General features: G+C 36.3%; 1 protein-coding gene and 1 pseudogene across 1 annotated transcript; one reads left to right on the forward strand and one right to left on the reverse strand.

Moving 5' to 3' along the window:
- Positions 1-6,556: 6,556 nt before the first annotated feature.
- Cln5l1 (CLN5, intracellular trafficking protein like 1) lies at positions 6,557-81,186 on the reverse strand. Its single transcript, XM_063282793.1, has 4 exons — positions 81,021-81,186; positions 80,558-80,726; positions 8,140-9,150; positions 6,557-6,908 (listed from the first exon to the last, which is right to left on the reverse strand). The coding sequence occupies exons 1-4, from the start codon at positions 81,184-81,186 to the stop codon at positions 6,557-6,559; spliced, it is 1,698 nt and encodes a 565-aa protein (XP_063138863.1).
- Positions 81,187-117,929: 36,743 nt separating this feature from the next.
- On the forward strand, positions 117,930-122,724 carry Ubap2-ps1 (ubiquitin-associated protein 2, pseudogene 1; annotated as a pseudogene).
- The last annotated feature ends 21,455 nt before the right edge of the window (positions 122,725-144,179 follow it).

Here is a 144,179-nt window from a genome sequence, read left to right on the forward strand (position 1 = left end):
CACAAGGAAGCAAGCTACACCCTAGAAAAGGCAAGAAACTAACCGTTTTGCAACAAAACAAAGAGAAGACAAACACACAAACATAATCTCACCTCCAAATACGAAGATAACATGAAGCAACAATCACTATTCCTTAATATCTCTCAACATCAATGGACTCAATTACACACTAAAAAGACACAGATTAACAATACGCAATTGGATATACAATGAGGACCCAGGCTTTTGCTGCCTACAGTAAAAACACTTCAGAGACAAAGACAGACACTACCTCAGAATGAAAGGCTGGAAAACAACTTTCTGAGCAAATTGTCTTAAGAAGTAAGCTGGAGTAGCCATTCTAATATCGAATAAAATCGATTTTCAACCAAAAGTCTTCAAAAAAGTTAAGGAAGGACAATTCATATTCATCAAAGGAAAAATCCACCAAGATGAACTCTCAATCCTAAATATCTATGCTCCAAATACAAGGGCACATACATACATAAAAGAAACTTTACTAAAGCTCAAAGCACCACTTGCACTTCACACAATAATAGTAGGAGATTACAACACCCCACTCTCACCAATGAACAGATCATGGAAACTGAAATTAAACAGAGAAATAGGCAAACTAAGAGAAGGCATGAAAAAATGGATTTAACAGATATTTATGGAACATTCTATTCTAAAACAAAAGGATATACTTTCTTCCACCATCTCATGGTACTTCCTCAAAAAATTGACCATATAATCAGGCACAACACAGGCCTCAACAGATACAGAAAGAAAAAATCCCACCACTGGCTAAAGCTAGTCTTCAATAACAATAAGGGAAGAATGCCCACATATACGTGGAGATTGAAAAATGCTCTACTCAATGATAACCTGGTCAAGGAAGAAATAAGGAAAGAAATTAAAGACTTCTTAGAATTTAAAGAAAATGAAGGAACAACATATCCAAACTTAAGGGACACAATGAAAGCTGTGCTAAGAGGAAAACTCATAGCTCTGAGTGCCTGCAGAAAGAAACAGGAAAGAGCATATATCAGCATCTTGACAGCACACCTAAAAGCTCTAAAACAAAAAGAAGCAGATACACCCAGGAGGAGTAGAAGGCAAGAAATAATCAAACTCAGAGTTGAAATCAATGAAGTAGAAACAAAAAGGACTATACAAAGAATCAACCAAGCCAAAAGCTGGTTCTTTAAGAAAATGAAAATGATAGATAAACCCTTATCCAGACTAACCAGAGGACACAGAGAGTGTGTCCAAATTAACAAAATCAGGAATGAAAAGGGAGACAAAACAAGAGAGTCAGAGGAAATTCAAAAAATCATCAGATCCTACTACAAAAGCTTATATTCAACAAAACTGGAAAAACTGGAAGAAATGGACAATTTCCAAGACAGATACCAGATACTGAAGGTAAATCAGGAACAGATAAACCACTTAAATAAACCCATAACTCCTAAAGAAATAGAAGCAGTCATTAAAAGTCTCCTAGCCAAAAAGAGCCCAAGTCCAGGTGGGTTGAGTGGAGAATTCTATCAGACCTTCATAAAAGACCTCATACCTATTCTATCCAAACTATTCCACGAAACTTAAACAGATGGAGTGCTACCGAATTCCTTCTCTGAAGTCACAAATACTCTTATAACTAAACCAAACAGAAACACAACGAAGAAGAGAATTTCAGACTAATTTCCCTTATGAACATCGATGTAAAAATACTCAATAAAATTCTTACAAACCCAATCCAAGAACACATTAAAACAATCCTCCAACATGATCAAGTAGGCTTCATCTCAAGTATGCAGGTATGGTTTAATATATGGAAAACAATCAACGTAATCCATTATATAAACAAACTGAAAGATAAAAACCACATGATCATTTAATTAGATGCTGAGAAAGCATTTGACAAAATTCAACACTACTTCATTATAAAAGTCCTGGAAAGAATATGAATTCAAGGCCCATACCTAAACATAGTAAAAGCCATATACAGCAAACCAGTAGCTAACATTAAACTAAATAGAGAGAAACTTGAATCAATTCCACGAAAATCAGGGACTAGACAAGGCTGCCCACTCTCTCCCTACATATTTAATATAGTTCTTGAAGTTCTAGCCAGAGCAATCAGATAACAAAAGGAGATCAAAGGAATACAGATTGGAAAGGAAGAAGTCAAAATATCACTATTTGCAAATCATATGATATTATATTTAAGTGATCCCAAAAGTTCCACCAGAGAACTACTAAACCTGATAAACACCTTCAGCAAAATGGCTGGTTATAAAATTAACTTTAATAAATCAGTAGTCTTCCTCTACACAAAAGAGAAACAAGTTGAGAAAGAAATTAAGGAAACGACACCCTTCATAATAGTCCCCAACAATATAAATACCTCGGTGTGACTTTAACCAAGCAAGTGAAAGATCCATATGGTAAGAACTCCAGGCCTCTGAAGAAAGAAATTGAAGAAGATCTCAGAAGATGGAAAGATCTCCCATCTTCATGGATTGGCAGGATTAATATAGTAAAAATGGCCATTTTACCAAAAGTGATCGACAGATTCAATGCAATCCCCATCAAAATTCCAATCCAATTCTTATAAAGTTAGACAGAGCAAATTCATCTGGAATAACATAAATCCCAGGATAGCTAAAACTATCCTCAACAGTAAAAGGACTTCAGGGGGAATCACTATCCCTGAACTCAAGCAGTATTACAGAACAATAGTGACAAAAACTGTATGGTATTGGTACAGAGACAGGCAGATAGACCAATGGAATAGAATTGAAGACCCAGAAATGAACCCACACACCTATGGTCACATGATTTTTGACAAAGGAGCCAAAGCTATCCAATGGAAAAAAGATAGCATTTTCACTAAATGGTGCTGGTTCAACTGGAGGTCAGCGTGTAGAAGAATGCAGATCGATCCATTCTTATCACCCCGTACAAAGCTTAAGTCCAAGTAGATCAAGGACCTCCACATCAAATCAGATACACTCGAGCTAATAGAAGAAAAAGTGGGGAAAGAGTCTTGAACACATGTGCACTGGGGAAAATTTCCTGAACAAAACGCCAATGGCTTATGCTCTAAGATCAAGAATTGACAAATGGGACTTCATAAAACTGCAAAGCTTTTGTAAAGCAAATGACACTATCATTAGGACAAAATGGCAACCAACTGATTGGGAAAAGATCTTTACCAATCCTACAACTGATAGAGAGCTAATATCCAAAATACGCAAAGTACTCAAGAAGTTAGACTCTGGAGAGCCAAATCACCCTATTAATAAATGGGGTACAGAGCTAAACAAAACATTCTCAGCTGAGGAGTAACAAATGTCAAAAAAAAGCACCTAAAGAAATGTTCAACATTATTAGCCCACTTGCTTCTACCTTCTTGGCAGAAATTTGCTAGGACAAAAGAAGTAAGCTCAGGGAAGGAATCTGATTTTCAACCAGGAATCAGGAAATAGGCCCAGATTAACAACATTCACATTTGGGTTAATACAAAGCTCAGAACAGGCTCAGTGGAGCCATATGTGTCATTTCTTTTGTCTTGGTCAAAGGACTAGCCCCTAGAAAGGCGTTTACAGGATTTTGTTTACTGTCTTGCTCGTTCCTTGACCCAGAACTGATCTTACTATTTTGCCTGTACTTAAAAGTGTTATAAAAGGAGACTGGAAAATGTTGAACCCATTTCAGCCTCAGAACTGGCTGGAGTCATGGTAAAAAACAAACAAACAAACAAACAAACAAACAAACAACCCACTAAGGATTAAGGATTCAAGCCATATAATAAAAGATTAAAACAGAAAAAGACCAATGAAAGGCATTGCAAACCATAACAGCATAGAAAAACTAGAAATATTGACTAAGTATTAAGAAAATTAAAATTGTCTACTGTTGACTCATATTGTCAGGTAGTTGTTTCATGATTGGACAAAATTACTTAATTTTAATATTTCTTTTCTTTTTGCATTTTCCATATAAAATAATACTTTTTTGACTTTTTACATAAAAGAATGGTATGATTGTTTGCAGTAATCTAAGAAATTTATTATCAATATAAGCTGACATTAACATAAACTAAAAAAAGGAACCTCAGACTGTATTCCAGACTATCAGATATACGGCAGAAAAGTGCCTCATCAACAGAAATCCCTCAAGGAAATCTCTGGTTCAATTCTGACAATATATTTTTGTTCCTCATAAAGGTCTTAACGCCATATTTCACAGAAGTCTGATCAGAACACTCAAATATAGCTTCTCTCTGTCCCCATCATTCACAAAAACCCCAGTTTGTTCTCCTAGCATCCACTGCTAGCTGAATTTACATTGTGTATACATCTGTTTCTCTTCTCTACATTTTTGGAAGAGTTGGTCTGCAATTTTCATCTATACATCTGCGGGCACAGATTAGTGATAGTTGGTAGGTATTCATTCAATAAAAGAAAGGGTTCTCTTGAGCTCAAGATGGACTTATAGTTGGTACATGGAAAGTGGCAAACATACTAACTGCAATAGGCATAATACATGCAAGCTATTGATTAATAGAGATCAGCATTGCACTCTACGAGGGATGAATAGCTGCTTACACTGATGAACTTCAAGCTTACAGGGGTGAAAGCCATCATCAGAGCGGGCAATAAAAACATCCAAGTATCGAATATATATCATGATTCATTTATTCTGCTTTGATTTCTCAAAGGTTTAAACATTTTAAACTTATAAATATAACAGAATTATTAAACAAAAATATTGAATTACTGAAATCAGAAAAAATGTGCCATTTCCAAATATGTGTTCTTGTCCAGACATATATATGTAAACCAAACAAATATTTTTGAAACCAAATTTTGGTTCATTGTCAACTTTTTAAGCAGCAAACTAATTCAAACTATAATTATAAAAAAAATATTTGAATTAATGAAGTAGTTGGTATTCCTAGGTATAAGTCACTTCAAAACAGTGCTAAAAATTTTAATTCTTTGTATAGAGAAAACAAGATACTGCATATGTTGATATTAATATACATTAACATCAATGCTCTTCCATTTAGCAGTAAAAGTTCAAAGCATATCAAGACATGTTCAGCCCATTAAAATTGAAACCAATTGTAAAATTGCTAATGTGGAAGTAATTCACTATAATATTTAAAGACATATTTTATGAGTTTATTTTAAAATATTAAATTCAACCACTGTATAGATCTTTTAAAAATGTATATGTCCTTAAAATTACTGATACTAAACATCACATATAAATAAAGTTTCAGCATGTCATAATTTATCATCTATAATATCCCACCTCTTTTTAATACTAGTTTAACACTATCAAATCAATCTATTATGGTGTCATTTAATATTTCAATGGCATTGCTATACATAAATTATGAATTAAAAATAGGTTAGCAGAAAGCGTCTTTAGACACACATCAGTGATTAGAACATCAGAAATCAACGTTTAAAGAATCCTTCAGAACACTACAACTTATTCTGACATATTCATCAAAAAAGTTTTTCCTTACCAAATAAGATATATGAGGATTGAGATCGGAACTTTTCAAATTTTATAAGATATATATTTTATCTACTTCTTGAACAAAAGCAATAATACCTGTAGTGAAACTCTACAAATATGTTCTTCAGCATAAGAGATTCTTCTGGGATCTTGAAACATGAGCCATAAGCCTAAACAGTGAATAGAAGAATTTGGGAAGATTTATCTTTAGTGGGCAAGATTGAGCAAAATGTAATAAATAGCAAGGGAGGATCATATCTAGCTCCATTTTTATTGTTTTATATAACAGATTTTCTTTGATATTAAAATCTACCGAGTAGTTCTTGTAGGACTTTCTATTTCATGTTTATTATAGTTTCTATGCTATTTTTTTATATTTAAAGACTTTGATTATTGTGCTAGTGTTAAATAGGGAAACAAACCGAACCAACCGGAGTTCAACTAATCAAAATACAGGCCTCGAGAGCCTGTATAATGCCTCTAACGGCAGCGTAGTGAGCTGACAAGGGTCCCTGACGAAATTCCGCCCTTTGCAGAAGGGTGTACTCTCTGTGATGATGGCGGGAGAAAAACCAGAGGACACACACGGGAAGTCAGAACACTTCACCTAGCTGTGTCTGGAGGCAGACACGTCCACGGCTTGTACTGAAGAACTGAAGCCATGTGTAGTCTGTCGGGGTGCTTTCGGTCCCAAGAGAGGCCATCTATGCACTCAGTATGCCCCCCCATGCCTACATAGGTGCCCCCAATCTTCATGTACCTGGGAGCTGAGTCATTTTAGAGGCAAGGACATACATCTAGAGATGTTAGGTGGCCCCTGTCACAACAGCTCTACTGTCTTTGCCATGTCTAGAGGAATGCTATTAGGGGGCATTAGACAGGCTCCAGTAATGGCGTCCAAACGAGGCTTTAAGGTTATGTGACTAGAAAGCAGTTCACCTGGACCCCCAGGGCTGTAATAACTATGAAAACAACTATTCTTTAGAGACAAAAAAACCCAAACAAACAAAAAAGTAACCCAAACTAAGAAATATCACTACTGTAACAGAAAAGGTGGCCCGAGAAAACATGTTAACCTTGGGATCAAAGAATCTCCATGGCTGAGATCGAGTAATTGCAATCCATTCACTTTGGCCAATACAATTAAGGTTTCTGCTTCTTTCCGGGAGTCTTGACATATACTGTACTTCCGACAAGGCGCCCCAGGAGGTGAAGGTGACCAAAGACACCAGTGTAGGCACAGCCCCGGGAGAATATGGATGCTGGTGGATGGAGAGTAGCAGCAGCAGAGGGAGGCTGTCACAAGTCGGTAAATATCGTATGTCGGGTAGGTAAAGGGGTTTCCTCGTACGTTATTTTGACAAAGGGGGGTTTCTTTTTTTTTTTCCCTTCGAAAAGAGTTTTATTAGCATATATTAACACAACAGAGTCATTATATTTTCACATATATAAAATACTCTGATAATATTCACCCCATATAACACTCTTTAATACAGGGTATGGGTATCTTACCAGTGGCTACACCACTGTAGATAATGAATTTGTATCAAGTTTTAAAGTTCTCTTTTTTTAAATGAGGACCACAAGAAATATCTGTTTTCCCTATTTACTTATGTGAATTCAGTTAATATAGAAACGACTTACAACATTGTTTTAAGCATAACTCATGACAATCATACACTTATGTACATAACATACTTTAGTCTCTCAACCCTCCTATAACCCGTTGCCCCCTTGCTCATTTCCCCTCATCATCTTCAGCCTTTTTCATAGTCCCACTTCTACTCGTATGTCTACCATGTTTTCCTGAATTTTGCATTTGAAACAAAACATGTGATCCTTAGCTTCCAAAAAACTTTTATTAAATTTTGTTACAAATTATAATAGAATTACATCATCCTTCTCTTACCTCCAGTCAATATTTCTCTTTTGATCCCTCTAAAAAAACCAATATGCCTAGATATGTAGATATAATATACAGCAACTAGGAAGCTCATCCCTAGGACAGATTATTTTTCCAGTTCTCAACATCCCTTAATATGCTGTGCTTTTTAAGTTTGGCTCATTTCACTTACTATAATAATCTTTATTTCAATCAATGTTCCTGGAAATGTGGTCACTTTACTCTTTTTCATGGCTGAATAATATTGAATTGTGTAAAAATACCTCATGTATTTTTTTTATTCAAACACTGACAGATACCCAGCGTAGTCTCATAATTTGCTAATTGTGAACAGTGCCACAGTAAACATGAATTAGTCAACGCTTGTGTTGTGGTGATTTAAATTTCACACAGGAGTGTTAAACAGGGATGATATAATAGCTGTTGCGTTTTATTTTGTTTTGTTTCGGAGGGATTGTCAAATAATTACTATGGTGGCTGGACAAATAGCCCTTTCTGTCAGCATGGCACGTGCCTTTTGTTTTGTTTTTTTTTTTTTTTTTTTTTTTTATTAACTTGAGTATTTCTTATATACATTTCGAGTGTTATTCCCTTTCCCGGTTTCCGGGCAAACATCCCCCTCCCCCCTCCCCTTCCTTATGGGTGTTCCCCTCCCAACCCTCCCCCCATTGCCGCCCTCCCCCCATAGACTAGTTCACTGTGGGTTCAGTCTTAGCAGGACAAAGGGGGGTTTCATAGGTAGAAACCAATACTCAAAGTTATAAAACAGGTAGAACTCTCTGTGCATAATCACTGTGTCAAAAATTTTCAAGAAATTCAACAGAAAATCTTTGGTTGACGAATACCGTTTGACGGGGCCGTAAAATTTTTTTATGGCCAAAGCAAGGGTCTTGTTTCCTTTGGGCCCAAAAATAGACGTTTCATTTCCCAAGTAAATCGGTTCTCCGCTGTAAAGAAATATTTTCATATAGTTTGTTTCTATCTTCTTGAATTCTGTTCCAAATTCAGCCAATTTCTCATATGTCCTTAAGACAAAATTCGAACAGTCGTAGGATTCAAACCATGTCTGCGCCCCTTTTCCTGGGCTGGCCCGGACTGTCCATGTCTCGTAATAAATCCCAGTCTCATTGTCCTGCTTCACCCACTCGGCCACTTTGTTAAACGTGTTTCCGGATATGGTTGCAACCAGAGACAACGTCCCGTTTTCCTTCCAGTGTTTATCGTAAATTCCTTCAAAGAAGCAGGCTGCCCCCTGGTTACACCAGAACGGAGCGTTCACTTCCGGCCGAAGGTGGGGAAATGTACAGTTGCCGAGCTGGAAAAGCTCATACCATTCAATTGTGTAGTTCTTGCCGGTCAGCGTACTCCTGAATCCAATGGCATCGTGCATGATTTTGAAGTGTCCCAGGAGGTCTCCATATTTAAATTCCCAAACAGGGGCTTGTAGCCTTAAGACTTCGATGACGTCATTGTCCTTCATAACTGGGATGGGTGAGCCAGTAGGGCAGAAAGTATACTTGGCTTGACAGAAGGGATCTGTCTTCGGACGGAAGGAGAAGCGCTTGTAGGGTACGGGCCAGCGTTGCCCAGACGTCGGGGACGCGCCCAGAGTGGCCGCCAGCCCCAGTAGCGCCAGCGCGAGCGCCTGGCGCCAGTGCGCTCCACCTGGCCCCACGGACTCCCTGAAGTCCCGGTGGCTCCCGGGCCAGGGCGTCGGCCTCTCTATGCTATTTTCACAGACAAGAAAGTGTTTAAGTAATAGACAAAACAAATCTATCCATTAAACTATCTCTAATGAGCTGGATAAGCTCTTAAGGGACATAATGGTGAATAAAAATGTTTTTTTCTACTTTTCATATCATTATTGAGAAGGACAAAATGCACTTTTTCTCATATCCTACATCTATAGTCTTGGTGTTTTTCTCTTATGCCTGCAAGTTTCTTGAAACTGAAGGGCCAAAAAAGTTTCCACAGTCAGTAATGGTTCATGTCTCAGGCACTGTTAAGAATAAATTTAAAAAAAAAAAAAACAGACAAAAGAGGATGAACTACAGAGAGAAATTTATCAAAAATTCATATTAGAGATCACACACACACACACACACACACACACACACACACACACACACACACACACCAAAAGAGAGAAAGCAAAGCAGAGAGAGACAGAGAAAGAGAGAGAGAGAGAGACAGAGAGATGTTCTATAGTAGATAGTGTTCCAGTAACGTGACTCGTCTTTCTAGGTTGTGTATTTTGATGAATTTGTGGTAGAAACGTTGCTGAGACAGGGTGAGGCAGACATGATGTACACTCCAATTGGGCCACCCGGGTTTCAATGTCAGGAGATAACACAAATCATTTAGATAGAAACCCTCATAAAGAAAGGAATGACAAAGAAAATGAAACCGGAACACTGTTCCGGAAATCCTAGTCTCCAGGGACTCCAGCAGGTTCATTCTCAGAGCTCTGCCCTAAGACTTTCTATCACCTGTTTTGTTAATGTAAAATCCTGTTAATTTTTTAAATTTTTTAATTGGATATTTTATTCATTTAGATTTCAAACGCTATCCCTTTTCCCTGTTTCCCATTTGGAAACTCCCTATCCTATCCTCCCTCCCCATGCTTCTATGAGGGTGCTCCCAGACCCATCCACTGACTTCTGCCTCCCTGCCCTGGCATTTTTCTACATTGGGGCATTGAGCTTTCACAGGGTCAAAGACATCTCTTCCCATTGATGTCCTACAAGGCCATGTTCTGCTACATATGCAGCTGGAGACATGGGTCCCTCCATGTGTCCTCTTTGGTTGGTACTAGGTGGGGTCTGGTTGGTTGATGTTGCTCTTCCTATGGGACTGCAAACCTCTTCAGCTCCTTCATTCCTTTCTCTAATTCCTCCATTGTGGATCCAGTGCTCAGTCCAATGGTTGGCTGCAATCATCCACCTCTGTATTTGTCAGACTCTGGCAGCACCTCTCGGGCTCAATAGTGTGTGGGTTTGGTGCTTGTATATGGGGTGGATCCACAGGTGGGGCACTCTTTGGATGGCCTTTCCTTCAGTCTCTGCTTAACACTTTGTCCACATATTTTCTTCTGTGAGCATTTTTTTAAATTCAAACAATATCATGTAGAACAAAATTGAGTCCTGACATGAATAAGAAAAATCAACAGTCAGAACTATGCAAAAAGATGGTCTTCCCAAAGGGCCAGAATGCAGGTAATATCCAAAGGCACTGTAATGGGAACATGAAAATGTGAAGGGACATTCACTTTTGTAGGGTTTTGTTCGGGTATAAGGATGCAGATAGATGGTGAAAGCCTCAAGATGTGGAAGAGTGCAAAGAGATCCTATCTTGTGGATACCACAACCATTAAAATGATGAGCACACAACTGATGCAGGTATCTGGATAAGACCCCAAAAGACAGGAGACATGTCAGTAAGGTAAATACTCCTTCACAGGTGGAAGAGGAATCAAATCAAAATAGAGGAAAACTATAAAGATAACAGAATAAATATGATCATAATGCATTATGGAACTGTAAAACCAGACTTAAAAAGAAACTATACACATTGATATTTAAATCCAGAGCTTACATTATAGGGGGGCAGTCAGAATTCAAAATGGAAGAACTTTCTTGCCTTTATTCTTAAAGGATGGCTGAATTTTCTACTTCGAACATGTTAATGCTCCAAAAAACCATATCTAAATTTAAACCGTCTCTTTCACTTGGCATGATCAAGTAGAACTTGTAAATTTTGGTCACATATGTAGTAATTAAGACAAAGGTAACTTCAGTCTGCTTAAAGATAAATGATTTCATTGATGAGCTAGAGAGCACACCTGCAGTTGAAATTGAGGCAATATGTATTTTTGACAATTCTAAGAGAATTTTAATAAAAGTTGTTCCAATTCATTAGCATCTGCATTTTAATTTTAAGCTGAAATTGATTAAATACTTTGAAAATACATTTATTTTCACATACACGTTTAAAGTAGAATGCCACACACTAAAAATAAAATGAAGTTTCCTTGAATTTTACTACCCAAAGTTTCTTTTCTATGATGTCATGAGCTAATCATAGATGAGGAATCTAATAAAGTTTCTATTGTCATATGACAATACTTAAAATTTTTCCACTCTATTAGTTTCTCAAGAAGAAACGTAAATATGCATAAATTTCTCTAGGAAAAATATATAAAATGTATATGAAATGTACTCTGTCTGGTCTGCTTGGTTGATGTTGCTCTTTCTATAGGACTGCAAACCTCTTCAGCTCCTTCATTCCTTGCTCTAACTCCTCCATTGGGGACCCAGTGCTCAGTCCAATGGTTGGCTGCAATCATCCACCTCTGTATTTGTCAGACACTGGCAGAGCCTCTCGGGCTCAATAGTGTCTGGGTTTGGATTTTTTTCTTTAGTTATTTACTAGTGAAATGATATAACTTTAATGGGTGCATAATACAATGATTATACAATGAACAAACCTAGCAAAGTTAACTATATTTTAAATATAGAACATTTCAGAAGGTAAATAATGGAGCAAATGACTTTAATCCCACCACTCAGGGGACAGGGGCATATGGATTTCTGTGAGTATAAGCTAGCTACTTGGAAACTTTTTTTTTCAGTGATGAGATATTTATTCTAATACATGAGGTATTTTTTTATTAACTTGAATATTTCTTATATACATTTCGAGTGTTATTCCCTTTCCCGGTTTCCGGGCAAACATCCCCCTCCCCCCCTCCCTTTCTTTATGGGTGTTCCCCTCCCCATCCTCCCCCACCTTGCCACCCTCCCCCCAACAATCTAGTTCACTGGGGGTTCAGTCTTAGCAGGACCCAGGGCTTCCCCTTCCACTGGTGCTCTTACTAGGATATTCATTGCTACCTATGAGGTCAGAGTCCAGGGTCAGTCCATGTATAGTCTTTAGGTAGTGGCTTAGTCCCTGGAAGCTCTGGTTGCTTGGCATTGTTGTACATATGGGGTCTCGAGCCCCTTCAAGCTCTTCCAGTTCTTTTTCTGATTCCTTCAGCGGGGGTCCTATTCTCAATTCAGTGGTTTGCTGCTGGCATATGCCTCTGTGTTTGCTGTATTCTGGCTGTGTCTCTCGAGGGAGATCTACATCCAGCTCCTGTCAGCCTGCACTTCTTTGCTTCATCCATCTTGTCTAATTGGATGGCTGTATATGCATGGGCCACATGTGGGGCAGGCTCTGAATGGGTGTTCCTTCTGTGTTTGTTTTAATCTTTGCCTCTCTATTCCCTACCAAGGGTATTATTGTTCCCCTTTTAAAGAAGGAGTGAAGCATTCACCTTTTGATGGAAACTTTTAAGATAACCTTAACTCCATACTCAGTCTCATTAAAAAAAGAAAAAAAAATACATATCAGAAAAAAATCCCTAAACATTACCTAATCTCTAAAGATAGCAGGCTTTCATGTTTCTGTCCTCTAAGATGAACATTTTTCTTTGTACTTAAGAGAAGTGAATGCAGTGCATACTTCACTGAGTATAAGAGCATTTACTCAGTTGTGTGACGTGAAATGACCATTGACATTATTAGACCTCCCCCCCCAAAATCAATAAGGTAGTAACTTACCTGTCCTAGATAATATCTTGTTGTCAAACCCTTCACCAACAGTCAATGTTCTATCTTCTGTTTAGTGACTTTGGAAGAATCTTTTCATTAGGACTTTAATTCATTTTTCACTGTGTACAAGTGAAAACATGTAGCTGGATAGAGGTTTAACTATGATTTATAGCCTCTCATACTGTTATTGAGTTACCGTTCTCAGATCTTGAGAAAGAATCTGTATATAAATTAGAAGTTAAAACAGTCTCAGTAGTGTGTGTATATCATATCTTCTACAGTAATGAGACATGCGTTTTTATTATGTCTCTTCGCTGTTGTAAATGTCTTCCAAGAGGGTCTGACTGTAGAGTTGATGCTGGTCTACGACATGCTAAATACCCCAGGCTAATACAGAACTATAGATTCACTTTTGTCAAATATCATCTTATTAGGGTTTCAGGGGCCAATAAACTGTGCCCTATCATCACTTTGTTAATGATCTACTTTGATGAAGAATGTCTAATTAAGTACAGCTAATATCATAACCAAGAGGAGTTAGTTAAGTCCTGTTTATTAAATGTATGCTTTGAATTCACAATAATATTTTCCTATTTTAGTTTCTGAATATTTTCAAATTTTAGATACATATGAAATATTAAATCAGTTTGACATATGGTATAACTGTTTTTTGTACTATTTTTTATTATTTTATTTATTTACATTTCAAATGTTATCCCCCTTCCCAGTTTCCCAATCCACAAATTCCCTATCCTTTCCAAGTTCCCCCTGCTTCTATGAGGGTGCTCCCCCACACACACCCACTGTGGCCTCAGTGCCATAGCATTTAGCTATGCTGGGTCACTGAGCCTCTAAAGGACCAACGAACACCCATGCCTTTCTTTCAAATGTTATATTTTAAATATTTAAGCATCTTGGAATGTATAAATGGTTATTGAAAAAATCTTCCACATCTTCATAATATATATATATATATATATATATATATATATATATATATATATATATATATATATAATGCCCATGTTACAGAGGGCAGGTTGAGGGAGCGTCAACCCTGAATACCTGAGCATGAGGAAGTTAGGAGTTGCCTGCTTCCTACCTCCCAACCGAGAGCCATAAATTCAGCTCTCTCACCACCATCAATCCTAGCAGGTGTTTCTTATTCTAACAAGTTATCAAACTTCACTACTTGTTTACTCAAATAAAGTTTCCCCCCTGCCAGAACCTACAACTCTCAGTATGTAAATGTAGCATCTTCCAATCCAACACCCTTGAGCTGGCCAATGGTACATGTCCACAAAAACCTTACTCCAAAGACATTGGCCACATCCCCACGCACATAAATTCTCCTTTTCCTAAGTAAATGGAATCTGTTCTGTGTGCTGTCCAAGCACTCATTGCCCACAGAGATCCTGCACTGCATTTATCTGTACCCAGCTCTGCCTCCCTCCCTCCAGTCCAGCTTAGTGCACGCTGGGCCTGAATACCCTTAGAAAGAAGTTGGCACAAGAAAACCATAAAACACACACACAAACACACACGCACACACGCACACACACACGAATGCATGCACGCACACATCACATCACTATGGCTCTCTCACAGTGGGAATATTATATCTGGTACTTAAGTATAGTCCAAGAGGTAGGTTCTTACTCTAGTTCCATCTGGTGCTGCACATCAGCAGGATTCTTAGAGAGCTGCTGTTTTTCAGTCTACATTGGAATTATGAAGAAGTCAATTTAATACCAGCCATGAAAACAAGGTAGAAAAGCATGCCAGTCAGGGTAAAGGCAAGCAGGCAAAAAGCAGGTTTTATTCTTCACTATTTTCAGTGTGCTCTCACCAGAAATTAAAGCCCAAATATTTAGGATATTTTTCTTTCCCTCTTTCTTTCTCTCTTTCTTTCTTTCTTTCTTTCTTTCTTTCTTTCTTTCTTCCTTCCTTCCTTCCTTCCTTCCTTCCTTTCTTCCTTCCTTTCTTCCTTTCTTCCTTTCATTAGTTAGCACTTTAAATCCTGATCACTGACCCACTCTTTCCACCCCCCACTCCCCACAACGAGTCCTCCCATACCCCTTTGCACTTCTCTGTGATGGTGGAAGACCCCCTGAAAATCTCCTGACCTATAAAGCTGCATGTTGGAGGCTTTCCTTAGAGATCTCTGGTCCAGCTAGGTGTGCAGGTTCAGGTGAAGGGGAGAGAACTTAGGCAGGGAGGGCGCACTGCTTTTGCCGCCCCGCTTTTGGTGCTGTTCCACCTCTGTTTCTGGCTTGCCTGAGCCAACATGGGACTGACTCATCTGTGAGGGGTGCAGAGGAATTTCTGGTGGTGATTTTGGGAGAGCAGATCTCTTATGATAAAAGCTCTCAGAGGATGTAATAATTCCTGCACACCTTTAATCCTTCTGAATAGGATTCCTAACTACAGGTTTTGGATGGGTCAGTGTCTGACAGCAGGTACTTCCCATTGGTTTGGCCTGAGAGCTTGAAAATATCTCATGTACATATTTGGGGTCATTGTCCTACTTCGATGTGGCTTATCTGTCTAGAGAGTACTTGACCTGTGGTCTTATCCTCACCACTGGAGGAGGGGCTTGCCCTATGTGACTCATCTGTCTCAAACATCTCTACAGGTGGCTGTGGGGACTGTAATTACATGAGAGGGGCCTGACTTCCTGGGAGACTGGGAATGCACCTGGCATCTCTTAAGGTCCCCCAGGGATTCAACTTATCTTGACCAGGAATCAGGGTACCTTTCACATTCTGCTGCCCCACATCCATCCTGACATATCAAGTCTCTGCAGGGCTGTGTCCATGCTCTCTCACTGAGACCAGACTAAGTAGCCCAGTTAAGAGAACAGAATACACAGATGGGCAACAGCTTTAGGAACAGACCCTGCTCCAGTTTTGAAGTGACCAGCATGAAGATAAAACTCCACATTTGCTCCACATGTGCCGGGTGGCAGGATACGTCCAGCCTGTATATGCTCTTTGTTTGGTGTTTCTGTCTCTGGGAGAGCCCAAGGGTCTCTGCATTTGACTCTGTTGGCCTTCCTGTGGAATTCCTATCCCCTCTAGGACACTCAGTCCTTCCCTCAACTTGTCCATAAGAGTCCATGAGCTCTATCCAATGTTTGGCTTTGGGTCTCTGCATTTGTTTCCGTCAGCTGCTGGGTGGAGTTTCTCAGAGGAAGTCCTGTTTACAAGCATAACAGAGTATCATTAATAGTGTCAGAGAACAGTGTTTGCTGATAGGATAGATCTGAAATTGGACTGGATTTTGGTTGGCCATTCCCTCTGTCTCTGCTCCATCCCCTGTGTCTGTATTTCTTGCAGACAGAACACATTTTGGGTCAAAAGATTTGTGGGTGGGATAAGTGTCCTTATCCTTCCACATGGTGTCCAGGCTGACTATAGGAGATAGTAGCCACATCAGTTTCCATATCCATACTGCTATGATTCTCCATTAAAGTCAACCCAATAGACTCTTGGAGCCTCTCAAATCCTCACATAAAATTAGATACACTAAGTCTAATAGAAGAGAAATTCGTAAATAGTGTTGAACTTACTGGTACAGGAGACAACTTGCTGAACAGAACTACAATGGCTCAGGCGTTAAGATCAACAATTGATAAGTGAGACCTCATGAAAATGAAAAGTTTGTATAAAGCAAAGTACACTGTCAATAAGACAAAATGACAGCCTACAAATTGGGGAAGGATCTTCACCAAACTTACATCTGACAGAGGACTAATATCCAAAATATAGAATGAGATTGGGCAATTATACAATAACAGAACAAATAACCCAGTTAGAACTCAGAGACAGAGAATTCTCAACAGAGGAATCTTTAATGGCCTAGAAGCCCATAAAGAAACATTTAAAAATCCTTAGTAATCAGTGAAGTGTAAGTCAAAACAACCCTGAGATTCCATTTTATACCCATCAGGAAGGTTGAGATGAAAAAATTCAGGGATAGCACATATTGGTGAGGACTTAAAGCAAGGCCAACACTTGTCCATCATTTGTGGAATTGCAAACCTGTACATCCAATCTGGAAATAAGTCTGGTGGTTTCTCAGAAAATTGGAAAGAGATCTACCTGAAGAGCCATCTATAACCACTCCTGGGCATGTATCCAAAAGATGATCCACCGTACCACAAGAACTCGAGCTCTACTGTTTACATAGCAGCTTTATGTGTAAGAGCCAGAAACTGAGAACAACCTGATCTCTCTCAAAGAATAGATACACAATGGAATGGATACTAGTCAGGTATTTAGAAACAAGCACATCATGAATTTTGCAGTCAAATGGATGGAAGTAGAAAATATCCTGAGTGAGGTAACCCAGACCACAAAGGACATGCATGATATGTACTCACTTCTGAGTGACTATTAGCCATAAAGTACAGAATATCCATCCTGTCCTCCACAGACTTAAAGAAGCTAAGAAAAAGGCCCAAGCTAGGAAGCTTGAATCTCATTTTGAAGGAGAAATAAAATAGTTACAGGATGAAGATGGAGGGAGGGAACTGGGTAAGAGATGGGATGGGGAGGGGAATGGGGTTGAATTTCAGGATGAGGTATGTAGAGGGACAACAGATAGGGTTAGAGGGTCAGGAGAATTAATGGAAATCAGTAACTGGCAGAGGTGGGGGAGTGAGGGGCATCTCTAGGATTTTACTGTTTTAATTGTTTGGAAAATCCCTCATAGGAAGGCCAGTTGTTTGGATTTTAGCTAATTTTAGATATATTCCAGATGACACTTAAGATTACATATCACATCTATCTGATATAATTAATGCTTGGGATATTTTAGGGTATATTTTCATAGGTCTCAACAATATCTAATTCCAGAAACATTTTTTTTAATCATAAAAAGAAATAGTCCCCTTCTTTTGCTTCTCCCCCATCTTCTAGCAATCTCTAGTCGGATAATTTCCTCTATAGATTAGTAAACAGTGAGCACTTTCTTCAAATTGTGTACATTCAAATTATTAATGTTGGGACAACTTTCATTTGTTTTAATACTTTTAAGCATCATCTATGTTGGTTTTCCTTTTTCATGGCTAAAATTATTCCATTATAAATAAAGCACATTTTACTGTTTAAGGTTTAGTGTTTAACTACTTAGCAGCTCACATGAATTTGGCTTGTTTCTACCTTTAAGTTATTATAAATAATTCAACTATAAATATTTGGGTACAAACTTGTATTTGGCTGTACAACAAAAAAATTCAGGTTGGATTTTAAAATGGAATTGTTACAAATATTTTCAATTCTACACTCACCTTGTTCAGGATCCACTCATCTGTCCCTCAAGGTCATGGCACTGCTTTTGTCTCCTGAGCAATGTGAATGGGTTGAAATTTCTCCACATTGCTGCCAGTGGTTTATATAATTTTACTCAAATGAATGTGTTCATGATTGAATTTCTCATTAGATGAATAATTGGTATGCTCTTTCCTGGAGAAGACTATTTTTCTGTTCTCAGCATTTCTTAGTTGCCTGTAATACTCTGTAGGGTTGAGTCCTCCTAGATGTTCTCTTTCTACAGAAATATGATCTTGGAGAAGAATCTATAACCACAACTATACTAATCCAGCATAATCCCTACTTACATTCTAAATTCTTGTCCTTTTACTCACAAGTAAGTGTAGTCCTCATCCCACATCAAAGAAGCTTTTATTTTAACAGGCATGCAATTGTTACAGTAAAATCCCTCCAACTAATATGCAGAGTTATGGTTGTAGTCCCAATGCATATATGTAAAATACAGTTCCTATGGCTAAGTGTCAGAGGTCATTGCCAAAGAGGAAGCAGAAAGATTACAAAAGCAGGAGAGTAATTGTAAGATTGAGTATCAAATGCTGGAAGCTGCACTTAGAAAGTCTCACCAACATTACTGACTAAAATTGAGCTAAACAGTGACAATAGTCATGAACATTTTATGAGAATAAGGTTTCTAAGAAAATTGAATTTCTAATATATATCATATATATATACATGTGTGTGTTTTAATTATATAGGAGTATAAGTAGCTATATGACTATAACTTGAATAAAACTCATAAAAGTGTGACTGTGATAGCTGTTGAAAAGTCTTAATTCTTGGCCTCTTATCAACATTGGTTGAAAACAAATTCTGGGGAATATTACTCTGGTGGTCCAAAATCATCCCTGGATGAATACGTATCAGAAATCCTTTGATTTAGGCAAACACTGTGGCATGGAAGACTATACAGTTTCCATAGAGAATGTTGATGCTATTCTGAGTGTGCCTGTTTTGAAGCACATGGAGTTTAATGTATCTGGCCACCATAGAAATGCTTATTTCAATCAGTTGCCAAGGAATAATACTTGTAATCCTCTTCTGCTTAGTACCTATCTATTAAAGACAGTTGAAGGAAGGCACCTGTAGCAGTTCTCCCTGGTGTTGTTTATTACTTCTTTCAGATCGCAGGAATTCTATGCAGGGATTCAAACACAGATTGAGCGAATGCATCAGGACATGCTTTTCCTTCTTCCTCACAAAAAAGTAAGTGTTGAATTATATTTTGTATGAATATGTGATTATTAAAAGGAACAGTGCTATTAATTACGACCAACATGTAATGTTGAAGATTTCTATTGATTAGAACTCTTTCTGTTTTGTTTATAATGGGGATTTTTTATGTCTCTACACAGAGAATGAACCTAATTTTGTGCTATGGAATATGTCTGCTTTTGTATAAACCAGGTTTCATATTTCTTTCTTCCTATTGTGAGCTCACTGAAAGGAAATCAAATCTTTACAAAAAATGACTGATTCATACCAAAGTGAAGCACTTGTGTAAAATATATTTGATTTTTCTCTCCATATTAAAATAATTCCTGATATACTTTTAGAGAGAGGAAGTTTAATTAGATATTTGTTGCCAGATTTCACTGAAGGAGATGTTGTTATTGCTGTGAAGGACTTTCTTCTTTATACCCACTATTTGATTTAAGCATGCCCAACTGCTTTTCACTGGTTTACACAACTTAGAATAAAATATTGTCTTTATAATTTGCAATTTTTCATTGCAAATCTATGTGATTATCTTTCACCACAAGTGCACTAGATTTTCTTATGACTGGGAAAGTTTTTAAAGTTTATTCTGGCCATATATAAAGAAATTTTAGACAATGTATCATAAAAACACACATATATAACTGTTAACATATATAATAAATAGCTTTATTACATTGACAGTTAAGTGAATTCATATGAAACTTGCCAGATTTTTTTTTTTGGTTCTTCTTTTCGGAGCTGGGGACCGAACCCAGGGCCTTGCGCTTCCTAGGTAAGCGCTCTACCACTGAGCTAAATCCCCAGCCCCTTGCCAGATTTTATGTGATATTTTCAGATGATACAAAATATGATTAAAATTAAATGAGGTATTATAGAAGAATTCATAAGGAATTTACTAAAATTTTGATTAATGATGATATTTTAAATGATTTTCTTACTTTTGACCTTGAAAATGTTATTTATATATACTTAAAACTGCTGTTACATTTTAAATTTCCTTCAATAAAACTCAAAAATACTCATAGTCCTATTCCTTTTTTATCTTTATTAACTTGAGTATTTCTTATTTACATTTCGATTGTTATTCCCCTTCCTGGTTTCTGGGCCAACATCCCCCTAACCCCTCCCCCTCCCCTTCTATATGGGCTTCACCTCCCCATCATCCCCCCATTACCACCCTCCCCAAAACAATCACATTCACTGGGGGTTCAATCTTGGCAGGACCAAGGGCTTTCCCTTCCATTGGTGCTCTTACTAGGCTATTCATTGCTACCTATGAGGTTGGAGCCCAGCGTCAGTCCATGTATAGTTTTTGGGTAGTGGCTTAGTCCCTGGAAGCTCTGGTTGCTTGGCATTGTTGTTCATATGAGGTCTCAAGCCCCTTCAAGCTCTTCCAGTCCTTTCTCTGATTCCTTCAACAGGGGTCCCATTCTCAGTTCAGTGGTTTGCTGCTGGCATTCGCCTCTGTATTTGCTCTATTCTGGGTGTGTCTCTCAGGAGAGATCTACATCCGGTTCCTGTCAGCCTGCACTTCTTTGCTTCATCCCTCTTATCTAGTTTGGTGACTGTATATGTATGGGCCACATGTGGAGCAAGCTCTGAATGGGTGTTCCTTCTGCCTCTGTTCTAAACTTTGCCTCCCTATTCCCTGCCAAGAGGCAAATGGATGGAACTGGAAAATATCATCCTGAGTGAGGTAACCCAATCACAGAAAAAACACGCATGGTATGCACTCATTGATAAGTGGCTATTAGCCCAAATGCTTGAATTACCCGAGATGCACAGAACACATGAAACTCAAGAAGGATGACCAAAATGCGAATGCTTCACTCCTTCTTTAAATGGGGAACACGCTAAAATACAGACAGTGTTGATTCATCTTTACAATACTTCTCAATGTTATCTTCCTAGTCCCCCCAAAATCTATATTTTATCAATTTGACAAGAGAATAACTAGGACATGTGGAATCATGCATAATTCTTATGCATAGTATATTGTTATAAATTATCAATACCATGCATTTTTCCTAGATGTCAAGAAATATTTGCTTATCACAGTAAAGGTATGGATAACACACAAGAAAAATATGTAAGCAGGGTTAGCTAAGTTAATCAGTGAGTTTGTAGAGGTTGCTTACATGTTCATGGTTAGAATTACTCAAAATCTCCCCCTATTTGTGCAGACAGATGGACAAAATCTATATGGAGGCAGTTAGGAGAGTAGACGACTCTCCTTTCTCTCTAAAAATTACTGTTGTTCATAGAAACTTAGAGATGTGGTTTTCGATTTGTTTTAATCTAGGACATTACAAAAACTCCCTAGGTCTGACTGCATATATATATTGTTTTTAGAGGATACTGTATAGTGTCTACCCTGTTTTTCAGAGAACTGTTAATTATGCTGATTTTTTCATTTTAAATAAATAATTACTAAAACAAAACAAAACAAAAACCTATGTTGTACATGGTTCAGGGGCCTCATATGAGCTTGCATATGCTCCCTGATTGGTGACTCAGGGTCTGAGAGATCTCGGGGGTCCAGTTAATTGAGACTGCTGGTCCTACTATTGGCTTGCCCTCCTTCTCAGCTTCTTCCAGCATTTCCCTAATTCAACTACAGGGGTCACATGTTTCTGTCCACCTGCTTCTGTCCATTGGTTGGGTGCACATATCTGCATCTGACTCTCTCAGGTGCTTTGTTGGGGCTCTTGGAGAGCAGTCATGATAGGTCCCTTTTTGTGAGTATGCCACATCCTCAGTAATAGTGACAGGCCTTGGAGCCTCCCCTTGAGCTAGATCCCAATTTGTCCTCAGGTTCTTCTCCATTTTCGTCCCAGCATTCTTTCAGACAGAAACAATTCTGGGTCAGAGTTTTTGACTACGGGATATCAACCCCATTTTTCCACTTTATGCCCTGTCTTTCTACTGGAAGTGGACTCCAAATTTTCCTCTCACCCCCTGTTGGGCATTTCATCAAAGATCCCTCCCTTTGAGTCTGGACTCTCACCTCTCAGTGAGAGAAGATACCCCTAACCCTCAAGAGATTTGAGGCCTCAGGACTGGGGAGATCTGGTGGAGTGTGGGGGATGGAGACTTCTTTTTTGGAGATTGGGGAGGAGGTATGGGATGAGGAACAGTCAGAGGGCAGACTTGGAGGAGGATAATGACTGGACTGTATTATTAAATAATAATAATATATTTTGAATGCAATTTTAGATATCTTTCACTAAATTATCATCATTTATTTTTAATTCACTAATATTAAAATGCTTTATTTCAGATAGATTATTGTATATTAAGAAATTTGCAAGGATATAAATTTTTATTCTGATATAATCAAATAATCTTTAATCCCTATTCAGTATAAGTAAAAATATAAATTATAATATATTAATATTATATTACTAAAATATAAAATATCAAAATATAAATATATATATTAATGCATAGGACAATCTCTTCTCTTATAGGTTAAAAAAAGCAATACTTTATGGCATTATAAATTTTAAAAATACTACGCAAATCAATGTGGAAATACATGACTGATCAAGAAATATAATTACCACTTTACTCAGTAAAAAGTACTGTCTTTACTTTCCAGTGTATCTTGTAGTGAAATGAATTCAATGTACAAAATAGTACATCTAAACACAAGTTTATGAAAAACATATTTGTATTTCTCCAGAAGTAAAATCCATCTATATGTAAATGGACAAGGAAAATATGGATTATATATGAAATGGAGAATTTTGAAACACAAAGAATAATGGGTTCCCATCATTTTAAGAAAATCGATGGAACTGAAGTCATAACATTAAATAAAATATATTTGGACTCACGAAGGTAAGTAATATTTTTTCTATAAAAGAAAGGACAAAAGAACCATTGAAAGTAAACGTATGACTGTTATGGATGAAAAATAAATCTTAAACAGTAGGAGAAAAGGAAGACCAAGACTTGCTACTGGAAAGAGTATATTTAATTAAAGAAGAAATATACAAGTATGAGAACCATTTACCTACACAATTAATTTGAGATAATGTAACTCCACAGTAGAAATAATTATTATCTTCTGAGTTAAAAGACATGTATTGCAATGTATACAAGAAACAGTTCTGAAATTTTCTAGTATTTAATACCTAAAATGATATTGAAAGTACTTAATAGAGTGATCAAGTAGTAGCACCCTGGTATTGCTCTGAATATAATTTAAAATAGTCTATGATTTTATTGATCAAAATGGCTCTTTCAAGGGATAATGTCCATATGTCCAGTGAAAGTAAGAATTTTAAACTTTGCCACCTATTTCTATATTTAATACATATAAAGTGCTTCAAGGTTTTTAGATGACTCCAAAAGTAGGTGATGTTCAAACTTCATTGAGGAAAACGTAAAGGTAATCTTATATTAATCTCATATTTTGCTAATACTGATGAAGTTATACATTATACGTGAGTTGTTGGTGAATGAAAAGATGTAAATACATACTTTTATCAAGACAAGATATACAGACAGAATTTTAATAATTTGTTGTCTTGAAGGAATAGAATCAAATAATTTTTGGGAAATTAATGATCTAAACATCATAGTGACACATAGAATTCCACATAGTAACCAACACAACACAATATTCTTTCTTTTGAAGGATCAAAACCCTTTTTATAGAAAGGTTACTATGTTAATTGTATGAATTATATGTACACTTATTTATTAAGGAAAGATTAAGTGAAATTTGCAAAACTTCTACAAAGAAAACTTTAGTGTTTCTGTGGCATTTGTGCAATTATATAAAGAAATGAATATAATATAAAAATCAGTAGAAAACAAAAACATCCACTTGGCAAATATTACAAGTCCACATTCCATTCATAAAGCCCACAGACAAAATTTAACTTAAACTTCAGTTTTAGCTCTTATGTTCTCCTATCCTTACCTTTAGTTCTGCCCTGCACCTTTGTGAATGTCATGTTCATGTGAAAACCCTAACCTTTTTACATGTGGTTTATCTGACCTTATGAAGAAAGAATTTCCTGCCAGCACCTTATGTCTAATAACTAAACAGTGTTGTCATATCTTCCTTTCATAAGATGAACTTAGAACATTCCTTAGAAATGGATTTGAGGTATTGTAGAAGGCCAGTCTCCAACCTTTGAATAAGTAGACATGGATTACAAGAGAAATATGGGCCAAGAACCTTAAATTTCTTTCATTCTGTAGATTCTTCCCATTGGAAAGAGGTACTGGTAGAAGTATGGCTCTGATAACTTTGGGAGTATATGCCCTTCTTCTACCTTAGTCTAAATCAAACACTTTAAATAATACATAATAATTAAATGTGAACTAATATGTATAAGTATCACCAATAAAAATTCAGAATATATTTGAAGCAAGAAGTAATATTTGCATATACATGCAAATTTAAATATAAAAATTTAGGCATATCATGAATGATCTAAGCAAGCTGGCAAGATATCTCAGCAGGGAGTGTCAATTATCATCAAGCTGTACTGCCTGAATTTTATCCCAAGAACCTACATAAGGGACAAACAGCCATCTCCTTCAATTTGCCTTCCAAATACACACACACAATCAAATAAGTAAATAATACAAAAATAAATTAAAAATGTAAACATGTTCAATGTGTAATAGATTTTAAAATATTAGAGAGATGAGATTTGGGGATGTATGCATTTTTCTTGACTATCCATCTATGAAATGCAAAGAAATGACTAAAATGATATCCTTGTCCTCTATGCAAGAGTTATAATCATTTTATTTTAAAATTTATATATCTGAGTATAATAATCACTATGAAATCATTAATTGGGTAAACTAAAAATATTGTAATCAAAATGCCAGCATGTATTGTTATAGTTTACCTTCCTGAGATTCTTTCCCTCCGAGCTAGACTGTGAGATGCAGGTAATGGCAACTGTGATGAATTTCAGTCTTCTTTAAAATACTCTGAAAGCTATTATCCTTGGTAGTTTTTGTTGTTTGTTTTCCCTTACCCCTAATGTACAACTTAGCTAACATAGACACACTTGGTTCTCTGTGTTTATAATGCAGATCAATGTTAATATTGTAGAACCAGCATGAATGATGATTTGGAGAAACTAAAGAAAATACTTCATCTAGCTTGAAATTAAAAAAAAAAACAACAGCATCGTTTTATTACATTAATTATATCTAATATATCTCCTAATATTTAAAATGTATTTAATGTAGTTATTGCTTGGTTAGACCACAACCCTTTCCTGAAAACAATATTTAGGTCTCTGTCATAATGAACAGAAAGCAATCCTGATATACTTACACTCAGATGAGACATCCATTGGCATGCTACTGATTCTTGTCTGATGATTCACAACTTACTCCCTCTTCTGAAAAACTTGTAAGAAAAACAGTAATGTTTCATAGTCATACAGCATTCAGCACACAACCTCAACAATGCACTTAGCACTTTATAAATAATAACTTAAATTATAGTAATTTATAATGACAAGGTAGTAATGAATGATAAAAATGTCATCTTATGAAATAATAAATGTTCCCTCAGAATAAAATTAGAACAATAGATAAAGCAAACTTAGGGCATTGTATTTCTATAACTTTAAACCTATGAGATATTTTGCATATAAAAGGAATTTATATCTGAAAACTCAGATTTTTTAAGAATAATGTATTCTATTGCTGCTTCAGTGAAGACTAAGTATTATGTTGCTCACAAATGCAATGTGCTAAATAGTGGTTTGATATAAAGTATCCAGTGCTATCATTTGCCATTTGTATACTTGAACTTGTAAAAGTAACCTTTCTTCACCGGTTTGTAATCGTTTTCTCAGAGGTTTACTGCTGTATAAATTCACCCTCTCTTTTTCTTTCTGAACTCTAGTTGGCTAGTTCAACTCAGCAGATCGCTTAAACTCCCTGTGCAAGCTCACTGATTCAATCTGGCTTTTCTCAGTTTCTCACTGTATTGTTCTACATAGCCCCAAACTAAGTCTGGCAATTTGTTCTAATCTTTGGGATTCTTCTCAGTCCCTGGGCTGTTCTGTCTTCACCCCTGTCTAGCTTGTTCTTTCTGCAACCCATCTATAAAACTATTCCAGTAAAAATTGTCTCCACATGTTGAACTGTCCCTAACTGAACTTACACAATCACAACCCTCCTGTACTTCCTCTCAACTCACTGACTCAACCAAATTGACTAAAACCCAGATATCTACATGTGTCTGTTTCCTGAGTGCTGGCATTAAAGGTGTGTACCACCATGCCTGGACTTAAACTTTTCTTTACTAGAAATTGCTCTCTACCAGGTGGCAGGCCTTAAACTCAGAGATCTGCTTTCCTCTGTCTCCGAGGATTAAAACTGTGTATGAATGCCAGCAGGATCATATGGACCTAGAAGGTGTTTGAATGTGACACTTTGCCAGAGCAGCAATGTTGCTGATTTAAAATTCCTCTACACTTCTAAATAAGACTCTACCCACACATAATTGCAATAAGAATAATTAGAAGAGAATAATCCTATATTTGTGGTGGTTCTTAAATACAAAAATATATCCATAAGAAATATAACAGAAATGTATGACGAAAAATATCAGAGGGAAAAAAGGTAGAGGATGTGTGATGTGTGTACAACAGAGAAACATTTTGAACCTAGGAAAAAAGTATGCAATAGCTTTCCATGGAAATTTTCTAGAAATAACTGTCAATGTTGCTAGAACCTTGATTTCTAATGCTTAAATATTATAGACTCTGAAAATTTTAAATTCATATTGCTTAAATATTAGTGTTGCAATATGATAAAAGAGGGTTAGGAAAACATTGTCTTTATTCCATTTATATTTGGCATTGTGAAAAAACATTGTTTTGAATTTTTTGTTTGTGCTTCTTTGTTTTGGTGGGTTGTTTGTGCTGATCATAGTTTATACCTTTCCTGACTGGAACTTAAAGAAATCCTTTTGCCTTTGTTGCCTGAATTCTGGGATTGGAGATGTGTGCCACCATGTCCAGCAGTTGGAGGAATATATCTTTTAATTCAAAATTAGAATTAGCTTCTGGTCCACAACTGCACCAAGGGGGCAAATCGGGTGTTCCAACGACTCCTCCCATCCACACCCTCACACAAAAGACAACTTGACTTCCAGGAGGTCATTTATAACCAGACTCACAGGTATGACCTACCCTCAACCCAACACCTGCCTAACCCCAAGGAACCAGCAGAGGTGGGAACTATCTGCCCTGCTGGAAACAAGTCATCCTTCTTGTCCGAGGGCAGATCAAGTGCTGCAAGATCCCACCACTTCCCAATTACATATCCAGAAACACCTTGACTCTTACAAGGTCCATCATAAGCAGGCTTGCAGATCAGGAGCTCCAGACCCCCTCCCATATGCAAAGACAGCCTGACTCAAGGAGGTATATCATAACCAGGCTCATGGGAGGCACAGGCTCCTGTCAGAGACAGCAAGGCTAGTTAAAGTACAAAAACAAGATGGTGAGAGGCAGGCACAAGAACATACAAAACAGAAAGCACTTGGGACCATCAGAACCCAGTTCTTTCATAACACTAAGTCCTTGATTCCCTAATCCATCTGAAAAGCAAGATTCTGTCCTAAAATTGCATGAAGATGATAGATGACCTCAAGGAGGACATGAATAACTCCTTTATAGAAATACAGGAGAACACAGGTAAATAGGTAGAGGTCCTTAGAGAGGAAACACATAAATCCCATAAAAAAGTAAAGGAAAACACAATCAAACCCGTGAAGGAATTGAACAGAAGCACCCAGGATCTAAAAATGGAAATAAATCATAAAGGGAGGCAATCCTGGGGATGGAAAACCTAGGAAAGAGGTCAGGAGTTATAGATGCAAGCATCACCAACAGAATAAAAAAGATAGAAGAGAGAATCTCAGGCATAGAAGATACCATAGAAAACATTGATACAACACTCAAAGAAAATACAGAGCACAAAAGGCTCCTAACCCAAAACATCCAGGAAATTCAACACAATGAAAAGTCCAAACCTAAAAATTATAGAAGTAGAAGAGAGAAAATTCCCCAAGGGAAGAAATATCTTTAGTGAAATTATAGAAGAAAACCCCCCGAAACTAAAAAAAGAGATGACCATAAATGTATAAGAAGTCTACAGGTCACCAAATAGATTGTACCAAAAAATTTCATCCCATCACATAAAATCAAAACTCTAAATACACAATCAAGAAAGAATATTAAAAGTGATAAGAGAAAAAGGTAATATTTATAAGGCAGACCTATCAGAATTCCACTAGCCTTATCAACAGAAACTCTAAAACTAGAAGATCTTGGGCAGATGCCATGCAAACCCTAAGAGAACATCAAAGCCAGCCTAAGCTACTATATATAGCAAAACTCTCAGCCACCATGGAGAAACTGAGATAATATCTCTATGCCCTTCTGTTAGTTTGGCTAGGAGTTTATTTATCTTGTTGATTTTCTCAAACAACCAGGTATTGGTTTTGGTGATTCTTTGTATTGCTCTCTTTGTTTCTATTTAGTTAATTTCTGCCCTGAGTTTGACTATTTTCTGTCTACTATTCTTTTTGGATGTGTTTACTTCTTTTTTTGTAGGGATTTCAGGTGCTGTTAAGTTGTTAGTGTAGGTTCTCTCCAATTTCTTTTTTAAAGTTTTGTTTGTTTTTTTTTGTTTGTTTGTTTTTTGTTTTTATCTTTTTTTCCTGGAGCTGAGGACCAAACCCAGGGCCTTGGGCTTGCTAGACAAGCACTCTACCACTGAGCTAAATCCCCAACCCCTCTCCAATTTCTTTAAAAGGACACTTAGTGCTATGAATTTTCCTCTTAGCACTGCTTTCAATGTGTCCCAACAGTTCTGAGGTTTATTTAATGAAAAGTCTTTAATGTTTCAAAATTCTACACAACACATATTTAAAATAAAAGGCATTATCTGATATATTATAGTTTATGTCACTAGAAAAGTCTCACTTTACCATGTAGCCTGTTATATCCCATATCTGCACTCATGACTTCAGTCACTGTATTTCTATGTAGAAAATATGAACAACATAGCCTAAGTCATCACACCTATGTTCATCGTTTTCTTTGTATTTTCTCCATCTAATTATCTGAAAATACTTAAAATTAACAATTTTACTTGAATTACTATGTGCTATGAACAAAGAAATTTTGATATCTCATCATTTTTATTCAGTCATTTTTACCAAAATATCTTGTACTGAATAGTTACAGTCAATTTGAATAAACTATAGTCATATGGTAAGAAAGAAATCCTTCAAATTGGTATTTTAATGATGTCAAGTGGCCATTTTATTGATTAATGTTTGATATTGTTGGTCCCAGCCTACTGTAGCCAATTCCATCCCTGGGCAAATTCTCCTGAGCGGTAAAAGAAAGGTTAGCTGAATATTAAGTTTGCACGATGGAATACTACTCGGCCATTATATAATTTAATTTCATAGGTAAATTGATGAAACTAGAAGAAATTAAGGTATTTCAGACCCAGAAAGTCAAATGTGGATGTATTCATTTTAAGATCAATATTAACCAAACTACAGTCAATAGAAGCACAGAAGTTAGGTATAGAGAAAGGACTAGGAGATAGGGAGGGATCTCCCTAGGAAAAAGAAATATAGTCGACAGCTAAGGATAGGTCAAATGTGGAGGGGAAAGAAGAATAGTATGAGGAATGAAATACAGAGAGTAAGAAAACCTAATGTAGTAGAATCCAAAAAAAATATTTATATATGAAAGAGAGCTAAATAAAATCCCCAATTACTGTGGAAGATAGGGCCCCAACAGGACATCTCTTGTCACCAAATGAAGCTTACATTGCCAGAATTCTGTTATTTTAATTGATTTGTTGTCAAAGGAATTCAGTGTGAATCCGAAAACAAGCCAGGCTGTTGTCAATAATGTAGATTGTTCCCAAAACACTGATGGTAAGTCTCGACTACAGAAATAATATCTATACAGGCCATTTAACATAGGGAATTTGAAGAGGAATGAATATAGAAAATGAGGTACATCTACACAATGGAATATTACTCAGCTATCAAAAACAATGACTTTATGAAATTCATAGGCAAATGGAGGGAACTGGAAAATATCATCCTGAGTGAGGAAATCCAATCACAGAAAAACACACATAGTATGCACTCACTGATAAGTGGCTATTAGCCCAAATGCTTGAATTGCCCTAGATGCACAGACACATGAAACTCAAGAGGGATGATCAAAATGCAAATGCTTCACTCCTTCTTTAAAAGGGGAACAAGAATACCCTTGGCAGGGAATAGGAAGGCAAAGATTAAAACAGAGGCAGAAGGAACACCCATTCAGAGCCTGCCCCACATGTGGCCCATAAATATACAGCCACCCAATTAGACAAGATGGATGAAGCGAAGAAGTGCAGGCCAACAGGAACCGGATGTAGATCTCTCCTGAGAGACACACCCAGAATACAGCAAATACATAGGCGAATGCCAGCAGCAAACCACTGAACTGAGAGCGGGACCCCTGTTGAAGGAATCAGAGAAAGGACTGGAAGAGCTTGAAGGGGCTCGAGACCCCATATGAACAACAATGCCAAGCAACCAGAGCTTCCAGGGACTAAGCCACTACCCAAAGACTATACATGGACTGACGCTGGGCTCCAACCTCATAGGTAGCAATGAATGGCCTACTAAGAGCACCAGTGGAAGGGGAAGCCCTGGGTCCTGCTAAGACTGAACCCCCAGTGAACGTGATTGCTGTGGGGAGGACAGTAATGGGGGGAGGATGGAGAGGGGAACACACATTTAGAAGGTGAGGGGAGGGATTAGGAGGATGTTGGCCTGGAAACCGGGAAAGGGAATAACAATCGAAATGTAAGTAAGAAATACTCAAGTTAATAATAAAAAAAATAGAGAAGTTGAGGGCATGCCTACATAGTCTTGGGTATAGTCTAGAGTACTGATGGCACAGAACATATAGAACTAATCAAACATATCTGATTTTATATAAGGCCCACTCCATGAGAAGGAGCCCATAAGTAACCTTGCTTCATTGACCAAGAACCAGAGACTAGGTATAACAAGAACCTATGGTAAAAACAAAATGCCATTTTATATATATATATATATATATATATATATATATATATATATATATATATATATATATATACATACAAACAACCAAGAAACAAAATCATCTTAGTAAAATTACTTGTGATGACTTTCTGCAGCAAATGGGAAGAAATACAGAGACCAACATTCAGACACTAGAACACGAATCCCTAAATGGGATGTTTCCATCTTTCATTAAGGCTCAGGGAGCTATGATAAAGAAGGGACAGAAAGAGTGTTAGAGGCAGAACAATGGAGGACACAAAGAAAACAAGACCCTTTAAAGCACCTTGATAAATGGGTATATGAACTAACAGAGATTCAGACAACAGGTACAGAGCCTGGATTGGTCTGCACCAGGCAGGGGTCTTAAGGCTTAAAGGAGAAGTGCACACACATCTTCTCTAACCCAGAAGCTCTGCCAACAGATACCACTCTCAAATGATAATTTAGGTTTCTCCAACGGAATCTCACTAGGGAAACAAAACACTTTTAAGAGGCGTTACCTCCTGTAGACAGGCAGGACAAGACATCAACCCAACCACAAAACCAAAATATGTCCTTTCTAAAAGAAATGCAGGGATAGAACAAAGATTGAAAGAAAGTCCCTTTAATAAACAGTCCAACTTGAAAGCTATCCCATAAGCAAGCAACAATTCCTGACATTTGTAATGATAGACACTCTGTTATACTTGCAGACAGGAGCATAGCATAACTGTCCTCTGAAAAGTTCTACACAGCCACAGACTGAAAAAGAAAGAGATGCTCAATGACAAACAGTAGACAGACGTTGGGCATGTTATGGAGGAGTTAAGGATTGAAGGCAGAGAGGACGATGAGAACCCCACTGGAAAACCAACACAATCAACAAACTTAGACCCCTGAGAACTCTCAGAATCTGAGCCACCAATCAAAGGAAATACAGGTCTGAAATGAACCCTCCTACACCAACCTGTGTCACATATTTAGGAGACAAGGAGTCCAGTCTTCATGGCTGTCCTGTCTGTCCTCTGTGAGAAATGTGCCTAATCTGGCAAAGACCTGATGTGCCATGGTAAAGGGGATACCCAGGGGTAGTTCATATCGTCACAGTAAAGAAGGGGAGGGAGAAGGGCAGAAGGAGTTGGTGTGGAAGGGACCTGGAGTTGGAGTAGCATTTGAGATATAAATAAATAAATAAATAAATAAATAAATAAATAAATAAATAGGTAAATTAATTAATAATAATTTAAAAATAAACAGAGTTGAATACATGCCCAGCACTGGATGGCCAACAAAAAAATGAACTCATCCACATTGTTGGAGGTCCTGTGTCTCATTATGTTGAATGAAGGCTTTTGCATTTTTTTAGTTTTGTCATCTATATTACATATAGATATAAACTCATACATAAATGACATATATATATATATATCATGTAAGTATACATATTTATTCATACATACACATACTGATATATATATATATACTCCTATGTATATCTATGATAATGGCATATATATACACACATGACATATATGACATATATCAGAACAAATACACACACATACACATATATATATATATGTATATACATATATGCACTCTTTTTCTCTTTTTACCCTATAGGTCCTTGACATATATTTTATTGTTCCTAGTTTAAAATTTAATGAAATTCTTGGTTATATAAATGAATGGTCTATGCATCTATATCTGCTTCACGTGCGTTTTCTTGGATTCTTTTTCTCATGCTTTATTTGTCCTATTCTTGTATTGGGTTCTGTTTTAACCTATTTTATCATATTTTTTTTCTTTTTTTCGGGGCTAGGGACCAAACCCAGGACCTTGCGCTTCCTAGGCAAGCGCTCTACCACTGAGCCAAATCCCCAACCCCATTTTATCATATTTTATTTTCTAATATTATTCCATAGAATTATGTTTATTTTCTAAGGAGAGAAACAAAGGGAATAGTTCCATATGGGAGTAAAGGTAGGGAGAAATTTGGGTGAGAGTGAGAAGGAACCGTACTCAGGGTACAATATATGAAGGGGGAAAAAAAAACCTATTGTCAATAAAAGGGAAAAATAAGTAGAAATCAAAGCAAGCTGAGCAAGTCATTGGAAAGACAGCCAGTGTACAGCAGATCTCGATAGTCTCTGCTTCCGTTCTTGCCTCTAGCTTCCTTCCTTGATCTCCTTCCCCTTGTTGATGGACTGTGATCTGTACGATAAATAAAATCCTGTTCTTCCCCAAGTTGCTTTTATCACAATAACAGGAACCATAAATAGACTATACAAAAATAATTTTGTTTCTATATAATCTTTAATGCTATCATTGATATAATATGGGTTGGCCAAGGAGGTGAGATGTTTTGGATTATTTATATGTAGTTATAATGGCAAATCATTGCCTTTTTTTCTTGTTTGTTTTGCTAGATGAGGAGCTCAAAATACTTTGTCTTCAGCACCATTTTTGATTTAAATATGTCTTAAATCTTACATACTTCAAATGATCCTGCCATCGGAATCATTGACTGTAAAGTTTTTCTAAATAAGATATCTGTATTTGTAAGCACTTTTCCTAGACAAAATTATGCAAACAATTCTCAATTCTCGGTGCCTGTGTTTTAAAAATATGAATAAGTTTGCCGTCAATATGGTTACTATACATAATGATTTCTGAATACGTCTGGAATAATGTGTACAGAATGTTGCTCTCTTGAAATTTTTGGATTCACAAACTTCCATATCAGTACTCTGGAAAATGATAAATATAATTTAGTTATATTCATAGTACAAGAATATCTAATATCCTGTAGATTGTTCATATTAATCATACATTAGACAAAGGAGTCTAAGAACTCTAAGAGCTATCACAGCAACAACTCAGCTGACACCTGATGTTTGGGCTGTTATGCTGCTGTTAGATGTTAGTCATAGCCGAAGCTATTTTGGGATTTTTAAATACATGAAGTTCAGCTCAAATATCCCAACATATTCTGTCCTCTATGATGAAAGTACTCCTCCAATAATATGGAGAAAGACTTATTTTATATGACCTGTATTAAGAAACCAAGCCACTCCAAATAATGACAACATTGCATGAATAGAATAAAATGTCTTTGGCTTAATTTGCCATTTTTGAAAGCTAGAAGAAATCCAACTCAGATCCAGTAAAGATAACTTGCCAGGATGTCAGTTCAAATAGAAAGTTTCAAGGCATTGTAGTCCCCTATTCACACTCTTAAAAGGCTTTTTGGATAACAGTGAGCTGCAGGGAGTGAGCTTCCTCACAGTTGGCAAGCACTGGTCTGAAAGAACTCATGCTGTCTACATAGCAGCCCACTAGATTGCTGCTGCCAGTTTGGTCCAAGTTCTCCAGTCATTTAGCATTGATTTCCCTCTGAGCTCTGTCACACAGAAGCCAATCAGTAGTGATTTTAAAATTGTCTTAACTCTAAACAGACACTGATCCTGAATAAGTTCAATGTCCACTAAGTCTTCTCACTTTGAAAAAGGTGGAAATGGGTCAAAAGAAACAGCAAAGCTTTCTCAGTCCGTGAGAGTAAATGGCTCATAAAATTCTGAAATATTTGTGATTAGTTGAAAATTAGTTATGATTCTCATAATTTGTAGGCAGTGAACCACTTAGGAACCTTTTAAAAACATCAAGTTAGAGTATAAAAGTCTTTCTTGTATATTCTTAGTATTGTTCATAGATTAGGCCTAGGATTGATACTGTCCTGTGAATGAAATCTCGTAACAAGAAGGAAAGAGGAAAGCACTGTTGAAAGTGGCATCATTCTGAAAAAAATATTGTTAAAGTGTAAAAGTTCCCTAAGAAGGCAGACTTTCAACTTTAAAAGGAAATTAAGAAATAATCACTTTTGTAAAAAGCTCCTTAGAGTGAGGTAAAATTTCCAGCATCGATGATATTTTAACTTTGGAACCATATCTGTTTCAGATATGTACTGGACTACATTTTTATAATTTATGAATCGCTGCCAATGTGAGCTCATACATTATTTTTTTTCTGTAATGTCTATTCAAACTCTTAAGAAAATTTCTGAAATTTTTATGCAATCTGCTTTGGTCTTATTTAAACAGCATTTGATGGTGATCTACTGTTGCTAAGGGTGGGTTTCTATCTGACGTAGTGCAGGGCCTATGTCATCTTAGATTTTCTCTATGTGTAACTCTGTTTCTGCTTTTTCTTCCTTCCTCATCAACCTGGTCTGGTTGCCCCCAACGATGTTCAATTCTAGCACCATTTAATAATTCAGTGGTAGAAAACAAGCTCTTATGGTCTTTTAGAATTCTATTAAAATTTGTACTAAATTTCATTTGTTTGAAGAAAATAGACATCTGGAATTGACATTTACTTTTTGAAGAAAACACTAAAAAAGTGAAGTGACCTAGAATGCTTCTACACACCTGTAATCCTGTCACTTGAGACTGAGATTTAGAGGATTTGTAATCCAGTAACAAGGCTGCTTTAGCAAGGAATCACATCCAAATCCTTCTAAGTCTGTGTGATCCAGCTGGAATAAAGACACACCTTTAATCACAAGAGACAGAGTGAAGCAGATCACTAAGTTCAGTGCCAAACAGGTATAGAATAGCTTTCAGGTAAAGAAAAGTTTAGGTCCAGGTATGGTGGTACACACCTTTAATCCCAGCACTCTGGAGACAGAAGCATCCAGACCCTAGTGTTCTAATCAATCAGTTCAGCAAAAAGAGAGAGGGAAATAAAGGCAGTACAGTTAAATGCAGCTCAGTTCAGTGCAGTCCAGGTGATTTCTGGTCAGTCAGTTGGGAGTCACTGCAGTGAGTGCCAGCTGACTGAAGTTGACTTCATTCACTGAGTTCATGCAGTTCAATGGAGGTCAATAGAGGTAGTTGACGCCAGAAAAAAAGGAGCCAGAAGATGAGGACAAATTGCCAGAGTTAGTTTGAAAAGAACAATTCAGTAACAGGCTGAGAGAGAAGCCAGATTGAATAAGTCAGCTTGAGAAGGAGTTTGAACCAGAACAGCTGAATTGAACAAGGCAGTCAGAGTTGAGAAAGAACTAGAAAGGGGGAGCTTATTCATCACAGGAAGCCTCTTAAATAATAATTTCAGCAGGTGGATAAAAGTTACTTTTACAATTTAGTTGTACATTAAATTTTCTACAAAAACAAAACAATAATTTCCTAGTAACTATTTAAATGTATGACCTTTTGTACTACATATTGTATGCTGGCAGCATTTGTTTATTCAGCAATTAAAGATTTTCCAAACAGTTGTAATCCACATTACAGGTGATATCAATGGCCGATATAAATAAAAGCAACTTTACACTGAGGTAAAGGGATCACAAGTTTGAAGTCATCTTGAGTTTCATATATACTTTGAAGACAACCTGAACTATAAAGCACAGCCATTCTGTGTGTTGGTGATGGGGTGGAGATAGGGATTAGTACTTATATAAACATTCAATACCACATTTTTTACTTTGTAATAATGATCACATTTTACCATCTTTAAACATAATGCTGTTTTAAACGAGGTGCATACTCTGGGAGAAATAATTGAGTTTGTATTATGAGAGCATACATTGTAAATGATATGAGACTACCTCACTTTATATATTATAGCATATATATATATATATAAATAATGAGACATGTCTAAAATCTGTATGTTTTATTTAGAAAAATGAAAATAATATCAGTAATTTGCAAGGCAGAAGATGAAAGAAACGCAAAGATCACAAGAAAGAACTCAAGTCTTGTAATGATTAAGTTGGAAATGCAAATGACAAGATTCCGTACTGGAAAAGAATAAATATGAGTATTTCTCCTCCAAACATTTTAAAAGTCTGAAATCTACACTTGCAGGCATTTGACGCAGACACTTCTGTTATTTTTTATGAACTTTGTATGTGGAAGTCTATCATTTTTCCTTATGATTCTCTAAGCTAGAAGATTATTGAACATTTCTATTTTTTGACTTGCAACTTGCATTGACTTCCTGGATCAGAAGTTTGTTTAATGGCTGAGTAATATGCCATTGTGTAAATGTACCACATTTCTGTATCCATTCCTCTGCTGAGGGACACCTGGGCTCTTTCCAGCTTCTGGCTATTATAAATAAGGCTGCTATGAACATAGTGGAGCACGTGTCTTTGTTGTATGTTGGAGAATCTTTTGGGTATATGCCCAAGAGAGGTATAGCTGGATCCTCAGGCAGTTCAATGTCCAATTTTCTGAGGAACCTCCAGACTGATTTCCAGAATGGTTTTACCAGTCTGCAATCCCACCAACAATGGAGGAGTGTTCCTCTTTCTCCACATCCTCGCCAGCATCTGCTGTCACCTGAGTTTTTGATCTTAGTCATTCTGACTGGTGTGAGGTGGAATCTCAGGGTTGTTTTGATTTGCATTTCCCCGATGACTAAGTATGTTGAGCATTTCTTTAGGTACTTCGCGGCCATTTGATATTCCTCAGTTGAGACTTTTTTGTTTAGCTCTGTATCCCATTTTTTAATAGGATTTTCTGGTTTTCTGGAGTCCAGTTTCTTGAGTTCTTAGCTATTAAAAACAATGACTATATAAAATTCTTTGGCAAACAGATGGAACTAGAAAACATCATCCTGAGTGAGGTGACCTCGTCACAAAAGAACACACATGATATGCACGCACTGGTAAATGGGTATTAGCCCAAAAGTTCGGAATACCCAAGTGATAATTCATAGACCACGTGAAGCTCAAGAAGAAGGAAGTACAAAATGTGGAGCTTCACTCCTTCTTAGAAGAGGAAGAAAACACAGGGACAAAGCGTGCAGTAGGTACTGAAAGAATGGTCATTCAGAGACTCCCCGCCAGGGATCCATTCCATATGCAGTTGCCAAACCCAGTCACTATTGCTAATGCCAAGAAGTGCTTGCTGACAGGAGGTGGATATGGATGTCTCCTGAAGGCTTTAACAGAGCCTTACTGATACAGATGAGGATGCTTGTAGCTAACCATTGGACTAAGTATGGAGACCCCAATGGAGGAGTTAAAGAAAGGACTCAAGGAGCTGAAGTAGTTTACAACCCCATAGGAAGAACAAAAATACCAACCAACCAGACACCCTAGAGCTCCCAGGGACTAAATCACCAACCAAAGAGTACACATGGAGGGACCTATGGCTCCAGCTACATATATAACAGAGGATGGCATTGTCTGGCATCAATAGAAGGAGAAACCCTTGGTCTTGTTTAAGGCTCATTTCCCCAGTGTAGGGGAATGGCAGGGTGTTCAGGTAGGAGTGGGTAAATGGGAATGGGAGCATCTTCATAAAGCAGGAGGGGCAAGGAGTTGTAAATACATAAAATATCCAATAAAAATAAATAAATAAATAAATAAATAAATAAATAAATAAATAAAAGGTAAATAATCAAAAAACTCATTTAGATATTTAATAGAAGCTGTGTAGGCACAGGAAACTTTATTTAACACTCTGTGTTGAGTGTAGCTTGAACCTATAATTTCCACAGAACTTAGGAATAAATCAAGTTTTATTAGGAAAAGAAATGAGATACTGAAGTCTGGGAGCATATTAGAGTCAAAAAGTTTAGAAATACCTTTAAATTTAAATTTCATAGTTCTTGAATAAGGCAATACAATATATTGCATTGCATAATACAGTAAAAAATAAATTTATTTAAATATCTAATATGTGGTACTGATTTGCACGTTAATTTCATTGTGATGAAACTACCTCTCTACCATTACTCTTTAAATATTACTGTAAGAAGTACATATAAACACAGGCATTTACACATGATCAAACCCCAATCAGTATATATGATTACTTACATTTGTAGATTAAACATTATTACATACTATTAGCTATAACTATTATTTACAGGGACAATGTACTTTTAAACCAGTTTGTACATTTAGTGTTTATTTAGCAAATGCTTCCATAATTATATTTTAGGGACCAATCACCTGATTTTTCTCTAGTTTCATGGATGTTAAGAGAATATTCTAATACTTTTATTGTGATTTTTATTTCTGTTTATATACTCATATATGATATGACACCAAGGCATAATCAGAGATCACAAGATCACAGAAATCAAGAAAGATTTATATTAAGTATAATATAAGCATTATAGATATAATGCTTTACACATTTTTTCAGTGTTAACACGTTTGATCATTTTGCATATATTTTGGTTATAAAGCTAAAATAAATAAACTGGAAAAATCAGGTGAAAATAAAGCTGAGTAGGGACATTTTGAGAAAAAAGACACTGGAAAGTCCTTCCTGATTCTCTGCCTCTACACTCAGTCAATAAAATCTTTTGCAAGAAGCAGTCTTCTTTCTCCAAGAGGTGAACACACATGAAAAATGCATTGAAACTTTGAAAATGAATGAAGAACAAAAACAAACAAGCAAAAAAAACCCACAACAAACAACTGCAAACAACAGAACAAAAAATAAGCAACCACAACGATAACACCTCCCCTCCCCCTGCCCCATGCTTGGGTCATAGGTTAGCAAGGTAAATTTGTAAACTAAAACAATTCCTAGGATATTCAATGCTACCTATGAGGTCAGAGTCCAGGGTCAGTCCATGTATAGTCTTTAGGTAGTGGCTTAGTCCCTGGAAGCTCTGGTCCCTTGGAAGGGGAGGGGGAGGGATTAGGGGGATGTTGGCCCGTAAACTAGGAAACAGAATAACACTCGAAATGTAAATAAGAAATACTCAAATTAAAAGACAAAACAAAACAAAACAAAAAACAAAAACAATTCCTATTGCCACAGGGCCTGTAACATCCACTGATTCAGAGAATTTACTGCCCTTTTCTTCAGCTCCATTTCACCAATATTGCTACACATTCATTGTTTGACTTGTTCAAGCTAGATCCAAGTGTTCCATCACGCCTCATTTGTGTGTGCATAGTACTTTAAGAATGTCTAATCTACAAATATAGGAATGCAAAATAAAGAGAAACAGTGTGATTATATTTTACATGAATTAAAAAGTCAATACTTGAATTACCCTAGATGCACAGAACACATGAAACTCAAGAAGGATGACCAAAATGAGAATGCTTCACTCGTTCTTTAAAAGGGGAACGAGGCAGGGAATAGGGAGGCAAAGTTTAAAACAGAGGCAGAAGGAACACCCATTCAGAGCCTGCCCCACATGTGGCCCGTACATATACAGCCACCCAATTAGATAAGATGGATGAAGCAAAGAAGTGCAGGCCGACAGGAACCGGATGTAGATCTCTCCTGAGAGACACACCCAGAATACAGCAAATACATAGGCGAATGCCAGCAGCAGTCCACTGAACTGAGATGGGGACCTCCGTAAGGACTGGAAGAGCCTGAAGGAGATCGAGACCACATATGAACAACGATGCCAAGCAACCAGAGCTGCCAGGGATTAAGCCACTACCCAAAGACTATACATGGACTGACCTGGGCTCCAACCTCATAGGTAGCAATGAATAGCCTAGTAAGAGCAATGGAAGGGGAAGCCCTTGGTCCTGCCAAGACTTAACACCCAGTGAATGTGATTGTTGTGGGGAGGGCAGCAATGGGGGGGAGGATGGGGAGGGGAACATCCGTAAAGAAGGGAAGGGGTAGGGGTTAGGGGGATGTTGGCCCAGAAACCGGGAAAGGGAATAATAATCGAAATGTAAACAAGAAATACTCAAGTTAATAAAGATTAAAAAAAAGGAAAAAGAAAGTCAAGAATTGTTTTTTACTTACATTGATCTTTATTTATTTGATTTTTTATTGGATAGTTTATGTATTTACATTTCAAATGTTATCCCCGTTCCTGGTTCCCCCCTCCCCCTTCCTCTAAGAGGATGCTACCCCTCCCATCAACCCACTCCAACCTCAATGCACTGGCATTCTCCTAAACTTGGGAGAAAAAAGCCTTCACAGGACCAAAGGCTTGACTTCACCTACTGTTGATGTCAGACAATGACATCCTCTGCTCCATAGGTGGCTGGGGCCATGGGTCCCTCCATGTGTACTCTTTGGTTTGTGTTTTAGTCCCTGAGAGCTCTGGGGTGTCTGATTGGTTGATATTGTTGATTTTCAATCTTTGTCAAGCTAGCATATTTTGGAATGTATAAAGTGATATGTGTACATGAATATATACATACATTCATGTACATGCATGGAAATTTTGCCAGCATAAATGGATATATAAATAAATAAGCCCTGATGACTGTCACAATCAAAGACTGTCGAATTTTCATAAGAAATGGCTGACTAGAGATGACTGTGAATATTCATGTGCCATAACTCCTTCTGTTTCCGTTTTCTACATAAATAATTTCCTCACTTCTTCAGTATTAATTTACCATAATTGATTGATACTGGTTACAAGAAATTATTTAGCTCTTTGAACATGGGAATGTTTACCTGTTTTGAAAAAAGAAGAGCACAGTGGGGATAAGCATCAATGAAATTGCTCACTTGAAAAAACCTGGATCCTTGAACTAAATGAAAGCTTCCGATTAAGTTGACATTATTACTAAATATATTTGTTCTATCTCTTTGGGCAATAATAAAGTTAGAGAAGGTAATCTTGGCAACTTAGTGAGGCATTATTTGATCAGAAAATAAGAATTCAAAGACAAAGGAAATTAAAATCTACAAAGTAATAATATTTAAATAATTTCAGAAACCTGTACTTTTAAACAAATACTTCTGAAACACTTCATACCTAGATTCGACATTGCACACTGTATATTTGTTATGTGTGTATAGACATAAAGAGCCTTATAAAATAATATTTTGTTGATATTGAAGAGATACAAAGCATGAGACCCACATTCAGAAGGGGTCTTACAGCATTATCTTCCCATTTCTTCTCATTGTACAACGTGTTAGCATGATATAATTACCATTCCTTGTACATAACATAAGGTTTACATTTGTGAAGACATGCACTAAAGGTATTTATCGTTCTAATAATAAACAATGAATTTCAGATGACTATCAAACCTAATGAATCAATTCTCAAAATTATAGTTAAAACATTTATGCAAATTTTTAAACAAAATGCTTACCATAAACTAGTAAAAAGACAACTCCTAAGTGTTTTTGAGTACGTTTATATCTTTCAGGAATGCTGTTATAAAATATATATTTGATAGTAAGTGTAAAATTTAATGTTGTGCTCTATTTCTTCAGAATTGTTATTACAGCTGTATAAAATCCACTGAGATGTGTAGACTTTTGTTATAGGTATTTGGTGGAATGAGATTTTGATTTGCAAGTTCTTTATGATGAAGACTTAATAGAAATACAATATAAAAAAGATAATTCCCACCCTAAAACATTGGCATTGGCTTATATTAATTTCTATGAAAATATACAAAAAATCACCAAATATTTAAAAATACTTAAGAATACTAGAAGTGGTTGCAGGTACATTTACTAAGAGCCATTTACATGTTTGCAGTATTTCCCAAAAAGCAAAGGTTGTGTTTTGTTATTTAATATCTATTTCATGTTACCAAATCTTTATTTTAGCAAGATGCTAAGTAGCTAAAATCTATAACACAGGCGCTCAGCAGTCAAGAAGGCTATTACAAAATTTATGCACATAAATCTTCTAACTGCCTCCATTTTTTCAATTATTATAATTATCCTAACACTTAAACTACATTTTCTCTACTTTTTTATGTTTAATATGTCTAAAGATCTTACCATAGTTTACAACATATAAGAATTACCATTTAAAATGTTATTCTAATAATTCTTTCAGACAGCTCTCTTATTCCAGTATTCCAATGGCATATGAACCTTCAGTATGTAAGGAAAGGCAAGCAAGTTGGAATGATGTAGGGATACCGTAAAAGCACAGTTAATATCACCTTTAATACAGATAGCTATAAGTTATGAGTGCAATCTCACACTGCCATGCCAGGGTTATACATTGGCCTATGTGGCTCAAAGAATCACACAAACACAAACATTAACATTAAGTAAGGAAATAAATTAAATTCAGTGGTACTAAGACTCAGAATGTTAGCAATTTTGCATTCATGAGCAAGCCTTGTTTCCCAGCACCATCAGTCAGCAGCACCTGTAACCGTGGCATGTTGATGAAGGTTGTCTGGATGTGATTGGTTGCTTTCATTTTTTAGGTGTTAGAAACAGTCCAAGAAACAAAATAATATATCAAACCATGCAAGGGGGAATGAATTCCGGAATTTTATGCATGGTACTTTGACTGATGAGTGTAAACCAACTAGAAAACAAAATTATCCTAGGTAAAATTTAGACAGCTAATAAAGAAAAGAAAGTGATTTTCAAATACAGAGTGAGATTCTGAAACATAAAATAATATGCACATGTGGGTATATTAGGTAAATATTATTTTTATAGCTTGTATCCCAAGATGGAATATATTTAACATGATCTATTCTCTTTATGCCCTCCATACATAGATATTTAATAAATAGAAAATGAAGGTAAGGAGTGTGTAATATAACATAGCTTTTTAAATTTATGTATCTACAATTTTTCTTACATGTTTAATAACCTTAGTGGTTTCAACTAAATTACTAATTCTTATCCTTTATAAAAACAAAGAAGGAACAGGATAAATTTATTATCTATTTTAAAACATCTTTTAAAATAATGTTCATAATTTTAGAAATTTTGACTAAGTTCTAACAATGTCTATCAACTTCTTTGCTATGTTGATGATACAGGCAAATAACTTTGGGAATCATGGGAGTTTTATAGACCCATATAGTTTCATGGTAGTAGAGAACCAATGGCTGTCCCATATTGATTGAGGTTACATGAGCATACATCAACCTAAAAAGGAAGAGGAATTCTTTTTAGGCCAATTTGAGATAAAATAAAAAATAAAATAAAATAATCTTTTTTTACACAAAAAATCATTGTTTTGTTTTTATATGTTCAAACACTTAGAATTCTATGGGCTGAAAGAGACACAGACCTTATTCATTACTCAAGAAAAAAAGATTTTAAAATGATATTTCTTAATCATATAACTCAATGGTGTGTGGTGGTTTGAGTGATTCTTCCTCACTGGCTCATATACGTTAGTGATTAGTCCCACAGAATGATACTCTTTGAGAACGATTAGAGAAATAAAAGTTGTGACTTTGTTGAAGTAGATGTGGCCCTGTTGGAGGAAGTGTGTTACTTGGGGTGGACTTTGAGGTTTCAAGAGCCCATGTCAGAGCCAGTCTCTCTTCTAACCTATGTATCAGAACATAGTACTCATATACTACTCCACTGTTACACATGCCACCATGCTTCCCTTCATAATAATGGACCTACTCTCTTACACTGTGAACAAGTTGCCAACAAGTATTTTTTAAGAGTTGCTGTGGTCATAATGTCTATTCACTGCAATATAACACTTAAAAAAGGTAGTTTAGAAGTAATACCTTCATTTTAAGGTAACATAAATATTGTTTGTAATAATGATGCTGTGTGTCTGTTCAAGTAATTTGCCTTCACTACAATTAAGAAAAGTCAACAAAGTATGATATTTGATCCCTTGTGTTATAAATAGATCTGTTGAATGCTTAGTGCCAATATTGTATTAACTACCCTCAAATTCTGGTATCTGATACAAATTTTATCATATAATATCTGTATTTGCCATATGCCTGTAATTCACTATTAATACTGAATATTCTTCACAAATAAAGTAAAACAATGACATATAACAGAGAAAACTTAACAGAATTTTCAAGGAAAGCACAAAGGTAATTGACTCCGTGTTATCCCAGAATGTACACATGAACTGACAATAAAATATTTCTTAATGAATCAAGGACAGTAAAATAAATTGTGTCAGTGGTCGTCAGTGTATGTAAAGATCTGTCTGTGTGCTCAGAAAGTTTCTGCAATCTGTGCAAGCATAAGATACAGGCCCATTTCACTCATCTTTTTTAATACTATGTTTATTTACTGTGCATAATGAGCCAATCTTCCTTTTCTTGGGTCCCAACATCTACCATGGATGTTTAAAAGAATAATGACTTGTGTCTTGTAAACTACATGGCTTACAAGAGCTATGTGTCCATGTGTCTGCCTGTCCATCTTGGATTACACTAGGAATAGCATTAGGCAAACATTTTCCCCATAGCCACGGTATGCACAAGAACCCATCGCCAGGTATGCACAAAAGCAGGATGCCGCCAAGAGAACACCAACTACATGTTGAACAAAGCAAAAGCCCAAGAAAACAAAACAATCAAACAAAAAAGCCAGGAAAAAAAAAGGCCCACACAATCCTTTTCTTTTCTTTTTTTAACAATTGTAATTTGGAACATATTTAATAGGGCTCTACATTCTTTTGTCAAAGTATGGTCTTAAATAAAGCCACCACATTTTACAGTTGAGATGGAGGAAGGAGGAAAGAGGGAGAAAGAGGACAAACAGGCAGAGAAAATGAGTGCAGTAAGGATGTGCCCAAATATAAAGTCACATATATTTGGTAGCTTAAAATAAGTAGAAATTGACCGTGGAGATGATTCAGCACATAAAAATTTTTGTCTACTATGCTACAAAGCAAAAGGTCCTGCCGTAGATCTTTGTGTTCTGATACATATGTGCAACAAACATATACGAAATAAATAAATGTAAATATATACATATTGAAAAATAAGTACAACCACTGTGGTAGATGGTTGGCTTCATATCAACCATGGTGTACATGTATTGTGGCCCAAATCCTTATGTACCTATTTTCCAAGCTGCACAAAACACAGGGTCATGTGCAAGAGCAGCTACATGAATAGAACTAGTCACAGGCATCTGTTCTCACACCCAGACTGACACTTATGTTTCCTGTGCTGTCACTATTCTGTAACATGGCATGATTAATTCCAAGGAAATATCCAAATATCTGTTTGTTATATGCCTGCTAATATTGTGATAATCAAAGCCTGTGAATGTATATGTTACTGTGAATGTATATATAGCACCTGTCAATTGACCTCATTAAATTAATGAAGGAATAGTTGTATGGAGTTGAACAAAGCCACTGGGACCATTATATCATAAATCACATATAATGTAAACCATCTAGATTTTAGTGAACATCATTTGTGTAAGATATTTTTGAAAGGTTCATGGAGAAACTTGTTTTGCAGCAATACTTCGCAAAAGTTACCCTAAATAATTGCTTCTTATTTTATCCATATAGAAAATTAATATTATAATAAAAATAATTAAGAATAACAGAAATTTTCCTGTCCAAATGTCCATGATAAATCCCAAAAGTTGATATTGAATGACTGATTTAGTGACTTTGTTTGCTGGTTTATAAACAGCTGTTTTCTACATTCTTTCTTAACTAATAGTTGAAATACCAACAAAGGGGAGCAAGAAACTGTAGAGATCATATCCAGAGGTTAAGCAAGGCCCCAGGTTAGAGAATGGGGCCACCTAATCATCTCCAAATTTTAAACCAGAATTGCCCCTGTATAAAGGAAATATGGGGACAAAGTGCGGAGCAGAGACTGAAGGAAAGGCCATCCAGAGACTATGCTACTGGGGATTAATCCCATATACAGACACCAAACCAAAACACTATTGTGGATGCCAAGAATAACTTGCTGACAGGACCCGGATGTAGCTGTCTGAGGGGCTCTGCCAGAGCCTGACAAATAAAGATGTGGATGTTCACAGCCAACCTTTGGTCTGAGCATGGGGGACCCCAATGGAGGAGTTAGGGAAAGGAATGAAGGAGCTGAAGAGTTTTGCAACCCCATAGGAAGAACAACACCAACCAACCAGAATCCCAGAGCTCTCAGAGACTAAACTACTAACCAAAGAGTACACATGGAGGGACCCATGACTCCAGCTGCATATGTAGCAGCATTATCAGAGGTCAATGTGTGGAGAAGCCCTTGGTCCTGTGAAGACTTGATTCCCCAGTGTAGGAGAATGCCAGAACAGTGAGGTGGAAGTAGGTGGGTAGGTGGGTGGATGGGAGATCACTCTCATAGAAGTAGGGGAGGGTTGATGGAACTGGGGGGTTGTGGAGAGGAAACCAGGAAAGGGAATAACACTTGAAATGTAAATAAATAAAATAACCAATAAAAAAAGAATGTGAGAAACCTTCAATTCCTCCATTTCACTTAAGACACTCACACATACTACAGGTTGAGGATAGTTGAGGATAATCTTGAGTTATCTTATTATCCCACTTCTACCTTTCAAGTATTATAGGCATGATCTAGCTTTTCCTTTTAATACAGTGGTGAGAATTTAACCTAGGGCATTGCACAGGACAGGACAGCGTTCTACCAACTAAAATGCACAGTAAGATTCCCCTACATGTATGTTTACAAACACATGCACCTATACATGTAAAAGAAAACATTATTTTATAATTCTCATGCTGATCATAGCAACAGCAGTATCCCAAACATTCAAGAAACACATTTCCTCTATTCCTGAGGGAGGCAAGTCAGAATTAAAATTAATAACCAGTCTGTTTGGAGGTTAAGTGACTTTTGTCTGTCCCTGACACACTTGGTTTTAGAATATGTAGAATAGAACAGTTAAGGGAAACTGGACACTTGGAATAATTATGTTCTTGCTTAAAACTCATGAACAGTAACGAAAAAACAATTAGCACACCACATATTAATGATTAGGGACACACATTAAAACTGTGCCCTGATCCATATACGGTGAGACGTCTTATTATATACACAGTCCATAAAAGTTGTGTTAACCAATAATGAGTACATTAAATAAACATTAACAGTTTCTTCCCTACAAGCTGACTATTCATATGTAAAACCTCCTGTTAAAACTGACTTGTTTTTCAACAGTGAAACCTGAGGTTGTGGCACTGAATGAGAATTTTTCACCGAAGGATGAAGAAGATAGTATCCATGTAGATTGAATCCCCACAGAATCACTTGGGGCAGTTTGGATAAGCACACAAGCCAGTCTCACTGTGGCCATCCAAACCATCAGAGGACTAACTTCCCAAAACTCCATAAATACCAAAGCCTGCAGAGGTAGGAATGTGAATCATTACACGTAGTTATTGTTAGAAGTTAGTAGTCATTCATTAAATGCAAGTAAAATCAGACATAGAATGTACAATACACACTTACCAACTAAGTCACAGTTTTTATACCATATCCCAAAGCCTAAAACAGATAATTACAAGAATTATTTTCTATTTCTGAGCTAGTAACATTCATAGACTTTTGACAGAATCTGCCTATAACTATTGAGAGCTTTCTTGTTTTTTTTAGTATTAAATTCAGTCATTTAAAGGGTTCATCCAAAATGTAACCTTATTAAAATCCCGTTTCTTTCTCATGGTGAAGAACAAGCCATTTCCTTCTGGTCCTGATTCAGGTATATGGAGACACGATTTTGATCCCAGCTACTGTTTGTACAGAGGCCTCATCTTTATTCCATGTGAAGCGACATTTTATCTACTCAGATGCTGTGATTGTCACAAAAAAGACTGTGATTCAGACATAGAAGAGCAGAAGAAGATTGATTCAATTTCTTTTATTATGTATGTGGTACTCATTCCATGGAATTACAATGAGAATGGGGAGGCAAGATAGGATCACTTAGTGAGAGAAGACCAAACTGGCTTCCTGCTAAAGTGGTAAGATAAATCAAATACCAGCTAGTTAAAATAAGTCCAAAAAGTCGGTATGGGAATTTCTGAAAAAAAAAAAAGTAAAAAAGATTTAAAGAAATTTCACTTCTTAAAATGAAAAGATTTATACTTATTTTAACATATCCTGGTAATTCATTTAAAACAAGGCCTGTAATAATAATGGGAGTTATCATTATACTATATTTGAAAAAAATTAAGATAAATTGCTTTTATATATAAAAATAAAAATGCTTTGTGAGCAGTATAAACTGTATTGTGTTGAAAATGGAGCTAATCTGGGAGGAATTCAATGAAGGAACTGATTATGTCCAAAATACATTATATTAAATCTGGTAGGACCCTTAAGTGACTTGAGCTTCCGTCTTCTAAAAGACTACAGCTAATGGCAAGCTGACACAGAAGTAGGGAGCACACTCTTTCCTGCATCCCCTAAGAAGTTCAGGGACCCTGCAGACAGAGATGTAGCTGTTCCAGGTTGGTCTCAGTGTTTCACCTTGAATGAAATTCTTTTCATGAGAAATAAACAATTTCTAGTAAGATAACATGTCATCTAGCTCACACTTTACTGAAGCCTTGCTCAGAAATGGCTGGTGTTAGATTTTCAAGTTAATTATAAAACATATCATGTGTAGAAAATATCTAATGAATACACTCACTTTTATGGCTGAAAAATGACGCTGTTTAATTGCTCATTGGAACATCAATTAACTCAATCAATATTTTTGATGCACCAAATCCATTTAGATGTTATGGGTTAACAACCACTCAATAGCAGAAAACATCAGAAAAACTGAAGTCGTAGTTAAAATGATAGACTTTAGAGTCAATGAGAAGTTTGTTTAAAAACCAAACATAAATTTAAATTGGTATCTACTATTATTTTGTAATAGTATAACCAGCACCTTAATATTTGTTTCAGTTTTTATGGAGCTATTTTAGTTCCAGGTTTGAAAGATGAATGATACATCCTTCAAATGTTATGCCCTGAATAGAATATTGAACAAAAACTTTTGAAACTTATATACATTGCCGTTTTTTAGTAACGACAGTCAGCTCTTTCATATGCATTTTTTAATATTATAAGTAATTTAATACATAGTTTAAAAGGTGAAATTAAATGCAAAGAGGCTTATCAATATTTTATATAACTTAATTCTTGTTGAATTTTTGACAGGCATTTTTAAAATCCTAGGTAAATCTGTAGTCAGTATTTTTATCATGTGTTTTATTTAATTTTTATATTTATTTTTGCTGTCTTTTCTATTATGTTTTTTATATTTATCACTTTTATCGCATTGTCTTTTAAAATTTTTAAATTCTATTTAAAATATATCAAGCAACAAATTTTAATACCTAGCATAGTTTTGAGAAAATCACCCAATTATTTTCTAAAGTGTTACTATGATGTCACATGTGTCGCTGACTTTTGAAGAAGTATTATCTGGAAGTAGGCAGCATCTCAATTCCTTTTTTTTAAATGAAAACTTTGCTAGAAAATAAATTTAAAGACTATACATTTGTTTAGCATTTTGAATCTCAGAAGAAATTTACAAACACATAACTAAGAGTTCATTATTTACACATGTATTTATAATAATATTGTTATAAAAATTTAACTATCAGTGACATGAAATTTACTATACAGAATTAAAAATATTGCAGATTCAGGTTATTGCAACACAGATGCACACACACAATTACACAATTTCAGTATTTAAATCTTAAAAGGAAAAACAATCATTATTATTTTATATTTAGGTACTTAAAATATTTGAATATAATAGAAGTCTATATTCATTTGCTACTAGAGACTATTTAAGAAAACTCTTCATTTGCTTCTGGATTAAATTTCTTTCTAATAATTTCTTTTAATTGTATGTATATGGAAGTTTTGTTTTGTATGCATGTGTAATGTAGGCATAATGTTTTAGTACAGTATGTAAAAGCTATCTGTATGCTGCTAAAGAAGCCAGAAATCTCCTCCTCAGTTTTCCTTGTGTTGTGCTGACTTCTCTGTCCTTGTAACTTGTTCAATCAGTACATAGCATTGTAATACTTTGGTCAAGAATCTCCTGTCTCAAGAAATGCTGATCATTCAATGACAGGGCAGAGGACATAATAAGGTAGGACTTCTGTTAGCCAATGAGGGGTTGGCAGATATGTGAGAACTGTAGCCACAAGAACACAAGAATGGGTTCTGAGATGATACCATAGAAAGAAATATCTAGATAAAGCTAGAATAATATTAAGTTGCAAGTTTCATTGTATTGGGGTGGCAAGGTAGCCAGATTAGCAAAGGAAGTTAAGGTAGATCACTTAACTTCCTAGTTATTGAGGTGCAGCTTGAAATAAATCTTGGTTTCTCTGTGTGGTTATTGGAGATGAACAAATGTGCAGAAAATAATGCATTTACACTGTTCCTCAAACATCCATTATCCGAGTGCATTAGTTCCCTAGAAGTTGAGTTATAAGTGGATGACGTTAGCCACCAGAAAGGTGCTGGACATTGGACGTTCATTCTCTCCAAGAAGAGCCATTTGTCCACACTGCGGAACCATCTGTCAAGCCTAGGAATTTACTTTCTAAGCAGTTCCTGGATTATCTGATCATCTTTCGTGGCCACATTTGTCACTAAAATCACAGTATTATTTACCAATTTAATGCTGTTTAACCACTGCCATAGTGTCACACCTGTAATATCTTGGTAGTTATAGTGTTAAGAAAACATTTCATTTCTTAGTAAGGGCAAGTTTTCTTTAGAAAAAGAGACACAGATCTCAATGAAGTGTCATATTTTGTTTCTGTTTTTCCATTTAATTGACAATTGATTCTTTTCTTAAATGATATATCCCGAGTGTGAGATTCTCTCCTTCTATTCTTATTTCCTCCATATAACCTCCTATCCAGATCCATCTGTTTCCTCCTCTGACTAGGAAACAAGCAGGTTTCTGAGGGATAATAATAAAATGAATTAAATATAGTAAGGTAAAAGCAAAGCAAACACATTGGTATTGAACAAAACAAACAAACAGAAGAACAGAAGAGACAGACGAGAAACAGACCAACTTGCTCATACAGTCAGGCATCCACTAATAACATTAATCTAAAGGTATAATATACAGACAAATGGCCTGTGGGGTATAAAGAGATGTACAAAATATGTATAAATGAAATGAAAATACCAATGTAAAATTTAAAAGAGAAATAAAGGGAAAGCCCTGAAATCGCACTATGAACCTATAGAGATCCTGTTGTTCTCAATTTCTACTGACCATCTACTGTGGGGAATGAGACTTACACTTACAAAGGGTTTGTTTTCCAAGTAAAACTCCTTTGGGGAAAATTAATTTTCATATGTAAGTAGTTATCAACTGGATATAACTTCCAGGCTAGCAGTGTGACCATGTGTATGATTCTCCTTTCAGCATTAAGATAACGGGTAGTGCAGATCTTACAGATTCTGTGAATCCTCCCTCCATCACTGAGCCCTCATATATGCATCTATTATATTGATTTACCGAAGCTTGTTCTCTAGGTGTCTTGTTCTCTTGTCCGTCTGTCTCTTACACTCTTTCCTTATCTTCTTTCCTCATCTTCTTCTGAAAGGTTCTCTGAGGGAAGGGATATGGTGGAGACATCCCTTTTAGAGTAAGTCTTCCGAGGTTTCTTCTCACTTTCCACATGATGTTTGCCTGTGGGTGTCTCTGTTTATTTCCATCTGTTGCAGGATGATGAGGGTCTCTTACTTTCTCTCATCTGCTTCAGGAGCAAGCTTCTCTGTTGATGGCTGTGCATGAGTTTGACAAAATATCATTACTAAGTATTATATTGTTCCTTTTTATTAGAACATTAATATTTGGTTTTACCCTAATTTCCTGTGCTACATTGTCTCTTTTGGACACCCAAACAACATTTTTTAATAGAGTAGACTCTCCGTCAAATAAGATATTGTTTGGTTATTTCCACAAACTTTGTGCTGTGAGTGCGCTACCACGTCTTGCAGGTGGAATGCCATCACAGAGCAATAGTCTTGTGCGTTGGTTTCAGTTTTTCCATTTGGTAGCATTCAAAGTACCTTCTTGTACCAAACAAGCTAGAACATAGGGATGAAGGCTCTGTATATGTACCAGCTCCACTTCTCCTTCTTTAATGAGGTTTGTGTGTATCATCCTCAGGAAAGAGGACTTTCTGTCAGATTGTGGAGAACAATCTATAGTCTCGGGAACAACTTGTTGTGTTTACAAGTTCCCATGAGAGCATTTTCCCCTCCAGAGAATTAGATGTCACCCATTCAGAGTACTAGAAGCTTCATTTAGTTACAAGAAATGTCAAGTGTATGTTATAGTTTAATGATTAAATTAATTGGAATATTCTCTTCCTGTTGAGACTTTGTCTTGGTAAAGCGTACATAGATTTTTATGCATGTGTGTCCATAAGATAGTCCTCCACTAGTAACATCTCTTACACTTCTTTGGTTTCATTTTTCTCAGTTATTATTGAATCTTGAGGGAAGGTATGTTATATACATTCCTTTTAGGGCTGCAGGATCTCTCTTAGATACTGGAGACTAATAAAAAGACAGTGCCAGAAATGACTTATTTCTTTTGAAGTCATTTCCATGCAGAAACTTCATATAGCCGCAGACATTATAGACTAAGATTTAAGTTGATCTGTAGTAAGAAACTCATGCACTTCACTATCATGCTAAGAACCAAAAGTAAGACAGGACATAGGGCCTTTTATTATGCTATCATATGATCAGAAAGTATTTTAAACCTCAAAATACTAAAGAATGTCATAAAAAGTAACTTTAAACAGAAAGAACTTAGGAAAATAAACAAAGCTAAATACTATGCACTGATATTTTTTCTATTCTTAAATATAAGAATGTCCTCAGAAATTTGAGTCACCAATGTTACAATTTGTAGTTGTCCCAGAAATTTATATTAACTGATAGAGAAAGATGATATTCATAAATATGTGGCACTTACAAAGGGTTATCTATATGAGGATATTCTTACGTCATTTGAATATATGCTAGTTCTATAAATGCCAACATAACAGCTTTAAGTAATTTTAGAAGAAAATTTAAAATAGAATTGAACATTAAAATATTTCATTTTCTTTTACAGTATCTCAATTATGTTTGAATATAAAATACAACCAATAGTATTTACATTATCGATAGCCATCTCTAATAATTGTAAATATGGTCTTTATAGTTCATTTTAAATTTTGTGTGTGTGTGTGTGTGTGTATGTGTGCACGCGCATCTGTGTTTGTGTGTGTCTGTACATTTATACCATAGGTTAGACAGATTTTTCTCTTTCATGATCATTTGTATACTTACCAACTCCGTTGAAAATAACTTTACTAGAATTCTTTAAATTAATTTTCATAATTGGAGAAGAATGCTTATTTTTGTTTATATTGACAGTCAAGGTCTACTTATTCAGTAATTATAAGATATTTTAACAACATATAGGTTTTTATCTCTACATTCACTTTCCTATTGTTTACAAAAAGCTATCAAAGCAGAAAAGAAAACCTCTTAAATTTCAATGGAACCATAAGGACTTTAGGTTATCATTCACCACAGGTCTTCTTTGTAATGTAAAACAATCTGTAAAAATATATGTTGGTTCAGAATCTATTTTCAAGCCATCTTTTCCAACAAATGGCTTTGCTTTTCTATGTTTACGGTGATTATATTTACATAAATGTGGTGGAAGTTTTTATATGTATTTCCAGATCCACACCAGGAAACAGTTCCTCGGCCAGACTTCTCATTGGCCACCTGCACATGTTTATACACAAGGCTTATTCTGAGGATTGCTGCAGAATCCTCTCTGAACTCTGTCCCCAGCGCTTGCTCTATGGAGGGTTTTTTCTTACGCTTCCATCTAGAGTAGGGGAGGATTTCTGGATTTTGTATTTTCTTTTTCATTCTTACGTTTATTTTCTTCCTTCCTTCCTCTCTCCCTTGTTCACTCCTTCCCTTTCTACTTCTATCCCTCCCTCTCTTTGTCTTTTTTCTTTGTTTCCTGACTGTATGCATGTGTGTATATAAATAAATATATATGTATATTTACACATGAATGCATGAAGTGTGCATGTATGCATGTATGTATGTATCTATCCATTCATCTATCTATCTATCTATCTATCTATCTATCTATCTATCTATCTATCTATCTATTTTGATAGAAACTTACACCATAGCTAAAATTGGCTATATGCTCATGCCCTCAGATTCCCAAGTGCTGAAGGTATTGGCATGAAAATGCCATGTCTGACTTCTTCCTCAACTTTACAAAAATGAGAACCAGACTGCGTTGGTTTGAGTGTAGTGTACCCCTGTACAGCCGTGTTGTAGGAGGATCAGAAGATGGTGCATTGTTGGAGAGAATGTGTCCCTGGAGATGTACTTTGTGAGTAGGAGGACTCACACCCATCCCAGCTCACTCTCACTTTGAGTTGACAGCCCTCAGTTTATGCCTGAGCTGTCATGCCTGTTGCTTGCTGCCATACTCTTCAGTTTAGCCCTCTGAAACCATAAATTAAATAAACCTCTCAACCGTCAATAGCTTTAATAATCTTTTTATTGCTCCAGTAGAAAACTAACAAGTACACAGTACATAGGATCTGATTTTAAGAAAGAGACTGACTCACACAGGACAGATGTGGACATCATGTGCCATTGAAGTTACTCAACACCTAAACATGTCATTTTTGTCTGATTTTCTCTCTACTTTTTCAGATGGTTTCTAGATTATTGATATGTGTTTCTAAGATGTTGGTATATGTTAGATTTTTCTTTAGTTCCATTTGTGTATGAATGTGTATCTTTGTGTGTGTCCTTGTCTGTTTGTAGACATGCATGTGGTATTGTGTGGATGACCATATAGATGTGCATTTACAATAATATTTATAAAAATATTATTTAAGCAGTTAATGTTAATAAACTACCAGGCCCAAAACATAATTCTTTAACCAAAATTAGAAATGTACATATATAAATCCTTGAGGAAGATTGGTCTTGGGCCCAACTTAAAAATGAAAACTGCAAACTATAATTGACCAATTCATTTCCCTCACCTTAACATCAGTGCTTCGTCTCTAATAAATATCAGATCTTCAGGATGTTATTAATAGTTTGGGAACAACCTTGTGTGATGTTTGCTCATTGAATATTTAACTTTGTTATCCTATGTAATAATTCTTACTATAGCATAGATCATAGATTAAATATTAACTCTCATGTTTCTAAAATTCAATATTTCAAGGTTTCCATAAACACAAATATGTATACATATCCAAAAATTTAGCAAAATAAAAATTTAATACACTTTGTTAAAGTTTTATGCTAACACTTTCTTATCATTAGAGCTCTGTAATGATTATTATACAAACCCAGTAATAAAGCAAGGTAATGACACTTGATTTTAAGCTATTGGATTTCACATTTCTTAGATTACAAATTCAATGTCAATGTCCACATCGAATGCTGTGTTTCTTTAATTTATATCTAATATAATTTCCTTTAAATTCCTCCAAGGATGACCTTGTCTGGTCTATACTCTTAGAAAGTCCCATTTTTTGATATCTCAGCCATATGTCTCTCATTTATTTTTAACTTAGCATGTGTAAAAAAGATTTTTTTTTTGCTTTCTCCTTCATCAACTCATCACCAAATATACGGTTCTACACTTCCACAAGATGGTAAATGGCAACATTACTCATCTACTTGTTCAAGCCAAAAACTTGAAATTCAATCTTGATTTATTTTTTTCTAACTTCGAACACCCACATTATAAATAAATGCTTTCTGTTTTACATTAAAATTCATCCAATACTTGACTAGCTATAATTTGTTCTATATGTGAATTTACTCCATCTAGTAATATCAATTTATTTTGGCATTATACTTACTTTTTAACAGCACCTGGGTAAATATCTATTATTTTAATTATATATATTTCCCCAATCTTCAGGTATGTGCACATAACTGCAGATGTCCTAGAAGAGTTAAGGCATTAAATTGCTCCAAAACTGAACTTTTAGGTGGTTGTGAGCACCAGACATGGATGCTTGGAACCAAGCCTAGGTCATCTGCAAGATCAGTGTATTCTCTTAACTTTGGAACCGACATTCCATCCCTAGAAGAATGATTTGAATTCTTTCACTAATGAGTTAATCCTGAGTAAGCATTTTTTTTTTTTTTGACATAGACACAGCCTTCCCAATGAACAATGGCTTAGCCCCAGGGAAGTGTCCTGAAAAGAGGCACAGATGGATGGGAACACCTTCCTCTGGCCAGAGGAAAATTGTTGGCAGTGTGAGTAGCAATTTTCCACCTCAGTAGTACTCCCTTGGATGGTTATAACCTGAAGGCTATTTGCTTTTGGCTCCTACTACAACTAGGCAAATCTGCTTTCATGCTGTAGATTGTTTTGTTCTGCTATATACTGCAAGTCAACAACTATGCTTCTCTGTTTAACTTTATACAATAAAGATTCTGGCTTTCTGAGTTTCTGACCCAGAGGTGTGCGATATGTGGAGCAGACACAGGAGAAGATTGTTTAGATTCTCTATCCAAATGATTTCATTTGGATTATCCTATTCCAAATGATTCTAGATTTTTCTCTGTATGAATGTCTCTCATTTTGTCAATTTCATTGGTCAGGGCTCTGATACTCAAACTAGGCAAGGGTATATTAAAAAATAATGATAAATGTTCAAAACACAGATGTTTAATTTGATTCACACATACATTGCATGTTATTAAAACACCACATGAAACTCATGAATATGAACTATTACTAAGTCTTAGGTATTAGAAGACATTTAACAAAAATTAGCTGAGTATTTTATAAATGTATTCTGTTCATAGCTCCAAATAAAACACCAATTTAGTTCTGTCTTGTTTTCTTTTATACTGAAGAACTACAGTGATTTTGTCATCTAAAAAGATTATAATAAAATTTTATATTTCATTATTTTTGATCACATATAAGTATACATTGACATGTGTTTTCCATTGAATACTGTATACACTGCTTTTTGACATGTGCATAATGCCTCTAGTATGTGAACATTTAGAAATTAAAATTACCTCCATAATACAGTCTCCTAGCAATTGGAAACATTATCTTACATGTATAGTTCAACTTTGAATTCTAATACGGAATAGTTCTTGCAAAAATTTGGGGTGCATTTTATTTGTGCATAATACTATACCTATTAAATTATTCGACCTTAATAAAACTAACATTTTAACATCTACCTTATTTAAGAATGCCTCATTTTTCCTTTTTTCCTTGATATTAACAAATTGGTATATCATGAATATCAATGGAGCATTTAAGAAAGGTCCTTATTGGTAAAACCATTCTGGAAATCAGTCTGGAGGTTCCTCAGAAAATTGGACATTGAACTGCCTGAGGATCCAGCTATACCTCTCTTGGGCATATACCCAAAAGATGCCTCAACATATAAAAGAGACACGTGCTCCACTATGTTCATCGCAGCCTTATTTATAATAGCCAGAAAATGGAAAGAACCCAGATGCCCTTCAACAGAGGAATGGATACAGAAAATGTGGTACATCTACACAATGGAATATTACTCAGCTATCAAAAACAATGAGCTTATGAAATTCGTAGGCAAATGGTTGGAACTGGAAAATATCATCCTGAGTGAGCTAACCCAATCACAGAAAGACATACATGGTATGCACTCATTGATAAGTGGCTATTAGCCCAAATGCTTGAATTACCCTAGATCCCTAGAACAAACGAAACTCAAGACGGATGATCAAAATGTGAATGCTTCACTCCTTCTTTAAATGAGGAAAAAGAATACCCTTGGCAGGGAAGGGAGAGGCAAAGATTAAAACAGAGACTGAAGGAACACCCATTCAGAGCCTGCCCCACAGGTGGCCCATACATATACAGCCACCCAATTAGACAAGATGGATGAAGCAAAGAAGTGCAGACTGACAGGAGCCGGATGTAGATCGCTCCTGAGAGACACAGCCAGAATACAGCAAATACAGAGGCGAATGCCAGCAGCAAACCACTGAACTGAGAATAGGTCCCCCGTTGAAGGAATCAGAGAAAGAACTGGAAGAGCTTGAAGGGGCTCAAGACCCCATATGTACAACAATGTCAAGCAACCAGAGCTTCCAGGGACTAAGCCACTACCTAAAGACTATACATGGACTGACCCAGGACTCTGACCCCATAGGTAGCAATGAATATCCTAGTAAGAGCACCAGTGGAAGGGGAAGCCCTGGGTCCTGCTAAGACTGAACCCCCAGTGAACTAGTCTATGGGGGGAGGGCGGCAATGGGGGGAGGGTTGGGAGGGGAACACCCATAAGGAAGGGGAGGGGGGAGGGGGATGTTTGCCCGGAAACCGGGAAAGGGAATAACACTTGAAATGTATGTAAGAAATACTCAAGTTAATAAAAAAAAAAAAAAAAAAGATTCTACTCTGCGTGTTTACAGGTTGTTATCAATGTTCCTACCGGGCTTTGTATGTTTAAGTGGGCAATTATATCTTATCAATTGGATCTAAAAAAAAAAAAGGTCCTTATTTAGCAATTATTGACTCTAATTTTAGGATATCAGAGTGTAACTATTCCAGGCTTTGCAAAATTCTGTAACAACCCATCCCCTATCGAATTTATTTCAGAATGTTTATTTACTAATTAATATTTTTTTATTTTCTGTGTATTCTTTTTGAATACCTATTTTATTTAATACTTTTCCTGGTTTTGTTTTGACAAATTTTCAGGCCTGTACTTACAACTTTAATATTTATCCCTTACTCTCCTCTATGCATTCCAGTCAACATTACTTTTAATGTTTTAAAAGTAATATTGCCTGCTAAGACTGAACCCCCAGTGAACTAGACTGGTGGGGGGAGGGCGGCAATGGGGGGAGGGTTGGGAGGGGAACACCCATAAGGAAGGGGAGGGGGAGGGGGATGTTTGCCCGGATACCGGGAAAGGGAATAACACTTGAAATGTATATAAGAAATACTCAAGTTAATAAAAAAATATAGAAATAAACAAAAAAAAGTAATATTGCCAACGTTAGTTAAATCACTTCTTATCACTAAACTTAATTTTAGATGTATTAGTTGTCAAGGTTATCTAGCAGAACAGAATTTATGAATTAAATCTATGTATCTATCATCTATCTATCTAATTATCTCTGTTTATTATGTTTATCTATATCTATCTATATATCTACTTGTTTCTGCAATATATATATATATATATATATACATATATATATATATATATATACTATCGATGCCTTTCTATCTATCTCCATACACATAAATAGAAAGGAGATTGTTCAGGCTGTTGTCTAGCTAGTCCAATAAATGGCTGACTGCTGACAGAAGGCTCAAAAATCCAGTAGCAATTCTGCCTTGTAGGCTAGATATCTAAGATGATTTTCAATATATACCAAAATTTACAAATAGGTTGTAATGCCATTGAAGGAATGGATTTGCCAGGGACAGTGAAAGCAAGCAAGCAAAGAAAGGAAAATTTCTTCTTCCATACCCTTTATATAGGCTGATGCATGCATCTTAAGCTCTACCTGCCTTTACTGCTGGAGGTGACAGCGCTACCATCCCACTCCCCGCATTTCTTGAGTCCTCAGAAGAAAGACAGAGACACTTTGATTTTCCAACTTGTCTTCTGGTACAATTGCTGGGTGCTGCTATCTCTGAGCTGGAAAATCATGCCCTCATCTGTCTTTTATCTCAGTCTCTCCCACCTGCCCTAAACTTCAGTTGCTAAATTCCCTTGTCACCTGCCTATAGGACCGACCCATCTATGCTCTTTGGATAGTGGCTTAGTTTCTGGCAGCTCCCAGGGCTTCTGGTTAGTTGACCTTGCTGTTCTTCCTGTGGGGTTGCCACCAAAGTCAGTTCCTTCAATCTTTTCCCTAACTCTTCCATAGTGGTTTAAATTTCAGTCCAATGCTTGACTGTAAGTATCTGCAACTGTCTCACTCAGTTTATAGTAGAGCCTTTCAGAGGACAGCCATGCTAGGCTCCTGTCTGCAAGCACAACACAGCAACAGTTATAGTGTCAAGGATTAGTGTATGCCCATTGGATGGATCCCAAGTGATTTAATGAAGAAAAAAGTTCCTGCTGGTAGTGGTGGCACATGCCTTTAATTCCAGGTCTCAGGACACAGAAGGAGACCAGACTCTGAGTTTGAGGGCAGCCCCAACTACAATGTGAATTTCAGAATAGCCAGGGCTGTGTCAAAAAACAAAACAAAACAACAAAGCAAACAAAAACAACAACAACAAAAACAGTGTACCCAGCAATTTAGGTTTTACTTAATTCCATGTGTAGTTAAGATCACAACCAAGAGTAGCTATTGCATATGTATAGTTGACTATTTTATGCAGGAAAATATCAGTTAATTTCATTTTCATTCCCTGATGGTCATCTTTTCTGGGTGTTTCTTTGTTTCTCTAAGCATTAATCCTGTTCCCCAATCCTAGGACACCCTTCTCTTTATCTCATGGGATTGTAACTTTTTCAAGGCTATCTAACACTTGACACAATTCTACTCTATTAAAACTCCCCATTTTTCAGTCATACTGAGTACTAATTAAATTTATGTTTTATTAGTGTGACACTTTCAAATCAGATTATAACAGTATAGGACTTATGTGAAAATCAAAATACATTTACACGCAGATAAAGGAAATAAACCATAAATTTAAAGAGACTAGAGAGGATATACATGGTATGTTTTTGATGGAAAAGGGGAAGGGGAAAATATTGTAATTATATTATCAAAATCAATAAAATAGTTTAAAAGATATAAAAAAAATCCCTGACTATGAGAGAAAATTTTTTCTCCTGAAGATTCTTCTGTTAGAACAACAGGGATAACTATAGAAGAGGAAATGCGTCATTCCCGTGTGTATATTTTACCTCTCATCTTAAACCTGGAAGTTAAACACCATTGTATTTGTCACAGCTACGCTTATTTCAAAGCTGCACTATGAAATATAATTAGTTGCTCTGACAAAAGGTTTAAGATTTTTTACAAAACTTTAGTAGCCTGCCTTTGAGTGTTTCAATGATGATATGTGAGGAGAACGTTTTGTTTTGAAAAATATACTGCTAGATTCAGAAATAATGCTCAAAAATGAAATTAATATGTACCCAATTGATGACTTTGAAGTAAAATCCATTTAATGTGTTTTCAATTTAAATATCTTTCCTGGTAAGTGGATTATGTTCTCCATCACTTACTACCCCACCGTCATTTTTCTTTCATCTTTGACCAGGAGTGCCACTTATGACATATAAGCAAGCTTGCATTTGGTGAGTCAGTTGGATGAGCTTCATCTATATTTGCTGTCAAAAGCAGAAGCAAACTCTGGCATTTGTGGAAATCAATTCACTTCCAGTATGAAACTATAAATCTCTTCAAAGTGGGCTCTTATAAAGAGCGTATCAAAGCAGTCCTGATGCACATAGCTGTATTAATTAGGGAAGTAGTAGCCATCATTTCTACTCTACCTATGATATAATAGCTTCCAATAGCCATGCAAATATTGCCTATAGAGATGACTAGAGCTAAAAGGAACACATTACAGGAACTCAGAAAATAGGAGTATGACAGAAGTCTTATTTGGGGAGAGATTTGAATGTAAAATAAAATGATCTTTCAAAATGATGTAATATATTATTAAATAATCTGATAATGTTGGCAAGATCAAAAAATAATTTTAAACCTAAACACTTATTCAAGCTATAATATCCAGAAGTATTTCAAATATAGATAGGAGACTCCACTTAGAAATAGAATTATAGGGAAAAATCCAGTGATTTTTTTTCCTTAAAATGTGTGGACATTGGAAACATGGGCAAGGATCAGGAAAATGTATGAACATTAGAAATTTCAAATTGTTTTCATTTGTTCTTTTCTAGTTGTCCTTTTACTTACTGTTTTAATGTCAGTAGGACAGAACTAAATAGCACGTGTGTGTGTGTGTGTGTGTGTGTGTGTGTGTGTGTGTGTGTGTGTGTGTGTGCATTTTTTATGGTTGTGTACATATAGAGACCAGAATTATTTGATTTCGGATGATTTTCTGGATAAATTTATCTTACAATTGGAACCACAGTCTCTCTGTGAACCGAGAGTCATTGATTTGGCCAGGTGGGCTGCCTAAAGGGTACTAGGAATTCCCTTTGAGCAAACGGCGCCAAGTACTTCTATTACTGGCAGGAGACCATGCCCAACTTCGTGTAAGGTAGTAATGCAAACTGAGTTTCTGATGCCTGCATAGGAGGTATTTTACTAAATGAGATGTCTGTCTAGCCATCATTTATTGCGAATGCCAAGAAGTGCATGTTGACAGGAGCCTGATATAGTTGTCTCCTGAGAGGCTCTGCCAGAGCATGATGAATACAGAGGTGAATGCACTCAGCCATCCATTGAGCTGAGAAGAGGGTCCCCAATAGAGGCTTTGGAGAAAGGACTGAAGGAGCTGAAGGGGTTTGCAACCTCTTAGGAAGAACTACAATTTCAACAAACCAGACCCCACACAGCTCCCAAGGACTAAACCATCAACCAAAGAGTAAACAAGGAGCAAAACATGACTCCAACCTAATATATAGCAGAGGGTGGTCTTGTTGGGCATCAATAAGAGGAGAGGCTCTTGATACTGAGAAGGCTAGATGCCCCCGAGTAGGGGAATGCCAGGGTGAGGAGGTGAGAGGGAGAGGATGGGTGGGGAAAACCATCATAGAAGCAGGGGGAGGAGGGATGGGATAGGAGTTTCTGGAGGGGAAATCGGGAAAGGGAATAACACTTGAAATGCAAATAAAGAAAATATCCAATAAAAGAAAAAAATATTGTTCAGAAAATAAAATTTTCCAATAATAAGACCTCAATAATAAGAATTCAACAACAACAACAAAATTGTACTTTTTTCCCCCTTAGCATGGTGAGAACTCAAAAGAGAAAAGATTTGAAAAAAATTAAAGAGATAGGCACAAAGATATATGTGTAAATCTCAAGGGGTGATGTGGCCATACAGTATTAGGTTACTTAAAAAAGTAAAAATGATATATTTGATAATTTAACTAAGGTTGAATTAAGTATATCCATTCTGAAATATCATAAAATGAGATTTTTGCTAGTCTAGATTATTTCAAATGGGAGGATTTGAAACACTGCCAGTTTTGAATATTAATAATAATTTTAAAACTATTGAAATTAAAGCAAAGTGTAGTGAGTTGAAGAAACCAATAATCTGGTTTCTTGACAGTGCTGTCATAACACATGAGAAACATACAAGCATAACTAATGTAAACTTTCTTGAGGCAGGCAGCAAGAACTTTTTGATATAAAGTCCATGAAAATATGTAATGAATATTTAATAAGAAAGCAATAAACAATTGGGATTTAATGAAATATGAGATAACATTGTTTGCATTCAAGAAAATTTCACTTCAGTAAAAAAGACAAATTTTACAATATTTGTTTTTGCAATTATAACGCTTATACATGACATAGAAGAAGCCATGTCAAGGCTAAGACAATTCACATGACAAACTCAGGAAATATACATTTTACAATGTGGTTTATCATTGAAATAACAGATATAATTTAGTAGACTTATAAAATTTCTTCCAAAATAAAATTTAAGGAGAGGAAAGAATATTTCTGAGAGACAGATTTAACTGTACTTGCTCATAAAATATTTAAAGTTGAGGCCAAATTGCATTTGCCACCCAAGTCACAGTTAATAGGAATAGCTATATTTGGATAAGATGGCAAAGGTACGTTAACACGAATGAAGACAAAAAGAATCTATTTGCCATGAAATAAATATGTTATCAATTACTTTATGAATAACTTTTGAAAAAATCAAAGTTTAATCCATAAACACTATTTTCTTGAAAATCTTATATAGAGTCCATGTTCATAATGTATCTTATGTTTGAATTTGCATTTTATTTGCCCTTCATTAACATATATATATAAATATACTTATTTTTAACTCAGACTTATGTATACACTTGTTAACTATCATTATATTTAGGATATTAGATTCAAATTTCACTCAATGTTCATGTCATCAAAGCGTTTTGATATGAGGTCGTTAGGATGAGTGGTGAAGATCTGAGTTCTATCATTCAGGCAATGGGTGTAGGAGTATTATCACAATCTTAAGTTTTGCCTGATCTAAAGTGTGAGTCTCATGTTAGCTAGGGCTAATTACCAAGTGCTGGTGTGTGTGTGTGTGTGTGTGTGTGTGTGTGTGTGTGTGTGTGTGTGTGTGTGTGTTATATATAATAGTTTTGGTTATCTTCCTGCCTCAGCCTCTTGAGTGCTCAGATTAAAGTTGTATACTATCACATTTGAATTTATTTTAAGCATTAATATATACCAATAAATGTATTTCTGTAGTTCACATCTGACAATCAGAGACTGTTGATGTGATATAAAATTTTATCAAAAATGCATTGTTTTCTATATTATACCATGCATTTCCAGCCTTTCTAAGCTCAAATCCTATATTTCAGAAACTTCAAGGATCAAGATAAGTATCTTGATAAGTACCTTTTCATTTCCTCATTAAAATTTTTGTCATTGGACTTTATATGATGCTAAGCTGATTCACTGATAGTTTTTTTAATGCAGTAAATATTATATAGACAAATGTAGTAGTTTTATGTAAATCCAGTCATCAACTGAATCACAATTTTTCTATTCTTTGTTCTTGGATTAATTTCAGAAACCACATCCAGAAACTATTCTAACATTCTCATTATATTTATAGAATGTTTTAATACTAATTATTATTTATATTAGTAAATCATATATATTAAAAATAAGTTATATGAAAATTAGAGCTTTAGACAACATATCAGTGAGCCCAAATACCTTCAAGGATTTCAGTGAAGAAAGAATGATAATAGAAAGATTTGTCTAAGCAACCAATTAACATTGACATATCAGACTATAAAGTTGCATGTCATGTTAGATATCCTAAATTACTGTTAACTAGATTAAATTACTTAATTTCTTATTTACTACAATCAAATCTTTGAAAAATTCTTTGCATGAAAATTTTATCAAATTAGAAAACAGAATTTTTATTAGTATATTCACTTTGAATTTGTCTGTTTTGACTAATGTATTCCTTTGGAGGAAAAAGTGAGACATGTAGAAATACTGAGAAATATACAAGCAGTTTTTTACAATCTTGATAAAGAATCATTACATAAGAATAGTATTTTTACAAAATATAATGTGTAGGGGATAAAGAGGAAAACAGCATTTTATTAATTACAATATTCAAAGTCTAGACTTTTTCCAGTATACACCATCATGCACAACTTATTCCCAGAACCTCCGAGAAAGACTTTTGAATGTGTCTCTGTCCACCAATAGCAGATAAAAATTGTTCAAAATTGAATAAAAGCTCAGAGAATAAATCCATATCCCAGGTCAAAATAGTTTTTTGAAACTACCCCAAAGCATCACCTTGTTCACAGTGAATGTCATTAGTAGCATTTAACAATCAGTATTCCACTGAGGGGAAACTTTCAGTGTTCAAAAATCTCTTTGGATTGCATTTATCAAGTTCATCTCTAACACCATATGTGCACCCTTCTGTGTGGATGGCACCAGCGTCCTGCTTCCCCTCTCCAAATACAGAGTATGCTGTGGGCTTCTGTTGGTTTGCTCCCACCCACCTACTGGCATCTGCCAGCTTCTTCTTTCTAATACCACACTACTTCCTTTGAAACGATATCCGCCTTCTCTCATTTTTTGAAATCTTGTTGGAAGAGTAAGTCCTCAAGTACCCTTATCATCCAATACACCAAGGAAGACAAAGTGGCCTGAGTATTCATTCTACAGTCACCTGAAATTATTCTTAAGGAAGACTGCATAACATAAACCATAATGCATTACATCTAACATAAAACATATTTAGATTGTTAGCATTATACATAAAAATCCCTCTCTTTAAATTCAAGACTATCTAGATAATCCATAAGCCATACCATTTATCTAGCAAATAAACAGCCTTCTATTAATCCACCTAAAAATGATTTTCTCAATGTATCTTGCATATAAATAGAAAAATTCCAATTAACATTTTTAACTAAGTTTGTCTAACCTGTTGTGTGATAATACTTAACATAAAGCTTCACACTTTGTTCTTTTGTTTATTGTCCATGCTGATAGTGAGACAGGGCACCACTCTTGTGGTTAAAAAGTAGCACATGCATATATACATACATGTGATCATAAATTGGATAGAAAGAGAGAAGGGCTGAGAGAATGTTAGGACTTAAGAGAGCATGTGAAAGGTTTATAGATGTTATTAATTCAGAATCATAAATCATATAGATGCATCATACCAGCATTTCCTAAATCACATAGTCTGTCTTTATTCAAGACTTTTATTGTCCTAAAGAAAAGACGACAGAAAACTAACCTGAACTACAATTTAATTAGCTTTTCATTCTTTCATATAGAAACAAGTACTTGAAGCAATTATTATTCACTTAGACTATTTTAAATATCAAACGAATATTGCTATGCCTAAAAAGCATAAATATGGTAAGCCAAATTAATTTCCTTTGAATTATTAATCTATTCCAAATCTCTAAGTACAATTATTTTTATTTTAGAATGTTTCTATAGTCCTTCAAGACCCAGATCTTTCATATAATCTTAATGGCCTCATATACATGGTTTTCACAGGAAGCAGAGGGATTTTAGGTCCAGAAATACATAGATTGTAAGAATTAAAAGGTAGAATTGACCCTGAGATTTCCAGTAAGAATACATGTGGACATCTCCTTCAGTTCTACGCTTATATGTAGTAGTAACTAATGGCCTATTGTCAGAAGGAACACCAATATATCCTTGCAAAATCAAAACCATATTTCTATATTTTGTCATTCCCTACTGCTGTAAAGTAAGCTTCTTGTGATACTGAAGTAATTCATTGTATCTTCTGATATGTTGCTTCATAAGCCCCTAAAGTTTAAGTAAGGTTCAACTTAAAAGATTTTTTCCTACAAAGATACTTTTCAAGCAATTACTGAATTGTTGTATAGAATATCTAAGTTTCTGGAAGACCATATGATTTTTATCTGTGATACAAATGTCTATTTTGTACTCACAATGACAGATATCTTCAGGATTATCCAATTGCTTACTTGCTTTTCACAGAGATAAAAAGCACAAATTTGTTGAGGATGATTTGATTGAGAGTTATAAGTATAAGCCTGTAAAACTGGTCTATATCTAAGAAAAGAAGCTGAATTCAGAAGCATGGTGTCCTTCAGGAAACAGTGAAAAACATCACTGGCACATTTTAGAAGAATAAAGTGTAGATGATGTCACTATATTTAATTTCAATTGACCTTGTATGTCTAATGCAGCAACTCTAAGGTTCATCCTCTGGCAAGTCATAGTGAACTGTCATATACTTGACCACATCTTGACCCAGTTGCAGTGACTGATTCAATTATACAGTTGTCATAGGATCTGATTAACTAGAAGGACTCTAAGCTGTAATGACTTGCATCATTATGAACATTTCTTAGCAGTAAAGGACACAGTGTTGCATGTTACATCTCCTTCACTAGGAAAAAAAAGTGTTCATTGGTGGTTATAAACAAAATAGTATCAATGGTTAGATAATACTTTGGCTATTCTTGGAAGAAATCACATGATTTATATCAAGAAGAAAATAACACAGAAATCTCAAATTGGTTATAAAATCACAATCAAATTTAGACACAGAGGACAGCAACAAAGAACAAAGATAAAGACAGAAGCTATATTAATCCAAACTGGAGTTAGAGCAATGTTTTGGTGCCAATAAATGTTGGACTCCTCCAAGAAACACAGTCTTGGGGGAACAATAAAATAAACGCTGTCTAGTAATTGGTATTTGTGTGCACAGTTTGATGTGAACATTTCTATGTTATAATACTCTAGCAACATTCTGGGTATAATGGTATTTGTTTTGTAGGAACAGAACTTTTCGTGATAGTCTTGCTTCTGGAATAAGGAGTGCAACCTAAGATCTCACACATCATATGAACAAGCATTTCACACTTTTCCATTTATATTTATTCTTTTTAAAGTGGGGAAAGGCAGGCATTGAAGTGCTTATGTGGAAGTCAGAGAACAACTTTCAACAGGCAACTATCTACTTTCAGTATGTGGGTTCAAGGGACAAAACATAGGCCATCTGCCTTGGTAAGAAATACCTTACCCTAGAGGGCCATTCAAATAATCCATGTTACTCAACTCCACTGTCCATACTGTCTCTTCTGCAAAGCATCATTTATTGAAGTACACATAACAGAACTCATGGCATTTCTTATGATAAAAAATAAATCCACAAGGATTTATCGTGCATTTGGTATGATGTCACAGGAGATATCTAGAAACTAAAGTGAACTGTTAGAATTCCTTATTTCTCCTGACTGTTCAAAACCATTGAAAGTAAATTTAAACCTTATCAAAAGGCTAGGAATTTTTCCAACTCCAGTGAACTCTTTGCCAGGGGATTAATACACCAAGAGAACAAGAGAACTTCAGAAAGCAAAGTGAAGGACTTGGAAAATTTCGCTAATAAGCGAACTACTTCTGCAACTACACAGTGTGGAATTTGAAACTCACAGTAGTAAAAATTTAAGTTGACAACAGAACCCCAGCAAAAGTTAAAGGAAATGATGGAAACTAAAATTAGAATGATATGAAGTAAAAATCTCCTTGCAGTGTTAAGGAAGAAAAGGATCAGAAAGTAGAAAGAAGGTGCAGTATTATTTTTGAACCACATGTGTGGCAAATGGGAACATGAAAGAGCATCTGTGGACCGGATGCTAGGCTGGGTGTTGGCTAAGGAACTGTGATGTAATGTACTTTCTGTTGGCATCTCACAAGAATGAGAGCACATGAAAAAAAAAAAGACTTAAAGAGAATGCATGAGTGTCTTCCAAAGGTTCCCATGGAATGTGATAAGACACTTTAGAGAATGCCAACTGACATAATTCTACAATGAGACAGATGTACAAACTCAGAATATCAAACTGTAACACGAACAAATTTGAAAACCGAAAGAAATATTTTAAATAAGTGAAAACTTAACTCATAAACCAAGTCATCTAAAAACAAAGGAAAACTAAAATAAGTCTTCAATTAGAAACACTACATGTCAGAAGAATAGGAAATAATCAACGATGAAATAAATTTAAACGTTCTGAAATCAATAAAAAATAAACCAATGGAACTGACTATTTCATTAAAAATACTCTTAAACATAGGGAAGATAAAAGCTTTCCTCAGAAAATTAAAATCTAGTATTAATTTACAAGAGCCAAGATTTTAAAATTTTAAGCAAACTGTCTCCAATTAAAGAAGAGACAGTGGATATATATATATATATATATATATATATATATATATATATATATGTATTTTACATTCTATCAATTATATTTCTCTTCATATATATGAAGAGAAATATAATTGATAGAATGTAAAATACAAATAATTTTATTTGTTGTACATATTTTACTTGTCTAATATTTTTAACTGTCTATACAAATAATTACAAATTTCATGCACACCAAACTCACTAAACAATGCATAGGAATAGGAAAACAATTGAAAATATTCTGCTTGAAAAATAATTATAGTACTAATGGAGAAATAAATATTTAAATATAAAACCATGACTAAGTAAATATTAGTAACATATTGAAAACAAATTATTACAATGATGTTTAAATAATAAATGAGAAGTACTAATGAAATTACAAGGTGAACCTTAAATAACATGTATAAATAAACAAATGTAACACAGCACATGACATTTAGAATTTAATGCCTCCATATAAATTAACACTTTAAAAATTAATTTTAAAACCCACCAAGAAAAAAAAACTGTCTAACTTGAAATAAGCTGAAGCTTAACACTAAAAAGAGATTAAAATATTTAAAAATGTATTTGAAATATGTAAAATGTAAAAGCCATCAAAACTATATAAAGCAAACACTAATACAAAAAGTTTTTAATTAAAACACGATATAATTCTAAACAAGGAAGATTGCCAGATCAAAACAGTGTATGACTATCATGTTAACAGAGGAAATTCTCTAAGAAAACACAAGTTCTTAAATGTATTTTCACCATCCAGTATGAAAATACTTAAACTATATAGCCCAGGCTGACCTCCAACTTGTGTTCCTCTTGCCTCTGTCTCCTTCAACAAATTTTATCTGTATGCATCAATTCCACTTTGATTGGGGAAGAAAATTATCACAGGAGGCAGAGAGAAAGAGAGGTAGGGATCTGTGAGGGAGAGGGGAAAGGGGGGACAGGATCAGATATGGTTGGGGACAGGAGAGAAACCCAGAGGACTAGGTGAATGAATAAAAATAAGCAGTTTCTGGGAATAGGGGTGGGAGAACCTCTAGAAAATACCACAGACCTGGGATGGGAGAGGCTCCCAGGACTCAGTGGAGATGACCTGAGCCAAAATTCCCCTTCAGGAGGAAGGTGGAACCTGAAGAAATCACCTCTAGCAGTGTTCCCAAAGGAATGGGGTTACCAAACCACTTTCAATTTTTTGAACCAGAATTATTCCTGTCTAATAGAAATGCAACAAAATAAATCAGAGACTGAAGGAAAGACCCAACTTGGGATCCATCCCATGGGCAGGCACTAAACTCTGACATGATCACTTACATGTTGTGCTTACAGACGGGAGTCTAGCATAGCTGTCTTTTCAGAGGCTCTGCCAGTAACTAAGACAGATACAGATACTTTCATCCAAGCATGGGACTGATGTTGGGAAACTCTTATAAAAGTGTTAGGGAAAGGATTGAAGGAGATGAAGGGGATGGCAAGCCCATAGGATAACCAACTAACCAAAGTCCCCGGGAGTTCCAAGAGACAAAGCCACCAATGAGGCCCCCAGAACATATGTAGTAGAGGACTGCATTGTCTGGCCTTAGGAGAGGATACACCACCTCATCCTGTAGAAATTTGATACCCCCAGGCAGTGGAAGCAACCTCTTAGAGGCAAAGAGGAGCGGGGATGATGAGAAGATCTCCGGGAGAGGTACTGGGAAGGGGTGGTAACATTTGGAATGTAAATAAATAAAATAATTAATTACAAATTTTTACAAAAAGAAAATACTTGAACTGAAAGTTGGTGAAACGTAGGAAAAGAAGATACACAGTGATGAGAAAAACTACTTCAGCCTTCATCATCTTACCGAACACGCTGTTAAACAGCTCAGTCAGTCTAAGTTTACTCAGTCATTTCTAGGGGCCATGTTGGCAATGTTCAGTTCAGTCATAAGAAGCGAATTAAAAATAAGTAATAATAAAATCAGCTCTTAGAATAATATCAACATTGTGAATCAAACAAATTCAAATTTCTAAAAACCATGTTTCTTATTAAATATAACATTTTATATAGTAAATAAATGGCAGTATGGTGAAAAGACATATCTAACTTTAACATTTTATTGAAGTTCACCTGAGAAAGAACGTCACCTGGAATAGAGTTTGAAAAAAGAAGTCTTTCTTTTGGAGCACTCATCCCTAAATAGGATGTTGACACTAACTCCTTTTCCTTGGGCTCAAGGATCTCTGTAGAAGAGGAACAGGAAATTGTAGGAGACAGTTGTTCTGAATGATTCCAAGAAAACAGTGTCTTCCAGTCTTAGCTGGCCTGGTGTATATAAGAATTTTCTGGAATTTTGGCAGCATGTAGAGGACTTCATAGTTTCATGACAGATGTACCCCAAGCACTGAGCTATTGAAATAAATAGTAGGCCCGAGCCCTAACCACACTGTGATTGATAACTGCTAGAAAGGAAGACATTAAGTTTTGCAGTGGTGTGTTACTGTATTGTCTTAGTCAGGGTTCCTAGAGTTTCACAAAACATCATGACCAAGAAGCAAGTTGGAGAAGAAAGGGTTTATTGAGCTTATAAATCCACATTGGGGTTCATCAGCAAAGGAAGTTAGGACTGGAACTTAAGCAGGTTAAGAAACAGGAGCTAATGAAGAGTCCATGGCAGGATGTTACTGGCTTGCTCTGTGGGCTTTCTTATAGAACCCAGAACTATCAGCCCAGGGATGGCACCACCCACAATGGGCCCTCGCACTATTGATCACTAATTGAGGAAATGCCTTACAGCTGGATCTCATGGAAGCATTTCCTCAAGGGAGGCTCTTTTCTCTGTGATAAGTCCAGCTGGTGTCAAGTTGACACACAAAACCAGCTAGTACATATGTGTATTAATCCTGGGCAAAACTCATGACTGGGAATTGTTTGCCAACACACAACAAATTCTGTTTTCTGTTTGTTTGTTTATTTGTTTGTTTTGTGGGCTATTTAATTTCATTTGGTTTTTTGGGGGGGGCGGTGGGGATGTTTTGTTCTGTTTTATTGGAACGATTATAGTTTTGCTTGGTTTCTTTTTGTTTATTTGCTTCCTTTTTTAAAATTTTAAGTGTAAGTAAAAACAAGCATTAAGACAGAGAGGATCTGGGAGGATTTGTGCAAGGAAAACATGATCAAAATACTTGGAATAAAAAAAAATGAATGAATGATTTCACACCCCACATATATAGTAGGGACACAAATTAATACAAACTTTGTGGAAAACAGAATAAAAGCATTTCCAAAACTTGAACATAGAGACAATTTATGATCCACTAATGTCACTGATACAGTATATACAAAGAGCAAGTTTTCCCTATGACTTGCATATGACCTACGATGTTTATTGAAGCAATCCTCTGAATCTACAGGAAGTGGACACAAAAGAAGTCACAATCCACTGGTAAGAGATAACAAAATGTATGATGCCACCCAGATTAATCCCATTAGACCAGGTCTGAGAAGAAAATACTGCCATTTTTAGCAAGGATGGAAACAAGTCATTATGATGTCCCAAACAAACCAACCCGAAAATACCCAGTGCTACCAAATAAGATTGATACACATGCCATTTAAATGGTTGGTTTTGGAGAAACTGATAGCATAGCGGTGATTTGCTGAAGCCAGGAAAGTTAATTGGTTAACAGAAATGAAAACAGTGAAATAAACTGAGGTGAACTTAATGATGCATGTGTGCTGCATATCACTATGCAGTCAGCCAGAAATCCTCCTCTCATTCCGTTTAAACTGAATCCATAAATGCACATTAGAAGACTGCATGCATGATCTTTGCACAAATTGTTCTGTTTTATTTTTAGGGATCAAATTAAATCATGATATTGTTTTAGAAATACATACACATTTTTTTTGTATAGAACACATATAAAGCTCTTTACCTACTTAGAGCAGACACTTGCAATCAGTTAGTAAGTAGAACTATTTGTGATTAACTATCAATCTCTTGATAGGGCTCTACTTTTCTGCTAGAGTCACCCTTGTTTTTATTTGCAATTTCATTTCTTTGCCATTCAAGAAGTGACATTTATGCACTAAATACATTCATAGATTTAATTTATTTATCAGATCTTCCTCCTCTTAAGTAAGCCCACCATTCTCTACTCATCGAATAACAGATGAATGGCTGATCTTGCAGCTTACTCTGTTGATTCAAAACACAATATAGGAGGAAATCTAACTTGAAGGGCAAAGTGGTCAAAACCAAAGAGACTCACTGCTGATCTCCAACATGGAACGAATGCAAACTATGCTTTGTCGGCGAATGGAAAGTGCCTAAAGATCATGTAAGAAATACAGGAACAGGAGAGGGTGCTTCTTTCCCACATTCTTGTAACAAGAAGTGTTGGCATTGAACTTCTCCTTTATAATTAGTTGATGAACTATGCATAAAATATGAATAAATTTTATTTTTAATTAAATATGGTATTATAATTATTCACCATCATGTATGTCCATATATATATATATATACATATATATATAGTGTGTGTGTGTTCTTGCTTATGAATAAGAACACTTATGTATTCATATTGGTTATCAGACTAAGCAGTCTCTTTGTTCATAGTTGTAGTTCTTATTGCGTTTTAAGGTGTTATATTTATCCAGATCACAATAAAAATTCCATTTACTGGAAGCAGAAAATAGCTTAGAATGTGTTTTATTGTTCAAGGATGAGGAATTAGATTTCAATCCTGAGTTCCCACAGAAAATCCAGATGCAGCGTTGAACTCCAGTAATCCCGTGACAGATATGAGGTGGACAGATCAGTACTTAGAGACTTGAAAGTCCTTGTAGTTCCCCTACAGGTCAGGTTAGATAAACCAGTGATCTTCAGATACAGAAATTGTGACTGATCCTAAGAAAACAAGGTGTAGAGAAATAAAGAAAGATATATGTTGTAAACTTCTGCTCTGTACATTTGTCTCCAAGAATTGGTACACAAATCAGAAGATACCCCACTTCCTATCACACACACACACACACACACACACACACACACACACACACACAACTATTTACCTTTACTTCAGGAAAGTTACCTTAAAACCTAGGCAAATTCTTTGGCATCTCTGTGCATTTGCTCAGATCACCCTTCAGGAACTGTCCTGAATTCACAGAGGACAGTTTAGGCTGACAGAGTGGTGTGTCACACAGATAACACTAGTTAAAATCTGAATTTGTTTTGAACACTGAAACTTGTTTTGTTCTGAGTGGATGTGGGTGGGAGAGATATTATGTGCAATCTGTCAGTTTTCTTGATTTAAAAATGCTTTTCAGAAAAACAAAAGGCTCATGCCAGAAACACTTAGTTTAAGAAATGACATTGAAAAGAGAAAGGAAATTGTCAATTCTGATTATTTAAAGCATTGTTATGTTTTAACATTAATAGAAACTCTAAATTAGTGGAGATGGCATAGGATCAAAGTGTTAGGGTTTCTCTTTTTCTCAAAGATGTCTAAAAAATGACTGGACAATAAAAAATCATTAAGCACAATAAATAAATAAATAAACAAACAAACAAATAAAACCTAATGCTGACATGGTTGTCTTGCCACTACAGTGCATACAGGTCCTATACCTGGTTCTATATTATTCCTGTAACACGGAATGAACATTATAGAAATATAATAAATCTCTCAAGAACCATGGAGAAAGAGAGTAATCCAGAGTATTTGGAACTGGTTTTGGTCGATGTTTGCTTGCTAGGGTGATGGTAGTTTGTTCTTTAGTAAATTTATGCTCCTGGCTCATGTTTCAAGACTATGCCAGCTCAGCCAGTGAAGGCAGCCTGGTCTCTGATTCCTCAAAAACTTTCCTTCAATGTTCTGCCTAGCAACACAAGCTTTCAAGCTCATAATTTTGAGAGAGACATTAAATATAGATACTACACAAAAATAGTATGGAAGACTGACAAACAAATACATGTGCTATAAATAATGTAATTATGAATGCCCAGGTTTCATTATAACTATATGGTGAGGGAAGAAAGAAAAAAATGTAAAACACAAACAAAAAACAAACAAAAACAACACATTTAATGAATTATAATATAATGGCCTTCATATTTTATAGTGGAAATAAAAATGATTGTTACCTTTAATTCTTATACTGAAAGAATGAAGAAATAGGAAATCTATTTCCATTCTGAAGCTACTTTGAAGAAATGAATGAAAATAGTTTGAAACCTACTAATTTCATTTTAGAAACTTTGGTGTTGTGTCATAACATGACTTCACTTGTAGAAACCATTGAGGCAATTGAGTGGGGAGAAAGACATTTGTCTGGGGGTTATAGTCAATCTACGATTGCATTTTTATATACAATTACAGTAAGAATTGGGATAGTGAAAGAACAATAATTTTAGTGCAATGTGTACTTTCATCAGTGAAACGACTTCTTTGTATAATTTCTTTGTGACAAAATGTCTTTAAACACAATAGAAAGTATCTGGAAGGCTCTTCTATGTGACCAGAGAATTGATTGTAGATTGAGATGCTGCTATTCATATCACAGCTGAGGTTCTTGGATGATAGTTGATAAAGTACCAGGAATTTCACAAGAAAATTAGAGCTAAGATATATCTTGAAAATCTGTCTCATTGTGGATAGCAGAGAGAGTGAAAGTTTTCCCTGAATTCTCTCAGTCAACTTGAACTCTCAGTATAATATCCTAATAAATATGTATATGCAAAGTTTTTTATGTTGAAACAGCAATTTTCTTTTATTCATTTCACTACTCCTGGTGATAGGAACTGGAGTTCAATGACCGTAAGATGCCAAATGTGTTGTTTGTTTTACATCCATACTAATACATTCACAGTGTGCAGTTTTCAACATTTTTTTTTGAAGTTTTGCTCTGAAAAGTCATCATGTGTTTCTGCGGATGAGGCGAATTGTAACCACAATATGATTGTTTCCTCTCAATAGCTTTTCCCACTAACTATCAAGCTAGAATATAGAAAACAAAGCACGGGCTAGCCCATGCAAGCCAATCTGAAAGAAAATGGAGATTATGCAACAGCTGAAAGTCTAAAATGTCCATGGATGGTGCTTCAGCTTTCCTATTCCCGACCTGCTTTATCTTCAATTGCGTTAAAATTCCAGCTTTACCAAGTGCCTATAAACCTATTTTGATCTGCCATATATCGAAAAACCATCCATTGTGTTAACCTTGTGATATTGTCAAAGTGAAAACATAAAAGTTTACAAAAGAATATGGAATTGTGAAGAGGATAAATGTCTTCCATTATGAAAGTACAAATAAGCTCTGCTTTCTATAACACTATATGTGAGCTGCAGGAATGTCTTACAATATTATTTTATCAAACTTCAAAAAGTATTAACTGTTTAGTGCTTAAGAATGAGGGAAAAATGAAATGGAAATACAAGTCACTATCTGATCCTTAAATATCATAGCTTGCTTAAAAATCTGATCTTTTATAAAAGCATACTATTTTGAGTCAAATAAAACTGTGGCATAACATGAAGTCAGTATGCTTCATGGAGCTTGCTATTTAAGAAAATACAGCATTACACAAAAAAAAAGCTCAAAAGTAAATGCAAGTGTTCCCACATTTACACAAGTGCAAATGCACAAGTGAGATAAAAGGGTTATATATTTTATTACATTATAACCTAAATATACCAGTATATTTTCCAGTCAAAATATGATAATTTTCAAATTTTAATTTGTAAAAGTTAAGGATACATCTCTTACTTCTATTATTTATATTTTACATTAACATAGTCGTGTTGGTAGTACAGACCATTTACAAATTATCATTGATTGAGTTCATAATTTGTTCAGGTTTCTTTTTTTTTTTTTTTTCAGAGCTGGGAACAGAACCCAGGGCCTTGCGCTTGCTAGGCAAGTGCTCTACCACTGAGTTAAATCCCCAACCCCTTTGTTCAGGTTTCTTAATGTTACTTAATTTTCTTCCCAAATCCCATTAAAGAAGCACACTGTCTTCTATATTCATTATATCCCTTAGAATCTTCTTGATCCTTGGTATCATCTCAAAATATCATTTGTGCTGATAACACTTGCAATTGGACAGCCAGAGGGAAACACTAGGCTTGTCCCTATAACTTTTGAAATTTCAAAGGCACTTCCCTTGTGACACATTTTGTCCAAGGAGGCTATGCCACCTAATCCTTGCGAATAGTTCCTTCCCCTGGTAACTAATGAGTCAAGCATCGGAACCTATGAAACCATTCTTTTTTTTTTTTTCTCCATCTTTATTAACTTGGGTATTTCTTATTTACATTCCAATTGTTATTCCCTTCCCCGGTTTCCAGGCAAAATCCCCCTAACCCTCCCCTCCCCTTCTATAGGAGTGTTCCCCTCCCCATCCTCCCCCCAGTACCGCCCTCCCCCCAACAATCACGTTCACTGGGGGTTCAGTCTTGGCAGGACCAAGGGCTTCCCCTTCCACTGGTGCTTTTACTAGGATATTCATTGTTACCTATGCAGTTGGAGCCCAGGGTCAGTCCATATATAGTCTTTGGGTAGTGGCTTAGTCCCTGGAAGCTCTGGTTAGTTGGCATTTTTGTTCATATGGGGTTTCAAGACCCTTCAAGCTCTTTCAGTTCTTTCTCTGATTCCTTCAACAGGGGTCCCATTCTCAGTTCAGTGGTTTGCTGCTGGTATTTGCCTATGTATTTGCTGTCTGTCTCTCAGGAGAGATTTACATCCGGTTCCTGTCGCCCTGCACTTCTTTGCTTCATCCATCGTATCTATTTTGTGGCTGTATGTGTATAGGCCACATGTGGGACAGACTCTGAATGGGTGTTCCTTCAGCCTCTGTTCTAAACTTTGCCTCCCTATTCCCTCCCAAGGGTATTCTTGTTCCCCTTTTAAAGAAGGAGTGAAGCATTCGCATTTTCGTCATCCTTCTTGAGTTTCATGTGTTCTGTGCATCTAGGGTAATTCGAGCATTTGGGCTAATATCCACTTATCAGTGAGTGCATACCATGTGTGTTTTTCTGTGATTGGGTTACCTCACTCAGGCCATTTTCCAGTTCTATCCATTTGCCTATGAATTTCATATTCATTGTTTTTGATAGCTGAGTAGTATTCCATTGTGTAGATGTACCACATTTTCTGTATCTATTCCTCTGTTGAAGGGCATCTGGTTTCTTTCCAGCTTCTAGCTATTATAAATAAGACTGCTATGAACATAGTGGAGCATGTGTCTTTGTTATATGTTGGGGAAACCATTCTTATTTAAACCACCATACTTGTACTTCAGAGTTTTAGTATACTATTGTGCAGACAGATGATACCCATTTATTTCCCAAGACAGCTCATGAATATCTAGCTTCTTTTATTTTTCAGCATTCTATTGCTTCTTTGTGAATTTCAAATCATGCACCCCGAAACCCACTCATCTCCCCATCCCTTGTGATCTGCCCTCTGCCCTTTTCCCCCTCGCCCATAAAAGAATATAAAAAAGATAGTATGAAAACTACAAACAAGCAAACATCTTATACTAGAAGCTGCAGTATATCACAATATCACAGTGTCCCATAGTATATACTTTTGTCTATACAACTTCACTTGAAAGTAATCTGTTCTGAGGCCTCTGACTTCTACTATATTATCAATACTGGATCCTCACAGGGACTCTACTTGGAAATCCTTCTGCTTCCCTGTGTCATGAAGACACTGTAGTTTTTGGATCTACAGGACTGACATTTTCACATGCTCCAACAGCTCATAGATGGGGTAGATATTGGTGCGGGCCAACACAAAGCCCTGGATCTGGGCCTGGGAGGTAGCTGAGTTGTTCAGCCAGGCAGCTGTCCTGCACTCTTTCCACCAGGATGAGCTATCCAGCACTGCTCTAGTTACCTCCCCAGATGCTGGAGCCAGCAAGGAGCAAGGACAGCTCTCTTGCTCTTAAGTCCTAACAGCTGGCCTACCTGTGCCTTCTGCACCAGGGCTAGCTTTACTGTGCTTTCCAGGCAGGGTGGAAGGCTTGCTCTACTGAGTGCTGCAGCCAGTGAGGGGCAAGGATAACTCTTCCAACTCTAGTGAACTGTCATGATCTCAGGGCTTTCTGCAGGTCAGGGGGAGGGACTTGGAGAAGCATCCCTGCCTTATCCAAGACGCACAATGATAGACTAGGTATGGGACCAGCTATGCCTTGTTCACACCCTCAGAGCCACCTCTATCACAGCGCCTCAGGTGACAGAGTAGGCCAGTGATATCTGCATAGTCTTGGTGGTAATGGTTGCCATGAAGATTAACACAGACACAGCTGCCATAGAACCATGGACTCTGCCATTGGTCCTGGCAGTAATTAAAGCCTGATGTCTCCATGACATCATGTGGCAGTGCAGGACCTCCTGATCAATAGAACAATGAGTGCCCCCACTTCCCATCTGTCATAGTGTATAGTCTTTCACCATTTACATATATTTCTTTGTGTATGTCTATCTCTTGCCTCTTTTCTTTCTCTTCTTTTCATACTGTTGTTGTAAAACATTTCCCATCAGCTTTCCCTTGTGTTCTATACATCTTTCTCTATCTCCCTAGTTCCTGTTCCACTCTGACTTATGCTTTTAAAATTCCCTTTACTCTCTATGTTATGGAGGAATATATAAGGTAATATTTTATATGCAACTTATTTTGTACTTTTCATTGTTGTTTATAACCATTTTTATTACTAAAGTAAATATATGACCTCTACAGAAGAAATTTTTGATACAGAAAAATACATACATATGGAAGGAGGATTTATGACAGTACCTTCTGAACGTTTAGAAAAAAAATTGACTCTAAATAAAGATATTTTCAGTGAGCATTCCCTTGAGAAATTGAGTGTTGCCTCACCCCAAATACTATGTTAAAAATGAAGTATGCTTTTGGATGAAAGTAAACTACAGCAAAGAGTCAACCTGACCTCAGATCCTGTATCTAGTATGAGAAAACTTATGAGAAATTAAGCAATAGCAAATGCAGTGAGCAATGTAGGTTTTAATATTCCATGCCTAATTTACCAGGGTAAAATAACCAACAATTTAGGAGTCCTAAACTCTAACATCTAAAACAAGAGGGAGTAGAACTTTTTTGTTAGAATATGGATCTGAAACTAAAACATGATAGATAATCCCTTAAGAAAATTTGTTTAAAAAGTCATTCTATAACTTGTTCTTGTCAAGATGGAGGTATGCTTTCTTACATGCAAAGGAGAAAATGTCCCTCATTTGTGTAGTACATATTGGTTTGATTGACGACAGGAAGGTAAAGTCGGTAGATGGAAATGTGATACTACACAGAGCTATACATCTCAATGAGATATAGAACTAAAGTTGTGAGCCAGTCAGACTCATCCATCCTACTGACCCAGACAAGCTCAAAGAATGTCCATTAAATATTCTAAAACAAGATCCATCAGAGACAGAATAAGAGCAAGTAAAAAAAAAATCCTCCGTAGTCATGGCTTTGGGATGGGTTCTGTTTATTAAAATCCTATTGCTCCTAAAAAAAAAATCCTCAAGTACACTGACTTTAATATTTTAAAATAATTAACTCTGTATTGTTCACCTGGAGTGAAGAATGAAGTCTAGTTATACAAATAAATTCATTAAAATAAAAACCAAACAAATCAGTGTGTGCCTTTGAACTTGTGGGTTGAAAGTGAGTTATCATTTCCCTCTAATCTGACTTTGGTAATGAAATGCTCACAAATTTGTTACCATGTTGCTGAGTAAATTCACTTTGGGAGACAAGATTGTTTTCCTTCTCTGTACGTTGTTAAGTGCTGATTAGATGCTTTTTCCATTTAAACTTAGCAAACCTTATCTTTCCAACTCTGGTGTTCTGTGTGAGATGCGGTAATATTTTTCTGTCACCCTATGACTAACTGAAGCACTAAATCGTGTTATCTCTGACAGAGGAAATCACTTCTTTATTGAGGTTAGATCTGAAAACAGATCCCACATGGCAGAGCTGGGCTTCGCTGTCTTCTAAAAGTATTTTTTTTCTATTTTTTTCTACTCACAATAATTTCTATTCAAGAGATAACTGATCTTACTTTCCATTTTTCCCAGTTACCAAATATGGTCTATTTCTATAATATATCAAAGAAGTTAACATATTTAAGAGAAAAAGTATTTTAGACAAACTTCCACATGTCTTGTGTATGCATCCTTTAAGTGAGTGGAAGAATATGATTTAGAGGGAGGAATTCTAAATAGTTTTACTTGCAGACACAATGCATTTAACTCAGCAAACATCAAACTCTCTTTATGAAGAAAGGTTGAATTTATAAAAATCAAATTAGCCATTTCAGCCCTTTGAATAATTTAGACTAAGTTCATTCAAACTTAGAGGATGTAATCTGAAGTCTGAAATATTTTTTTCCAAAAAATAAAATATTCTAATATTCTGAGATTCTAACAATAACGCAAATGGAAACTTATGTATAATTTTATTTTTGTTAAAGCATTGTGAACAGTACATTAACAATCATCTCTGTGTAATCTTAAGTCAGGTCTGTAGAAGAATGGTTTGATTGTTGCTTTTGCTCCCCACTGTGTGCTCAAATATACTCTGCTTCTTCTCTAGTGTCTATGCGGATATATCATGCATTTTATTTATGATTTTCTAGAGCTTTTGACTCTAGTGTCCAGTCTAAAGTCTTTGCTCTTATTGGGGTAATTCATTCACATAGCCTCTTAAAATACTCATTAGAATGGAGACACTTGTCAAAAATGTTAAAGTTTGAAAAAAAAACCCTCAACAATGATAGGAAATAAGGAATAATTCAAAAATAGCATAAAATTATGACAGAAGGATGCATTATGCTGGTTGCTTTTAAATGTATTTTAATTTCATAGTGCACTTTGAAAACAGAGGACATTTGTCACCAAACTGTTACCATGATTAGATGTAATGAGAATATATATGTATTTTTGATGATAGACCACAATGACCCTGGGTACTTAGAAGAAGAAACAAACCTTCTTTACCCAGCACCCCAGTGATTTCCTTACATCAGCTGAGAACTGATCTGCATGGGTTTCATTTGAAGATGTTTAAATAGCATCACTAGGAGACATTTATACTCCAGTTCTGTACAAAAAACTTGAATGGTAAAACCACTTCATATGAAGTTCAGTAAAAAGGGCTTAATTTAATTTTGTCTGTAGAACTCATTACAGCTCTCCTTCAGGGTATTGTTCCTTTTCCTTTTTTATTCAATTTTCATATATTATCACTTGTTAACTATTTTCCCCTCATTAAACTCCTCCCTGATCCTTCCTGGTCTACTTCTATCTCCAATCAACACCTCTCTCTCTCTCTCTCTCTCTCTCTCTCTCTCTCTCTCTCTCTCTCTCTCTGTCTGTCTTTCTCTCTCTCTCTCTCTCTCAAACACAAATAAACCCACATGCAAAGAGTATTGAACAAACACAAGTAAAATAAAATAATAAAATGAAATGCCTCCCCAGACACAAAAAAGCATGGAGTTGGTTTCCTGTTGGCAAACAACGGGTGGGTCTGTGGTTGATTTACTCAGTGACATTCCATTAGAGAAAACGATTATTCTCTTTCCAAGTAGGCGTCATTGATTGCAGACAGTTTTGTTATTTGGAGAGAGACAGTGTCCACTTCACAATCTCAAAATTGGACCCTGTCTGTGTGCGCCTCTGTAAATGTTCTGCAGGATGCCACTAGTATATGAGTTTGTACATGTAGTAGTTCTCTTGTGTCTAGAAGACACTTCAACCATGGAGTTTACCATCACCTCTGCCTCAAAATACTTCTGTTTCTTCTACATTTAAAGGTTTGATAAAGACATAGAAATACAGACTGAGAATTCTTCCAAAGTCTCTGTCCCTGAACATTGTCTCCTTGTGTGTCTCTGTTTCTATGAGGACATTTTGAAAATCAAGGAATTTGTAAAATATTATATTAACTTTTCTCTTATAATTACAATTTATGAAAATGTGTTGATAGCTAGGGCAATTTGCCAGTGTGTTTCAAGTATATTTCTGTAATTATAAACCCAACACGGTGACAATAGCCAAAATTCTGTTACCCTGGTTCTCTCCATGCTTCTTGCAGAAATCTCCACGGCCCAAAACATGTCTTTCTTTCAACAACTTGGCTGGACAGAGTCTCTGCCCAAAGCAACTGGATACTTCCTTTCCTACTATTGGAAAGAACCCTCAGGAATAGCCTAAACTTATATTCTTTCCAGACATGCAATCTCTAGTTTACCTACTCTTTACTATGACAGGCCGCTGTGCATTTCTCCTGGACTACTCATTCTATTTGCAGGGAAAGTTGAAACTAAAGGAATATGTTCTACTATAATACACAAACATATGCACATACATGCATGCATACACACACACACACACACACACACACACACAGAGACAGACACACAAACAAGAGAGGGGGAAAGGGAGGGGAGGAGGGGGAGAGGGAGAGGGAGCAAGAGCAAGAGCAAGAGCGCACGCATGCTTGCGCGCGCATGCGCAAACGTAGTGTGTGTGTGTGTGTGTGTGTGTGTTGTGTGTGTGTGTGTGTGTGTGTGTGTGTGAGAGAGAGAGAGAGAGAGAGAGAGAGAGAGAGAGAGAGAGAGAGAAGGAGGGAGGGCAGGAGGGAGGGAGAGAATATGACTGATAATCTAGAAAGCTTATGTTTCTAAATGAAATATTACTAAGGTGTTAGTATTAAATTCACACTTAAATCTAATTCATTTTCACAATAAGAGAATTATAACTATGTATGAGTAATTTCAGGCAATGTAAATAAAACATAAGCTTAGCTTTATGCTATCAAAATCAGTTTAACCTTTTATATCAAGGAGGGCACACATTGTTTTCAGTTTTAATTTTTTATATTGAGACCAACCCTAAAATAAGGGCTTCCTTTAATACTTAATAAAATACAATTTAATTTCTTGTGGTATATGATGTGTCACATTTTAAAAAATTCTTTAAAAGCCTCATGTTTTATATTTCTCACTTTTAGTTGTATATGTATGTTTATGGTCAATGAGTTGATCTTAGACTTAAGGAATTTTTCTGCCTATAAATTATGTTTGTAAAAGCATAATTGTAAGAAAAAGAAGTTAAATAATTACATAGCATGTCACCATCAACCTAAAGACTTCTAGAAACCTTAGAAGTGAAGTTTTAAATTTTTATTCATTCACTTTACCCCCCCCCAATATCAGTCCCACTCTCCTCCCAGTCTTCCCCCTCACACATTCCCTCCCCACTTTGCTACACATGACAGGGGGCACTAGCTCCAGTACATGCTCATACTTCGGTTGGTGGTTAAGTCTCTGAGAGCCACCAAGAGTCCTGGCTAGTTGACACTGTTGGTCTTCTTGTGGAGTCCCTGTCCTCTTTGGGTCCCTCAATTCTTTCCTCAGTTATTCTGCAAAACTCCCTAAGCTCTATCTAAAATTTAGCTATGACTTTCTGCATCTGTTTTTGTCAACTGTTGGGTGGAGCGTCTTGGAGGACAATTATGCTAGGCTCCTGTGTTTAAGCACTAATCATGTCAGGAATTGGTGCTTGCCCATGGAATGGGTCTCAATTTGAGTCAGTTATTGGTTGGCCATTCCCTCTATCTCTACTCTTTCTTTGTCTCTGCACATCTTATAGACAGAATAGATTTTGGTTTGAATCTTTTATGGGTAGATAAATGTCCTTATACCTCCACGAGGAGTTTGCTTGGCCACAGGAAGTATCCCAGAAGTGAAAATTTTACACACAGTTTTACTTTCTATGATGTTAACCCCATGGAACATAATGGACATTTTTCTAGGCCTTTTTTGTCAAAGCAAAACTAAATATAACAACAAAAATAAGGAAGGCTTCTATACTTTTAATTTTAAAATTGAGTAAATATCCTAGATTATTTAGCATTGCTCAATGTAAAATGGATCTCATTATTAATGTATGAGACCTGTTTTATTAAATGGTGACCAAATAAATTAAAGTAATGCTATGTTTAAGAGGACAAATAATGAGAGTTAAAGATTCCAGACCTCTACCTATTAGGAACTACATATCCAACACCCTGGATGACTCATCCCAGCTTTAAAGGAACAATCCAATCTCAGTAGATTTTAGCTTTGAAAGATTCCAAGCCAAAGGCCTAAATGTACCCTATGTGATATCGGACTTACAAAGCCTACTGAGGGTATAAATTTTGTATAGAAGTGATAAATGCTAGGTAATTTACAAGCTCAGTAGAAAACATGATGTACTATATATTTCTTTTTTATTATTTAATATAACTGCAGTTACCTATTAATTACTATTCTATTTTAAAGGCTCAGCTTGGTTATTACAGCTTTTATATTCCCATTCTGATAGGTTCATCTTCCTGTAATTAGTTCTGTGCATTTGTCAATACAGTATGTGCACGTGTGTGTTTCTTACTAAAGTTCAACATTAGTATGTCTCTGTAATCATATCTTCCTTTCAGAAATCTATGTCCTGTTGTCCCTAGTCCAATGCTTGTCACATCAGTAGATATTCTAAAAATATGAGATCTAAATTTAAATGAGTTCATATGTTCCTCAAGTTTTCTTTTCCTTTCAAATTTCTGGACACCTTCATTTCATTTGCTTCTATATGTCTGTCTGTCTATCTATCTATCTATCTATCTATCTATCTATCTATCTATTGATCATCTATCTTTGCATTGATAACTATGAAACCTTGAGCTCCTTTTCATGAGAAACAAACTTCATATTAAGTTCATCTGCAAGCCCTCATTTAGTATTATTTGCCAAAGCTAGTTATATACTACTTTATGTTTATCAAGGAATGCTAATGAATGGCATTTGCAAGGTCTTTTTTCTAATGCTGAAATTATAGTAAGTCATTTTTGGGCAGCAGTGTGCAGTTATTAAATTAGCAAAAGTGACAATTTCACAATGAAGATTAATTATTGAGTATTCTTGAAGATTAGCACAAGTCTTTCATATAGAACAAGGAGAGGTAAGGGCTTTCACTGGTGCTAATAACACATGCTTTAGAGATCTAGACATGCCCATCTGCAAAGGGAGAGCTTTAGTCTCAGAGAATGTCACAGATGAATCTGAGAGGAAGCTTGAAATGCTCAAGAATGAGCCAGACTCCCTTAGTAAGATGCAGGCCTTATGCTAAAATAAATGTATTTCAGTCCTTCTCTATAGGTATTGAAAGTAGTGATATTTTCTGATTTATTGCTGTTACCATAACGTCGAACAAAGGGATGAGGACATAAATAATTTCAATGAAGACACTGCTGAACTAATCTGATTGCACTCTAAATTGAGCCAATATACGAGAGCCAGAATAATATATGGCATGTATTGGGCAAGGCAAAGCATACATCAGACAATTCTATGGAGTAAAGAATGAGCCTATTTTACTTGATTTTCACCTATTCCATTTCTGCTTTCTTTTTACTGTTTTACTTTGTATAGGGTAAATATTGTCTAGTTGATAAAGCAAGCGATGCATTATTTTTGAAATTGCCTCTGGATTAATTTTTCCTAAGAAAGTATAACTTTGTTCCTAGTCCTTAAAAATGTGTCAATGTGTTGTGCTCTGACCTTAAAATCAAAATATTTCAGATCCTGAGTAGTAATAGATATTGAGGAGTGTTCTTTTTTATTCCCTTTATACAACATGGCTTTAGTGTCCTCATCCCTAAATCATGAGGTAGAAGAAATCACCCTAGAATCTTCATTTATCCCTGTTAATGTGTGCTGCTGTGGCAATATTTTTCCAATAAATTGTGCTTTAACAATGTACATGTATGCATATCATAAAATGAAAATGCTGACTTCTTCAAACCTTCTTTCATTTATAAAGGATAAATGGGCAGATTTAAAAGGGTTGTGAAAGCCAAAGACTTCCACTATTTACCCACAGTGAAGAGTTCATCATTTTTTAAATATATGTGTATTTATAAGCCATAGGTCTGAGAAGTCTTGATAAAGAAGAAAGTGAAAAGATTTAAAAGAAATATGTAGCAAATGTTTGATTATTCAAAAATCTCAGTCTATCAAAACACTTTAATTGCATAATTTGACAGATTTAATCATAAAACTTTAAATGATATCTGTAAACTTTAAGATATCCACATATTTTTTCTCCTTCTGCTGTGTATGTCTTTCAGTAATGTATTAATGTATTCTGCCTAAGGTTTCTTTTCACTGTAAAGCAAACGACTTTTGACTTCAGTGTCAGAAACCTTCAGGGAACAAGAATACGATGCTTCAAAAACTTAAACTAAGGAGATAATTCCATGCCCTGATATGGTGGCTGTCACATTCTCCTCGTAGGAATAGACCATGTAACTTTCCAGAGTATTATTTCTGGAGTCTCGCTTTCCATCATCATTTGGCCCTCTCTCTTACTTGAAATTCTTGGAACAGATAGAGGGGTGGAAACACCCACAGTCTAATCTTTACTGCCTTGCATTTGCTATATTTCTGTCACCATGAAAACCTTTGTCTAAGTTTCAAATCTCACCTCTTCAGCTCCCAGTGGGCTGGTGCAGAAAGTCTGTGCACCACATGCTCAAATGCCAAGACTTCACTTAGAGCATCTTTTAACTAGGCCATATGGCATTTCACCTCTCTCCTGCTCCCACAGCTCCTCACTGCTGTGTGTAAGTATTAAAGCATTCCAAATCAATTATTACTAAGTATATATCATCTAGATCCTGTATACTATCATCGTATACTTTCTGTATTATTCCTCCTTGTGATATTTGCCTGTATTCAATGAGAATAGGAATGGGCCCCCTATTTTAAAAAGTATTAAACATTATATGTTTATGAAAATAGCTACTGTATTTTAGGAAAGTTACAGTGTTTTAAAAATATTTAGTGATTAGGAAGTGGCAGTTGTAATACTTTTATCTTCCAACATTACGTTGTAAAGCATCACAGTGAATTTCATTTGTTCATTTGTTAATATGCAACTGTCAAAAATTAAATTGCACCTGTCTCTAGGTCTGCCATGCTGTGAGAACTAACCAGATGTGAGTTAGTGCTGCTAATACACTTCAGCAGGTATGAAAAAATATGTCATGTGTCCTTTCACTTACATTTTAAGCTTATTTTTGTCCTTTGAGAACAGCTGTGTGACACAATCCCAAGGTAGAATAAGCAATGTGTAACTATATATATTTATGTACTTATAATGATGAACTAATCTATAAATAAATATTACAATATAAATAGTGAGTAATAATTATGATTTTTTACTTTAGTTATTTTACTGCTTTAGTAAATGTGCCTTACTTAAAAACGAAGAGTTGATCAGCAGGAGAACGCTATACTTTACACCATTTGATGCTTTGTACAGAACGGAAATTCTGTTCCTTGCATTCATGTCACCATGCCCCAGAACTTCACCTGACACCAGCTCCAGGTTATCTGGTACCTACCCTGTCCTCTTTTGACACCCATATTCATGTGTGTATAGACACTCATGTACAACTACACATATGAGTGAAAAATTAAAAAATAAATCTAAGATAATTTTTTAAATTAAAAAGTAAATCTAAGTAAGAACTGTAAAATTTTAAAAAATTAAATCTAGGTAAGAAATCTGAAGCCAGATCCTGAAATTGAAAACACCATGCCAGAGATCTTCTGATTTATAGTATTGTACAGTTTATTACTATTCCTGCTGTAGATATGAGATATGTAGATAGAGAATAATAGAGTCAAATCACACAACATTATACTCAGGAGTAAGTCACAAATATGATGGTGACCATCATGACATTATTGGAGTTGAAGAAGTTTTATTACCTTGTCACATCACAGTTAGTTGCTAAGCTGCAAAGTAATTCAAGGATCAAATGTTTATATTTATGTTAATTTAACTAAACACCATTATGTAATGATTTGATTTTTCATAATAATAATAAATTGCTATGGTACTGCATTAGATATGCAGCATATTGTATTTTAGTGTTATTTTAGATATAACACATATTAATCAGGAAATACTATGAAAAATGTATGTATGTAAGCAGCAGACATAGAAAGTAAATTCTACTTTTAATTTCATTGCTCTAAGGGTCACATCAGTGACTATAGTTTTGGCTTAATTGTTGAATGAGTGTTGTCTATTATACATAAGACAAATTCAAATGCCAACAACATAGTAAAAAGTTAAGTTGAGTAGTTGAAATATTGTAGAACAATACTCCATAATTTTCATAAAGCATCTTTTCATTAAAAATGAAGTTAAGAAACAACATATCATGAACTTTTGATCTCATTTTAACTCACATAATCATACATATTATCATATAAGCACACACACATACACACACATATATATATATACATGTATACATGTACATATATGTATATATATATATATGTGTGTGAGAGAGAGACAGAGAGTGTGAGAGAGAGAGTGAGAGAGAGAGAGAGAGGCAGAGAGAGAGTGAGAGAGAGAGAGAGAATGAAAGAGAGAACTTCCACAGTGCTGCATTTTTGCTTTTGTGTGGAGGAGGTCACAAAGTGGGTGGCAGATATAGAAGGAACGGAAATGATTTCAATGAACAAAATATCAATAAAACTTTTTAAAAAAATAATTTGTTATAAATATAAATAATTTGAATAATTTAAAAAATAAAGCCTCTTAATTGTTTTCTATCATGAATTAATTGCACAATACCCATAACACATGTGTAAGTTTTCACATATTTGTCTGAACATTCCTTACTTTATATGCCCAGTGTATTAAACAAAGTCAAAGGCTAAACCTGGAAATATAATTAATTACAAAGTGACACTTAAGCCTGTTTTGATCAGCACATTAAGTTCTTAAGAAAGTAGTTTAGTTTCCTTAATAGCAAGCTCTTCCTTACCTAAGACCAAGCTGATACTTGTTGCTGTATTTTTCCATCCTCAAAGCTCTATTACCACATTCCACTGACAGTAAAGTATTTCCTGCTGTGACAAGTATTGATCTTATCTTTCCTATGAGAATCCTAATAAGCCAAACTGTAGCTTCTCAAAATATTCAGCTGTATCCCTCACTTGTTGCAACTATAAATTAACAGAAATTTACTTTTATTTTCCAATGGAAAAGTAAAACATAATATTCTTTACATATTGAACATTTATGCAATTATTTGATAAGGTAAATGAAACAAATTATATTGAAGCCAGTTTTAAATATTATTTGAGCAATTTTTTCTAGAAAGAATAATCAACATTCTCATGCTTGATATAATAAAATTAAGAAATATCCTCAAAACAAGAACCTAAATACCTTATACTATGTTAAGAACTGTATTCTCATACAAAATTCTGAAGTTTTTAAAACTTAAACTGTTTCAAATTTATTTTTTGAGAATTCAATTATATGAATACACACATAAACACGTATTTTGTTTATCTAAAATTATTGCTGGATGACTCTACAAAATGTACCATTCCCAATGGCATGCATATTTCTTCTTCATTTATTTTTATTTTTAAAATATTTATTTACTTTTATGTATATACTCTATCTGCAGTCACATCTGTGTGGCAGAATAGGGCAGATGGTTGTGAGCCAATGTGTGATGGCTGGAAAATGAACTCAGAATATTTGGAAGAGCAGCCAGTGCTCTTAATCGTTGAGTCAACTCTCCAGTCCTTATTTTTTTTATTTGTTAAAAAATACACTTGATACGAGAACTCCCCATTTCCAAATAAATATAATGGCATCCTCTGGATCATAGGCAACCTAAAAGATGCCTCACCATTGAGGATAACATGAAGCTCTAGGAGACATGAAGTGAAGTGACATTGGGTACTTAGCCAAGAATGGTGCCATATGTGCTTCAATATTTCAATATTGAATATTGCAATATTTTGTCTTGCTGGATTTATATTCAGTAGGTCTTGGGCAGGCAGATTTAGCTTCTGTGTATTGAGTGGAATTGCGGGCCTGTCTTGTCCATAGGATACATTTTACCAGCAATCATTTATAATTTTTGTCTCTTAAAAACTTTATGGTCTCTAATCTATGATGTTCTGAGCCTTAAGAAGAGTTAGGATATAGCTGCTCAAATTATGACTTGGTGCACCACAGTCACTTAGTTGTGTGTTAACCTGTTGCATATCTTCTATAGTAACCACCACACTGTGCAGAAAGGAGGCTCTCTGGTAATGAGTAAGAGAATTCCCTATTCTATTATATGGATGTATATTTAGAGTGTTTAAAGCTTCATATACATAACAAATAAAAGGAATAACTTCTGTTTTCTTGTAGACCATAGAAATCATGTTGGCAAGGTTTATAGAACTAGACATTCTTTACCTCATGTAGTATAGGGCTTAAATACAATAAAAATAGGTTGGCTTTCATGTAATATTTATGCCAATATTTCATAAGTGTGCATAACCAATATGACAATTTGAATGGCCATATTCCTCATAGACCTATATGTTTGAATGTTCAGTCCCTAGTGGGTAAAACTATAGTAAGGACTAGGTGGAGTAACTTTGTTGGAGTGGGTGTGTCACTGTGGGTAGGCTTTTGGGTTTAAAAACTCATACCTTAAAGGGGATAGGAACTCCACAGGAGTCAACTAACCTCAACACGTGAGAGTTCTCAGAAATGAAGCCACCAATCAGAGTGTATACAGAGTGAAACCAAAGCACATCTGTAGCTCAAGTTGGTTCCCCAACCATTTCAGCCGGAGTTGTACTTAAACCAGATCCCCCACTATGGAATCAGATCTCGAACAGGGCTGTCTTATCTGGCCTCACTGAGAGAGGATACACCCAATGCTGCAGAGACTTGATGCCCCAGCATCGGTGCACCATCTCAGAGGAAAAGTGGGAGGGGCTGGGTATGGAACCCTATGAGGTGGGATGTAAATAAATGATTTAATTAATTAATTAAAAATAAGCCAGTACCATGCTATGCTCAGCCTCTTTCTATATCTACCTATCCGTCTATCTATGGTCTATCATCCTTCTACTTGTTTGTTGGTTTATCTTTCTGTCTGTCCATTAATCTAACTGTGACTGCTGCCCGTGGGTCAGGATGCATTCTCTCACAATACGTGCCTGCTGCCATGGTCCACACTATGATATCTTTGGACTAGTCTTCTGCAATTGAAAACAAGAATCTGACACATTTCTTTTTATAAGTTGCCTTGGTCATGTTGTTTTTTAACAGCAATAGGACAGTAACTAAGACACTTTGTTAGGTCTGTCATTATTTTAGCTGGTAGGGGTCACAAGGACTGCCTAATATTTTCAAATATTTTGAAGGATGTCCATCAAAAAGGAAACTGCAAGGACAGTATCACATTTGTTCCTACTTATCGATTCATTTGTACGTTTTATCAAAATATGTAGTGTTTTTGGCAATAGGGTTTTACCAGCAAGTGGTTTTGGTGGGAAATTAACTGTAATGGAAGTAGTTGGCAATGTTTGCTTGTCTGGGAGTCCCTAATCCGTGTACTTGAACTGAAGCTTTTCATGTGTTGTTGTGTGTGTGTGTGTGTGTGTGTGTGAGTGTGTGTGAGTGTGTGTGTGTGTGTGTGTGTGTGAGGGAGAGAGAGACAGACAGACAGACAGACAGAGAGAGAGACAGAGAGACAGATAAACAGAGAGACAGAGACATATAGCCTTTTCAAACATGATTGTTGATAGTTATTTGTTCAAGAAACCCCCTCCTCTGTCTTACGATCCCTTCTCTTCCCACACTTAAAACTCTCACATTCCTTTTTCCTTCCCACATTCAAATTTACTGTATTCTGCTTTCTCTTCTTCCTTAAGAACTTTTTCTACCCAAATTCACTTCCTATTTTTCTTGCTTCTAAATATACTCTGTGTTAAACTCTCAAATTAGAGACTCAAGTTGAATATATGGTCATACCATCCTGAATATGCCTGATCTTGTCATTTCAGAAGTTAAACAGGATCAAACCTGGTTAGTTGGAGGTTGGATGGGAGACAGTCTGGTAATAAGGGAGCTCTGTAGGCTGGGCTGTAGGGATGGCTCAGCCATTAAAGTCTAGTTTAGCAGTCAGAAATATAACATTCAATCTGGATGTTTTAATTTTTAAATTTTTCATTTATTGACATTGATAAAGTTTGCTGGCTAAAGGTACTTTTCACAATAATATGAGTTCAACCCCGGAAAGCCCCACAAAGCTGAGGAAGAGAACAAACTCCATAAAGATGTAATCTGACCACCCATGAACTATAGCATCCATGTTCTCAAACACACAACCATCATGTATTGCATGCATACAATAATACTAAATAAATTATAATTAACAATATATTTAGATGCTACAATTTTAATATTATGGTGTACAGAGAATTTGATAAAGCAAAACATCATTTCAACTATATCAAGAATACACCATTTTGTGCTGAGAATATTAGCAATTTTTTCAGTGATTTTGATATGGACATTACAACTGATTGTATTTATTCTATTTGCTTTCCTCTGTGGTTATCTATTTGAAATTGAGCTTTGTATATCTGGCTATCATTTCTCCCTTCTTCTTCTTACCAAATCTATTGTTAAACACCATTCTACCCTGTTAATTTGAGTTTAACCGTTTTAGAATTAAATGGAGATGATACTTTAGTTTCCTTTCAGAGGTTTGGTTGTTTCAGTTGATGTAAGCAAGTCCATCTCTGTCTATGATATTGCAAATGGCATTTCTCAGGTAATGTTGAAGGCCAGTTTGATATATGCCATCTTTTAAAAATTCATTTAATGTCCTTCACATATGATATGGTACCAAAAGTGTTTGTCACATGTATTTTACCTTATTTTTTGTCAATTCTGAAGTAATTTTTAAAGACATTTAAAATATATGCATCTGTAAGTTGTAAAAAAGAAATCATGAAAGATCAGCTGAAATAATATCTTTTATTAAAGGATGTCACTGACTGCAAAGCCAAATGAGCAAATTTCATGTAAATGTGCAAGGTGATCTTTAAATAGATGGGCTACAATTATTTCCCTTAATAAACAAATGGAATGAAATAGCAATGGGTTAAAGATATAATAGTGGGTTAAAAAAATGTCAGATAAGTCATCTTCAGTGACCACGAAGGTCAGAACAGTCTACCTACATTTGGATTGGACTTTTTCATTCGCTATTAACATGAATAGTTTTCCAAGCAGCTCTGTACCACAAATTTTTCATCCTTTAAAATGCTGATAACACTTGCATGTGTCTCACAAGATTGTTCTAAGTAAACATGAGAAGCATGTAAAATATTTGGCTGAAACAAATGCTAAGCACAATTATATAAATAACCACATGCAAAGATAGCAAACAAAATATTTTCATCATGCAACAATTTTGTTTCAAGTCAAAAATATGAGCACTATATATCTAGAAAACATTTCAAGAGCTGTGATTCATAGATCTGTATGTAATAAAACTTTTCAGCTAACATGGGGAAAATTTTCACCCTAACTCATTTTTTAAAATTTTTTATTGTTTCTTTGTGAATTTCACATCATGTACCCCAAGCCAACTCATCTCCCCTTCCTTTATAATTCGCCCTCTACCATGACATCCTCTTCCACAAAATAAAAACAAAATAGCACAAAACAAAACAAGCAAACAGACAGTCTTCTTGTGGAGCCTATACTACATCACAGTGTGTCACACAATATATATTTTCCTTCATACATCATTTATTCAAGCGTTCCTTGCAATTTGTCCAGTATGAAGCCTCTGGCTTCTGCTACACTATCAACACTGGATCCTTACCAGGTCTCATCTAGGATATCCTGTTGTTAATAGTGATATCCTTGTTTAATGGAGATCCTAAAGCTTTGCATCTGCAGCACTGGCCAATTTATGGGCTTAAGAAGTTTATAGATGGGGTAGATGTTGGGGTAGACTAATAGCCCTGGATCTGTGCATGTGTGGTAGCTGAGTTAGTCAACCCACCAACTCTCCTTCACCCATACCACCACTTTGAGCTCTACAGCAATTCCTTGGATTTCTTAATCAATGCTGATGCCAGCAAGTGGATGTTCAGGACTCCTGCAGTCATCATGCCTTTGGGACCAGTTCACATATAAGTCCATAGCATCAGAAGCCAGCTCTCCTTTGCTACCTAAGCAAGGTACAGGGCTCTCTCTCCACCTCTCATGGTCTCAAGGCCAGCCCTCCCACCTGCTGCAAGTGTCAAAGAGCAAGAAGGACAAAAGGGCATTCCAAATGAGAGGTGAATTGGGACAGTGGAAGAGAAACTTGGCAGGCTCCTGATGGAAAAATGTGGATAACAAAGCAGACACAAACTCTTTGAATCTCTAATCTGTTTTAGTTGCATATGCCAGTGAAGTTGTGGCACAAAACTTGTGGGAGTAGCCACACAATGTCTGATTTTACCTAAGGCCTACTCCATGAGAAGAAACAGTCACCTGATACCACTTGGTTAGCCAAGAAGTACAAAGTACATACCCAGAGACCCAAGGTATAACCAAATATGACAGGTCAAAACAAGCAGACAGACAGATCAACAAAGCAGAGAAGCAAAAAATAAAAGCCTAAAGAACAGCAAAACAACAACAAAGAAAGGAAGAAGGAAAGACAGACAGAAAGAAAGAAAGAAAGAAAGAAAGAAGGAAAGAAGGAAAGAAGGAAAGAAGGAAAGAAGGAAAGAAAGAGAATGGTGAAATATTTCTTAAAGATTGTCTGAAATATTCATAGATCAGTTGTTTATCCTGCATCACCAGAGAGGAATCCTATGGCAGCAGATGGGAACAGATGCAGTGACCCACAGCCAGACATTTTGTGGATAGAAAGTCTAAATTGCAGGTTTCCAACAAATCCCTTCCTTCAGTCTCAGAGAATCTGGTGGAAGAGGGGGTGGAACAAATGTATAGTCCAGAGGAGATGGAGGGCACCTGATAAACAAGGCCCACTGAAAGAACTAAGCAAGGTACATGTGAGCTCACTGAGACTGAAGTAGTAAGCACTAGGTCTCCATGAGTCTAAACCACGTCCTCTGAGATGTTATATAGGTATTATAACTATTAGCTTAGATTTTATATGGGAGCCTTGAAAGGGAATAAACATGTCTCTGACTCTTGATATTGTATAGCTTTATAATGGAAAATGTAAAAAGAATCCATTCCATACAACATGCTCAATTATTTCTTAAACGACATTTCAGTGTTTATTCCTAAAAGTAAACAACATGCTATATTTAAGTCTGCTAGAAATTTGAATATATATATATATATATGTATATATATATATACATAATTTAAAAGCTATATTAAGTGTCAAACTTTGATGTGAAACCCAATTTGAGGGGTATTTATGATACTTTCTAACTAACCAGCAGTATTTTAAAAACTCATCCTACATGGACTTGGGGTGGGGGTGGGGTTATTTCAGGGAGAAAAATGGAGAAGAGCCTGAGTAAAAGGAAGTCCAGCACAGGCCCAAATTGGGATTCATCTCAGGGGAAGGCCCCAAGGCCTGACACTAATACTGATGCTATGGTGTGCTTACAGAGAGGAGCCTAGCATGATGGCCCTCCAAAAGGCCAAAAAAAAGCAGCTGAAAGAATCAGATGCAGATACTTACACCAAACAAAGGACAGAGGGTGCTAATCCCTGTGGTCGAATTAGGGAAAAGCTGGAAGAAGCTGATGAGGAGTGCGACCCTGTAGGAAGATGAGCAGTCTCACCTAGCCTGGATCCCTGAGAACTATCAGACATTAAGCCACCAACCAGGTAGCATACACCAGCTGATAAGAGGACCCCAACACATATACAACAAAAGACTGCCAGGCCTGGGCTCAGTCAGAGAAGATGCAGCTACCCCTTGAGAGACTTGGGACCCAGGAAGTAGAGAGGTCTGTTTGTGGAAGCATCCTCTTGGAAATGGGTAGGTGGTCGAGGTGTTGGATGTGGATCAGTCGGAAGATAGACAGGGAGTGGGGTAAAGTCTGGACTGTAAAAAAAATGAAGAATTTAAAAAAAATCTCATCCTAAACGTGAATGTCTTCAGAGTAATATACACTTTCCTTTTTTAAAAGTAAATATATCCTGATTATAGTATCTTCTCCCTCCACACCTTCCTCCCCATCTCTCTTCCCCTCCCCTTTCCTTCCCTCCCATCCAATTCCACTTCTTTCTCTCTCTCTCTCATTAGAAAAGACAGGTTTCTAAGAAATAATAACCAGATATGGCAAAATGAAATATAATAGGATGAAGCAGAAAATGTTATATTGAAGTTGCACATGGCAATCTTTCTAATATACTATCATGAAGCTACAACTTGGCATTACTCTACCACTTCCAATCTTGAGAAAGTTTGCTGGACGTCTAAACAAAAGATTTTTTTTTAACGTACTATTTTCAGATCTATCATTGACAATACAATTTTTGTTTTTCTTCAAACGGAAATGACCTTTGTCTGACACAGTTTCTCTGGTACAGTGCTAAAGCTTTTAAAGACAATTTCTCTTCACCTATGAGTACCTACATCTGGAACCTACTTGCTTTCAAGCTTTATGTCTTTATATTTCTAAAGTGGTCCAAGTTTCTGAACTGTTCATGTAAACATGCACTGATTTACTCTCATGTCTCTGATTGGAGTTCATAACACCCAGTACCACTTGTAACCCTTCATATCCATTAACATGTCACTTTTCCCTGGCCTAAAGCATCAGTTTCCCCTCAAACAACTTACAGGTATAATATTACTCTATTATAGCTCCACAAACAAAGCTTAAGCACCTCTGTTTGTTCCTTTGTTGCCATGGAAAATAAAGCAGTTTCAGTGTCATCAGTTACCCATGATGATTGTTCAAGGAAACCAGAAATTCAGAATAAGCTTTAAAGAGGCTGAGGAACTCGAATGCAGGGACTAGAGAAATACTTATTTACCTCTCTTCTTTCAGAAAGCAAAAGGAAAAAGAAAACAAACAAAACTATTCTGAACACGTACATTTTTGAAACTCACTTCAATGCTTTTATATATTCACTCTTTTTTCAGTTCCCCACATAAAAATTAAGTGAAATATTTTCATAAAGGAGGACGCCTATCTTCCAGATTGTCACTGTCAAGCAGTATTTTAAAAATTAGCAGGGTCATTAAGATCAAAGCATTCCAGAGAAACTGCCAGAGTCAGTAAGCACCTAAATACAGTCACAAAAGAATAGTTTTCTTCATGAAATTCTTGAAAGAAAATGTTTACTATCCCCTCCTCTTTGTTTCCAACTTATTTAAAGTAGCTGAGAACAAAGTGGAGATAGGATTTGTAGCATTTTTCTCATATTACATTAATGTGATATTTATGCCAAAGCTAATGGAACAAACCCTGATAAGTTCATTTTAACTAAATTTCATACATTATTTACATTTTCAGTCTGTTTCCCATTACTTTCAAAATTTCTGTGAAATCATATTATAGATAGAAAATGTTTATGTAAGGGCATAGAATTAAAGATTTCAGTCAATAGTCAGTTTCACACATTGCATTTGGGATGACAGTATGCTAATGGTGTTTCAAAGCAAATCTTCTCATCTTCTAGCTGGCAATTGAAACAGAGACTGACAACTGGAATGGAAGTCAGTGGTTTGATGAATATCTCCCCTCTTAATGAGTTAGTAATAAAAACCAAGGCAAGTCAGGATCAAGTATCAAATGAAGAGCGACCTTCATGGGTAGGTTTAGTTCCATTTATCATTACCAAGTTTAAGACATTAGCATATGTGAATCCCTGGATTTCATACTCATTCTAGGAAGAAGTGAATAGTGTGGAAATGTGAAGTAGAAGCATTTCCAGTTGTGGGACCTCAATGGCCCAAGGATAGGGAAGAAATGTTGAGGGAGCTTCAACCAGCGATACCTCAAAACTGAGGAAAGAGAAGGTGGCTACCTCCCTCTTTCAACTTATTTCCATAAAGGACATGCCCTCAACAACAAGCATAGCAAGAATATATTACTACCCTGACAGTTATTGGGCTTCACTCTTTTTTTTCGACCTTATAGCTCCTGCCCCCAACTCAACCCTACAGCCACTGAAGAGTAAGCAGATGAAGTATCTTCCAAAAATCTTGCCCTGGCCAGTGTTACATAGCTACACAAATCTTGCCCCAGAGACCCGGGGCACCTCCCCAGAGGAATAAATACCCCATGGCTAATAAATAGGATCAGTTCTCTGGAACTGTTCCCAGGTGAGTTTATTGTCCTATCAGTGCGCTCACCCACAATTGTGCCAAACTACCATTACTAAGGTTCCCTCCCCCAGGCCAGCTTGGCATGCAATAGCACAGGCCACATCCAAAGGTCTTTCAAAACACATTTCCAATGTCTAACGATCTCCCACGAAATATAATCCCCCAGCTCTTGCAACATTTTGCATTCAATCCAAGTCAGTGACAAATTCCTTAACACAGAGGACTGTTGGTTACTCATGCCACACAACTGTGAAATAAAACAAAACATATTTGTAATTGACATCTGGTAGGAGAAGGAAAATAATAGTGTTTACTGGGTATGTCAATTGCACTCAAGAATAAGTCAAACACCTATGAACAATAGATTGTTCATGAAAAAAGAGACTGTATTTTGTGTATGTGCTTTGTTGTTGTTGTATTCTTGTCCTATTCTTTTATTGTTTTAACCTCTGTTTTGTTTAATTTTTATATATTAATAGATGTATTTGAAAATATACAGATGATAATGAATGCTATTATGAATGAATATAGGAGAAACTCATAAATAGTTTGGTTTTTGTTTGTTTGTTTGTTTGGCGAATTAGTCTGGAATTTTCATAACCATATCAAATACAGACATTAATGTGGGTGCCAGACACACATTATTACTGTTAACCATTGAGATACTGTTAGTTTCTTGGAAAAGAAGGTAAGTTTTCTCAAGATTATAGCTCCTTACATGCCAATGGAAGACCATACCTCTAAGAATATTTGAAGAACACAAACTACTAAGTAAGCATAAAAAAGACACAAAATTACATGATTAGAGATATAGGACCAGGTCTTGGAAAAATAGATCTGAATTGAATCAACTAGTGTTTTATGAATTCTCTAAGAATTAATAAAAACTCAGAGAAAATTCAAAAAATAAAATTATGACCTGTGCTTCAAATAGCACAGGGCAAAAAAATGCAAATTATATGATATCCAGTATATATAAGGAAAAAGGACATTATATCTTTTGGCCAAACAGTATATTTTTATTTCTTTTTTGTAAAACTTTCAGTTTTCTGTAGGAAACTCAGATAACCCAGGAAAATTGGGGGGGGGGGAGTGGACATTGTGGTGACTGAAACATTTCTTTAATAAATTATTTGTTGTTGTTTTGGTTTGGTTTAATTATCTTTAATCTTCTTTTTTACAGTCCAGTCATTATCCACTACCAGGAGAAAAGGGATGAGGACATTACTTTTTAAGCTCTAAGCCAATCCCTAGTGACATACTTACCTTAAAAGCTAACAAATATCAACCCTCCAAAACAGTGCCAAAACTGGGGACCAATTGTTCATATGCCAGAGACTATGAGAGAAACTTAATTCAAGCTACTGAAACATTAAAAAAATATTCATTTTAATCAAGTTTGTTTTACACAAGACATGCAGGGATGGTTCAATATACATAAATCAATAAATGTAATCTATTACCTAAATGTTCTCAGGGACAGCAATCACCTCATCCTCTCAATAGAGGAAGAAATGGCCTTTAAATAAATTCAATGGCACTTCATGGCAAATATACCAAAGAGTCTAAAGATAGAACACAACTTAATTAAAATTGTATATGTAACAAACATATTACAATATCCTATAAAATAAAATAAAGAACAACTTAAGGAATTTCCAGTAAAATGTAAATAAGACTACTCAAGGTTATCATTCCTATTCAGTATTTTCTTGAAGTATTAATGAGAGCAAAAAAACAAGAGAAAGAAATAAATGGGATGCAGATAGAATATAAAGAAGAAAAATTAGGTCTCTATGTGGATAATATGATTTTATGCATAAATCTTTAAGACACATTTAGCAATCACCTAAAGCTGATAAACATTTACAGAAAATTGGCATTTTATAAAACTGGCATATAAAAATTAGTAGTTTACATAAACCAATACAAAACATACTAAAAAATTAAAGAAAATAATCCTATTCAAAAAATAGCCCCATCTCTCATATATATATATATATATATATATATATATATATATATGAGAGAGAGAGAGAGAGAGAGGTGTGTGTGTGTGTGTGTGTGTGTGTGTGTGTGTGTGTGTGTGTGTGTGTGTGTGTGTGTTTTAGAATGAAACAAATCAAGTAATTGAAAGGACAGTACAATGAATACTCTAAGATGCCATATAAATAAATTGAGGAATACGTTAAATGGCATAAACATCTCACATAATCATGGGTTGGTATGGTCAATATCATGACAAAGGCCATCCTATCAAAGCATGATACATTTTCAGTGCCAACTCAATCAAACTACTGACTTAAATTTTCACACATTTTTTTAAAAGTTCTCAAAATTCCTGTTGAAGCATAAGTGACATCAGAAAGAAAAAGAAATCCTGAATAATATGAATACTGTTGGAAATATTACAATACCAGATATCAAGCTATAATGCAAAACTATAACAATAAAAGCATTGTGACACAAACTGATATATCAATAAATAAAACAGTAAAGGTTCTAGATACAACCCCATACAACTGTGGTTTGTTTTCTTTACTAAGAATCCAAAACACTCTTAAATATGTTACTTGTTTGTTTTTCTTTTCAGAAAATAAAACTAATATTAAACTTCTGGTAATCTTGTGGCATTAAAAGGCTTTTCTTTCTGCAAAGCAAACCATTAACAGTTTGAATAAGCAGCTTACAGCATGAGCAGAAACCTTTGTCAGCTGTATATCTTACAGAGGACTGGTATGTATAATATACAAAAAATTAATAAGCTAAACATAGAAAGATGAAGGTAAAATGGGAAAGCATCCAGGGAAATATAATGAGTTCTCTGAATAATAAAAACCAATGATTTCTAAATAAAGGTGTTCTTAGACTTTAGCCATCAGAGAAATGTAAGCTAAATAAATTTGAGATGTCATCATACTTAACCACAATTGTTATTTTAAAGATAACAAACAAACCATAAAGCACCTAAGGTATAGAACTATAGATAAGGATATAGAGGAAAAGCATAACCCTTATCAGTTGGTGGTAAATTCTGAAACATCATGGAAAGTAGGGTGAAGGCACCTTTTGAAATATAAATATGGAACTGCTCACAGGAATACATATAAAGAACTCCATACACTATAGCAGAAGTGTTTTCACCTCCAAGTTCAGCAGAGATCTCTCACAGGACCTACAAATCCAGCCAGCATCAATGTTCATCTACTGAAGAACAACTCAGAGTACTGAAGTATACATAAACACTGAAACATGATTCAAATTAGAGTATTATACAATTTTCAATAAAACAGGTAATCCTGAAAGATAACGTACTGAGTGATATATCTCAGTTCCAGAAAGAAAAAAATCTCTTCTCTGCTGATATATGTTACAAATTGAGAAGAGTGTCTAAAATTGTCTGCTTGTGAAAGGCAGAGTGATAGAAATATTTTATTACTAGTAGAGAGATGACAGTAAAACACATCAGTCATAAAAAACAGAGGGATTAATACCAGTGGTATCTTCTATGGAGGGAGGAAAATTGGATGTTTGGGAAGGGATGATTGGATGTAGTCAAATTAACATTATATGGACAAACCATATAGAAACTTCATATTTCATAAGCATATTAAAAGTAAAATAATTGAGTAACATTGCTCCAATGATAATGGCTAATGCTCCTCCAGTAACCCATGAGTTAGTCAACAAAAATATTATTTTCTAATGTGGGATATATCTTCATGAGTTATTGACCAAGAAGACAACAATGATTTCCCAAAATAATACAGAATATTTGTATTTTTTCTTAGTTCTATATTATAATTTGATGATAAGGTCTTATTGCTAAAAACACCACATAAGTTGGCTACAGGTCATAGACAAATCAAGAATGAATGTGAGATGGAAACTTCCTCATACTGGTTTGATTTCATGATCCTAGACGTTGATATGCAAGATTCTGGAGGAGAAATTCAGGAAGGTTCTTACCCACTCAAGAAACTTGAAAGCTATGATGACAGCCTAAAAGATATGACTTCTGTGAAATAATGGGACAGTGATTAATTGGAATCAAGGCTCATTCCATAGAAGGGAGCTCTGCATGGTTCCTTAAACCCTAGTCAAGAGCACTTGGATGAAAAGGTTACGAGACCTAGCAGAGAACTTACTAAAACTGTTTTGCTAACCAGTCATTAGTCAAATGGCCTTTCAAAATCCATGCTTATATTCAAATATTAATACCCTGTCTATCTTTATTCTGTGATTACTGAATCACAGAAAGGCAGTGTTTAATGCAGAAGCCCATAGCTGGTCAAAGGGCCCAGAAGAGGTGATGCTGGAGAGTTTAGCACCAACAGATATAGTTATAAAAACCCAATCTCAATTAGGATTTAAAAGGAGGGAGCAAGAATAATGTAATAACCTAGGATAAGGAGATGCAAAGTGAATATATAATTATTTCTATACATGATACAGCCTCATGTACTCATTGCATTGCAACTAGCTATCTGCACCAAACCAGCACATAACTGAGACTGTCAGTGCTTTGTCAGGGATGAGGGAGCTGTCTATGAGGCACCAGTGTTCCCAGGGAAACTATAGGCAGTTAATCATTTTGGGGGATGTATCACTTTTTTCAGCAGTGACACTGAAAGAATAATGCCCTTTCTTTACTCAATAGCACCCAACCCACATTCAGGCAAACAATTCTAATTAAATCTGAGGGTCACACACAAAGAAGACATGTGGGTATCATTATTTTTAAAAAAAAAGCAATGGGGCGGGGGGAGGACTAAATTATATGGTTGTGTAAAAGGACAGTGAAAAGGAAAGGAATAAAGTGATACTGTGCTAGAAATACAGCCTTTCATCGAGGGTGCACATCATATAAGAACTTGTTTACCTTGTGCAGGTGAATTTTGATTGGTTCTTCCCTCTTCTTTTTCAACTGATTATTGTCCTACCTTCCCATCTATTTTCCATTATTCTTCCCACCTTTTACAATACAATCTTTTCTAGAGTAAAGATTTGTTTTTAAACCAACATATTCAATACCAAGTTTTCAATTTATCTAAATCAGGTGGATAATTTTTAATTTAAACTCAGAGCTGTGCACATTCTACACAAGAGCTAGGCCTCTCAGCTTTATCTTCAGGCCGCTTTTTGTGTGATTTTTTTTTTTGTTTTTGTTTTGTTTTTCAAGTCAGGGTTGAAAATAAAAGACACAATCTGTAGACCTGGTTACCTCAAATACATGAAGATCCACATGCCTGTGCCTCCTGAGGGCTGGGATTAGAGGCATGTGCCAACACACCTGGCCAGTCCTCTATTTGAATTCTGTTGTATATTCATTTCAAATTTTTATTTTAAAATAACTTCATAATTATAGTGAGTTTGAAACTGTAAAGCTGTAATTGAAAGATTTCATGTCATAGTTTTGATAAGCAGTTGGGATCTATAACAGGTTTAGAGGACTTTAAGACTAGACTCCTATTCTCATAAACAATAGATTTTGAAACCAACCAGTAGAAAAAGAAGACTCTAGTTAGTAATAGGACCTGAGCACTCTCTGTGGAACTGGAAGAAGATATTCTCTTTTCAAATGACAAGGGAGTGATTAGTAGATGACTAACCGTATTTCCTGAAATTCAAAACCTTGTCAAATGGGTGTGGAACGGTGAGCTTTATGATCAGAAAAAAGAGAAGTGTCCTATAAGACTTAACATGAAAGAACATGGTAATAATGAGGATAAGAGAACATTCTCCACGAGAAAAATAAAAGAGTCTGTTCAGAGACATTTCAAACAACACAAAGTGTGACTGAAATGCCACCTGATTCAGTCGTCTTTGTGGCCCCTGTCCACTATCATGCCTTTCAGATGTGCTTGCCTATAATAAACCACATCTCTTTCCACAAGATGCAGGATGTATTTCATTTGAATTGTTTCATTAAAGTTCACAAGGACTAGAGAGCAAAAGAATGTCCAGGGTCATTCTGGCCTCTTTGTGGGTAAAAGTTAGGGAATTATATGGTATTTTTAAGCTGTGGCAGAAAAAAAATCTTACAAATTTAACAATTATGTGTCATATCCTTTATTCATTGGAAATATGATTTTTATGAAAGAAAATAAGGAACACATTAGAGCAACAAGATTCCCTGGTTAATCAAGATAATTGTTGGATGCAAAAGCCTTCTGTATGGTAATCTGAGTAGGTCACATATGCTTATGTTGCTGCAAAATGAAATTGTCTTGAATCACATTAATTAAATATATCTAGGACAAAAATCAAAGTACTCTGACAGAGAAAAGTGGATGCATGTATTGTGTTAGAGACATTTTGTAGTCTAGTATGTATAGGACTACATAGAACAGCAGAGCTGAGCTCACTTTTTCAAGGTACATCATTCATTGTATTTTAGGATTCTATACTCATTGCTAATTTCGTTTTAATATTTGGTTATAAGAAATACAAAAATGGGCATTTTCACTCCATAGTACTTGAATCTTTCTTTTGTTCTCCCTTACTGTTTAATGAGAAATTTGTTCAAATTTCTACCCTTGTGTTGCCATGTGCAGTGTTTATTCGAACAGCTAAGTCTTAGGCTGGCATAGGAAGAAAGAAGCAGACGCATTGATATCAGGAGAATAATACAGGATAAGGTGAACACATGATGCGGAACTGAGGGAATCCAATAGAACTGCTCTCACAATAGAATCCTTCAGTGCAGTAGTGTGGTTAATTGACAGAGGTTTTCAGCTTCAGAGTAAATCCTGATAATCCATATTGAAGTGGCCAAAGCACTGAGGCACAAAAAGCCCCAGTGGCTCTGTTATGGCTTGAAGAGGAAACATGGAATAATGTCTTTAGGCTACATAAAATGAAAGGGCTAAGAAAATGCTCATACACTATCTGTCTATACTTGAAATGCAATAATATTTCTAATTCACTAAAGTAAGGTATTTTTGCATTTTCACAGAGCATTTAATCATTTATTTAGTGTGTGTGTATTTGTGTGTGTGTGTGCGTGCCCACTCCCACCTGTGGAGTTTTAAGAATAAGTTTTATGAATTGTTTCTTCCCACTATGTGAGTTTTGGAGACTGAAATCATGTCCATAGGCTTTGTGACAATTTGTTTTTTTTGTTGAGCCATTTTACTAGCCCATCAAGTCATGTTTTGAAAGTGGTAATCATGTAGGACTCCCATAAAATGCTTTATTTAGCATATGATATTGAATAATTAATCTTAGGCCACTTCAAAGTGGGGGAGGGGAACAGTTGTAAGCCATTATATTGCATTCACAGATATTTTAAACTATCATTTTTGCATTGCTGTTTTGCATCACCCTCGTTCCCAAATAACTGAAATTGGTCATTTTGTGACCAATTTACTTCTAAAGAATCTGTAATATGAATAGCTAAAGAATTACAACAGATCATGGATTCATAAAGTGGTTAACCAAGTGTAATAACAGGTCTCGCTTAAATGTAGCTGAAATTGGTAATTACTAATTTATCTTACATTAAAATTTATCAAATTTAAATTGAATTTTGTATTAAGCAATTTATGAGCAATGTCCTAACATAAAATGATTTCTAGAGGGGACAATAGAATCCCAAGTTTGAAAATGATTACATAGTATTCTATATGAGTTATTTTTATTTTGCTGTGTAAAAATTCTTGACAATAATTAATTTATACCAGAGAGGGTCTGCTATGTTTCAGAGTTACAGTGAATATAATCCATTTTAACTGAAGAGTCATAGAATTAACAATGGGTTACTGAGCAGTCACATTAAACTGGCAGTCAGGAAGCAAAAATCAATGGCCATAGGTACTCGATTCACTTTCTCTGAATTTCATGACCAGAGATTCTAAGTCCCCTCAAGTTAAAAACCACGATTAACCATCGCAGTGATTCTGCCCCCTCCTGACTGCACAGCTTGAGCATCACAGTCATCGCCTTTTCCTTTAAGTATTCCATTCCTGTCACATAGATAGTACAATGAGAAAGTTACTTTTCTTCAACATGTACTTAAAACACGCTGACTAGCATAAACAGTAAGGGAGTAAGGAAGATAAAAATGTCTATTCTCCCTGCATACAGGTTTATTATATAATATTAACCGTTTTGTCATCATAGAGTGAAGTGGAATTTCCTGAACTCTACATTAGCATTTTGTTGCTAAGCTTTATTCTGAATCCATCTCCACAAGCTTTTTTTTAAAACTTATATTCTGAACTGAAATCTGGTGAATGTCTGTGCCTCACAAATACCTGTGTGTGAAAGCTTAAGTCTCAGTATCTCAAAAGTCCAAACTGTTTGATAAAATTAATCAAATGGGATGTTTTTACTACAATGATTTTTTTTTACAATTATTCAAAATGAGGAAAATGAGACCCTTACAATGAAGCCGATGTTTTTCTTACCATTGGAAACGTTGTCTTAAATGAGTGTGGATAGGAGAGAGGGCATGACGGCTGAGACTTAGAGGACACCATCTCATAGTTATATGCTAGAAAGACTGACAATATACACCGAGAAAAACAGCAGTCATGGCCTTCACTGCATAGAGCAATTGACAAAAGGCCAAAGGAATCATCAGGTGGACTCGTAGGAGAGATAATACAAGATTGACCAAGTACTTCAGATATTCAGGAGCAGTTCAATGAAGCTGATATGTACACTGAGCAGGTACCTTGTTGCTGTTCCCAATGAATCCTGCTCAAATTGACTTGGCACTGGTGGCACTGGTGGAACTGGTTGTAGTCGTGACAGTGATGGCAGTGGTGGCAGTGATGGCAATGGTGGTAGTGGTGGCAGCAGCAGCAGGGGCGGCGCGATCCTTGTTACTAGCCCAATGTTCTCGGTTCCCAAATGAAAGACACATGCATGAAGCACGCCTTAAACAGCACAATGGACTCCCACACCTAAACCTCCATGAGGCTAAACCTCCCCTCCAATATTCTGGAGTTATTGCTTACTAAAATCACTCCATCTTTGCTGCCCTAGACTCAATCAGGCGTCCCCTTAGGGCTGCTTTTCCCAGGCTCTTACATAATTGATATGCTCTCTCTTCTGTACCTCTCAGGTCTAGTCCTTACTCTTTTCCCAGCATGGTAGTTCCAAATCCTTATTCTCTTGGTCTACCTGTTTGAGATTACTAAAGTCCCGCCTCTGTCTCCCTTCCCAGCCATTGACTGGCAACTTTATTTATCAATCAAACCAACTGCAGGCAGGGACCCTCACTGTATTACATGCGTATTCTTGTTCAATTTTCGGGATACAGTTAACATAAAACAAGCATTAGACCAAAAACACAACTGTGCCTCATCATCCAGTAGAGTGGTTCAAAGTTTTTGATAGCTTTGTGTTGAAACAAGAGAAAAATTTACTTATGTGTCTCTTTTACTTTGCCGGACCAACCAAGGGCGATCTAGGTTTGTTTGGTTTTTGTTTTGCTTTCTGTTTTGTTTTTTTGTTTGTTTGTTTGTTTTTTGGTGGGTTTTTTTGTTTTTTTTGGGGGGGGAGGGTTTTTTTTTGGTTTAAGAACATCTTTGCAAACAAGACATGATTTGGTCCAAGCCCTTCTTAGACACTAAGGGGTAGAGTGTAGAGTCAGGGAAAAAAATCACTCAGCAGACTTCTGAGGCAACAAAACTTAAATCTGTTAGGATAGCATAGAAAGGGTGGAAAAACACATGCACACTCACACACATGGTTGATGGAGAAAGTTACAACAATCTACAACTTTAATTTTTCCCTTTTCAAACCTCTTAAGAGAAAGTTCTTTATGTAAGGAGAAAATTCTGTCTTAGCAACAAGGTACAAATTTTCTAAAAACAATGACCATCAAAACATATTCTTCAAAACACAGATTAAAGTCATGACAGAAAAAGAGCATTACAACAGGAATATTGATTAATATATTTCATTTGAATCATATTCCTAACTATATATTCCTCGTGTATTTTTCTTTCCAGAATTACATTGCAACTCCAAAGCAATAATTCTTTTGTCATAGATCACCAAAGTTCAAGCAAGCAAGGCTATAGCAAACTCTTAGCTGACAAAAATGTGCATTTACTAAGGAACAGGTGATCTGTCTTTCACCTTATTTTTGAAGTCTCGATCAGCTAAACCGACTGATCATCTGTTCTCCATTCTTTCATTCGTAATAGAATTATTTACTCTCATAACCCTGCCTTTTCATGGTGTCCACCAAAACTTGGGGCCACATCCCTAGATCACAAGATCTAGGAACTGAATCAGACATAACCTAGAATGAATAATGTGTTCTATGATCCCTAAGTTGTCTCTAGCCTATATTTAATAGTATAATTACATGCTTATAAAACATGAATGCTCTCTGTTCACGTATTTCTAATCTATTCAACATTTGCTACTCAGTAGGAAGAGGTACATTCTATCAATGCTAACCTTAAATTTTCTATCAACTACTCTAAATTCCCAAAAAATAATTAAATCAAAATAACTTTCTAAAATTAATTAAATAATATAAGGAATTCCTTGAAATCATTAATTCATCCAACCAGCATTATTTCATAAAAGTTCTTCCTCTTGGGGTTGGGGTTTAGCTCAGTGGTAGAGCGCTTGCTTAGCAAGCGCAAGACCCTGGGTTCAGTCCCCAGCTCCGGAAAAAAAAAGTTCTTCCTCATGTTGACCTGGAGGAAACTTTCCCACACAGGAAGTAATCACACCAGGCTATAGAGGCAGTGATGATTTCCCCTCTGACCAGTCACACAATTGCAGGTATATGAGGAATGTAGAATGTTTCCCTAATTTAAAGGGTTTTTGGAATCTGTTTTCTAAATATTCAAGTCTGAGTATATTTCCATTATCCCCTTTATTTGACAAGAGTTTTGAGAAAATATGGAGCACTTCATACACATGACTCTTGATGTTACTACTCTCTTTTTATTAAGGATCAAAATGATAAATGTGTGGAGGGCAGTAGATTGTAATTATAGAATAAGAATATGTTACTGTCCTATGAATAAAAAAACGCTTTCAGGCTTAATTATATTTACATTGTTAAATATCTAACCTTTCATAAAATTGTCAATGACGCCAGCTTCAATTCTAAGCAAGTTTCAGGGAAACATCATTGTATTTTTAACACTGATCATATAAATTTATGCTCATACATTATATAGCATGATATGCCACCAATTGTTAAATAATTAAATATTTTACAGTGCTGTAATGAGAGTCATTAAGATGATAATCAGAATTCTTAAAAGGCTCTGCTTAAACTAACTACAATCTCAACCATACCACCAAGCAAATGTGTAAATTTAAAGGGTTTAAAATTTTGACTTAGATTTAAGTACTTTCTCATATACTCAGTAAGAATATGTGTTTTCTAATTTTATTTCCATGTTCATTTGCTTTCTCAATCTCTTCTCTCCACAAAAGCAGGGTGTTTTTCATATAGTAACTGCTCTTTGAGTCACATATGTCTTATATTAAAATATTCTCACTAAAAGAGATGATTTAAACTTACTTCCAATCATAAGCTGTGGCTCAAAACCTCATTGCAAATGATTCAATGAAAGGATCATTAATTCATTTTTTTTCAGACTGCAAGTATTAATTTATCCCTCACCTCATTCTGTTTCTCTTTCTTCCTGGAATTCTTTTTAAGTGTGACTTTAGAAAGAACTTTGCGTTTATACACCTACAAATATGCCAGGATAGTCAGAGATACACTGGAAATGACGGTTATCTGAATAAATTATATTCTGCCAGTGAGATAAAAATTGACTATAAAACTGAGGATATTCAATATTCTGTATTGTTATATTCAGCACACTTCCTTTAAAAATATGAAATTATTAAGACTGATAGATAAGCTCTCCAGAATTGAGTATGATTTTCCATCTCTGCAGTGGTGTTTCTAACATTGTCTCTGTGACCTTCCTGTACTTGAATAATCAACATTTCTTGCCTTAAGCATATATCTAAAATGGATATGATATGCCATTCATTTTAATATTGCCTTTATTTGAAATTTAATCTACAAATTTACAAATGTTTCATCTTCCATTATCATTTTTCTCACTCTTCTTGTGCCAACATGAATCCTATAATGTCAAAAATAACGAGTATTTTTCCTATGTTAGTTTTTCTCTTAACGTGTCCAGATGGAATCTCCATATATTTCCTCCAACACAAAAGACTCAAAAAATTCAGGATGCTTGGGAGAACCTTCTCAAGGAACTCATGTGATGCCTATGGGTAGTTCTTTCAGGTATCCTAAACACTTTGAACATTTGTAGACCGGTGGAAGTGCTTCCGGGTGGGTTCTAATGACAGGGTTGTTAATAAGCTGTGCATATTCCCTGATGTTGTATGTCTGTGAAATACTTTCTGAGATATATTTTACACTTCTCTAGTAAAAATCATGTAATAAGGTAAATTGTATCCAAATATTACCCATAGTTTTGTTTTTATAACTTTCTGGTCTTAGTCAATATAATTTTTATTCTTAGAGGATTTCTTAAAGTTTCAAGCACCAGTACTTCAAAGATGACATTACTTAAGCCCTGGGCTTCCACATTTTCTGAGATTGATGATTTTCTACATGAAATAATAATTCTAAATAATTCTTTGGAATGTAATTTGAAGGGTAAGTGATTGGTAAGGGTTCGATTTTATATTAGAAACATATAAATGGCATCACCTCATGTGAATATTTGATACTATTTTACAACGTAGATTGTTTCAGTCATATTAAATCCTCATATATCACATGCAAATACAGTTAGAATTTTGAAGCCTCAAAGTATAGAAGCCCTTTAACTATGGAAGCAAGAAACAAACCTTATTGAATTATATTCTTCAGATACAAGAACACAATATATTGAAATTTGTACTGAGGCGACCCAAGTAAGGAACAGCATCTGCTTCTCAAACAAGTATCAGCATTAAGAGACAAGTATGTATTTATTTTTGTAATTTTAGTTACTAAAATAATCTAATTATTTTATGATTACATTAAATAATTGCACAGACATAATTTTATTACATTATTATTAATCTTTGCAACACACCAATTAGTTCATATTACCTAAACAGTAACTTCAATTACTAATATTTTAGAAAAAATTAAAAGATAGGATATTTTGCACTGAAATTGCGGTAGGAGTGACTAAAACTGATTGTTCACTTGAACAGCAGAGAAAGAAGAGAAAGAACTCTTCTTTTATTGCCAAATTAGTCTAACCTAAAGACATTTTAGAAACAATATCTTCATTCATAAATACTTAAAAATATTACTGAACCAAAAATAGATTGGAAATATGAAGAAGAATTTTGAGTAAGAGGAGAGTGTGGAGCAGGAATAAAGGAGATGGTAAGAAAGTGTAATGGACAGTGAACATGATAACTATATGAAATATATGTATGAAATTTAAAATAAAATATTAAAATGATGGTTTTGTTATGACCAAATCACGAGGTCCCCACAGATCTCCAGAGATCACCAGGAGTCCAACTCGTATGCAAAAGCAAAGAGTCTCTTACAAGCCATCCCTATTTATCATGGTAACAGCATGAGGGACTTTCCACCTAGGCAGTTACATGTTTGCTTGACATTTCCTTGGGACACTTCTATTGGCTAGTAAAGATTCTAGCTTGGTATGAACAATGGTTTCTAGCTAAGTCAATGTACTTTATTTAGACATTAGTTACTTTCCCCTTAAGAACTAATTGGTTGTCTCTAGAAGTAGAGCTGATATTAGCCAAGGACAATTGTGATTCTTACCAGGGTGACATGGCTCTTGGAACAAGTTGGGAGTTTGCCAGTAGCTGAGGTTATTCACAGGGCAAGTTAATAAAAAATGGAGTGTAAAAGCAAAATGGAGTTTGTAATGTTAAGCTGGGCCCTTCAGGTTGTGTGCACTTGTATAATTTTCTTATTAAACATTATAGATATTTGAATCTCTCAAAAATTTGTATATAAAGTACTAAATCTGAGAAATCATAGAACTTTAAAACATATTTGTACAGTTTGTATGGATATTTTAAGTCTTCTGATCCAATGCCTAAGTGTTTTTATACATTGTTTTTATATTGATTAAGCATAATTGGCAGTCTGTACGTAGACAAACAACAACAACAAAAAATAAAATACAGCCATATTTGTCACCTTGCACAAAGCTCAAGTTCAAGTGGATCAAGGACCTCAATATAAAACCAGATACACTGAACCCAATAAAAGAGAAAGTGGGAAAGAGCCTTGAATTCATTGGCACAGGGGGAAATTTCTGAAACAGAACTCCAATGGCTCAGGCTCTAAGATCAAGAATTGATAAATGGGACCTCATGAAACTGGAATGTTTCTGCAAGGCAAAGGACATAGTCAACAGGACAAGGCAAACTACAGATTGGAAAAAATCTTCACTAAGCACATATCTGATAGAGTGCTAATATCCAAAATATATAAAGAACCCAATAAACTAACCTCAAAAAAAAAAAAAAAACAAAACAACAACAACAAAAAAGAACAAAAACAAAAACAAAAAAGTCCCCACAAACAACCCAATCAAAAAAACAGAAGTATAGAAGTAAACAGAGAATTCACAGCAGAGGAATGTGGGATGGATGAGAAGCACTGAAAGCAATGTTCAAAGTTCTTAGTGATCAGGGAAATGGAAATCAAAACAACCCTGAGTTCTACCTTATACCAGTCAGAATAACTAAGATCAAAAACTCAGGTGACAATAGATGCTGGTGAAATGTGGAGAAAGAGCAACACTCCTCCACTGTTGGTAGAATTGAAAACTGGTACAACCACTCTGGAAATCAGTCTGGAGGTTCCTCAGAAAATTGAAAATAGATCTGCCTGAAGACCCACCTATACCATTCTTGGTTATATAGCCAAAAGAAGACCCAACTTGCCACAGGGGCTCATGTTCCACTATGCTCATAGTGGCCTTATTGGTGGGAGCCAGAAGCTGGAAACAACACAGATGCCCCACGATGTAAGAAGAAACACAGAAATGCGGCTCATTTACACAATGGAATACTACTTAGCCATTACAAAAGAGGATATCCAGAGTTTTGAAGGCAAACGGATGAAACTAGAAAATATTCTGAGTGAGATAACTCAGACCGAAAGGACATGCGTATCATGCATTCACAAATAAGTATATATTAGCAAAAAAAAAAAAAAAGCCTACAGAATATCCAGGACACAACACACCAGACACAAGTAGGTTAATAAGCTGAAGGACCCAAGTAAGGATGCCTCAATCCCACTTGGAAGGGAGAGGGAAGCAGTCACTCATGGGGCCCTGACATTGTTACTGATGTTGGGGGTGCTTACAGAGAAGAGCCTAGCATGGCTGCCCTCTGAGAGAGAGGCCCAACAAGCAGCTGACTCAGATGCAGATTCTAGCACCCAACCAATAGATGGAAGCCGGTGACCCCTGTGGTTGAATTGGGGAAAAGCTGGAAGAAGCTGTGGAGGAGGGTGGCCACATGGAAGACCAGCAGTCTCAACTGACCTGGACTTCCAAAATCTTTGAGCCATCAACCAGGCAGCATACAGCAGCTGATATGACGCCCCCAACACATACAGCAGAGAGGGGGGTCTGACTTCAGTGACAGAAGATGCATGGAACCCTGCAGGGACTTGAGGCCCAGGATTGGGGAGGTCTGGTGGGATGGGGGTGGGTACATCCTCTTGTAGATGGGGGTGGGAGAATGAAGTATGGGATGGGGACTGGGGGTGGGTTAGGTCTGAATGGTAAAAAAGATCAAAGACTAAAAATGCAACAACTAAAAAAACTAATTATTGGTTGGTAGTCTTAGTGATCTAGTCATTCACACAGATCATGTATTATAAATGGCTCATTGTTGTATCCACTCTTTGAGGGATTCCATCGCCCTATCTGACACAAAATTAGAAGGAAGTACTGTTAGCCTCCACAACATCGGTTCAGAGAGAAGCAAGTAGGAGAATCAGAAACAAAAGTCACAATTGCACTAAATACACGAGAAAGATCTCTAATTTAATAAAAAATAAAATGTTTAATTTAAGAAGTTAAACATCATTCTTTTTTTCAGACAGCAGGAGGCCAGATATGAATCAGTATATTATAGTGCTTGAAACTTATTAGAATGTTTTACACCACTAATGCTTTTGTTTTCTCCTTTAATTTCTAGCTTAAAATATATCAAAATTATGTACTGTCACAGTGCCTTTGATAGTGAATGTTCTTTTTTAAATATCCTTCAGTTAAGGTAAGTGGAAGTATTAGCTCTAAGTTGAGGTCAGGTCAAAACCTTAATCCTTAATTTTAAAACCAGACTAAAGTTTTAAGTTAATAGAGTATATAAAAATAGTAGCTTGTCTCAAAATTTGACATGGCAACTCACAGTGCTGACAGCTGAATGATCTAGATTTTCTTTTCATTTGAATTTCAGATGTAAGAATGCTCAGGCATTGTTGGAGTTCGGTTAATCAATAGTTTATATCCTCTAGGGTTTTTTTTTTATTTTTTAAATATAATTGTTACTATTGGGCATGCATTAACTCCTGCTTCATAGAACCAGAGAAACTACTTTTCTATTACTTTGACTTTGGCTAAAATCCTAATTGGATTCAGATAGCAGGAAGTCATCACTGTAATAAGTAGTCTAGTGTATAATGTTCTTTTATTTTTGATAATATCATACTTAATATTAAGCTTTTAGGTGATGGTTTTGTTTCTATGCAACACTATTTTTCTCAGTACCATAGCAATGGTCATATTACAAAATACAACTGTGCTAGCTAGGAAACCTAGTTATTCAACTTACTAAAATATGTACATTATACCTTAATACTCATGTCAGTCCAAGTATGTGACACAGATAAGGCCTTATCAGAAGGACTTTTATTTTGTTAATAAATTTTAAAATCATAAATATTCAGTTTCATCATTAGAAATATCTGAATTACAAGTGACTAGACAATAATCCTACCAACTAGAAATAAACAAAGGAAAGCAACAGGTAATTTAAATATATATATATTATATATATATATATATAGGTTGTTCTAAATCATACAAATATGTTTTAGATTAGACTTAGATTTTCTTCTTTACCAAAAAATGTATTTAATTTTAAAGTTTTTCAAACAAAAATGCATGATTATATTTAAGTGACCATAAAAATTCTTAAAAAGTATTTGGAAGAATTAAAATTTAAAAACATATCAAACAGGTTTTTTTTTCTTTTTTTTTTCTTTCTTTTCAGAGCTGGGGACCGAACCCAGGGCCTTGCGCTTGCTAGGCAAGCGCTCTACCACTGAGCTAAATCCCCAACCCCAAACAGTTCTCATTCCAAGATACTCTGGTCACATGTTTAATTTATAAACTATGCAACCACTTCTGCTTTGAAAGAGGCCAAGCAGTGGAGGCAGAGGTAACAGCAAAGGTAGCTGCAGGGGCGGGTCCCAAATCCAAAGAGAGTAGCAGTGGGTCGCTCCGGAAGTGCAGCTTTGTTGTGTTACTTTATAGACAGATGTAATCCACATGCACCTGTTAGAAGTCTTTGAGGAGGCATTGAAGACCAGGTTTTGTGACGTTTTAGCAGAGGGATATTGTTGCTTGTGGATGGAAATTTTGTAATTTGTACATACATTTTTGTATACTCTGATTATGATGACTTCTGTGAACAATGATCATTGGGGAGGTGCTTGGGAAAAACCACAGACGCCAACAACACACACAGCACAGTCACAGAAACAGGTGGAACAGTCAACGGTTGAACAAATGTGGCTTGCTCAAGTGATCTTTGAAAGAATGATTCAGATTTTAAAGCTGAAGTCAAACAGCTTATGGAAGTGAAGGGAACAAATCCGCATGAAAGCACAGTGGCCCTACATGACTATAATGGAGATATGAACAAAGCTATCAATATACCGCTGGAAGGGCATTCTGACACCTCATGGGAAACTGTAGGAGGGAAGAAGAAGAATTTTGGAAGATAAAACTCAGAAAACAAAGAAAACAAAGAGAAGAGAACAGCGAGAGAAGCAAGTCATACACCAGGAAACAACCACCACAAGGGAAAAGGTGACAAATGAGGCCAAGCTTTCAAAGGTGAAGAGAATGGAACTGATTGCAGCCAAGGAAACAAGCCTTTGGAGAGAGGCAAGTGGCCCGAGGCAGAGGATTTGGAGGGGCAGGGAAAGAGGGACAGGAAAGTTCTCTGCTCAAAGCCTGGGGGCATTCAATCCTGCAGACTATTCAGAGTCCATGCCTACAGATGACTGTGGGACAAATTTGGTAGTTTGGGAAGCTGCTCAGAATGGTACAGATAAGGGACCTGAAGCGCTGGCAAAGCCTCACTCTGTAGGAGCTGCCAAGTAAAAGTTCTTATGGACTTAAAGGTTTCTGGAAGAATTCTGTGGAAGTGTGGACAACAGAAGACTGGAGTGAAGATCTTTCTGAAACAATAGTATTCACGGCTTCATCTGTTCCAGCAGAGAATCAAGTCATGCCTGGGTAGAGCATTGATCTGGTTGCCTTGCTCCATAAGCCTGCTCCTCCCTCCTCCCTCTCAAGCTGGGGAAGTCAACTCCTTTGAAAGGTCCCAGCGGGAGGGCTTTAGCCAAGCCCTTGTCTTCATAAATTCTCAGCACAAAGATTGATGGCACCAGAGACTGCAAACTCCACCTGTAGCTCATATTGTCCTCAGAGTTTTTAATCTGCCTTTGGCTAAGGATTGGAGAGCTGGCTCTATCAAAAATGGTGAACATCTCCAACTCCCAGAATTTGAACAAGTTGAGACCGTTTCCTGCCACGACAGTGTGACACCACCCGTCCACTTCCCCTCCACCACTGCAACTTGGGACCTCAAGCCTGAGCCCTCAATTCTCAGTCATTTGGACTCTCCAGTTCTCAGCCGGTTGAGCCAGCGACAGTGACACCAGACCCAGCCAGTCAGTGTTCCTTCTCCTTTTGAGTCCCTTTCTTCTTAGATAAATCACTGAGAATCAACACCTAGAAATGGTCCATCTACTGTCAGCAGACTTTTGCCGCTTCCTAACATGACAGTTGAAAATGCTGTATCTGCCCATCTGCCACAGCCCAAACATGTTAAACTCCCTAAGCATCCGATACCTCTACCTTCTAAGGTTCCCTAGTCCATAGTGGAAATGCCTGAGGTCTGCAGATGTCTCAGGGTTGAATGTTCAGTTTGGGGCCCTGGAATTTGGATCAGAGCCATCTCTTTCTGAGTTTGGATCAACAAGCTTCAGCCTGTGAAAATAGTAATCAGATTCCTATCAGCTTGTACCCGAATTATTTAAGCGAGCCCTTAAATGCCTCTTTTCTGATTGGATGACCAGAGTTGTATAGAGCCCCACCTTCACAACCTCAGTCATTAGCTTTTCCACTCTGACCAGCTAGTCCTTGAGCTCCACTACTCAAATAACCACTTCTTCCTCTTACAGACTGGAGTTCTGCAATACCAGGATTGCAGACCAAAGCCCTGCAAGCCCAGTAGACTCAACTCCAGGCTCTGTTGCTAACAGGCATGGTGATGACCAAAGTCAGTACACAGTAGACACTACTTCATCCATTTCAGCTCCAAAGAAGGGAGATTCTTCTGCCCTCGGGTCTGTGAGCTCCCTATCTACTACACTGGACTTCTGCCGTCTTCGTGGGCCCTGGAGGGCAGCTTCCTGCTTACCCCCATCTACAGTTATGATGAGCTCCAGTTGCTGCAATGACTGCTGCCAATGGATTACTATGCAGCACCCACAGCCCTTGCCAGCTGAGATGGGAAGTTAGCTAATAATCCATATTCAGGTGATGTCACAAAGTTTGGCTGAGGAGTCTCTGCATCTCCTGCACCTCCAAGGATACCTCCTCAGCACAGTAGAGTCAATCTCACACGCACCACACGGACCAGCAGCCCTTTCTGAGTCCTGCTCTGCCACCTGACTACAGCTATACCGGCTTCCCCTACTACACAGGCGTGCCCAGTGCCTTCCAGCGTGGGCACACTATGTCTGTCCCTCCAACCCCAACAAAGCAGCACGGTGTGACTCTCAGCACTCCACCGACCCTTTTACAGCAGGCCAGTGGCTATAGCAGCATACTTTCAGCACAGGTTATGATGATTTGACCGAAGGGACAGTGGCAGTAGACTACAGCAAGGATGGCTATGATGGATCATCTCAGGCACCAAACAAATCGACTGGTTCTGGGCCTGACAAAGGAGTGTCCGTATCTTGAAGCACTGTATTACGTGATACGACTGGTTCTGTTTACAGCATGACAACTTTTGACAAGCAGGGATTTCATGCAGGGAGTCCTCCACCTTTCAGCCTGCCCCTCTGCCTTGGGCTCCACTGGGCCCCTGGCTCCTGGAGCAGCCCCTGGTACCGTCCCTGCATATCATGCCAGCCAACAGCCACCCCATTCCCAGCTGCTGAACCACCACATACTGTAGGATGCCACAGTGAGAGAAGTGATGGAGGCAGCCTTCCCACTTTGGGCCAGGGGTTCTGTTATGGCCTTTATAGCCCTTTCTCCTCTTCCTTCTCAGAATGTCTCTCGTCAGCGCAGTCTGACCACCTTCCTGAAGCTCAAATCTCAAGTCTCCAAATCCACCTACAGCTACTCTTCGTACTGGACAAACTAGAACCTGAAAAGGAGGAGGGGGAGCTTTTGGACAGGATATACTCTGGGCAGGAATGAACACATGCAGCACATTTTTGGGAGCCTGGTGCCCTTCCTAGAGACATAACTCTGTCAGCTGAGCCTCCGTTGGAAGCCTGAATCCCAGACCCACTATAGTATGTAATGTATTTATGAATGTATTTGTAGATGTGATAGAAGCCTGGACGAGCTGGGCTGTGACTACAGGTAGCATACAGGTGTGCTTTCCCGGTGGTATGGACGCCCTGAGTAGAGCCAAGTAGGCCCCACCCCCACCCTTCGGCCTTCAGAGCTTCCATGTTGCCCCAGTACACTGGGCTGCTGGGTATGCCACTGAAAGACTGGTGGTTTGGGGTTGCGTCAGTACCAATGAAGAATCACGACTTAACTCACTTCCTGTGAATCATTGTTTTTCCCTTTAGTCTTTTTTTTTGAAAAACGGATCCTTTTGTCATTTGTCATGGTCCCCCTTCCAACAAATCTTAATGTGGAAATAGAAGTGATCCCTGTCCAGCATAAGCCTGGTGCCTATATGGCACAGCAGAGGCTTCTGCTTTAGGTCTGGTCCTACTCTAGGGATTTGTCTTTTCTGACAAACTATTAAAAAAAATCTGAACTAGGTTTCAGAGACAGAGAGAGAGAGAGAGAATTTAACAAAGTGTTTTCCAAATTTATTAATCAAATATGTATAACAATGCTTAGAATGGACCAACTACTGAAATCTATTTATGTAATAAGTGCTTATTAGGGGTTTAAATTAATCCTGTGTTGGTATAAATTAACTTCTGCTCCAAAAATGGTTGCAGTTGTGTATCATTCCTTCATACAAACTGTTTTCTCTCTTTCTGTGACTGCTACATCTATTATATGTGTTTTTATTTTATTTTTTTACAGTTTTGTAGATCCTGTCTCTGAGACTGACAGATTTCTTGCCTGAGCATGGACGAGAGGTTGTTTCATAGAGCAAATAAAAACAACATGAAGAAAGTGATACATCCTACTTCCAACAGCTTTACCTCTTATTATTTCCTTAGGAAGTGTTGGGGCTCAGCTCCTATTTTACTTTGTCATATGTCTTAGGGTTTCTAATGGTGTAGCAAAACACTATAACAGAAAAGCAAATTGGGGTGAAAAAGGTATATTAGGCTTACACTTCCTGATCATAGTTTATCTCTGGGGGAAGTCACAAGAGGAATTCAAGTAGGGCTGAAACCTGGAGTAAGATGATGCAGAGGCCATAGGGGGATACAGCTTACCAGCTTGCTTCTCAAGCTTGCTCAGCCTGCTTTCTTATAGAGAAACCAGGACGTCTAGCCTAGGCATGGTACCACCCACCTTGGGCTGGGTGTTCCCTTTTTGATCAATAATTGAGAAAATTCCATACAACCATATCTCATGGAAACATTCCCTCAGCTGAGGCTCCTTCCTCTCTAAATACTCTAGATTGTGTCAAGTTGACTTAAATCCGGCCAATACATGAAGCTTTACAAAGGAATTCATTGGTGTTCTGTTCAGGAAAACTTCCCCTGTGCCTACGCACACAATCTTTGAACATGTTTTTCAACAAATATTCACACTTTCTTATACGAGACTCACCTAAACTCATAATTAATGTATCTATTTACCAAACTAAATGTATAGTAGGACATTTAATTCTGCCATAAATTAGCATGAATTACTATTTTTTGAGTAAAAATATTTTTCACAGTCAATCACTTGGAAACAACTAAATTTTCCAAGTATTTTTATTAGGTAAAACTTACCCTAGTAGAATTTTAACTGGAAGGTAAGCCTTTGTAAATTAATGCTGTTAGTGGACTTTTCATCTAATGAAGACCAGGATTATTCATTTTATATGAGAAAGTGTTTATAAATTCTCTATGTCATAGCACTGTTGGTATATTGTGTCTGAGAATATGTTCATATCTTGGTGACTCATTTCACTAAACTATAGACTTTTAGATATGCCTTCTTAGTACCTATTACATTTGTGAGTACAGACATATTTACATTTATATAAATAAGAAGTAATATTAATTTGCATAAAGATAACACAAATGTTATAGATTATACGTATATGTCCTCAGGCAATTTTAAGATATATGCTTGATTATATTTCTCATTTCACTAAGGAAGAGAAAGATCTTTAATAATTGACAGCTAAAATCCATTTTAAATGTGTGTAGGATGATGAGTTTTGTGTCTCAGAGAGAAATTTCAGGTGAAATTTTCCATAACTTATGTTAATGGTATTGATCTACAATTTTTGTTTTAGCAGCAAACTTAAAGAAAATAATCAAATTATTATGTGTTGTTGTTTTGTTTTTCCTTTATATTTTTTCTTAATTTGGGAGGTTATAACATTTCTACCCTTCCTTTGCTCCCTCCAAATACTTCTATATAACCAGGCACTCCACCGCCCAGCTCTTGGTCCCCCCAAACACAATCCCTCCCTCCATCTCTTCTCCCCCTTGGAAGGATGCAAACCCTATTGGTTATTTCTCAACCCTGACACAATAAGACTTTGCTAGGTTAGAAACACCCTGTCCCACTGAAGCCAGACACAACAGCCCAGTTATGAAACATATTATACAGACAGGCAACAACTTTAAGGACAGCTCCCACTCCAGTTGTTGGAGGACATACATGAAGACCAAACTGCACATCTACATAAACCCTAGATCCAGCCCAAATATGCTCTTTGGTTGGTAGTTTCAGTCTCTGAGAGCTCTCATGTGTCAGGTTTGCTTGACTCTGTTGGTCTTACTCTAGAGTTCATATCCCCTTTCCGGCCTCCAATCTCTACATTTCTTTCAGTCAGCTGCTAGGTGGAGCCTCTTAGAAGGTCACCACACTAAGCTCCTGCCTGCAAACATAACAGAGTATCATTAATAGGGTGAGGGATTGTTACTTGCCAATGGGATGAGTTTCAATTTATTTCTTGGCCACTCTCTCAGTATCTGCTCTCTTTGTCCCTGTATTTCTTATAGACAGGATCAATTGTGGATTGAAAGTTTTGTGGGTGAGTTGGTGTCCCTATAATTCCACTAGGGTTCCTACCTGGCTAAAGGAGGTAGCTTCTTCATGTTCCATAACCCCATTGCTGTGAGTCTCATATGATTCCTTGGAGGTTCCCCCATCCCAGGTCCCTTTTATATCCTCAAGATGCCACCCTCCTCCACCAGTTGCAGATTCCTATTTATTCTCCTGGCCCTCTGCCATCTCAGCTGTCTCTCCCCAAACCTGATCCTGAACCCCCCATTACCCTCCTGATCCCATATGCTACTTAGTTCCCTCCTTACTTCTGCCTCCTAGGACTATTTTATTCCCCCTTCTATGTGAGATTACTTCTTTTTTAGCTTTTCAGGTCTATGGAGTACAGCTTAAATATCATATACTTTATGGCTAATACCCACATAGAAGTAAGTGCATAACATGCATAATTTTTGGGTCTGTGTTTGCTCACTCAATATTCTCAAGTTTCATCCATTTTCTATAAAAATTCATGATGTCTTTTTTAATAGCTGAATACTATTCTATTGTGTAGATCGACCGGGTTTTCCTTATCCACTGTTTGATTGCAGGATACTTAAGTTGTTTCTAGTTTCTGGCTATTATGGATAAAGCTCTAATGAATATAGTTGAGCTAGTGTCTTTGTGGGGTGTTACAGCATCATTTGTGTATATGCTCAGGAGTGGTACAACTGTGTCTTGAGGTAGAACTATTTCCAGATTTCTGAGAACATGCCAAATGAATTTCCGTTGCCCATTCACCAGCAATGAAGGAGTGTTCCCCTTTCTCAACATCTTTCCAACATGTGCTGTCACTTGAGGTTTTATTTTTCTTTTCTATTTTTATACATATGTTTAAATAAGGAAATTTGTATGGAAAGAGTTAGTATAACCTCTTATTTGAAAGGAGAAACAATGGGGACTGATCTGGAGGGAAAGGAGTTTGAATTCATGATTCCATTTCATAACCTAAGGGAGAGGCTCCCTAAATTACGTCTGAAGAAGTAACATAGTACACCTTTAGCATCCTCTGCCCTTTCAAATAGCTGGGCTAAGTGAAAAGACAGAGGAAAGGACAGAAAGCAAAACACAACAAAATGTGCTTTAAAAAGAACAACGCTCCACACCCGCTTCCTGTGCAGGCAAACCTTTTCTACAAATATATGAGGTGGAAAGCAGATGGAACAGGGCCCCTTTCAATAAAGGAGCCTTGCACAGAGGCTCACAGGCACCACTGCTTTTGGATTTTGACATGCAAAGATGGGACTTGGGGATGTTGGAAGTTTGAAGCAGGCAATTGGGAGCTGCAGGATCCTGGAAGATCATTAGTCACAACTGGTAGGCCTAGTGGAGAGTAGAACTGGGTGACTGTACTCATCCCCAACACTTACCACTCTGTTCAAAATAACTCACCTTAGAGGCATCTCACAAAATAGCTGGCTTTCCCATGCACCAAAGAATACAGAAGACAGAGAAACCCAACCGCCTGGTCAGGTGGGCACTCCTGAGGCTGCAGAGCGGAAGAGACCACCAACACTGCCCACCCCTGCCCACATCCCTGGCCCAAGAGGAAACTGTATAAGGCCTCTGGGCTCCCGTGGGGGAGGGCCCAGGAGCGGCAGGACCCCGCCGGACCCTGAAGGAAACAGACCGGATAAACAGTTCTCTGCACCCAAATCCCGTGGGAGGGAGAGCTAAACCTTCAGAGAGGCGGACAAGCCTGGGAAACCAGAAGAGACTGCTCCCTGCACACACATCTCGGACGCCAGAGGAAAAAGCCAAAGACCATCTGGAACCCTGGTGCACTGAAGCTCCCGGAAGGGGCGGCACAGGTCTTCCTGGTTGCTGCCGCTGCAGAGAGCCCGTGGGCAGCACCCCACGAGCGAACTTGAGCCTCGGGACCACAGGTAAGACCAACTTTTCTGCTGCAAGAAAGCTGCCTGGTGAACTCAAGACACAGGCCCACAGGAACAGCTGAAGACCTGTAGAGAGGAAAAACCACACGCCCGAAAGCAGAACACTCTGTCCCCATAACTGACTGAAAGAGAGGAAAACAGGTCTACAGCACTCCTGACACACAGGCTTATAGGACAGTCTAGCCACTGTCAGAAACAGCAGAACAAAGTAACACTAGAGATAATCTGATGGCGAGAGGCAAGCGCAGGAACCCAAGCAACAGAAACCAAGACTACATGCCATCATCGGAGCCCAATTCTCCCACCAAAACAAACATGGAATATCCAAACACACCAGAAAAGCAAGATCTAGTTTCAAAATCATATTTGATCATGATGCTGGAGGACTTCAAGAAAGACATGAACACACTTAGGGAAGCACAGGAAAACATTAATAAACAAGTAAAAGCCTACAGAGAGGAATCGCAAAAATCCCTGAAAGAATTCCTGGAAAACACAATCAAACAGTTGAAGGAATTAAAAATGGAAATAGAAGCAATCAAGAAAGAACAAATGGAAACAACCCTGGATATAGAAAACCAAAAGAAGAGACAAGGAGCTGTAGATACAAGCTTCACCAACAGAACACAAGAGATGGAAGAGAGAATCTCAGGAGCAGAAGATTCCATAGAAATCATTGACTCAACTGTCAAAGATAATGTAAAGCGGAAAAAGCTACTGGTCCAAAACATACAGGAAATCCAGGACTCAATGAGAAGATCAAACCTAAGGATAATAGGTATAGAAGAGAGTGAAGACTCCCAGCTCAAAGGACCAGTAAATATCTTCAACAAAATCATAGAAGAAAACTTCCCTAACCTAAAAAAAGAGATACCCATAGACATACAAGAAGCCTACAGAACTCCAAATAGATTGGACCAGAAAAGAAACACCTCCCGTCACATAATTGTCAAAACACCAAACGCACAAAATAAAGAAAGAATATTAAAAGCAGTAAGGGAAAAAGGTCAAGTAACATATAAAGGGAGACCTATCAGAATCACACCAGACTTCTCGCCAGAAACTATGAAGGCCAGAAGATCCTGGACTGATGTCATACAGACACTAAGAGAACACAAATGCCAGCCCAGGTTACTGTATCCAGCAAAACTCTCAATTAACATTGATGGAGAAACCAAGATATTCCATGACAAAACCAAATTTACACAATATCTTTCTACAAATCCAGCACTACAAAGGATAATAAATGGTAAAGCCCAACATAAGGAGGCAAGCTATACCCTAGAAGAAGCAAGAAACTAATCGTCTTGGCAACAAAACAAAGAGAATGAAAGCACACAAACATAACCTCACATCCAAATATGAATATAACGGGAAGCAATAATCACTATTCCTTAATATCTCTCAATATCAATGGCCTCAACTCCCCAAAAAAAGACATAGATTAACAAACTGGATACGCAACGAGGACCCTGCATTCTGCTGCCTACAGGAAACACACCTCAGAGACAAAGACAGACACTACCTCAGAGTGAAAGGCTGGAAAACAACTTTCCAAGCAAATGGTCAGAAGAAGCAAGCTGGAGTAGCCATTCTAATATCAAATAAAATCAATTTCCAACTAAAAGTCATCAAAAAAGATAAGGAAGGACACTTCATATTCATCAAAGGAAAAATCAACCAAGATGAACTCTCAATCCTAAATATCTATGCCCCAAATACAAGGGCACCTACATACGTAAAAGAAACCTTACTAAAGCTCAAAACACACATTGCACCTCACACAATAATAGTGGGAGATTTCAACACCCCACTCTCATCAATGGACAGATCATGGAAACAGAAATTAAACAGTGATGTAGACAGACTAAGAGAAGTCATGAGCCAAATGGACTTAACGGATATTTATAGAACATTCTATCCTAAAGCAAAAGGATATACCTTCTTCTCAGCTCCTCATGGTACTTTCTCCAAAATTGACCATATAATTGGTCAAAAAACGGGCCTCAACAGGTACAGAAAGATAGAAATAATCCCATGCGTGCTATCGGACCACCACGGCCTAAAACTGGTCTTCAATAACAATAAGGGAAGAATGCCCACATATACGTGGAAATTGAACAATGCTCTACTCAATGATAACCTGGTCAAGGAAGAAATAAAGAAAGAAATTAAAAACTTTTTAGAATTTAATGAAAATGAAGATACAACATACTCAAACTTATGGGACACAATGAAAGCTGTGCTAAGAGGAAAACTCATAGCGCTGAGTGCCTGCAGAAAGAAACAGGAAAGAGCATATGTCAGCAGCTTGACAGCACACCTAAAAGCTCTAGAACAAAAAGAAGCAAATACACCCAGGAGGAGTAGAAGGCAGGAAATAATCAAACTCAGAGCTGAAATCAACCAAGTAGAAACAAAAAGGACCATAGAAAGAATCAACAGAACCAAAAGTTGGTTCTTTGAGAAAATCAACAAGACAGATAAACCCTTAGCCAGACTAACGAGAGGACACAGAGAGTGTGTCCAAATTAACAAAATCAGAAATGAAAAGGGAGACATAACTACAGATTCGGAGGAAATTCAAAAAAATCATCAGATCTTACTATAAAAACCTATATTCAACAAAATTTGAAAATCTTCAGGAAATGGACAATTTCCTAGACAGATACCAGGTATCGAAGTTAAATCAGGAACAGATAAACCAGTTAAACAACCCCATAACTCCTAAGGAAATAGAAGCAGTCATTAAAGGTCTCCCAACCAAAAAGAGCCCAGGTCCAGACGGGTTTAGTGCAGAATTCTATCAAACCTTCATAGAAGACCTCATACCAATATTATCCAAACTATTCCACAAAATTGAAACAGATGGAGCCCTACCGAATTCCTTCTACGAAGCCACAATTACTCTTATACCTAAACCACACAAAGACACAACAAAGAAAGAGAACTTCAGACCAATTTCCCTTATGAATATAGACGCAAAAATACTCAATAAAATTCTGGCAAACCGAATTCAAGAGCACATCAAAACAATCATCCATCATGATCAAGTAGGCTTCATCCCAGGCATGCAGGGATGGTTTAATATACGGAAAACCATCAACGTGATCCATTATATAAACAAACTGAAAGAACAGAACCACATGATCATTTCATTAGATGCTGAGAAAGCATTTGACAAAATTCAACACCCCTTCATGATAAAAGTCCTGGAAAGAATAGGAATTCAAGGCCCATACCTAAACATAGTAAAAGCCATATACAGCAAACCAGTTGCTAACATTAAACTAAATGGAGAGAAACTTGAAGCAATCCCACTAAAATCACGGACTAGACAAGGCTGCCCACTCTCTCCCTACTTATTCAATATAGTTCTTGAAGTTCTAGCCAGAGCAATCAGACAACAAAAGGAGATCAAAGGGATACAGATCGGAAAAGAAGAAGTCAAAATATCACTATTTGCAGATGACATGATAGTATATTTAAGTGATCCCAAAAGTTCCACCAGAGAACTACTAAAGCTGATAAACAACTTCAGCAAAGTGGCTGGGTATAAAATTAACTCAAATAAATCAGTTGCCTTCCTCTATACAAAAGAGAAACAAGCCGAGAAAGAAATTAGGGAAACGACACCCTTCATAATAGACCCAAATAATATAAAGTACCTCGGTGTGACTTTAACCAAGCAAGTAAAAGATCTGTACAATAAGAACTTCAAGACACTGAGGAAAGAAATTGAAGAAGACCTCAGAAGATGGAAAGATCTCCCATGCTCATGGATTGGCAGGATTAATATAGTAAAAATGGCCATTTTACCAAAAGCAATCTACAGATTCAATGCAATCCCCATCAAAATACCAATCCAATTCTTCAAAGAGTTAGACAGAACAATTTGCAAATTCATCTGGAATAACAAAAAACCCAGGATAGCTAAAGCTATCCTCAACAATAAAAGGACTTCAGGGGGAATCACTATCCCTGAACTCAAGCAGTATTACAGAGCAATAGTGATAAAAACTGCATGGTATTGGTACAGAGACAGACAGATAGACCAATGGAATAGAATTGAAGACCCAGAAATGAACCCACACACCTATGGTCACTTGATTTTTGACAAAGGAGCCAAAACCATCAAATGGAAAAAAGATAGCATTTTCAGCAAATGGTGCTGGTTCAACTGGAGGACAACATGTAGAAGAATGCAGATCGATCCATGCTTATCACCCTGTACAAAGCTTAAGTCCAAGTGGATCAAGGACCTCCACATCAAACCAGACACACTCAAACTAATAGAAGAAAAACTAGGGAAGCATCTGGAACACATGGGCACTGGAAAAAATTTCCTGAACAAAACACCAATGGCTTATGCTCTAAGATCAAGAATCGACAAATGGGATCTCATAAAACTGCAAAGCTTCTGTAAGGCAAAGGACACTGTGGTTAGGACAAAACGGCAACCAACAGATTGGGAAAAGATCTTTACCAATCCTACAACAGATAGAGGCCTTATATCCAAAATATACAAAGAACTCAAGAAGTTAGACCGCAGGGAAACAAATAACCCTATTAAAAAATGGGGTTCCGAGCTAAACAAAGAATTCACAGCTGAGGAATGACAAATGGCTGAGAAACACCTAAAGAAATGTTCAACATCTTTAGTCATAAGGGAAATGCAAATCAAAACAACCCTGAGATTTCACCTCACACCAGTGCGATTGGCTAAGATCAAAAACTCAGGTGACAGCAGATGCTGGCGAGGATGTGGAGAAAGAGGAACACTACTCCATTGTTGGTGGGATTGCAGACTGGTAAAACCATTCTGGAAATCAGTCTGGAGGTTCCTCAGAAAATTGGACATTGAACTGCCTGAGGATCCAGCTATACCTCTCTTGGGCATATACCCAAAAGATGCCTCAACATATAAAAGAGACACGTGCTCCACTATGTTCATCGCAGCCTTATTTATAATAGCCAGAAAATGGAAAGAACCCAGATGCCCTTCAACAGAGGAATGGATACAGAAAATGTGGTACATCTACACAATGGAATATTACTCAGCTATCAAAAACAACGAGTTTATGAAATTCGTAGGCAAATGGTTGGAACTGGAAAATATCATCCTGAGTGAGCTAACCCAATCACAGAAAGACATACATGGTATGCACTCATTGATAAGTGGCTATTAGCCCAAATGCTTGAATTACCCTAGATCCCTAGAACAAACGAAACTCAAGACGGATGATCAAAATGTGAATGCTTCACTCCTTCTTTAAATGAGGAAAAAGAATACCCTTGGCAGGGAAGGGAGAGGCAAAGATTAAAACAGAGACTGAAGGAACACCCATTCAGAGCCTGCCCCACATGTGGCCGATACATATACAGCCACCCAATTAGACAAGATGGATGAAGCAAAGAAGTGCAGACCGACAGGAGCCGGATGTAGATCGCTCCTGAAAGACACAGCCAGAATACAGCAAATACAGAGGCAAATGCCAGCAGCAAACCACTGAACTGAGAATAGAACCCCCGTTGAAGGAATCAGAGAAAGAACTGGAAGAGCTTGAAGGGACTCGAGACCCCAAAAGTACAACAATGCCAAGCAACCAGAGCTTCCAGGGACTAAGCCACTACCTAAAGACTATACATGGACTGACCCTGGACTCTGACCCCATAGGTAGCAATGAATATCCTAGTAAGAGCACCAGTGGAAGGGGAAGCCCTGGGTCCTGCTAAGACTGAACCCCCAGTGAACTAGTCTATGGGGGGAGGGCGGCAATGGGGGGAGGGTTGGGAGGGGAACACCCATAAGGAAGGGGAGGGGGGAGGGGGATGTTTGCCCGGAAACCGGGAAAGGGAATAACACTCGAAATGTATATAAGAAATACTCAAGTTAATAAAAAAAAAAAAAGAAAAAAAAAAAGAATACAGAAGACAGACATTTGTGCCTTTGGTTGTAAAAGATTCCCAATGGATGCTCTAACTCAAACTTGTTGAAAATGAAGGCAAGGTGGACCTGAAAGGTAACATGAAGGTACCTCGAAGAGAGAAGACTTCATTGATGTGAGGAGCCGGGTCTACACAGAGTTGCCTAATGTCCTCAGTGGGCATACTTTTGTGCCCTGGGCTCTGAGCGTCAAATTATTCATGACTTCATCACGGACTATCTGGAAAGTGGCTCCAGAAGTCAAGACCGCAAGGTTGATATTGATGTGTTATGCCCATGGTTTTGGAAATGAACCAGCTTTTCTGATTGTTTATTGCAGTCATCCTATGTTGATCCCCCTTAAGGAATCTCAGACCTAGAAGTGTTCTGTGAACTCTGAATTTGAAGATGGTAAACTTGGGAATAAGACAAGAAACAACTGTTAAGTAACCAGACCAAATGCAGCAGGCAGAAGTTTTCACAAGTCCATGCTACATCAGGACCAACAAATCTGAACAGTCCTTGTTGTCAAACTATGGATTGTACCATCAGTGCTCCCAACGAAACCATTAGGAGGTAACATCAGTAGCAAGGAAAAAAAATTTTTCTGCTCCACATAAATCCATCTCAGCAGTTAAAAAAGACAAAACAAAAATAAAAAAACAAAACAAAACAAAAAACAAACAAACAAACAAAAAACAACCCAACAACCCAGTAGGTATTGGGTTTTAACTGTCCCCATTAAAGGCCATGGCACTGTGCATGATTTTATCACTGATCTGAACATGGTGGTTTGAAATTAACATAAGATCCAGTCCTATTACACTTGGAGTTTGACTCTAAAAACCTCATGAAGAGATATTGCACCTTAAAACATCTCTACAGGAAAAACCTGGCTTGACCAGATCATCCTAGTGGCAGGGACATTTGGTCTGACTCCTACCCTCTGTCCCCAGAGTCTACTTGCAAATATGCTTGTCAAACAGGAGAAACCCACTGCTGATGTCACAGAAGTGGTAAGCACACCAACTTGACATGCAATTCCCTGGCCTTTCTTGCATCGCATGTTTGAACTTTGTCAATATGGTGGCAGTAAGATGGAATCTCAGTGTCATTTTGATTTGCATTTCCCTGATGACAAAGGACTTGGAACATTTCTTTTTTTTTCCTTGTCTTAATTTTTGAACAATATATTTTTTTTATTAACTTGAGTATTTCTTATATACATTTCGAGTGTTATTCCCTTTCCCGGTTTCCGGGCAAACATCCCCCTAATCCCTAGAACATTGGAGATTCTTCTGTTGAGAAATCTCCCTTAGCTCTGTACCCACAATCTATTGGTTGTGTTCTTTAGAGGACCATCAGTCATCTGGATGGCTTTAGTACCTGAATGTTTCTTTTGTAGTAGGTATTGGAAACCTCAATGATCCTAGTGTGTGAGGCCTCTGGTGGTTATCCTTGGGCTATATAGTTCTGAATCTGCAAGTCTGAGGAAGGTGGGCAAAGAGGCATTGGGACAATGAAGGTTGAGCAAGATTAACCAGCAATCAGATTCTTAACCCCTTGTGCTTTTCTTTCATTAATCTTGACATTTTTATTCACCTTCTTAATTATCAGTATGTACTTGAAACTCAGGCACATGATGCAGTCCTATGGACATTACCTCAGTAATATGATACAAAAAATAAGATATAGCAAATCAAATTGTAAACATTATTGAAATAATTTGGTATTCTGCTCATTGGCTGATGTAATACTGTCCATGTACACCAAAGTTAACAACCCTCTATGTATGACTAAATATCAAAAACGGTAAGAGGTTTCATAAATTTAAGAGAGTTTTAGAAATTTACTTTATATACCCAATTTATTTTATTACATACCCATTCTTTTCCATTTAAATATTGCTTTCAAACAACACGAATAATTAGCATAATATATTACATTGTTTGAGATTCAAATGCATTTAATATTAAAATGGGAAAAAGGGAAGAAAATGAAAGGTCAATGAAAGTTTTTTCTTTAAAAGTAGATTTGTGCATTGTTCCTGTGTTAGGAATACTGAGTAAGAATAGTTAAGTTTTGATGAATTAGGAACATTAAGAGCATAGGCATATAAGCAGATACAAAATCAATTAATACGAAAGCACAGGAGATTATGAATTTCTCAGAGGAGATTTGAAGGTAATTCAACTGTAAATATGAAGAGATAGTATAGACATTTAACACCTCTTAATTTCCTTAATGTTTAATTTGAGTTACAGTCCTCTCTATAATTATTTAGAGATAGTATATATTAAAATTGCCACTCATCTTTTGTATTATTTGTTTCATACAACTTTATATGTAGAAAGAAACACATCTTTAAGTTTTAAATAATTTCCTTTAAAAGAGAATGATGAAGTTGACCTCTCTAAATAAGGTAATCTGAAAGAGTGTAATTGCATATTCAAAAACTAGAGAGTCAGATACCAGAACCAAATAAAAATAAATATACTGTCAGCATAGCAGGCATACTTTTCAATGAATTCAAAATTGTTGTACATTTTAAATACTGAATTCTAAAGAAGTACCAAAGAGGTCACATTGCAAGTCATTTTGCATTTATGGCATATAGAAATAAAATTTTAGTGTTTGGAATATATCACCTCCTTTTAACTGCCCTCTAAGTGACAATCCCTTCATCATTTTAAGTAGGCATTCAGTATGAAATATAAAAGTTCACATGCTACTGATCAAGACAGAGAAAAATAGCTTTTATTTATTTTATTTCAGAGATTAATATTAAACTAGTCTGTCAGCTTAATAAAGAAATATTGTTTTCTTTTTTCTTACACTTGTTCCAACAAGAATTTTTTTCACAAAAATTTGTACTTGAAAGTGTCAGAAAACTACAAGTCTCAAGCTGTGTAGGAAGAATGCTTACATTGGGCTAAGTTTGCAAGGAAAAGTTCTGCCTTAAAGTTGCTATAGGTAGTGATATTGAGGTAAGTAGAAAGGTAGCTTGTGGAGAGACAAATATTCAGTTACGTAAGTAAAATGGCATTGGTAAAAATTCATATGTTAAGCAAAATATCTACACCAGAGGCATTAAATTTGGAAAAAGTACCAATTTCTGAACTAAAGCACAAGAATGGATATTTTCTCACGTATTGAAACAAAAGCATTGTAACAAAGACACTCATTCCAATAATGTGAGTGGAAAATAAGATTTTTTCCTAATTTTATAATTTATGTAAATTTGTTAATTTTCAGAATTTGAGTATAATAGTTACATAATTTTTAAATTTTCCTTCAAAGTGTTTTAAATTGTGTCTTGTTAAAATTTGCCTTGTTAACAGAGTAGCTATATTAATTACATCTAATATATAAAACTATAAGATGTTTAGGTTTTTTATAGTGGTTACAGAATTTTTAATCATTTTGTATTTTCAGTAATATTTGTCCATTCATCGTTTACCAGCATACATTTTTCCAGTTAAATATACCTAGCTGGTTCTGAGGATAACAGCTGTTTACAGTTTTCGAGGATTTTGCTCAACTCATCTATGACATCTTTTCTTTTTATTTATATGTTTTTATTTATTTACAACCAAAATGCTACCCCATCTCCTGGTCCACCCTCACAAAGACTCACCCTACCCCTTCTCCCTCTGTCTTCTAAGGGGTGGGCTCCCCTGGGTATTCCCCCACCCAGGTGCTTCAAGTCTCTCTCAGATGAGTCACATCTTATACCAATCGGGGCAAATAAGCACTGTTGGGGAACTGATACCATATTGAGGTTAGAGCTTTAGAGAGAGCTCTCTGGTTGTTAGGAACCTCATAGAATCAGAGTATCATGTCTGCTACATATGTTCCAGGGGCCTCATTCCGGACTCTGTATTCTTTGTTTAGTGGTTCAATCATTAAGAGCTTTTAGATGTTAAGGTTAGTTGATCCTATTGGTCTTCCTCTGAGGTTCCCATCCCTTTCTGGGCCTTCAATTCTTCCCCCAACTGTTTCATAAGAGTCCCTGACATATATGCAATGTTTGGCTTGGGTAACTGTTTCTGTTCCAGTTAAACATTGAATATAGACTCTCACAGGACAGCTATGTTAAGATACTGTCTGCAAGAATACAAGAACATAATTAACAGTGTTGGATATTGGTGCTTGTTCATGGATGGGCCTCAAGTTACGCTGATTTTTGATTGGCCATTCCTTCAGTCTCTGACCCACCTTTGTCCTTTCATTTATTTTTAGACAGGACAAATTTTGGGTTGAAAGTTTTGTGGGATTGTTGGGGTCTTTTCCCTCCACTGCAGGTCCTGTCTGGCTACAGTAGGTAGCCTCTTCATGTTCATGTCTACACTTTCAGACATCTATGCTATGGCCACCCCCATTGACTCCTGGGTGCAGTTCCCCCTTTCCAAGTCTATGAGGCTTCCTAAAGAATCCCCATCCCCTTCACCAAGTAGCTGCAGATTTCCATTAATTTTCCTGGTCCTCTGGGCCTCTCTCCTGTCCCTCCACTCCCCTCTCTTTGCTTCAGCTACCCACTTCCTTCCTTTTGCCTCCTATGACTATTTTGATTCCTTCTCTAAGTACAATTCAGGCCTTTTCAACTTTGTTTAACTTCTTTGGGTCTGTGAGGTGTATCCTGAGTGAATACACTATATATACACTTTTTTTCAGACTAATACATACTTAACAGTGAGTACATACCAAAGCATGTCCTTTTGGGCCTGGGTTAATTCACTCAGGATGCTACTTTCTAGTTCCATTGGTCTGCACAATTCATGATGTCCTTGTTTTTAATAGTTAAATAGTATTTTATTGTATAAACAAACTACATTTTCTGTATCCATTTTTCAGTTGAGGGACATTTGGGTTATTTTCAATTTCTGACTATTATGAATAAGGCTGCTATGAACATACTGGAATATGTGTCCTTGGGGTATGGTAGTGTATCTTTTGGTATATGCCCAATGAGTGGTATAGCTGAGTCTTCAGATAGAAATAGTTCCAATTTCCTGAGAAAGGACAAATGATTTCCAGCATGGTTGCACAAGTTTACACTCCCACTAGCAATGGAAGCGTGTTTCCCTTTCTCCACATCCTTGCCATGTGTTCTGTGGCTTGAGTTTTCAGTCTTGGCCAAACTGATTTATGTTAGGTAGAATCTCCAGGTCAATTTGATTTTCATTTTTGTGATGACCAAGGATATTGAATCTAAGACGAAGTTAAATACACAGTAATTATGATGAAACAATTTTGACCCCAGAATATTGCTGGTGTACTTATTCCAAAGACCAACTGCTTCAAATGAATCTATTCTAACTCTCAAGTTGAGCATAAGGTTTGACCAAATTGGGTTTTGTTTCTGCAGAACACCTACCGTTACATAACACTTAATTAGAATTGTTAATTCTTAGTTTTCACTGCAATTTATTCCCTACTAAAATACGTTTATAAGACAACATATGGTATTTTCCACCTAACTAAAATTAATATTTGTACTAGGCATATATTTGAAGAAAAATGAAAAGATTTATAAGGGATTCTATCTTTTATTGCTGGAAAACTTTGTCGTAAATGCTTTTATTTTGAAAACTTAGTATCCAGTTATCTACTTTTAACAAACTTCCTCATCTCTAGTTTCTCAGCCTTTAGTGTATTGCGGAACGAGGGCCTTTTGCACACAGATAAGCACTGGAAAAGCAAGGAAAATTCAACTTGAAGGCTTACCTCTTCAAATGAAGGAGCTGTTTTTCCATCTTCCTCCTAGAATGCTGAAAATGTTATAGTTTATAGTACGATAGTTTGCTATTTGTAAGATCAGGCCATGCGTTTGTCATAAGGAGTAAGTTTTTCATAAATTTCGATGTAAATGTGTCTTAGGCTTGTACACATTGGACAGAGTTTTCATCATGTAAACTTTATTTGTGCTGTGCTTAAATATGGCTTAAAGTACAGTGTGTCCAACTGCAGGAGTCTAATGCACCACTGCTAAGCTGGGCTGACTGACTTTTATTCTTTTCTCACCTGGAAATTTCTCTGGATGTCACAACACTTGTAGGGACCCCTCTGACACACAGGTTATCAAACACCAATACATTTTCAATTTATAGGAAAGCAATTTCTTACCTTTCCCAAATAAAGATATTTTACTGTCTTTTTATGCATGCCATACATGTTGATCTCCACTGAGATATTTTATTTCTTCAATAGATGAATACGATTCTACTGTGTGTGGAAGAGTATTTATATGGGGCTCTGTACCACACTTTTCACTATTGTTGTCATTTCTTAGAATATTGGTGCTAAGAACATGTAAGTTTAGTTGTTCTTTCGATACCTGACAAGAAATTAGATTACAGATCATTATTAATTTTCACCTTTAAATTTGCATATTGCATTTCGTAATTACTACAAACCATGTCTTGTGTTTAAGATTGACCTGACTCAGCATGTAAATAATTCTTTCAAAAACTCAGTCAAATGTTAAGATTACAAATCTGATTATGGAGTAGGAATCTTTAAAATGATATTTAGTTACATTACAAAGAATATACAACTTGATCACCTTATGTTTCATAAAAAACATATTTTAATTATGAAAATTAGAAAAGTTGTTAATTGCAACACTAGGTTAGAGGTAAATATTAGCAAATAAATATTAAGTATAAAAGGAATAATGGTATAAAAGTAGGATTTCTCTGTCAACATTAAATATTGTATGGCAGCCAAAGTAATTCAGCCACAGAAAATCACATGTAGTAAGTTATAATCAGTTGAAAATCTCAAAACTGAAGGACTGCTCAGGCATATGAAGAAAGAATTTTGCTTGAATTGATTGAACAAGGAAGTGTGTGAAGGAGGGCTTTCCTAATAAACCTAAAGACTGAGTGAGTAAAAACATCCTTGAGAAACAAGGAAGGGCTAGGTGTGTGATTTAAACTTTAGTGTCAAAGGACTGAAAGCCCATAAAATTTCTACTTGCACTATAAAAATATTCTCTACTCACAGAATTGATATCCTCTTCTCTTTCTTTGTGTCACTGTCTAATAAGAAGGATTCTTTCCTTCCTCATATTCTATAGTGTACTGGGATACTGTTACCTTAGAATTCTTCTCTGACTCCAACTATAATTGTTTCTGCCCTCTTCACACAATGTGTTAAAAGCACAATGAAATGTGGTGCTGTTAATAAATGTGTAATATCTAAATTTAATACTCAGAAAAAACTCTTCGCTGTCTATAATCACCTTCAGTGTTCCTGCATTACATTGTGTTGCAAAACTTACATTTAGTGGTGTACTTTAGTTATTGTTCATTTGAACTGTTCTTTATCGTCTTGGTATCAAGTGAATGTGTTTAATTTGTAGATAAGTCAATTCTGTGAAAATCTTAGCTATGTATTCTAAATTCAAACATAAATCTTGAACTTACTACATGCTGGTATCTATTTTATGAGGGCTGGGAAACATAATATATAGTATAGTTTGGTAATTGGCTATCAGTAATTCAAACAAATACTAATTTTGTTATTGCAAGGAGACAGTTCTATAAATTTGATGGACATCAATTACATTTAGAACTTAAATAAAGGAGAGTGCTTCCAATATGTAATGATTTTAGCTGGTTTTGTAATTTCTAATTCTAAAAAAGAGAAAACATTCTGAAAGACAGACTTCATTCTGGGTAATAAGGCATTTTCATGAGATCTTGCAGAATTTCTAGTAAAGAGGGCCTTTAATTATTTTTTCTATTGCCGTTAAAAATACCATTTTGTTTTTTATCCTGTACTTATTCATATCTGTCTTTCTGATTGTTTGTTGCTTCATTCTAATTTTCTTTCTAATTGGCTGTATTAATGACGGTTCTCAGTACAAGAGGCCTTCTATATTGCCCACATTTCATAATGCATCCACTTGGCATCTGTTAAACTCACTTCAAAAAGGAAAGAGTATAAGTATGTGAGGATAACACGCAGAGTCAAGAATGTGCTCAAACATTTTTGAAGAGATTATATTGACATTTTCTCAACCCACATGCCATTGCCCGTAAACAGTATTTGTCATGCCACAGAAATGTTACTGCACTTAGCAAGGACTAAATGCATCATTAGGTTATACTGTATGTAACGCAAATTCCCATTCAAACTAATTTTACCAATAAAGTTAACTGAATGATAAACAAATAGGGAAGGCAGGTGATAAGATAAAACCTTGGTCTACGAGCTCAGCAATTACAACTAACCAAGTCCTCCTCCTTCACTTAATCACTCTTGTGTTCTAGCTATCGCTTCCTTCCTATTGTAAAGGTCACCTTACATGTGACCTCACTTAGAAACACAACATAGCTCTTTAAACTAAAAACAACCAAAAGATATGCTTCTTTTTTCTCAGCCAAATGAAGAAAGAATTCCCCCATCCCTGCATTGCATTGTCTTAATTTCACTAGCCCCAGTAGACACAATTAGCACTAATTATTATGGCTCACACTTCAAGACTAATTCCTATTCAGATCACTCTTGGAAAAAAAATAGCTGCCTCGCTTAACCATAGTTTCTCTATTCTGTTCATGTTTGGTGTGTGAAACTTAGCTTTCTCATAGGAAACATCCTCAAAGGTCAGGAATAGGAATGAGCAAGGCGGAAACAGTTTCACACTAAAAATGTTGACAACATAATGAAATGGAAAAAAAGTACCCCAGAAACATTAGTATATGTTTATTTCAGAATCATAAATAGAAGGGATAATTTTTAAAAAGAGGTTCAAATACCACAAAGAATTGATGACTTTCCCATGACTTTCTTTTCTCCTCTTTCCTCAGGCATGAGCTGTATTTCACATGTGCCATACTTTTCAGCTCCTCAAAACTAGATTGGAACTTTCTTCCATTATCAAACAGAAGGGTTCATTAATCAATTTTATGACTACTGGTATTCTAATTTCAATCAACTGTGATGATGGAAATTGGGATACACGAGCAGAGACACATCCAAAAATAAGATAATAATTATTTACAAAATGCCATGTCTTAAAATACAAACTATATACTCTCTAACCTGATTTTCACTGTGACTTAACTGTAGGCTGAAGACTAAACATGAATATGTTTTTATTATATTGTACGTATCTTTTACATTCAAAGTGCCTATTCTCATATAAACCCCAAATACCTTGGGTTTTCCATGCATATGATGAACACATAACAATATACTATGCTAATGTGAGGTTTGCATTCTTCTTTGCAGGTTCATTATATGTTCTAAATATAGAGTCTAAGCATTCTAGAGAATCAGACTCTCTCGCTCTCCCCCTGCTCTTTTTCTCTCCTCCTCTCTATTTCTCGCTCTCGCTCTCGCTCTCGCTCTCGCTCTCGCTCTCGCTCTCGCTCTCGCTCTCGCTCTCGCTCTCGCTCTCGCTCTCGCTCTCGCTCTCGCTCTCGCTCTCGCTCTCGCTCTCGCTCTCGCTCTCGCTCTCGCTCTCTGTCTCCTTCTGTCAGTTCTCTATGTGCTCCTAAACTTCACAGCACATAACCAGACTGTGGAATTTTTATGATTACAAATGTATTATTTAAGGTTCATTGAGAGTGATTAACACGTAACTTTTGTTGCGCAGTTGCTCTTTTTTGATTGTTACACACTGTGTTTGCACTTATTACTGAGCTGTATGCTCTTGACATTTGTGAAGATCAGAGAAGGAGGAAACAATACAGTAACAATCAAAGTCACCAGGTCTTTTCTTCTCTTAATTTTGCTGTAGACTTTCTGTCTTTTTGCACTTTGCATGTTTGATCCTCTACCAACTGTAATTCTGCTTCAGTCGCTCTTGCTTCTCATTTAAAGCTTCCCTTTCCTCAAGTGTGGCTGGTAAGCCTTTGTCCTACTTTGTTTGACCTCGCTCCCTTTCTTCCTCATACACCACTTCCCACCCCTTGAGACAGTTTTATTATATAGCCCAGGCTGGCTTGGAAGTAATGATGTAGTTCAAATTGTCTGTTAAGTAGGTATTTCTTCCTGCTTGGCCTTCTCATGGAATAGGATCACAGACCTGTTTCTTTTTGTTTCGTTTTGTTTTTGTGTTTTGTGTTTGTGAACTTCATATATTTCTTTGAACAACAATTTAGACAAAGATGACAAGTGTGATGATTCTCAAATGAATCACATGTAACACCACACATTTGAAGTACTGTCAAGTCACCAAATAAGTAAAGAAAATACTCCAGGCATCATTTCAATCAAAGAAAGAAATGATAGTCTATAAATCTGCAAAAAACTGGCATACTTGTGAGTGAAGGCAAACAGTCTTTGAGGGGTAACTAATCAAATTTAATTTACTTCATGTCTGAAAAATGAGCCTTTTCTGTAAATGGCCCTTTTGTACAGTTAGACCAGCTTAGCAGATATATAAATCAATGAATCTTGACACAAAGTAGTTATGACTTTGCACGCTAGTCTATAAAGTAGCAAATATTTACAATGAATTAAATCCCTAATGACCCTAAGACACTACAACCTTTGTAATAACATCAATGTTAATTCTACCATACCTGATGAAAATAAGTAATCAGAGACTCTACCATATTGAATCTTTCACATAATTGTCAAGATTTTTTTAATAGTTTATATGCTTCAGTCCTTTGCTTGCATGTATGTGTGCTATATGCATACAGTGTTTGTGACCAGAGAAGTTGTGACATAACACTTGAATATAGAATTGGAGTTTGAGATGTGCCTTTAGGTGGATGTTAGGTATAGAACCTAAATTCCTCTGAAAGAACAGTCAGTTTCCTTCTGAACTATCTTTCTAGACCTATAAATTTTTGCTTTCACTTTGAGACAAGATCTAACTATTTGGCCATTGTTGGCCTGGAGTTTGCTATTCAGACCAGGTGGGCCTAAACCTCACAAATATATGCCTAGTTGTGCTTCTGAGAGCGCTGGGATTAAAAACAGTAGCCACCATACTCAGCCTATTGATTTCCTTTTAAAGCTCAAGTTACTAGTATTCTCTTGAAAGTTATATTTCTGTTTTCAAGTTCAAATATAGTTGCTTTTCAAAAGCAAGTCTTAAGTCTTCTTTTACAAGAAAGTACTGGTTTTGTGGTAAGAGCAATAACTGCCAATTTGTATGCTAAGACTGAGGGGAACCATGAGCACTCATGGAGGGACCCGTGAGTCCAACCACACATGTAGACGAGGATGGCGTTGTTCAGCATCAGTAGGAGGAAAAGCCCTTGGTCCTGTGAAGGCTCATTTATCCAATGTAGGGAAATGCCAGGGTGTTGAGGTTAGCATGGGGAGGTAGAAGGGAGTATGAGAGAGGGGGAAAAGATGATAACATTTGAAATGTAAATGCATTAAATATCCAAGAAATATAATTTTTTAAAAAAGTAGGTTTGGGACAGTGTCTCAAGATTATTTTATGTGTTTTTTAACTCATTTGAAATGCCACATTACTAATACAATTCTTACAAATGCTAAAAAAAAGAAATTCGTCATATTTACATTCTATCAGGATCTTTCCATTTTATTTCTGAAATATTAATATTTAGGTGTTTATTAAAATACTACATTGTACTTTTTCTTTCTTTTTATAAAAACCTTAACAAAATTAAT

The sequence above is a fragment of the Rattus norvegicus genome, chromosome 2 (genome assembly GCF_036323735.1).
Source record: "Rattus norvegicus strain BN/NHsdMcwi chromosome 2, GRCr8, whole genome shotgun sequence".
Classification (NCBI taxonomy): Eukaryota; Metazoa; Chordata; class Mammalia; order Rodentia; family Muridae; genus Rattus; species Rattus norvegicus.

What these genes read in the sequence shown, in the direction of transcription:
- Cln5l1 (XM_063282793.1), bottom strand. Translation starts at nt 81,186, where the DNA reads ATGGAGACATCAGGCTTTAATTACTGCCAGGACCAATGGCAGAGTCCA. An exon ending in TGATAGAGGTGGCTCTGAGG is followed by an intron (nt 80,727 to 81,020) that starts GTGTGAACAAGG and finishes TGCTGGCTCCAG; the next exon opens with CATCTGGGGAGGTAACTAGA. An exon ending in CTGTTGGAGCATGTGAAAAT is followed by an intron (nt 9,151 to 80,557) that starts GTCAGTCCTGTA and finishes CTGTGAAAATAG; the next exon opens with CATAGAGAGGCCGACGCCCT.